We start from the raw sequence: 144,179 nt of genomic DNA, 5'->3' as shown, positions 1-144,179 counted from the left end.
CCGTTCTTCAACACCCTCTTCACCTTCCCACCCTAATTTTTCTCCTTCTAAAGCCACTTCCTCAATTTATTTCAAGTTCTCGTAAATTTCAGGGCAAAAGAAATGAAGATTTTCTGCAAATCAACAGTTTGCTTAAAAATCGCCTTCTGCGGAGAGCAGTCTCAGCTGAAACTGCAGCCTGTTGCATAGTTTGAGGTTCATTTATCCCACGCTGTAACCGATGTTGTTCCATCAAGGGCAATGAAGGCACTTGAGGTTGTGCCTGTCGAGGAGCTGCCCCTTGCTGAGGCTACGTGCAGCACTGCCACAGTCTCGGAGCTCATACCGGTGAGGATGGGTGTGTTATCCCCAATTAATAGGCAGCAATTTGGGCTCAGGGTGAGCAACCCCATGTCTGACACCACACCAGCTTCCACGAGCACAGAGCCCAGATCCCTGGGAGCTGTAGCCATCACACTCTTTAATAGGTGACCAAAACCACAACAGGCTGCTGTGAATGAAAGGGCATTCGCACAAAAGCTGACATTAACAACAGCAGAAGAAAAGGCTTGAATCATTCTCCTGTGAAATGTTAAGCTTAAGTACTGTTCCCCTGTCACTGGCTTCTCATTCTCCCAATTTTTACCGCATCTTTTTTCATTTCCTTCCACTTTATTTTTCCCTGCTCTTCTGGATGGCCTGGTCTGCTTGTTTGCGATAGATTTATGACTGTTTGTATTTTGTGTGATTAATAAATTCTGCTGTGATTTATGTTTCGGGAGGCTTTAGTGATTCTACTTCATTTTCCATTGCATGGTCTCTCTCTGGGATCGGCTTTTTTGCGCTATTGGAAGTGATTAGGTGTCTAACTGTCACTCTATGAGAGTTCATTGGCCTTAATTCTTCACTTAGGCATATTTTGCTTTTGCATGATTTATTACTTAAAAAACCCAAACTGATGTCAGCGATGTATTTTGTGTGTGCATGTGCCTGAAGGCAGCTTTCTGCAGGGTTTCTTGGAGTTTATGGAGAACCAAGAACTGCATTTCTTACCCAGGGCCTGATCCTCAGCCGAGGTATATTTGTTTGATGCTCAGTGAGGGCTCGAGTGCATTGGCAGGCAGCGAGATCCCTCCTGCCTCTGCCTGTTCCATACGTGGGCAGGCATAAGGGCTCTCCAAGGTGACTAACACTGGTGTGCAATCATGCTGCAACCTGGCCTGGATCTGCCAGGGTTTTCAAGAACAACTTGCATCGAAAAGGTCTGATTTTTCTCTTGTCTGACACCTTATGCAGTTATTTATATGCCAGTGTAAAGAGGCAGTGCTGCATCCCAGCAGATCTGACCGGTGACATTTTCTCATCCACTTTGCCTTAATAGAAATGGTGGCACAAAGGTCCAGGCAACAGCAATTCAGGCACAATTGAATTAAATGTGTATTTAATTTTTTTTTTTTTTTTTTTTTTTCTTGGCAAGTCAGACCTGACAGAAGATCTTTGTAGCTTTGCGGCTCTCACTTGCAGCTGTTAATCAACAAGCCACTCGCTTGCCACAGAGAGTCGTGTTTCAAAGTCCTCCAAATTGCTTATGAACATACATTAGAGAAGCATCTACCCTCGCTTCCCCCCTGCCTGCGACAACCCACACAGCTTTGATTAAAAAGCAAACAGAAAGCAGGATGAAAACCCACTTCCCGGGTTGCCTAATTAATGCCAATAGCAGTACCATTACCGTGTCAGCTTTTCTGTCTCAATTGCTGAGACATTGCACTCCCCAAAAGCAGACGGTGCAGCCCAGGTCCCTGGGGTACAGCAGGGAACTCCCCTCTCTGGGAAGAGACCAGCAAGAAAACCAACTTCTTGATTTCTCTCAAACATTTCAGTGGAAGAAGCTATATCATGTTGCTGGATCTCAGTTTTTCCATAGAACAACCTTTAGAAATGTCTGTATTTCTCAGGATACAGAAGTGCACTTTTTCTCAGCCTCAGGTGACAATTACCTCAATTTTAGCTCAACGGCTATTGCTGACAAAAAGAAAACAAACAAACAAAAAACCTCCAAAGCCTCAAAACAGCGGTACAAATCCAGGCTTCCCAGTCTGCTCAAAACACCTACTCTTGGTTTGGCAGGGGGCTGGAAAATTGGATTCTGTTCTTGGATAATAAGCGTTGCCAACATATAATGAAAGAACCAGGAGGCCAGTGACCCGTATGAACATCAGCTCTGACTCCCTGCAAAAAAGTCAAAGCAGCTCAATGAAACCGCATGTTTAAGGCTGGTGATAGGTGCACTATCTCTGCTGTTGCAAGCATTGATCTTACCAAAGGATTTCCTTTCCTCCTGTCAGGGGACCAGATACAGTATTGATCATCCCCGCGCTGCAATTCATGAGACTTTCTGGAGATACTACACCCATGGCGGTGGCTGAAAATGGACAAAAAAGAACCAGCTGGTCCCACGGGTCTGTGATGGTCTCCATCTCAATGGTGCTACCAGCTTCTGTCTGGTTTGCTGTTTTCTTTTTAGTCCCTGTGGAGGGACTGTGTGTCTAATGGGTAGTTGGCAGATGATATTTGAGACATGTCCACCTCCAGTGTAAATTGGCAGTGCCTTGGGGGCTTTAATGAAGTGCTGGAAATTACAGCTTCTGCGAAGGCAGCCTGTATTATACACTTCTGTGGGGAAGGAAAGGGGAAAGGGAAGGGGAGGGAGAAGAGGAAGGGGAAGGGGAGGGGGAAGGGAAGGGGAAGAGGAAAGGGAAGGGAAGGGGAAGAGGAAAGGGAAGGGAAGGGGAAAGAGAAGGGGAAAGGGAAGGGAAGGGAAGGGGAAGGGGAAGGGGAAGGGAAGGGAAGGGAAGGGAAGGGAAGGGTATTCTTAATGGGGCTGACGTAGTTTTGCACCATGTAACAGCTGTTCTCAGGTACTGCTGCCTCAGGAATTTCCCTTAATATGTTAAAGAAAGGTTGAAAGTTAGTAATTTGCCGAACATAAAGTTTCAGACCAAAATACAAATTTTGTCATTTATAAAGTGATTTAAGCCCTGGAAGCAAAGGTACACTATGAGCGGGAATGGAGCCTCTGCATGCCTTTTTTGCAGCCTTCTGCTTACCTCACAATGATTTCCCACCTATGTGAAACAAACCTGCTAAAAACACTCCGTTTTGTTATTTCCTTTATTTCAGTGTAAATTCTATCCCCTTGAGAGCAGCACAGTTATTGTTTTACACAGCTCACCAGCGTTATTCAACCTTGATTTCTTCCCTGAAAACAAAGCTCAATTCAGATGAGCACACAGATCTGGTACGGATATTTGATTTCCCTGAGCTGTAAGGATGCTTTGAGTAGCCTCAGCTGAGATCCAGGAGTAGACTGTACAAGACTTGGCACTAAACCTATAAGAAGAGATTGTTGATCATTATTCCTGCTTCTAGCTTGTTTTTCACTCAAGAACAGAGGCACAGATAGGGTTAGTGGGTGTAAAGCTGTTTAATCATTATAGCCCTCCCTGAAAACACTTGGCATAATTCAGGGGACAGCAAGGGCCAGGGGCTGCTCCGGGTAGGTGGGATGGGTGAGGGCTCTTTGGGGAGCGTGGAAGAGGGGTTTTACCTGCACACTCCAGTTAAAGGGCTTAGCACAAGTGCAGCCAGGCTGTATCCTGGTTAGCAAGTTGTTGTGCTGATATTGCCTGCTCAGACATCTTTTGGAAGAGCTGATTTCTGTCCCATGAATAGGGAAGGGAGCTGAGGGTGAGCAGTTCCAGTATTACCAGAAGGCAGATAACAAAGTTTTTGTTCCCTGATGGATGCAGCTTCTGACATTGAGCCGCTGAAGCCGGTGGGCACCTGGCACCCGGCCGGGGTAGCATAGACATGCCAGGCCACACTTTAACCGCTTCTCTAAAGCTCTGTAAATGCTCTGTTTCAGCTCAAATGGCTGAAGGTTGGTAAAGTTATGAGCAATTGAAACCAACAGGTAGTAATACAGAGAAGAGGTGTGCCACAGCTGAGGTTGTCATCAGCAGTTTTATGACGTTTTTATGTCTTCCAAGTTTCCTCTCAGTAAAGATGTATAAAAATCTTGATACTTACCCTGCCGACAATCTTTTTGCCACTCAGAACTGTGGCCATGGCAGTGAGGAAGGGATGTGATTGAGCTGGGCAGGAGAATTGCAGCTAATCTGAGGGAGTGTTTCCACCACAGCAGGAATTTGTAAGTTCTGTAAATCATGCAAATATCATCTCCCTGCTTAGCAATCATCTCTGTAACGTGGCCAAGCAAGAGAGCGTAGCAGTCTCTATTACCCCGCTCCGAGAGCCTAAAGTTATGTGATATTCATGGGAAAACCTGCTTAAAACACTAACAAGCCAGTTAGTTATCTGCTACAGTATTAGCTACAATGAAAGGGGGGGGGAAGTGTGGAGGGGGCTCAGCAGGGGATGTACAAAGTCTTGATTTTTCATGCCTTTTTTTTTTTTTAAATAAAGCTTTTGCCTTTGGAGCATATATAACACACAGTCCAGATTCCTTGCAGAAATAATTTGGTTTGTGAGGTTGAAGTTTGCCGGAACCAGGGAGGAAAACAATTTGGCTTTCCTGTATGGCAGATGCAGTCCATACTGTGCAGGAGCACCTTTGCAAGAGTTTGGAGAGCTGGTTTGGGACTCAAAAAATCTGGGGTGAAATCCTAGCACTGCCATGGTGGTTTTCTCAACTGTGTGGGGATGGGGATGTGGCTCTGCACAGCACCTGGCTCAGTAGGACCCTGATTTTGGTTATGACCTGCAGACTGTGCTGTGATAGAAATAATAATCACATCATTACAGCCTGAAAATGCAACAGTGCTTGGAAGAGTGAGAGCTTCAGGCACCTCCTGCTGTGTATATTTGCCCTCAAAGGTAGGGCAAAATTAACAAGGGTTAAAAAAGAAAAAGGGCTGTGACTAATCCAGTTATTTGCACACACACAAAATAGCAATTCATTTGGTTCAGGGGTTGATGAGCCCTTGGGGCTTGACCAAGCAAAGGGTAGGCACCTATATCACAGGGGCTTTATGGCTAAGTGAGGGGTGCGGGAAGCCCCTCTCTTGTCAATCAAATCTATTAGTTTATATAATTTCTAGGCATCACCTTGGGGCAGTGTCAAGTACAGTGTAATTACTGCTGTGATTGGTGTTGCTGAGTTTGGTTGTTAAATGTTAATGCAACATATTAAGATATGTTTGCCTACAGGCAAAGTCCTGCCTACCTGATATCTCCTTGACTTTGCTCTCTGGGACCATTTTTAAAACTATTTAGTGACTTGGAGCTCTGGAGGATTTGGAGATGGTATCAGATGTGCTGGGGAACCACAACTTAATGGCTGGAGACAAGAAGCAGGGTGGTAACAGCTCTCACCTCCTCTCAAATCCCAGCCAAAGAAGCGGGGGTGCTATGCAGGAGAGGGGATCCAGGGAAAGGGATAGGCACAAGGACTGGGTACTTTTGCAGGGATCGGGCACTTCTGCAGGGACTGTGCACTTTTCCTCCACCCCTTGTTTCACTGAATTCCTCCTGCAATGCCCAGTGGGATGAAAGCAAATGCTCCTTTTAATTAACTTCCCTGCTCCCTTTCTTTGGAATTCATAGCCCTTTTTGTACAGCAGGTTGAGAACCAGTCAAGAGCCATTTAATTTTTCCAGTTTGTGTTCAAGTGGGTAAAACACCAGCCAGAGAAGCCAAGAGACGGAGAGAGTACTGCATGAGCATGCTGTGTCTCTACCTGCTCATACTGCCAGACTGCAAATCTCCAGGGGATGAGTTTGTGCCTACGCCATAGCACATCCAGAGATGCTCAGATCTCATGGAGGGGCTCTGAGTGCAATTATAGCAGTTCACAAATTCAGGTTTTCCACCTGAAATAAAATGTTTCAGAGCTACTGGAGACCACTGTGTCCTCATAATGACTCCCCAGGGCTGGTTCAATGGGCTCAGCTAGGGTGCCTGGTTCAGCACCCCCATCCCCTCCTGGTTTTCTAGGGCAGCTCAGGTCTCTGCTGTGATCTGTGAGCAAAGCACGGGATGTCCTGGGCAATCCCCAGTGGAAATATGCTCAAAAGCCTGGCTGGGATGATGCTGGCCACGGCAGCATGGCCAAGGGACATGCATAAGCAGGCTGTCATTTCCAGGACATGGAGGGTTCTTGCTGCTTTTCTTGCTTTGCAGTCGAATACATAGGAGTGTGCCCTGCATTTTTCCTGGCACTACATTTGTTTAATTTTTAACCTTTTCTGAATGTGTATTCCATGCTTGGAGCTGAGAAAGCTTTTTTGCTGGAGGAATCCAGTACTTGACTGTGCAACAGCAAACACCACGGGAGCAATTTTCCTTTCTAGTTTCTAAATATATTGAAAGCAGAAAGGCAAAGGGTGTGAATTTAAATGAAGGGAAGGAAAATTAACCCACCAGTCACTACAGAATCTGCCTGGTTCTCAGTTTCTCATCCATCCTGAGCTGTCTGACCAACAGGTGCCCAATTTTAAAAATTGCCCAGTCTTTCTCCAGCAGACACAACACAGCTAAATAAATACAGCAGTGGGATGACGATAGCTCTTCTGCAGCTTAGCAGTGCTCTAATGCAATTTTAGAGGTTGGCATGTACAGCTTGAACATAGTTTTGATGGGAGGAGGAGGAAAAATCCGTTATACAGTGCCTTGTACATATTCCTCAGACTGGAAAGTCCTTGATTGCATAGACAGCAAGGCTCTGCTCCTGCAGAGAATGACATACAGGAAAATTTGTGCCTTCATTGGCAGCTCTGAATGTTATCTGTATGGGTCGGATGATCTATCTAGATAAACTATCAATTTTCTTCTATAGCTTCAGCATTGTAGCATATGAACATCCATTAACAATGACAATAATAATTTAATTTTAAATTCCAACAGTCCTACAGTTGTGTCAGAAATTGGTGTTTCCAGCACTATACAAGGATGGCTAGATAGGCAGATAGGTTGATGGATATTCAATTATGATCAAATAAAGCTGATATGTAATATTTATTTCTCACAGAGCAATTCTATAAAAAGTTGATTGAAAAAGGAGGGAGAGTTTTGCCGCCTAGAAAATCCATCCCCTTTCCTTGAAATGCAGAAATGACTTCTCTTCCTCCCTCCTAAAAAACTCCAGATCTCATGGCTTTTGAAAGTTTAGTGCACCTAGGTTTGAAAATTGCTCTGAATCTTTAGCGAAATAGTGTATTATCTGAAGATAACCCTAACTTTAGCCATGTGAAAATTAAACACCTAATCAAAGCTGAGTGTTGCTACAGAAGGAAAAAACACATCCTCCGGATACATGTGCCCCATACCCCACCTAAGACCCACATCCTTCCCATCCTCAGGATGCACTGAACCTCTTTCTGTAGTTTGGATAGATTTTTTTGAAAACTTCATTAATGTAAAAGCCCATTTAAAAATCTGACCCATAGAAAAGCTCTGAGCTCTGTGTGATGGATCTCAGGCATAAGCTTCTCCCACCTGTGACACCCCCAGGTTTTGCAGAGGGGCTCAGGGTCTGCTGCCTCAGTGGTCCCATGCTGTCCTGCACATGGTTCACAGCCCTGCCACAGCTGCATCCTGCTCACCATCCAGAACACCTCATCCTCTGATCCATCTCCTTTCACTGCCTCCTGGGAACCAGGAAAGCTCTGCTGAAATTGCAGAGAGATGTGTTTGGGGCGAGGTTACCAGGACTTGTCTGCTTTTTTACCATGACATTTAGGATCTCTCCTTTAGGTGACTCCTTCCCTTTTCTCTGCTGCTCCTTCCCCCTCTGCTGGTGACTAGGCTGTGGACAAAACCTTCCCATACAGGCAGGAACATTCTCCCTAAAAGGTGGAAAAGTGCATTTAGCCGAGACCAAACTTTTAGGGGAGGCACCCTGCCCAAATGAAACCTTCTGTGGACATCACAGTCCTCAGGGGAGCAGGTTTTGGTCAAAATCAAAGCAAGCACAGTGAAAAAACTTGGTGCTTGCTGGAGCCAGGCGGGAGATAGATAGAAACTGAAGAAACTATTTTTCTAAGTATGTGGTTGGTAATTTTGTCATTTAATTAACCATTGCTTTTAATAGGCTTGTTGTGTCACTGCTTGACTTACACAAATTGTTTCATTGACATTACTGGGGTTGGCTATACGGCATACTGTTCCTTGCACAGATTTGGCCTTATCAAATGTGGCTCCTAGCTGTAATTCTTCTTCTTCTGTACAAATACAGGTCCCTGCAGTATTGCCAAGGCTCATTAGGGCATGTGGATAATGGGATATTTTTATCCATGCTAATTAAGTAATTATTACATGTAATATAGAGAGGGGTCAGTTGTACCCAGCCTGCTTCCATTTACATTGTAGCAAGGAAAAAGAAATACTTCCGTGTATTTTCCTTTCTTTTCTAGGAGACAGGTCCATTTAAATCTCATTTATTATTTATTGGTCTTTTTGTCGCTTTGGTGCAAAATTAACCTCATTAATATCAAGGTCTCAGCAAAAAAAAAAAAAAAAAAAAAGCATCTTAAGTGTAATTTTATTCCCAGGTTGATGTAAACACTCTCCTGTCATCAGGAGTGGAGAATCCATCCTTAACCTTCTACATCAGAATCTGCGAGTGAGTCCATGTGCACGGATGATGCCCGGAGCTGGGGTGCTGGAGGGTGGCTTCAGCTGGGGGGTCCCCACTCCCATCCAAACCCGAGGAGCCTTCGGGGTGCTTTCGGTAGCTTCGATCTCCCTCTTGTGGCTGAACATCATGGACACGGGGTGCGCAGTCCGGACTTGCACCTCAAAGGCTTCGAGGGGTGTGGGCTGGGAGCTGTATGGACTCTCCCTACATGCAGCCTAAGCCCCTGGAGAAAGGGGCTTTTAAGCTTAATTGTTTAATTTTTTCTAATGAAGTAAGGCTTGTACAACCCTTTCTCTCTCTGTCACCTTCCTGTGGTCAATTCTGAACCCAGCAGGTACTTGCAACTATAGATGACAGATAGCAGCAAAGGTATGATGTTTTCATGTACTTCATGGATTTTGGAAATTCCTGTCTTGTGGCCCGGGTTGGCCCTGGCTGGGCTGACCCAGGGCTGATCTGCCCCCACCGTTTGGTGCTGCACACACTGGGTGCTGCATCCCCTTGTGCCTGTGCTTAAGAGACCCAGAGGGGATGGGGATGCTCAGAGGAGTGAGGGGCGGCTGGCAGGAGCCTGGACATGCTGTGGCTGTGAAGGCGGGAGCTGTGCGAGACAGAAGGGGAAGGAAGGTCTTCTGGCACTGCTTCACAAAAAAATCCCACATTTCTCTAGTTTCACCACTCATGCAGTAAGTGAGTATGTTACTGGTGTGTGTAACCACCGGACTGACCCCAGTTTGGGAGCACGATTAGAGCTGGAGGCTCAGCACTGACAAAGGATGCTGGAGGGGGAGGGAAAGGTGGGTTCATTACTTGATGAAGCAGCATGTGCTTTTCCCCGTTGATGTCTCTGTAGACAGCAGAATAATTGCCTCTCTGGGGTTATTGCTCGGTATTAGTACGAGCCCTGAGATGTAGGGATCGGTGAGCAAGCTTGGGGTTGAAGTCCCCAGAGGGTCACTGTACTTCCTTACATAACCTTGCAGCATGGGTGTACGCACCAGGAGGACACCTGGATGTGTTCAGTAAGTCAGACACATCACTGTACAGCATCTACACACACATTTCTGTCCGTAAATCTCCCGACTCCATGAAAGGACTTCTGGTATGGGGGTTGTGTTGCACAATTGTCAGAAAAAGGGGCTTTCTGTAGGCTCCAACACTTGGAGACATGTCTCAGGTGAGCGTCTCAACAGAGGTCCTTGTTTTGACCCTTCTCCTTGGCAGGTCTTACTGTCTAGTGCCTCTTTGCATTGAACAGGCTGAAATTTAGGGCTGGAGATTTCAGGGATTCCTGAAAGTTCAGTGCTGCAATGCCCAAATGCCTTAGGAAATATTGTCTTTCCCTGCTTGGTCCCCAGGAGCCATCCTCTTGCTGTCTCTTTATGTGGGCTGCTCTCCAGTGGCTCTGGGGAAGGTTTCTGTGCACCTCGCATAAAGTGTCCAGAGTCCCAAATGGGACCTGTTTTGCATCACTGTAATACAAATGGCCATTTAGCACTCAATTTTGAGAGTCATTCTCTGCAGAATAAAGGTCTGTTGGGGATCATCAAACAGCAGAGCTGCGAGGGAACAATTTCACTGAATAGAAATCAAGGATATAGCCAAGAGAAAGGGGAAAAAAAAAAAAAGGCAGCAAACAAACCCAAGAAATGGAAAAGAGCTATTAAGTTTGAAGTATTAAAACATCAATCCATTTCCATGAAGAAGGATTGGATAAATGCCTGAAGACATCTGAAACAGCCCCATTACACACGCCACGTTTGAAATCTTTTTCCAAAGAATATGGTTTTTACGAAGCAGTGGCCTATGTGGATTTTGTTATAGAGTTATTGGAATATAGCTGAAGTTTTCCAGGAAAATCTCTATGTATCTAGGCATGTATATAAGCGTGTGAGCGTCTGTATCTGTACCTCTGTAAGCTTTTGCTTTGCCTAAAGAAAAAACGTGTTGCAACTATAAATTGAATGAAAGATCAGTGAAAAATCTTCCTCCCTTCCTTGAATTCTGTCACCCCTTCCATTATTTATGGTTGTGCCTTGCCTTTTCGGACCACTCGGGCTGACCGGCCCAGCTTGTTTCATAAAGCATATGGTAGTTTGATTAAATGGCATTTCTGGAAAGGGAAAGTATATTTGTTTAGCTGATCTATATGAGCCAGACTAAATCTCTGATAGTCTTCAGTAACAAGGTAAGAATACATAACTTACAAATACCTTCACCCCACTGAGAACTTGTAGAAAAGTATTTCACTGGGATATGTGAATGTAAAGCCCCACTTCATTGCAGGCTGTTTATATTTATGCATGAAAGGTTTCAGACATGCTATAAGAAGTAAATAACTTCCCTGGCATTATGTTCTTTTCCGTAGACACAAAGAGAAAAATATGTGTTTGCAAAACATCTATTTACAGCCTAGATCTTTTATTTCAGTTTCAGGAAACACACACAAATGAAATCTCCGTGGAGGGAGGGAGAGCAAGTCTGTACACCAGTCAGCCTGAGAGAGGACATGCACAGCAGGGAACTTGGAATATAACATTCCCGTGTGAAGGGTAAGATTTTAAATGCCTAACTTAGGAAAGAGAAAATTCAGTATCTAAATCATCTGAGCTAGTCTCCCTCAGCTCCTTGAATAGGGAGCAGAGAGAAACAGGCAGCTCCAGAGAATGATTCATCACATCCCAAGACAGGTGTCAAAAACAGGGTAGATGAATCGCGTTCTTGCAGCACTTTTTTCTTGCTTATTGACAATAAGACAACATGGGGACCCAATAAGATGCCCAGATTAGGGTGGATGAATCCTATGGGTAGAAAAGGCAAAGGCTTTTAGTGCAAATAAAACAGCCACCAGGCACGTTCAGGGATGCAGGATACAGAAATGAGGGTGGCAACCTCAGTTTTCCATTCAGCGCATTCACTGCTCTTATGTTTGCTGAACATTAAACAACTGAGATACTTCTTTCTTTTAGCTTTTTCCAACAGTTGCAGACCCCAGCACTTTGTCCAGCAGAATAGGGGTCTCTCATAAGGAACTTATGCCTTCCGCTAATAGGCTTTTTATCTCCTCGTTGCAGAGCTCTCTCTCATTTGTAATGGTAGAGCTAAGTGCCAAACCCACCACCAAGCACAAGCAGGCTCCCGAGGAATTCTTTCCCCACAAATGAAACAAAGAGGTTGCAAATAAGCGCTAGCCCTAGCAAGTGAGCTATTTCCACAACCCATGTTATCTGGATCCTCATGACTACTGGGAAACCATAGGTTAAAGCACAGAAGGGTTTGCTGCAGGTGTGTGCATGGTCTTGTAAGAGCTGGTTTGTCTTTTAGCTGCAAAAATACATCCTCAGCTCAGCCAGATTGTTCCTGTCTCAAGGGGTCTTCAGAAGCTCTGCTCTGCTAGGTTCTCTGCGAATATTCAAAAAGAGACAGCTCTTGCCCCAAAGAGCTTTCCTTTCACATGGAAACCAGGAGATGAAGCATTTTTCCTGAGCTTGCAGCATGGGCTTATACGAGGATGGGCACCAGGCCCCTGTGAGTGCTGCCTGGAGGGCAGCAGCACGGGATCACCCCACTTTTCTGTCTTTCCATCTGGCATAGGAATCAACTGCGATCAACAATCTGCAGCACATATCCCCACAAAGCCTACTGCACCCTTGAGAATCCTTTTGGCCTCTTCCCTGGCAGGGCTGGGAGTCTCCCGTGATCCCCCCACCCTCATGGCTGCTTTCCATCTCTCTCTGTTGGGGTGCAGAGCCTGGTGCTTGCAGGTCTCCTGTGTGTCGTTACACCACCTGATTTCTTCTTAGTATATTCTGAGAAGCTGGAGCTACCCTGCAATTAATTAATACTCTCTGCCTTACAACAAAGGTTCCCCCTCCCGATAATGCACAGCTGCTTCTCCACTCATCAGTGGTGCTGGCTGCAGAGGCATTCAAGGCATTAGCAGCAAAATAATGCCTCAGTTTAGGCTCTTGAAGTTCTCTCCAAGCACAGAGTAAACTTCACAACGCCCGGGAGAAAGTAAACAAGTGCTAGATTATAAAAGCAAGTGCTAGCTAAGATACAGATAAGCTGAGTCTTGCTGAGATTGAATGTAGCTGGCTTGGAAGCCTATAAGAAGCCCAGAAAGAGCCAAGGATTCTGGCTGTAACCGCTCCTGCCTGGTACAGGCTCCCTGGCTTACCTGCAACAGGCCCATATTCAGTGGTGGTGTAAAGGTCTCGCTGGGGCAACTTGGGGAGCTGTGCCTGCCTCTGCAAGAGCTGAATTTGTCTCATGGGCAGCAATTTCCTGCAATGAGTGAGCCTCAGTGTTTTCATTTCCTCGGTGCCCCTGCTGACCTCTCTCTCTCCAGGATTTCATTGTGCAGAGACACAGGTATAATCATAATTCTGTCATCTCTCTCAGTAATAGCCTTGAACAGCTCTAGCACTGGCTCATCTCTGCCTGGCTGGGGACATTTCGGTGAGTCTTGAGTGTATCTGTCTAAGCTGTAAATACACCCTCCCTCGCACAAGTTCATAAGCTCTTGCTGAGTTTTGCCAGCTAGCTATGCTGCACATACCTGAAATGATCCAATCCATTATAAAACCTTTAAAATGTTACAATGGAGGTACAGCAGTCAGAAGATCTCCTCGTGTTCCTGGAGTGCATGCATAGGTTTATTATGAGTCACTCCTTGCTCTGAGCACTAGGCTGAACAAAGAGGACAGTCATTAGGAGAGTAAACAAAAAAACAGAGGCATGATTTACCTCATGAGGAGAGCACAGTGTGGAACTGGTGTACCCATCACCTAACCCTCCTTTACACAGTCAGCTGAGAGGATTGGAGGCCTCCAGAGGGCAATTCCTCTCATCTAAGAGAGGTCTGAAGTCTGGTCATAGGAATCCTAATGCAGGAGGCATTGGAAGGAGTATAGGAAGAGATCTGTCTTTGCAGAAGAGATTTTGGAGGAAAGGTGGGAGGATGATCCCGCACAGGCAGGTAGGACAAGTATCTTGTGGCTTCTTTCTCAACCGTGTTGAGCTCAGAGTGATCAGAGAGTCCCACACCGTGCTCGAGGGCTGTGCCTTGTTCCCAAGGCCATGCTGCCACACAAGTGGGACCTGTGGTACATGGTAGAATTAAAGAAAGGTATTTCTCTTTCCTCTTTTTCCACAGTTTCTTTGAATCCCTAAGGTGGCGGGGGGGGGGAAGAGAGAGAGACAGGTCAGAAAAAGACAAATTCTTCAAGGTGACCTCTCATGAGTAAACTTCAGCAGATTAAGAGGGATAAAGCTAATTGAGTGACTGTTTAAGAAGCTTCTGTTGCCCCTCATGCTTGTAAAGAAATTGCATTAAATTGTTAAAGAATCTTTGCCACACAAGGTGCTATTAAGATGCATTTTGCTCTGCTACCTAATCTGCTGCAGAGGCACATGAATGACAATGGGCCCTGCAGCTGCAGTCTTGGGGGGATACAAAGGTGCCAGTGTCAAAGTCCTATCAAGGCTTAGTGGAGAGGGCTCTGAAATGAATCCCACGTGGAATTCAAACGCTCTGTGTGCTTTTGATGCTGTCAGGGCTTGCACTTGCTCCCCTGCACAACAGCATGCTTGTGCCAAGCTGACTTTTATTCCTCTGGGTCCTGTGCTGCAGTGAGCCTGGGTTTCTTCTTTTTAAATTATGATTTTAAGCATCATGATCCTATGGGTTCAAAGCTACATATTTCCTTGTAAAGGATGCACAGTTCTTACATGGTATCCAGACAGTCTGGACTCAAATAATTGGTCTCGTTTGATGGGCTCGATTAGAAATGCTGCCTTCTGCTTAATAATGGAAATCTCATCAGCTGGCTCAGGTGAAGATGGTGCTGCTGTGGACAGCCCTGCTTGGCAAGATGATGCCCAGTTTGCCATCGGGCTCTGTACGTACTCTTTGACAGCAGTGGGTCTTTGCTGCATCCCAGCTACAAGGAATAGCTCCAGATTTCTCCCTTTCTGATTTCCAGGCAGAGGCATGGGCTAGTCCATTTTAATTTCTACATTTAATTTGCGCCTCAAGGGTTTCCATCATAGTTGTTTCCAGCTGATGCTTTTATTATTTCAGTCACATGCAAGTTATTAGTTTTGAACAGGTCTGAAATCTGACAGAAATGAAAATGCCTTTATTTGTGAGCATGGTACATTCTATATGACACAAACCCTTCCTTTGATTATTTTTCCATAGCTGTTGTGGGGCTGCTCAGGAGCTCGGAGGATTAGAAGATGGCATCAGAACTCATTCAGATATAAATGACTTTAATATGCTTTGACACGCACCTCAGTAAATAAGCCTGGTGTGTTGCCAAGGTGATGCTCCTTTGTTGCTATGACTATATCAAATAGCCATGGTTACTTCTTACCGGTTCCACTTGGAGAGACCTATTTTTGAAATGTCCTTTTAATATCTTGTGACACTAATAGAGTGATAGGAATTCTGGACATGAATAGGACTTGTGTGATACACACTGTGAGCTGTTGCCATTAACATATGCTGAAGGCTTTTCTGTAGGAGGAACTTCTCCAGACCCATTGCTTTGCTTATTACCTCTGCTGACTGCTCTCAAGTCCCACCAGTGACGGAATTGGCCCTTATCATCTACTGTTTCCTTTCAACCATATCCAGACTAGATATATCTTGGCTATTCTTTTACCTTATTTTAAATCTAGTTGTGCAATGAGAGTGGTGTTGGGTTTTTATTTCCAAGAGTTGTAAGCATTCAGAGAAATAAGTCAGAGCAATTATTTTGCATTTAAAGACACTTCTTTTCTTACATTAGCAGGCAGAGGTAGTAATTGGTGTAATATCCCCAGGAGCTGGAAGTTGATAAAGCCTTGCTGACTTCAAAATGTGGTTTATCTCAGGGTTTTTTGCCTGAACTTTGCAATTCTGGTGAAATGTGTGGTGGGAAAGCAATTGACAAGATTTGTTTCTTTGCAGTTGTTCCAAATACATCATTGCAACTTAATTATCTTGTTCAACTTAGCCCTGACTTTTATATTCTAATACTGATCTAGTATTTATATGGTACACCAAAACGTATAACTTGGCCATCACAATGAGAAGCTGTTCCACCTGACTGCAATAAGCTGACAGTTCTGAGCTGAAATGCTTGGGTATGGTATTTTCCCAGGAAATCCCGATGCTGCAGCTCTGGATTGCCCTCAGAGTGGGAGTTAGTTTAGAAATGTTGGAATTTTCTGGAACAAATCCCACTTTTTTATAACTAGTCTCTAATCAGCAAACAGATCAGAGATCAGGACTTCTGTTCCCAACCTTGCTGTTGATTTGCTGTGTGAAGAGCAGTTTATCATCTGGGTGCATTACTTTCCCATCTGTGAAACAGGTAACAAGTTGATGCCATCGAGTTATGTCCCCAGACATATTTAATTGACAATAATAAAGCTATTTGTGACTGGGGATGCAAAATGGTGAAAAAAAGCCAGTTGTTTTTCCAGGCTGGGTTGGACCGACAAAGAAGTTTCCTCCTCAAGACAAGATCTCGCCAGGCTGTTAGTGGGGTGTTCTTGTCCGACTGTTTTTGGTGGAAAATGCTCCCCTTTTTTCTTAATAATGAAGATTATAAGAGTTCACAGCCAATTTTCTGCAATGAGATGAACGCCTTTCTTCTTTAGAAATTAATAGCTTTATTGCTTGGTGAAATGTTTTCACGGGGGTGCATGAGCATATGGATAACCTGCATATGTGTACAAGCTCCTTAGAGTAAAAGCTCTTCTGGCCAGTCCAGCAGTCCTGCACATCCATTCATCACTCTCAAACCTGGGCAGTCCACCCCAAATGCATTGTTTTCCTGAAGAGGTCTGGCCATGGCCTTGCATCTATACCTTTTTTACTCTCATACAGTCTATTCCCTTATCCATCCTAGGATCACACCAGCATTTCTTGGGGCCATTTCCAAAACAGTATCTCAGAGCCACCTTGTGACTGCTGAGTGCACTCTGGGATTTTCCTTCTTGCTCAGCTCTAGCTTAGGGTAGAAATTCCAGTTCTCAGCCTCCTGAATGCACGGATTTTATACTATTAAACTTCATCCCATTTCTATTACTGCATTTTTCAAAGCCATCCAATGTATGTCTAATTCCAAGAAGTGGCAGTGGGGCTCCTTTCCTTGCTGTCCATGGGTCTGAATTAGACCTATCGAGGGAACAAGTTCTGAAACACAGCTGGATAAGATCAGTTGTATTTGGTACTGGCACCGTGATCTCTTTACAGCATAAATGATGACACACGCATATTGGAATCAGGGCATGTGAATTTGTCTATGCTCCACAAAGTTATGGCATACAGCTATGCTGAAATAAGCCAGTTTACGCCTGTAAAAGATTGATCTTAAATTGATTCACTTCTATCACAATACTTTTTTATTTTTTAAACGTAGAAGAGCCTTTGTATGTCTAACTGTCCCTGAACTCAAATGGCTAGAGGGATTGTGTTCAAATGATCCATTAAAAACAATCTCCTGGCAGAGACCAAGCATGAAAAATTCAGTCCAAAAGATGAAAGGTTCAGAAAATGTTAGGAGTTCATGGAAAGAGAGGATTTATAAGGGTTTGCAACCTATACTAGATTTGCCATAAGCAATATGCACCCTAACACATATAGGGCCAAAGCTCCCATCAACTTTAAAGGAAACTGGATTAAAGCTTTAAGCCTAAAGCCTCATGACTAATCAACCATGCAAGTAACCCAAACTGCCACAGGATCCGTCAAGTGGCTGTTTTACTTCAGAGAGCTGCTGCTGGAAACTCGCTGGGTTAATTCCTTAGCTCAGGTGGCAGAAATGGGAGTCCTGAATGGGAATGATCTGATATTCAATCCCCACTGAAAATCCAGATGGAGGAGTGATGCCTTTCCCCCTTCATGGGATTAAGCAGCACCCTGGAAGATGCTGCACATGATTTTAAGCTGTATCCGTACCAGAGGTCCTTCCGGATGGCGTGAACAGGGGTGTGGAGCTGCTTTCAGAAAGCCCTGCCATGATGAAAGAAAAAGAGGTTACAACAATTAATAAATGTTATTTATAAAGCACTTCCCTCACTAAGAGCCTTTTGGGAGCAGCATGAACTATTAAAATAAAATCCAATTATAAAAACCAATCACAATTAAATTGTCCCTATCCCTCCACAGGAGCCCTGTCTCAATCAGTCACTCTGTCTCTCTCCTATGGCCATGCTGCAGAGGAGGTTCATTTGTTTGTGGCATCAACAAGAGAACTCTCATTATCTACATATTATAAAGCTGTATGGGCTAAAGTATTGAGATTAATATGAAATAATTAGCTCTGATGAAAGTTATACCTCACTCAGAACAGCTGGGACTTGAATAGGATGCAACTGAGACTTGATTACTGTGTCATTACAGTATTAGTGCTGTGTACAGTCATTGTCATACAACTCCAAAATGCCTTTGATATGATTACATTTTAATTGAACACTAGCCATGATAGTGTTTGATGGCACTGCAGCACTGGGGGTGGTAACTTTATTGTGTAATGACTTTTGGTTTGGTTTTATGAGTAGAACATCTCCTTACCATTTAAAAAGCAATCCTCAAAGGGGAATTTTCCTCCTGAGAAAGCTCTAAAGTTTGTATCGGTGTTGCCTCTGCTTGAGTTTACTCCAGAAAATGGCAAAATCAGGATTGCGATAAATTCATACGCCGTGAGGACTTCACACCTGTCACTAGGCTGGATGCTGTAGTCACATGGAAAGTCGTAGTGACAGGTAGGACAGAGAGAAGGTCCTACTGTGGCCGCACCAGAATCTCGAAGGCTTGTCCCAAAGGAGAATGTCCGTCAAACCAAGGCTGTGCAGTAGGTGGTTCCCCCCATCCCACAGACAGCAGAGGTGTATATACCCCAACCCCTTCTGTGCAATGGGGAGGGGATGCTTTGCTGTTCCACCCACATGTCAAAATATCTTCAGAGTTACTAATAGAAAAGGAGACCTTAAAGTCATTAAAATCAGATTTCCATTTTATAACAGTTAATGTCACATGGTTTAAAAAATACCTTAATTAGGAATTACCCTTCTTAACATCTGACTAACCAAGGCCTGAAGGTTTAAGGTTAACTCTGAGTTGCATATATTTCATCCCCTAGTGCTGTTTGGAGGACAATGGTTAAGGTTATGTCCTCAGTGATGTATGCAACTGTGCTGTGATTTGCATACAGAAGTCAAATTTAATTTAACCTTTTTTTTTTGGTAGCATTTTCTAGCAGAATGGAAATATACATGCAACATCTAAGGACTTGGGGAGGGGGAGAAAAAAAATTTAAAACAAAATCAGGAGAGATGGACCTGCTTCAGCATATCCTGGTGTTGCAGAATTAACTCTGCAACACACAGACTCCCAGAGTTGGGGTGTACGTGGATTTGCAAGGGTATGCCAAGAAGTGATAAGCTGCCTTAGGAAATTAAGTACAAATTTGCAGTACCTGCCTTGTTGTTGGACAGAAGCTGGACTGTGCCCACAGCTCTGGAGACACCTCCCTGGAGCTCGGGGGCTCTTGATTCTGGATCTGAATTTGAATTTGAGAGCTGGGCCTGTGTAATAACTCAGTCTGAACTCCTGTTTCAGACCCCCCATAAAAAAGGTGGGGGTGTTCTACACAGTGCTCCAAAGATTTATCCCAGCTTGTTCTCTCAATATGAGTCATCCGAAAGCATGACTGCCATGTAAAATTACATTGTTTTGCTTCTAGTGGAGCCAAGAATAGAGCTGTTCCTATAAGAATGGTTGGTCTTTTCCACAGAGAGAACAAAACATGACATTATCAACCCAATTTTATAGATCAAATAACTTAATTTGAGTTCAAATTAATCTTAAACAGGCATAGCTGCTTCTGCCAATGAGCTGAATAATATAATCCAGCCACAGCGCTGTGCCTCCTGCCTCATGCTTGCCGAGCACATGAGACCATGACCCCATTTTACAAGGTCCATGCCCACTCCCACAAGAAAGGTGCATATGTGCATGTGTGCCCCATAACATACATATGATGGAAAGAATCATGTCATGAGGCTCTGCTATTAAATTATCTCACTCCCTCGGCTGCAGGAAAGCTCCTCTCAAACCTCATTGCTTTGAGGGCTTTTTTGCTTTCCAGTCTGAATTGTTTCATGGCTGCTTCATCCCCACTTCTTCTTGTGCCAGTGCTGTCCTCTCATTTGAGCAGCTCTTCTCCCTCCCCAGTGTGCAGCCTCCATCAGTCTTCATTTGGCCAAGCCAAACAAAGCCCACGCTCCTCCACTGTGAGGAGCTCTCTGTCCCCATTGCCACCTCTCCCTGTCCCATTTTGAGGCCACCCCGGGACGAGCAGGACTGTGTGTTCTGTCCGGAGGTTTAGGGCTTTCTGAATTTCATTCTGCTGCCAGATACTCACACAAGTGGAGTAACAACGCTACAGCCAGGGCATAATGAATTTTAAACAAGGCTTCTTGAATCCATATCACCCATGCAGACAGCTTCCCACCTTCTCTCTTGCAGTTATTGATACACAGGGGCAGGCATTGCTTTTGTCCTTAACATTTGGGTGATGGAGAAATAAATCTTGTAAATCTTACTAAAAACAACAACAAAGAATACCTTCCTCCTTCAAAAATCTAAAGCAATTTGCAGATAGTGCCTTATGCCAGAATTCAGCTGGTTTATAATGTCCCATTACTATTTTTGAAATTTGGTCAAAATAAGTATATAGAGATAACAAATCAGGAATGAACAGTTGGGTCTTCTAGAGGCAAACATGAGTTATGAGCAAAATTTACTGCTTAGCTAGAACACTTCTGAATGCTAACAGTGCTACATAGCCAGAGAATGCAGACCACATGTGCTGGTTTATTAGCTTAAAAATTAATATCTAGGCTTTCTGCACTCATCAAACATAGCCCAGAGAAAGATCAAGCTCTTAAGCTTTCTAAACTCTGTTGATAGCTGGGTGCAAACCCATAGGACCTTTCAGTACAGAAAAACTTGCCCAAAACTTTATTTAGCTCATTCATCCTCAGATATATTGGCTTCAGTGATTTTACTGCAGACTTAGCAAATGATTCTTTATAGTTCCAAAAAAAAAAATATTCTCTGGCGCATCAATAAAGAGTTACTTGATACAGTCAGCAGAGGGAATACTTCACTCAGCAGTAATAAAGCAGAGAGGCCAGTAGGAGAGGGGGATGACGGGCTCTTGGAAAGGGAGGGAGAGCAGTTATCTCAGCTCTCGCAGCTCTGGAGCTTTCCCCTTTCCTCCCCTGCTGCACCATGCACCATGTGGTTGGGTGCGCTGGAGACCACCAGGCCTGGAGGAGGCAGGTTCAAAGGCTGGGAACAATACTGGCATGGCATTGAATAGGTTTCCTGCTCATAAAAGGGTCTAGAAATCATCCACAGAGATTTCGACTCCCTCCTGCACACGCAAAGTGAAGGACGCTCACCCCTGTGGCTAAGCCCATCTGGCGGAGCTGGGTTGTGGTCTTAAGGAAACAGACTCAAAGATCTGGGGGATTTTATTTAATATTTTTCTACTTCTTGGCTTTTCCAAAGCCAGTCCCATTTAACGAATGCAAGTTTTGCAAGATCCTGCTTCAAAGGCAAACCACTGGCAAGGGAAAGGGAAAGGAATTGACTAAAGTAAAAAATTGCAAGCTCTGAGGTTTTTGCGTTGATTGAAAGGTGTTAACCATTGCCTGGCCAGTAGCAGTCTTTGCAGGGGTGCAAAACAGCCTGGAATAATAGGGCAAGGACTGGATGCATCAAACCTGTTTTCCTGCAGAAAACAAGGATTTTGAAACTTTCGTTCCGTGGTCACTTTTTATGGAGTGTTTCCATTTTTGTCAACAAAGGCAAACACACAAGGAGGAAAACATTTTTAACTGTTCAGTTTCACATTGAATGTTTGACAACAAAATTAGAAATCTGAAGCTGTAACCCTAGAACCGTTTTTGACGTAAGACTTTGGATGGTTTTATTTGGAGTCCAAAAGAGATTATGCAACAAAAATCAGCATTTCTCCCACAAGTAGAAAAGGCACTCACTCATTCTCTGCTCAGTTAACACACTTACTCATTAATCATTTTTGCCATAACATTTTAGGGAAACATATGCACTACTTCTCTTAGGATACATGTGCAGCCATGAGCTATTTAGCCTTGATCTAACTCAACAGATTCAGCCCCGTGCTCTTCTCGCTGTGCAAATTACACCTCAAGAAACATTTTCAAGGTTTCTGTATCTTCAGCTCTGAGATTTCAGCATGATGCTCATGGATTGAATTCTCATGAGACCAGATGCTGCAAAATTTATAATTGGAAATGCACAGAGCCATCATGGCCCTCGTATTGCGGGGGGGAGCTAAGCCCACAAAAAACCTGCAACCCTGTAGCAATGACTGCAGAGCAATGCCTGGAGGCACTCCCTTCCCAAAGGTTTTAGGAAGAGGGAGGCTGGAAACCAGCTCCTCAGTTAGAAAGTTGTCACATGGGGTCAAAGATTTGAAGGGGACAAAAAATTTCCATCTACACAGAGAGATGAAGACAGTCAGCTTACCGCATGGGACTCATTTGCTTGGATAAGATTTATCTGCAGATTAAGGTGATTTAATGTACATGGCTCCATATGGGCTGAGTACCTATCCTCCCATCAGAGTCAATAGAGATCTTGGGCGCAATTAAATTACTTAAGCATTTGTTTTATTTGGAACACCCTGAGGGCACCCAAGACATGTACAGTGGCCTGGAAAATGTGACGCAGGATCTGAGAACAGTTCTTTTCTGGAGGGATGTTAGGAGGCCATGCAAGATACTGTAGGGCAAGTAAGTTGCACTAGAAGTCTATACATGAGCAACCACATTGAGCTTCTCACCAGTAGCCAGTGCAGACCTCGAGACCTTTCCGCTCACCCAAGTGGACCCTGAGACTTTGCTTTGCCTGTGACCTGGGCATGTCCTTGTGAGCAGAGCTTGGATGTGGACTTGGAGACAGACCAGATCAACGGTACCTCCATACCGTTGCTGGTACTACAGTGGGCAGCAGTAGAAGGGTTTGTGGACTTGCCACCACCACTGACCAGTCGTAATGACTGAGTGTCACCGGGCAGCTCCTGGTCTTTGCATGGAGATAAACAACCCCCTTGGCTGCATCCCACAGAGCTTGCTTAGTTGGATCAACTGCAGCATGCAGCACTGGTGAATGGGCCAGTGCGATTTCCAGTTTAACTTCTTATGAGTTATGCTTTCTTTCCCCTCTCCGTGTTTTCCACAAAACAAAACAATGATTACGGCACAGCTCCTGAGAGCATAGCACAGAAGGGTATTTAAGACCATCTCTCCCTCTGCCACCAGCCATGTTGCCCCTTAGGGGAATCCCTCCTTTTCCTTGCCTTCCTCATGCTGCTGCCTGCCTTCTGGTTCTCACCATACAGAGCAAAACACTTCTAACTCAGAGCCCCCGGGAATTCACACAGACCATTGACTCGCCAGCCCACCTCTGGAGTTACACCCGCTGGGCTGAGCCAGTTTAATGATGCAAACATCACAAGCAGCAAAATGATTTGCAGCATCCAAGAGCAGCATCACTTGCGGCATGCTGCTCTGCCTGTAGATGTTGCTGTGGGCTGCAGCTTGCTCCAGCCCATGGCTGGTTCCTGGTTAATAAGGTGTACAAAGCTGGAGCTTGAACGCTGTGGAAAACAAACTGCCTGTGTCTTTACAGAGGATGCAGCTGTCTTAAATCAATGCTTGCTTTTTAGGGCTCATTCTGATTTTAATCAGCATAGCAGACATCCTTCTAGCATTTCCGGAAAGTCTTAGGAGCATCTACAGTTCTTGGTTGTGATGGGAAGTTAGTTTTTACAATTTTTTGCTCATCCTTATCTGACAGTCTCTGTGTAGGATCCTAAATATCCTCCATGGGAAAAGTGAATGTATATCAGCCTAGATGTCGGGGCACTGTTTGCATTTTATAATGATTTTGAGCTCTTCTCAGTGCAAAAACATAGCAGGATGAACGCCTTATCCCAAATGGGAAGTTCAACAGACACTTGTGACCAGCTGCGGAGGAGCAAGGAGTCATTTATCCAGTGTCAGATACGGAAACTTTCCCCAGAAAAATGCAGGGATTGAATTCAGATGCAAGTCCCTCTGAAGTGACAAACCCAAATGCCAGCCCTCCTGCATCTTCTCAGACCATTGCCCTGTGACACAGCCACAAACCTGAGAGGAGTTTGGCTCTTCAGAGACAGAATCCAGCTGCAGCTGGAACCAAAACCCCCAGTTTGGGTGCAGTACACACTGAACAAGAGATGCTTTCTTTCAAGCCAAACAGCTGGATGATCTTTGGATTCATTACCTCAGAGGGATGGTTCATTTAGGACTTTTCCCCTGTGATGGAAAGAGAAGACATGTCCCATACCTGTCATACAGCTTCACATTTTCCTCCCATGCCTAATGAAGGGACATTATGAAAACACATGCTTGGGGAAGGAGATGGGTGCCCGCCAGTACTCTTCCTCCTGAAGATTTTGCTTCAGTCATGAAAAAAATCCCAGAGTCAGTTTGTTCTCCTGATCAGAATCCAGGTGCCATATTTACATTTTGTCTGAAATTAATTCAGTCAGATCTTTCAAATGCAAATAGCCGGGAAAGAAATAGCCCTGGATTGTTGAGGAAAGTATATATTTTTTTTTTCTCTTAAAGAAATAATGCAAGCAATTGTTTGTGTTAGAGAGCAGCTGTTTGTAAACAATCAAAGCATTACATTCACAGGTTAGCAAGACATAGAAATGTTCTTTCTTCTCATCTTCAATAAATTTTAGAAATTGACATTGACCAAAGCTACTAATTCTGCTATTAAAAAGCAGGTGCTTACTCTCATTTCTATTTTTCCTGGTTAGCTTCTCATAAAGAAAATATGCTTAAGAGAATTAATCAAGTATCAGCAGTGTGTTTGCAAAACATGCCAAAAATAGGGCAGAATCTGCTTATTAGTGCTTTATGCTAAGCCCTGCAACAGAGAGTCGTAAGTTGTATGCACTTGGCTCTTTCCACTGAAGCTCACCTGGGATACTCAGAGGCACAACAGAGTGCGTGTTTTCTTTTCACTTGGATGTGGTGTTTCATAATATTCACATATGTATTCAGCAGCAGCTCAGAGTGCTTTGGAAAGGAAATCATCAGCCATTTTCCCATTTTGTGGAAAATGAGGCAGAGGAAAGGGAAACGATCTGCTCCCAGCCATCAGGTTAGGAAGCATCACTGTCGGTGGCTCTCTTGCCCTCTGCCTCCTGCTGCGTCTTTAAAGAAGGAGCATTTTTTTACCTTCATTCACCTAAAACATCTAGAAGAACAGCAGGTTGTTTCTGGCTGGATGTGCTTTAAGCAGATGCCTTTTAACCCAATGCACCTGTAAACTTTGGCAACCAAACATGTTCCTCAGTGTAACTGTCTCATTAGTGGGAACAGGTGCCTTGTACCTGGCTGCTTTGGGGACATTTCAGGGCACATAAAGTTCCTTGTACTTGGGAATACCTGGTGCATTTGGCAGAGAAACAAACGTGTCCTACCTTGCAATGGCAGGGAAATGTGGCAGCAAATAACATTCTGCTGACTGGAGATGGTATCAGAGGAAAAGTGGTAAAAATACAGTGGGTTTGGCTCCTGGATTTCCTTAGGCATTCCCAGGGCTGCAAAGCAGGATTCAATGGTCTTGGCATGGTGGCATCGGTGCTTAGCTTTGGTCAACCCAGGTAGAGAGGAGCTCTCTGGAAGTGTGGTCCTGGCCACCCATGCCTCTGGCTGCCCAACAGCCGTGCCGAGCTCAAGCACCTCAGGCTCCTTTGGGTGCCCATAATGGGGGTCTGCTCGGAGTGCGGCCAACTGGCTCGCACGCATGGGTGTCCTCCTTGTGGAAATGCAGGTGCCCGGGCGAGGAAGAGCGGGGGTCCCTGGGCTGTGTCCAAGTTGGGATGTGATGGGAGAAGTGACAATCAGCACAATGCAAGCAGGTGCAACAACACAAAGGCATGTGGGTTTGTGGGCAGCGGTGTCTCACCACAGGTGGTCCAAAAAAGCCACTAAAAGGGTCAAAGAAGATGGACAATGTTTGGTTTGATTCACCTCAGCTATGCAGAATGCCAGAGCCTGGTCAGTGTGAAAATGCCAAGGCGCTTAGGTGGAGAAAGATGCGTGAGGGCTCTGCTTGTCCCTGGCTGTGGCATTTGAGTATGTCAGGGCATAGGTACCTGTGGGAGGTCCGGGATTTTATTTATCCAAGTTTGCAAATGCTAGTCCAAATGTTTTCATGGCAAAAACAGAGTCTTGGGATCCCCAGAGCAAGGCTGTCCAAATTACTGCTCAGAAAATTAAAAACAAGAGTATGTTCTGTTTGCTGAAAATGAAAACATTTCCATTTTCTCACCAAACCTCAACTCACCTAAAGTTCTGTTTTGGCCTGACACAACTTTCTGTTTCTTTGCTTTTCCTTTTGAACAAAACTTTTTGCCATCTTTGGTGTAAGAATTTGAAAATGAAAACCCACTTATTTCACTTCAGTGAGAGCAGGAAAAGATGTTTCGTCACATCTGAATCCTTCTCCCATTTGTTTTTCTGAACTGACCTGTTTGATAAATACAGCTCAAGTTGGCAGATGTTTTCTGTCAGCTACTGGTTATTTTCATCAGCAAATAAATTCATCATGTGAGCTAATTTGCCAAGTCTGTTTGGGAATCCTGACTTGCCTGTTGCTTCTGCCCTGATGGTTAATAGCAGCCATGTGAAAGTGCCCTGACTTTCAGTGAAAAGCTAATAGGTTTTTAATATCACCACAGCTTAAGATGAAACCAAAGCATTTCATTTTTCTTGGAACAGAGCTAGAAAGGAAAAGGAAAATATGAATCCTGCCAGGGACTTCATGATTTCACTCTGTGCCAGCGAGGACCTGAATTCCTCAGAGTGTCACTCACCAGGCAACCTTCATCGTTAATACCCAGTGGCAAATGAGAAGTCCCAGGAGTGCAGGGTTATTCTTATAAATTAAGTTTCTGTGGAAGAGGTTGGCAAACCCAGAGCATTGGCTCACTCAGTCCTGTAGGTTCACCAAGGTGCTGGGGGAATGAGAGAGTGGGGCCAGACAAACAGATGAACCTTTAAACAAGTCGTTAAAAAACAAAAACAAGTTAATTTAGTTGGTAGACAAGAAATAAACATTTTGGTGTGGCCAGAGGCTCAGTGATGTCCCTATCAGATCTGCCCTAGACTGGGAATACGTGATGGTGACATGGTCTTCCTCCTCATTTAAATTAGTAGCAATTTGATGCTTGGCTTTATCTTTAGATAATAAACATGGTCCTGCTTGCACTCCTTCAAGTGAAGGGCTGTCTCCCTTCTCACTCAGGGAATCCTCATGATGTCAGTGAATTTCTCTGGATTAGCAGAGAGAAAAAATTATCCCAAAGCCTATTCCTGCATTTTGGAAGGTGGTGGGAGACACACTACAAATATCAGCCTGGTATAAACCAATGGATTTTGGATAACTTCTAAGGTGGTAAGAAATGCCTTACAGGGCAGATCAATGGCCCATGAGGCCCAGGGCTGTCTCTGATGGTGGCAGCAGGACACCCCATCCAGGCACAGCAGGAGAGCCCAGCTCCTCTCAGAGGACCTTTCCCTTGTACCCTCCCTTCACTTCCACACCTTCAGTCATGGAAGGTGTCCTTCATATCCATCAGCTCTGCTCAGATATCTCAGCTATCCCAGAGCTTCTCCAATGGTACTTCGTGCCTCTCCTGAGGCAATTCATAGAATCGTTTAGGTTGGGAAAAACCTTTAAGATCATCGAGGCCAACTGTCAACCCAACACCACCATGCCCACTAAACCATGTCCTGAAGTGCCACGTCTACGCATTTTTGAACACCCCCAGGGATGGTGACTTCACCGCTTACTTCCCTGGGCAGCCTGTTCCAATGCCTGACAACCCTTTCAGTAAATGAATTTTTTTCTAATATCCAATCTAAACCTCCCCTGCTGCAACTTGAGGCCATTTCCTCTCGTCCTATTACTAGTTACTTGATAGAAGAGACCAGTACCTACCTCATGACAACCTCCTTTCAGGTAGTTGTAGAGAGCCATAAGGTCTCCGCTCAGCCTCCTTTTCTCCAGAAAATTCAGCTGAGCACTTACTGACTTTGATGGGGTCATGGATGCCAGCCCCAGTTCAGTGGCCCACACAGTGTCTACTGTCATCAGAGATAGCTTAGGGCCATCCTGCTCCTATGGCACATAAGTGCTCTGGGTCACATTTGCCATACCCTGAGCATCTGAAATGGCCCCAGACACCTCTGGTTAAGCAGACGTGTTGATCTTTAATGGGAACTCAAACACTGACCTGTGGACACATACATTTATGATCCTTTGGAGACAAATTTCACCCACTTGAAGACATGCAAAAGAATGCTATGAGATTCAGGAAATGCATTTGTATTTTGGGATCTCGCAGTGTTTTCCTGACGTGCCCAACCAAGCTAACCCTGAGACTGGAAGCCACCCTCTGTAATCCCAGCCTGCCTGAGCCATGTTGTCTGCCTCTGACTTTCCATGACTCTGATTTCCATCATCTCCAGTAACTGGGCCTGGGCTTTGTATCTTGCTCTTCTCCTTCATCACCTCCCTTATTTATGCTTAAAGCCACACACGCAGAAAGAAGACATTCAGCTCAACAGTGGGCCTGGATCACAGGCTTTTGCAGTTCAGGTTGCTAAGACACTACCTCAGAAAATTTGGAGGAAGAAGCAAAAGTGAGATCTGTTCTTCTAGCTCTACTAGGACCTTTTCCATAGAGAGATGAACAGGAAACCATACAGTCACAAGACAGTTGCGTGCTTTCTGCAAGCATGAGGCAACTTTCTCTACTGAATACTACCTTGCTTTGCAACTCCTTCAAAATACTTTGTGCTGCAGGAGCAGTTCTTACCCCTCCACTCCAAGGACACAGGTTGCCAAACACTTCAGCTGCTCACAAGGTGAGCTGAGGTGAAGAATGCTTGATCTGAGCTGACCCTGGTGTGAGTGATTTGACTGACCCAAAGAAATATAACGCAACCCAGCAGTGGGAAGAAAAAAGTGCTGGGAGAGGAGCCAGGAGCTTTGCAACAGGCCTATCATACAGGCTTCACTGAAAACTGGTTTTCTTCTTGTACTGTTGTGTGTAATGCCTGCCCTTGGAACCTGAAAACCAGAATTTTTAATAATATTATTTTTTCTGCTGCAAGGAGGACAGGCAGTGCCATTTCTCTTCCAGGTCTTTTTGCTGGACTTAGATACATGCCAAAAAGCTGCTAAGTAGCTTGTAAAGTTCACAGGCTGTGTTCTCCTTTCTGGTGTCAGTGTAGAAGTCTGAAATCAGTGTGTTAACACTGGGCTTATAGTGATATTAATGGGAACAGTAGTATTTAGTGAGTTAGGCCAAAATGTTTTAAAGGAACATTTGTGTTATGCATGTCCAGGATGTGATACCTGCCCTAGAGCAATCATCAAACTTTTAGACAGGTTAAATAAGGTGAGAAGAATCCTATAACTAATATTTCTTAATGGGATCCTTCGGGATCAAGATATGAGTCTTTATGATCTCATTATGACTGTTGCTCCCCTTCCAGTATCATTTCAGTATCTTTGACTTCTGCCAACATTTTGTGCTTATAAAAATCTTTTCATTATTGGATCATTTTACAGATATTAAGAGTGTGTGGCCTCACGCCATGTCTCAACCTTTACATCAGATATACTTCACTGACTTCAAAGCAAAGGCAGGCACCCTGCTAATTTCATAATGACCCTGAGATAGCTGAATGCTGTAGGGCCCTTTCTGCTGTCAGGGCTAATTAGGAAGGGATTGGACTGTGTCAGGTCTGAAACTGCAGTGAAAAGCCTGAGGTTTCCAAACCTGAGCTATGTTGCAATATTCAGTGTAATCATCTAAATTTAACCACTGCTGAGACTGTTGCACAGACAGAAGAGGCAGCCTGAAACCTAAAAATGATAAAATCCAAGAATTTCAAGTGAATCTGATGTGGTGCTGATGCAAGTCTGGTTCTTCGCAAAAAAAAAAAAAAAGAAGAAAAAAAACCTCCGAACCACTCTACTTCAAATACTGCTTGACATCTTCAAAGTGGATCTTCAGCAGCCTTCCCACATTTGGGTGTAGGTATAATCTTCAAAGTTTGCTCTCCCATCAGAGTATCTGTCTGCCCTCTTCAACATGGAGGAAATCTCAGTGTAGATCTGAGCTTTGTGGCTTCACCCTGGTAGTCAGCTGCACATAGGGTGCTTGGTTTTTTTCAGCAGTCATTTCGAAACTGTGTGATGTGAGGAGGAGGGCTAGAGCTGAAGCAGATCAAAACAGGTATCAAAATATTCATGTAAGCTCATGGGAAAAGAAACCATCAAGTTACTCATGCTCTTGATTACTACTTCTTCCAAGGACAGAACTAAAACACAACAGAGTGCTTAAAATATCTCACCTGCTCTATGTCATGTTCCTTCTTTCCAGTTAAGTGCATTAAAGGGAAATGCAGCAAAAAAAGCCTCTATCTGAGGACAGTTCAAGGGAAGGGCTTCACCTGTGGACTGAAATTCTCTCTTCCATGATAATCAAGACAAATTTCATGTAGGTTGAAGGCCTTGTGCATAGTCACAAGTTCATCACAGGAATTTCAAGCCCTTTCTTGAATCCAGTCTTTGCACTACAGGAGTTCATCCTTACAGTTCATTAAGTCTCCAAGGACATTCTAGCTGGGGAAGGACTTCATCTGGCCAAGAAATGGGCATCTCCAGGGGTGCTGAGTAGCTCCACATGAGAAAGAGTGAAGTGTATGACCTCCCTATACCTTGGGATATATTGTCATACAATTAAATTATTGATAATTATGTCATGTTGGCTACCTGCAGGGTTCTTCCATGGTGTTTCCTGCCCCACCACTACTATCTGACCACTTTAGTAGCCATCCAGTGGATGCATGTGGGCCAAAGCAGAGAATCAGCAGTAGGTGAGCAGGTACTGGCTTCCTAGACCTGGAAGGCCAGCAGGTCTTGTGTGGCTGTCCTTTTGCTGCTAAAGAAAAAACTGAAAATCTCTCAATTGGCCCCAAATATAAGACTTTATGTTGTTTGATTCAGTGAGCCACTTTTTTGGTAGTATGACCTTTGCTGTAGGAAAACTGTGTAGGAGGTGTTATGCCATGATCTGCTGGGTGTGAAAGGATCCATCCCCACGTGCATGTCTGTGGATGAGAGTGCACAGTGCCACTGTGTTTGGGCTGATACACAGCTCTGTGCTCATGGACTTAAAAGTAGGTTTGTCTCCCTTGCTGCAGCCACACATCAGTCCACTGGATTGTACAAACAAGTGTGTCTATCCAGCCTTGTCGCTGATGGGGGCCAAAACTAGCTTCCTAGGAAAAAGCACAAGAACAGAACACTTTCCAATATCTAGCCATTTTCAGCTGAGGGACTTTGTTCACCTAATGTGAGTTTTTATGTGTTTAATAACCCTCTATGGATTTCTATTCTCTGAACTTGTCCGTCCTTCCCCTACAAACTCATGGCATCCTGTGGTAGGAGTTTCACAGCTTAATTCTGTGTAAGGGTGTTCATCTCTGTGAAGAAACATCTTTTCTTTGCATTGACTCTGCATTCTGCTACCTTGATTTGATGACCTCGGGCTCTCATTTTGGATTAGGCACTGAATGATCAATTCTTGTATACCTTCTCCATGCATCTCATGAATCGTTCCTGGGCAGCACGACAGCTGTGCTTGAGCTGTCCCTGATGTAAAGGGGGCTCTGACGCATGCTAACAATGTGATCATGTCCTCTCCCTGGGCAATGCTAGACAATTCTGTGAGAGTTTAGGGATCATCATAGATTCAGAGAGAATGAGAGCTGGAAGAGTCCCTAAGACATTATATAATGCATGCAGTTGTGGACAGACCAGCAAGAATGCTTTCCTCTCGCATGCAGGCAGGTGTGAGAAGGTGTTAATTCTTTCTGTAAACAGGTTTATTATGATAACAAGATGTCCAAAAGCCCCTTCCAAGCATACACAGTGACTGATACAAATTCCCCTTTGTGTGACTGTGGGTTGGTTTTCAAAAACATCTTCCTCATGCACGTAAGGAGACCATATCCCCAGGAGATGTGTGTTCTTGGACCAGTGTTTGCATTTCTCGGACGTTTTTCTATTCCCACAAACCCCTCAGGGAGCACAGATGTGATCTGTTGGGATTCTCACAGCCTAGAGTGTTACAGGCACCAGTCCTATGAAGGAAAAAACAAACGGCCCCTCTCTGAGGTTTCATTCATACTGCTCCAAACGCCCGTGAATGTGCAAGCAGATTTGAGGGAAGGGCTGCTGTTTTCCTTTGAGTGAACCCAGAGAGGCTGTTGATAAACACTGGCAGCTAGTCCCCAGGTCTGAGCCAGCAAACAGTTTGTACCTATGTGCATGATGCATCAAACCTTTGGGATTTGAAGGTAAAGGCTTACAGGAAAGCACAGCACCATTTCTCAGGTGCTTGAAAAGCCAGAGTAACTTCCAATCTGTGCTCATTCTGATGAAAAAGGGCAGGAATTCCAGATAAAAGCAACACTTAAATGCCTGGGAGATTTTAGGGTTCAGTTTCTTGTTGCTTTGGGTTTGCATCACATAATGTATTTTAATGCAAGGAGTAGACAGGAACAAACATAATGTCCTTAATGACCTCATAGGAGTACAGAGTTACTTAACCCTGGAAGACTACATGTATGGTCACACAAAATCTACAGAGACACTGGAGCAGTTTAAGATGCTCCTACCCTGATAGGTATTGGTGACACCTCCTCTCCTGCAGGCCACCACTTCCATGGATGAACTGGTGGAATTGGCTGTGTCATTGTTCCTCAACCACTTTGATGCAAAGTCATCTACGCTGGCTTTTGAAGGTGCTTTAAGCCACGTGGGCAGACTTTGCCTTGAGGCAGTTAATGAACACCCACAAGATCCTTCCAGTGAACTCAGTGGGTTTGATTTCTTTTTGATCTCAAAAGGCTTCAGTGCCCAGGACAGCACAGTGTGGGGTTAGGCACACAGAGCCTCTTTGATCTGGCCTGGTCAAATCATCTCAATGTCAGTGGGAAAAAGGTCCTGTAAGACAAGAGGAAGCATGTCCCAGAGCAAAGGAGTAGAAACCTTCTACCCTGGTTTGGATATCCTGGGTAGGAAATTATTGTCCCTAATGTTAGATTTTTTACATTGGGCTTCTAATCTCAGCCAGCCATTTGTTGTCAATGGAGATCTTCAGGAGGCAGATACATCTCAATATTTTTTCAAATCTATGAAACCTGTATTCAGGACACCTAATTTGAGTTACTTTTAGTGCATAACCCAGAAAGTCCCTGAAAAATGAATGATCATGGGAACCTTGTCTCACACTGTTCTCATCTACGACATTTTCTTGACTGTAGGTGATGTGCAACTGCTGTCACTCCCATATATTTTCAGTTTATGCAGACTCTTTCTCCTTAAGGAAAGGAGTCTAGACATAAGACTTAGTGTCACTTCATGTCTACTGTATGTCAAAATACAGATATTTCTAAGCCATAAAGTTAAACACTAATGCAAAAAGACACAGCTGAGAAAAATGTGTTCATTATTACAATGATCTAGGTGTTGCTTTTAGGACAACTATCTCATAATCTTGAGAATAATTTATATAATTTTGGTTGCAATCTTTGATTTCTTACTTTGTCATACCAAATTTCCAGACACTTTAAAAGGAAGAGAAAAATGCAGTTACTAGTGCTCCATAACAAAATCTCTAAATTCACTGTAAAGCAGGAGGACATAATTTATTTGTTCATTGGTGTGTATATAGCCTGGGAGAAACATTCTAAACCTAGAAACCTAGATTCTAAGGCTAGCAAAAATAATTATTCTAAATGTAAAAACCTATTCAGAAAAGTACTAGAGCAAAAATACTTGTTACTGGGGCAAAAATCTTTATTAGCAATATCCAGGATATGTAAAGTAATTGAGACCCATGTCTTACCTTACAGGCACATGACATAGTAAAGGGAGGAAGAAGTCTCTAAGGTGTTTCTGGTTGCAAAGCGGGTTAAACAGCACTTGAAAAACTGTCTATCACTTCTAGTGTCTTCCACAGAGAATGCAGCCATATAATTTTGCCAGGTCAAATGTGTAATCCAGGAAACTTTTCTCTCTGCAAGTCAAGCAGTAGAGCTCAGACTGTTCCACGTAACTTAGCTCTCATGCAGGTATTGAATGATCTTCAGAAATATGCTGTCCATGGACATAGCAGACCAAGCTTTGTGTATTGCCAAAAGCATTTGAGTTCAAGCCTTTAGTCTCTTTGGGAATTCAATGAAATGCATGAACATGCCTCCATCTCTTTGAACTGGCACAAAATAAATAAATAATTAAATAGCTGGCAGTAAAGCACAGCCTGCAGGGAAGCAAAAATGGGCAACGGCACTTCTTAAGAGTCACAGTAGTGGAAAACAAACTCAAGTCCCTTTTGCTTTATAGCAGCTAATCCATGTTAATTTATTTTAAGGAAGCTTAAATCACTGAGCTAACATCTCACCAATAAACACATTTACCGATTAAGGTGTTTGGTGAAATGCCCTGGTGCTGCTCTTGTTGTGCTGTGCAGTGCAATACCAATGGGTATTATACCAAGTAATACCAAGTGGTCAGGTCAGCCTGGCAGAGAGCTGCAATTTGTCAGCCTTTAGGTTGAGACCAGATGCAGTTATTTCACAGAGGAGTATTTGGGGTGACTTAGGAGCATGCCAGCTACAAGGAACCATGGGCTCATAGGTGACATGGGTGCTATCCATTGCATGTGCCCTTAAGCTTTGGAGATGGTACAGATAGAGACCTAAGAACTCTTCCTGTCCTGTTCCTGTGCAATTGAGAGCCAGCTCTAGTCCATGCTCATCTTCCCTTCTGAAAGTGGGGAATAACAGCTTGCAATGTGGGGAGTGGTGGGGTGCTGCAGACCACAGCCAGATACTGGAACACCAGACCTGGACTTCCCATTCAGGCCACACACCACCTTGGAGCCAATAAGGACAATATGATTGCTTTAGCTGTATTATTACAATACCTGATAGTCTCCACTCCAGTAACAGGATGTCATTCTGTCTGCCACCAAAATCAATCAATCTGGCATGCTTAATCAAAAAGCTGAAACTTTAAAGCTATATCTAATTTACAGCTTGACCACATCTTTCACTTGAGCATGGTTCCTGAGTCCTTGCCTAATACTTAAAGTTTTTTCTCTAACAACTCTGTACATTTTTGTCTTTCTCTCTATTCCGTTCTACTTGTTTACCTTACCAGCTAGCTATCCAGTACATCTATATATTACCCTTTTCTATATTTACGCTCAGAAGAGAAAAGAATAAAAGATAATTCAAAATGGACAGATCTTTTTCACACTCTTTCCACCCCTATTACATAGTAAGACTATATCCTGGGAGAGAATACAATTCACAGATTTTTTTTTTAATCCTAGTGGCTTTGAAAACAAAATTATGAGGTGTTACAAGCTAATTCCAGTTTATTCCAAAGGACCAAACAGACTCTAAAGTCTTTCTGAAGTAGAGAGAGATCCCTCTGTGACCATAGTGCTTTGTGGGCTCATGAAAAGCATAGAAGAAACACTGACTCAAAATACATCTAGAATACATAATATTTAAAACATACCCGAGTCCCCTGCGCATGAATTACTGAATCAGAAAATCTCTGCTTTGCATCATAGGCGATGGTAGAGCATGTAATAATAACAGACCACTGCTTGCCAGAAAGTATGGGAACCTCCTATAAGGGCTGTTGTAAAGTTGGCTGTTAAAGTCAGTGGGATAGCTCCAGCGCAAATAAAATCTGGATATTGCTGTGTCAGCCTAACTTTTTGTTTGCACAGAGTCCTGTTTTGATCAGTGGTGTTGATGTCAGTGGAATGAATCATGATATAAGCCAAAGTGTGTGAGATCAGAAGTAAAAAGCAAGGCAAAACCAAACACTTGGGTCTGTTCAGAACTATCTATCATCTGCCTCATTTCTGATCGTGTTTAGCCCACAAACAGACTCTGTAAAATTGTTGTTCAGCCAGTGATATATCTATGCACACAGAGTTAACATGTTTTCATATCTTCGTTGCATTCTGGGAATGCAAGATGAATTTTCAGCTAGAGATGCAGAAGTAATAAAAGCTGTGAGAATTCATAGAAAGTCCAAGAGTTGAATTCAAAACCTCATTACTTCAACTCCTGTCAGTCATTCAGGAGAGTCTGCAGCCAGGGTTCTCACCTCACCTACTTGAAAAACATAATTTAAGCATGAAAATTAGATGGATTTGGTGAAATGTCTAAGTGTGTCTGTAAACCTGCATACTGTACTGTAAATTAAGTGTTTTGCTGCTGTCTCTCTAGTGCATTTATCATATTTTTTTCCCAGCATGGGAGTATTGCATGCCCGTGGGATGCCAAGTCATATGAACATGGGGGTGATAGAGGGAAATGTCAGGGGGAAGACCCACAGCAACGGGGAGGTTTCCTGTGCAGGCTGTGCACTGCTGAACGTGGCCACAGCCTCTCTCCCACCCTGGGACCTCACACATCAAATACAGCTGGTTGGTAACCTGAAAACTTGTGCCTGTCATGTCTAGATGTGGAACTGGAGCTGCATTTGGAAATAGGCCATGGAAAGAGGGGACAAAAAGTTGCCCTTGCTGGAGCACTTCTGTTTTGGGAGCTAGCATCTGAATTGCTGTAACTTAGTTTCAGACTCCAGTGAGACACAGATGAAGCAAACAAGTGCTGGGAAGAACCAGGAGGAGATAAACTTAGAAGCCCTCCAAAAGACAGTATCTAAATTTAAGACTCCTGCCAATGGAAGGACACAACAGCCTGGAAATGGGTGAGGAAGGAGCCCTTGGGAGCAATGTCTATAGATCTTTAACCTCTGTGTGAGTAAATGGGAAAAGCTTTTACCTAGCATCAGAAAATGGAACAAAGGAGAAAAGCTGGCCATAGTTTTTGACAACAGTACCAAAGATGTTGGGGAGAGGAATGGAGATGACACAGATGCTGGGATCATTGATCGATAGCAGGGGTAGGTGACAGGGAAAACTGGAGACCTTACTAAAACTGCTTCCATAACATCTTTGCTTCTGTCTACAGGTGGAACGACCCTGCAAACATACATTTACCTTTCCTGTGTTATTTCCAAGACTGAGAACCTGAGGAAGTCCAGGCAATGCCACCTAGACCAGGGCAAAATGGGTGCAAAGGTCACATTATTCCTATTGCCTCATACGCTGGTATGATTTTATGCCTGTGTTTTACCTTACCTGGCATGTTGCCCAGTTGAAAGAAAGATCCAGCACCCAAATATGGGGTGCCTAAATGTTTTCTTCAGGTTCCCAGCTTCCTCCAAATCATCATACCAGGCAACTGTTCTTCATCTGTCCTGTTTCTCATACCTAACTCCAGTAACATGGTGACCTTGGAAGTTTGCTTTCACTGCATTGCACTCCTAGAATTTCATTAAACTATCTCCATGGCTTCCTCTGCCAAAAATGCTTCACCTGGCTTGCTATACATGATCTCCCATTTGTGAATCCAGGCCTGTTCTCTTTAATTAAATCAAAACTTACCAGGATTTTTTCCTCATCTGTCCCTCATCCTGTTCCCTAGAATCTTCCCCTTTGGCAATGTCAGTCTTTACAGGCCTGTAGTCTTGCTCTGCTGTTCCCTATAGCATCCTTTGACAGGTGGTGTGTACACATCACTAAGGTCCACTGTTAATTTTCCATTTTCTGAGGAAGCTTCTGATGCACCATCTTTCTAGTTCTAGCAGCTCCCTTAGCTCCTTTGACACTTTGCTTGGAGTTTGGAGATTTGACCATCTGGTCTTTTTTAATCCTAAATTTTGAACAGTCACCTCTCTTGACCAGCTGTTTGTCACAATCCCTTTCACAGATTTCTGCCTTTAGAAAATTATCACAGTTTTCCTTTTTTAGGTCTTTTCTCTTATGTTCATGGGAATTAAGACCTACAATACCATGGTGTGGGAGATGGAGCACAGATAGCACTGTGGATCAGACACAGTCCAGGTTTCTCCTGACCCATTAGACCTAACCAGTCCTGAGCTAAGCTACCCCTAAGGATAAAATGATGATAATTATGCTCATGGACTTGAAAATATCTTTAATGTTTTTACTGACCTTGTATTACCCTAATAAAAGTTTTAGATTAAATACAACTATTATCACATGACAAAGAGAAAATTACTAGAGAGATGTGTAGACGCTGCCCTTAGTTCTCAGAGATATTAGTGGGAAAAGGGTAAAAGATCCACCTTCTCTTTTGTGTCTAGAAGTTAGATGTCTAAGTCTGCCCTGGTCATACTTTATATAATTAGTAGTTAGATATCTATACCACTTCAACCTGTTTCTCTTAGCCTGAAACAGGCACTTAAGACATGTCGGATGAACTGGTCCCTGAAGGCTCCTGTTTCTTTCTGTTTCCAGAGGAAGCCTTCAGCAATGAGCTCAGGCTTAAGGCACTAAAGGTTGGGTGTCCAGTCTTGTGAGAGATGACATTCAGCCCACAACTCCTTCCTCTGACACTGCAGATCAGAAGTAACTTTGGTTCCCTGAGTTTACATGGATGTAAGAGGGATCTGAGATCCCATCAGAGATGTCTCAGAAAGAACTGTCAGTGGCTTGTGAGTGAACTTTCAGTCCCTGCCTGTTTTTCACATGACCTTATTTAGGGCATCCCACCAAATTTTGCTGTAAGCATGGATTTCAAAAAGGTCTAGAAAGTAAACTGAACTTCAGCCAAAGCCATGATTTCTGGTCAAAGCCCACCTCTCTCCTGTTCCACATGTAGCTCCATGCTAAGCAAAGGGCTCATGAGGCTAAGAGATGTTTCTAACTGCTCTCATCTCAGGTTTTGTTTTGTAGAGAAACCATTAATTTCTCCAGAAAAGCTTTCATGGATTTGCATGTGAGTAATTTCTTGGCACCTCTGAAGCAATCTCCTTGTCATGCACTGTCTCGACTCTTTACATTCACTTGCTTTTAATATATTAATTTCATCTGGCCCCTTTCCAACAATAGCGCCTTGCAAAATATTTGGTATCCTGTCTTCTGAGAATTAATCTCTACGTCTTCTCATTCCTTCATAATATTCTTTATTCTTCTATTTCTCAAACCTTCTCAAGTGTACTGTCATTGACTGTGCCAGTTTTGTCCAACATCCTCTTACCTTACACAAAGACATGAAAATTCTCAGGTCCAGCCTGGTCAGTGTTACAGATCTAAATGTGTCTCATGTGTGCATGGGTTTGTTCTTGACTCTCAGGATACATTTAATCCTGTGCAATTTGAAATCTCTGTAGAACGTATCTCTGATGAAGTAAAGCAGCAGAACACAACCAAAGTTACAAAAGTAGACAGTCTGCCTTTATAGTTTTTGTTTTTATTTTTCTTCTGTGAAACATTTGCCAAAGTCATCATGGTGGCTTGCTTAGAAGAGGGAGCTGGGCAGTATTAAGCAGCTGGGTTTTGTCCTCATCTCAACTGGTTGAGATTCTGAACACATAAATATGTAAATGAATCCCAAGCCTGTATCATACAGCCGAGAGCTGGCTAGTCCCATGCTAGCTCATACATTATTTGTTGGGCTTGATGCATTTCTTCTCTCTTCCCTCTACCCTCCTCAACCACAGAAAAACATCGCTAAATAAATATTGACACATACAGAAAGATGTTTAGGGAATATAGAACTGGGACACATGATGAGAGGGATGTTTTCTTACTCTGAAACCTTATTCTTACCAGGCCAAAACTTTGCTGACCTTGAGGTATAGATCTGAATCCTACTCCTTCAACACAGCTGCTGACAAAGGAGCTTTGAAGGTACAGCCCAGACACAGAAAGCCTTCACAGGCAGCTGATGGCCATGCTAGCATTATCAGAGCATCCACCTGTTTCATATTTTAATGGTCTTTACTTCATTTAGTAATCTGTACTCCAGAAGGCATGTGCCATTAAAAAGCATTTATCTGGAGAGAAGTCTTGTTTCCACACACTGTGTTCTGCAGTTTGTGATTTGGTATTCAAAGAGAGGACATTTTGCTAGCTGTTCTGCAGATGTAGGATGAGAGATAGCTCTAATCTCCAGGCATGTCTGATTCAGAGGTAATGAGTGATTAGTAGTCACCGAAGGAAATGGGGACAGAATCCATCCTCTCAGTGCTGAGATGCAGACAGACAGCCCTTGAAACTTGACTCATCTCTTCCTAAATCAGACATTGTCATAGGTGGGATTGCCAGGAGGTATCTGTGCCTCTCTATTGGTGATGAAGACAGACAACAGTGATCTGCTCAGACTTTTATATTTAACTCACAGCCATCTCAAGATTCAACTCCGGATTAAGACACCTGAATATAGGTGTCTGCACATAACCTAGGAATCTAAGGTCTTTTTTTATTTGGTGAGGATGCAAACTTCATTCAGTAGCTGACAAATAGTTATTTACTACAAATTCAGATGCCCTAGAGGATCCAAAGCATCTACATGGGGCTGACAGATATGATTCAGCACCTGTGGGAGACATGGCCTTTCTGGAGCAGCAGTTGGAAAATAAATGTGATTTCCTAGGAAATGACATAGCAGCTATGCCACTGGAGAGCTGTATGTGAGCAACTCCATCAACCCCAGCATAGATACAGCCCTTGGAGCCTGGAGGACCAAATGTGGGTGGTTTGATTCATGAACCCAAATGCAGGGACTGTGTGTGTTCACGGCTATATCCAAGGATCTCAAATTGGCACTGTTATTGGGACCATTGGCACTGTCAATGGATGTGTCTATGCTGCTTCTGGAGGGTGGGTTTCCGCATGGCCAGCTGGCCTTCACATCACTGGAGCGTCCTCTCTCATGAATGCAGGATGCTATACTGAAGCGTGCCTGGCACAGCGGGATGTCCGGGGCAGTGCTGCAGAGGGATCTGTGGCTGGCAATGTGAGACATATGGGTAGGATGGAGAGGAGATGGAACACATGCTCTGCTTCCAGCTGCTTTCAGCATGGGATAGCTTGGGCTGCCAGGAATACACTCACTTCAGCTACCTGAAAACCAAGATCTTGGGCTTTCAGCTCTTCAGGATCCATTTCACAGCTTACATGGACATTTAGCCTTGTTTGCCTTCCAGCAACAGGAGGGCAGGATTTGTAGGTGGTGATATTTTTTAATCCAACTCACAAAGCCTTTGTTCAAGAGAAGGTTTTTTTGCACTCTCTAGTCAGCCATCGCAGCAATAAACACAACATGAAGGCCTGGACACAGGCAGCGTTATGGAGTTGCTATTTATGGAGCAGATGCAGTTTGGGTTTCTGAGTAGACGAAAGCCCTTTTGTGCCTGGCACTGCCCCCGTTGATGGTACAGAGTCCCTAATCTGGAGAGTGATAGCTTCCTTGGGTATTTTTAATACTGGTTCATTTAAACAAACACATACCCACATGGAGGGATGTGAAGGTTTAAGTGATTAGAATCTACTGAATAGTCATGAAAGCTATATCCAGACACAGCAGCTCCTCAGAGTGCAAATTGCATGAATATATATGAAGTGACTTATTTAAAAACACTAGCCTTTAATGCTGCTTCTTTCAGTTCATTTCATGCAGAAATAGAAGTGGAGTTTTAAGGTGAAAATCTATTCTCTTTTATGCTGCCATAAATCAAGATAGTTAATTCAAAAAAATGTCAAAGTCAGACCCTAGGGTTGTGACTCACCTGGATTCCACTACAAATCATAAAAGGAAGTGTGAGAGTAAAAGGGGTTTTTTTTTGAAAAAAGAGTCAGGACCCTAGAATTTAAGAACCAGATTGTTAAAAGTGCTCAATGAAAACAATGAAAACAGGGTGCTCTGTTTCTAGGAGGAGTTGGGCAACATTTTAAAATGAAAACCTTTTTGTGTCCTTTAAAAAATTCTGTACCAATCCCCAAGCAAAGGAAAACACAAAATAGCTGGAAACTGATGTAAAATCTTTTGTTTCAAGATGACTAGTATGCTTCTTTCTGATAAAACCTGAGTGAGATGAGTCATTTTGGATGTGATCATAACCTGAAATGCTTGACTTGTTTTCACCTTTCAGTTAACTGATTATTATTTTTTTTAAATCTCCCATCTTCTAACTTGAGGAAAAAATGATGTCTTTGGTTATTTCATAAACAAGAACTCTAGATCCATCTTCCTTTGGGAATTATCTTACTTACTGGCTCTGATGGTGCAAGTGATGATTTCTTGCAGAAGAGACCCATGTTGTTGCAGTCTATGGGTGGAAGTGACACCAAAACCACATTTGCCTGCAAGGGGGTCATTCACAGGCAGGACAGGGTGGGTGTGACACGGACCCGTGTGGCAAATCTCCTTCCTGACCTGCTGTCACCCCATGCGTAGATAACTCTATGTGATAGCATTGTGGGAAGCACAAACGTCTGCCTGGGATCCTGCCAAAACCACCAAACACATTTTCTAGCAGGAACTTCAGCAGGGTATGAAACCTGGTCTCTGAGGGGGGAAATGGGAGCATGGACCCAGCCTCCTTCTTGCCACAGTTATTTGGAAAATGTTTAATGGGTATTAATTTTTCCAATAGAGAAATTGCCATGGTTACTGTGGGCTGTGGTGGGAATATATATACATATATGCACACACAAACATGCATATATATTTATATATTATACATACTGAAGTTAACATCTTTAAAGAACACCTTGAATAGGAGTATAAGCAGGGGCTTGAGAAAGGGGACAGCAAAGGGAAGAAACACACGTAAATTCTCTGGTTTCTGGACATATATGCAAGGATATGTGGGTGTCTGGTGCAAACACGTAGAGGTTACCTGTTCTAGATGGGGAAATCAGGGTGGGAGGAAAGTGGAGCTGGGATTTCCCAGGGAAAGCTTCCTTGGGAAAATGACTGTTAGGTGTGAGTCAAGGTTTTCGATGGCATGGGTCTGTTCTAATCAGTGTTTTCACCTTTATTTCACCTTTATACCTTTATTTCAGGTATAAAGGTAAAAAACCTCCTGAACCAGCTAGCTTGGACATTTTAAAATAATAAAGATGTCCAGCTTCACCCTGTGTTTGGAAGACGTTTCTGAAAATGAAAATCAGTTAATGGAGTATTCTGAATCACAGGTTTGTTTGTATGTATATGTATGTGTATATGTATATGTACATATACAAAGCTTTGCCTGACTTTGCCCACATATTTCTCAAAATTTGGTTTAGACAAGTTTTGTTGTTTCTTCTAAATTCTGTCCTGACCAAGGATTAGAAGTATTCCAGTGCCCTGACATCTAACACAAAGAAAAAGAAAAGAAAAAAGAAAAAAAATCATTCTTGCCTAATTCTAGTGACGGACTTCTCTCTTTTAGTAGAAATAGAGCAGGAGTAATGTCTGAGTGTCCTGGGAGCCCCTTGGTCCAGCAGCATCCCTCTGCACCCTGGCCAGGAACAGGGAGGGGTGCTGGGGTACCAGCACCTCCCAGGCAAAATTTGTCACAGGGGCAGATTTACCGGGATGTTCCCTTTGGCAATTCTTTCTGACCTTGAACTGGTGGGGAGAGCAGATCTGTTTTTTCCAGAGTTTGACCTCTCTAGTCCCACCCGCTCTTCCTCACAGCATCCGCTGCCCACATTAGGCACGGCATGGCTGGCGTTGTCTTCTCAGACAGACACCCCTGTAAAAGGGTTGTTTCCCTGACCATTGGCAAGAGCAGTAATAGAGTCTAGGATGCTCTTGCACAGAAATTTGGAGTGGAATTAAAAAAAAAAAAAAAATCCCTTCAGCACCTGCTGCCCAGATCCCTTCATCACCTTGTGGGAGCTTCATGCCTGGCAAAGACCTCTGCAAAAGAGCCTGAAATTGGGAAACAAAGGTGTAGAGAGAACTAGACACTCCTCACCCATCCAGAGACCTGCAAAATCTATCAGGTTTTGATGTAGACCATCATGGCCTGGCCCAGGGAAAAAGTCCCCACTGTGCTTCTGGCTAAGGGTGATCTCTGCTATAGGGACAGAATCAGAATAAATCATAATCAGTAAGATTTTCTAAATTGCTCCCATCCTCAAAACATTTCTTTCCTTTTCCCCTGCTAGAGAAGAAACATCCAGTCATTGGTCTAGCAGGGAAGGTGGGGGGGGTGGGGGAGGTGGGGAAATGAATGAAAAGCCTTGAAAGCCAGCACACAAACATGCCTTATAAGGGTGTCTTTATTTAAGCGGATGGGGTAAGGGAGTTGGAATCACTTTTTGAGGATGAAGAATTCACCAGGGAGGCTGCCGTGAAGTCTCACAACCGTCCCCAGCACAACGCCGGCATCTATGCTACCCAACCCGCGGGAGCACCTCAAAAAACCCCCGCTGTTTTTAAAAAGGTGTGTGGTGGGATTTATGGCATTCCAGCATTTAGTCTGGTATGAAACAGATCTTGTTTTTTTACAGTTACAGTCAAAGAGGAGGGCTGTAGGCTGAGAGTGACAGATGCACTGCATTCATGAAGATTGTTTCAAGATACATTCATTTCTAGAAAAAAACACGAACCAATCATTGAACTTAACAATTAGTACCAAAAGCTGGTTTGTCATTACAGGGATGCACAAGTGCAGACAGCATTCCCAAGGACCCTGCTTCAATCTATTGGTTGTACATTCGGGTGCTACAATACCATTTAAAATCCAGTCAGTTATGCCACAATAAATGTGCACATTTAATAGGATTAAAAGCAACAGTGGAAATGAGTCTATTGAAGAGTAGGAGGAAGAGAAGGAGGAATATTCTGGGAAAAAAAGGATGTAAAATGCCAAGAAAAATTAAAGAAACATACCCTTTGCATTACCTTGGCTCTTGACTACAGCTTGTTGCAAATGCTCCATCACAACTGTTTTTGAAAGGAAAGTAGGTTTTCAATTAAATATATATTTTTTTTTCCTAGAGATCCTCTGCTTTCCTGGGAAAGGCTTGATTTTTTTTAATCCAAACAAAAAGTACCTGGATTCTGCAGCTGAATTTATATGTTCCTTGAATCACCTACATGCAAATCCCAAGATGTACGGCCTTCTCTCTTTTAGGAAAAAGAATTGTGAGGCATTGCAGGAATTTTACTCCAAGAAAATGCCCAGTAAAGAGAATGAAAGTATGAGGTATGCAGTTGAGTAGTGCTGGCATTTTCAAAGCCCAATATTTAGATCTTGTGCCGCCCCCACCCCTCACCAAAAAAAAAAACCCCAACAAAAAAAATTTAAAAAATTAGGGCTTATTTATTTCTGCAAACAATATGTTTTCATGGATTTTCCCCTATTTTCTTCTAAGTATTCCATTAGGGAGAACATAAATAAATAAATCCTGATCAATTGTCTAGGGACATCCAGGCCAAGCTTCCAACAATTCTTCACCACAGCTGATAAATGTATTTATAATTTTGGCTTAAAGAGAAATGCGTGCACTGCTTCAATCCCCCACTTCATTTACATATAAAACCCCATTATTTAGTTATACCTGAGACACTTAGATGAATTCCTTTTGCTTTCATCTTGGTTTTTAAACCTCAGTGGCAGCCTGTGCTGGGAGCAGACCGACTCTGAGCAGTTCTCTGTTTTCCTCCCCAGTGAATTCTGGAGTGTTACCAGGACAAGCCCTAGTAGGATGGCTGAAAGCTTTACCAAACTGAACTGATTTTTGAGCATGGCTAGAGATAAAAGTAGAGAAAATAAGAAAGCAAGATCTTTGATTTCCTTGATCTTGAAAGAAGAGCATCTCTTCTCACTCACACACTGCAGCTTGTTCACTCACACAGCGTCTGGTCTCCAGGGCCTGACTGAGGTACATGTAACACGGACAGCTTCTTGTCAGTGCCTCCAGGCAGGAGGTGTGTTTAGAGTTAACGGAAATCAGCACCCCAAATACTCTGATTTTCATTTACACTGCAGAGCTTGTTCGCATCACACCACAAACCCCCAGAGTCCCTCCAAGGGAATAAAGGTGCAAAGTCAGAAACAACACGTACTGCTCAGCGCCCTTCCTTCACTGATTGCTGATGTTTCAGATCAAGCGCTGGTACAATAAGCAGTTTGGTGCAGGGAATTTATTTGCAGCAGTTACCATTGCATGCTGCTGGCCCATGACCGGGTGCACCATTCCTGCTGCTGCAGCTCCTAATTCCTAAATCCCGCTGTGGTTTCAGGCTAGTGCAATTAGCTCAGAAATATTTACTGAATGGGACAATGCACATATCGGAGAAGTGTTTGTTTTGGCTCGTGCTGCCAGGTTCACGGTGTCCAGCGCGTTCGTTGTGAGCGGCACCATGGCCACTTGTGCTGCAGATCCAAGTTCTGAGCTGAAAATTGGCACCAGCACACAGGAGCAACACCACTTCTTACTGTTTGCTTGCTGGAGATGTGAAAATGAGTAAAAGAGCAGGAGAGATAAAGACAGATTGAGAGATGACAGAGAACAGAAGGTGATGAAGGAGCCATCATGCCACTGGCTGGCTTGTTACCCTTACAGCTAGAGAAATTTTTGAGTTAAAGCTCTGCACCTCTCCTCCGTGGCCTGGATTTGGGGAGGCAGACTCTGCCTGGAGTCACAGTGGTGCAAATGGGATGTAAGTGCATCAAAACCAGCAGGATGGCTTCATATGCACAGCAATGTAAGGCTGGGCTGAATCTATATGGTTATAATGTAAACATATCCACAGTTTGGTTCCAGACGCTTTCTATCATAGACATACGAACTCTATAATTCAGTCTTTCTAAACTTCCCTGCGCCCTGATGTAACTGGTTATGAAAATGAAGTGTGTCTGGCACAGCTGGAATTGGAGAGCTAAATTATCATCTGGCGCCTTGCAGCAAAAACCTGGTGCCTTGAAAGCAGCCAGGTTTCTGCTATGCTGTAAAACACAGAAAGGAGCCTGTGCTTTGCCTGCCTTAGACTGCCTCCTCCACCTCCCACCTCTCAGCCTCACTATAAAGAAAGTCTCTAAATCCAAGTGTAGATCATGCAGTCAGGGCATTGTCTGTAGAAATGTATTTGTTTAGATTAAGTCTTTTAAAAATAATGGTGACAAAGGAATACGCGTTAAATAAGGAAAATCTTAATTGACCTAACCAAACCATTGGCTAAATTCCTTAGGAGATGTAGCAGTGTATATAGAATAGAAATAAGTATATTATATTTACTGTAACATAAGATAATGAATATAGTGGAGTAATGAAAGCAATTAATCTTGCATTATACTAGCTAGTAAATTTAGAGCGTGCGGAGAGGAGATAATACACTATTTTAGCATCAAGTGTCCTTATGAGACATTAGTGAAGTGAAGCTGTGATGAACTGAGCATTTTGTCACATACTTGTGAATTTTGAAAGTGATGCATTAGGTGGTCTTAATGCTGCTGTCAAGGTCGAAGCGATATGAATGTAATCTTAACCAGTAGAATGAGGTCTCGCTAAGTGTGTCATATGGGATGCAAGACTGCATAGGTAATAAATTAGTATGTAAATTGGGGTAGTTTTAGGAGATAAAAGGGCATATTCGAGGGGTGTACTCCAAGAGCTGTTCTTCCAAGATAAGGTCACCGACAACCGCCATGGTCCTTTTGCTGTCAAATCAGCCTGTAACAGAAGTTCCCAAAGATTTTGTTCTGTTAGAATACTTATGTGCTCCAGAGTATAGCAGGTACTGAACTTATGTCCTGTCTGCCCTTTCTTTATTGCTTTTATTCCAACAGATCTAATAATTTTCATGTGACTATTGAGAAAAAGTGGTATTTAGCTGGCCTGTGTTTTCTACCAGCAGCAATGGAATAGGTTACACTCCAGAACTGAACCATGCACTCGTATTTAGGGATTTTCATGAAGTCCCATTTCTTCAGTCAAAAAAATGCTATAAGAATAACAATAAAAAAACCCACCCTTCTTCCTAAACAAAGAAGGAAGCTTATTGCAGCTCCTTTGTTCGGCTCTTCTGCACAATGTGTTGTCTGCAAATGGAAGTCCAAACCAGCTGCAGTGATGAGATTTCCAGCTTTGTGCAATCAAAAGGCACGAATCTCATTTGCAGGCTGTCAGTTACAAAGCCCAAATCTTTTCAAGGCTACACAACAGTGCTAACAAGTGGAGGTGGGCAAACTAGAAAAGGCAGTATTTTCTTGTGGAAAAGGAATCCCAAATACCTGCCTATATAGAGCAACTTGAGCCAATACTCCCAGGGAAGGGAACCTATTTAGGACCGCTCCCTGAAGCATTTAATCTTGCCTTTGATCATTTCTGTGTCTAGCTGCAGTTAGAACATAGTACTAATAAAAAGGCAAGACAAAGTTGAAAATTAATGACTAAAGAGACTAAGGAAATTTAGGGGTTTTTAACAAGAATTGGACCTTTTTTATCTGATTTAACCTATGACACTTGCCCCATCACTGGTAAAAAATGAGCTCTATACTGCTGGGACAGATCACCTCCTGGAAACATCTTTCCCCAGAGCTTAGGTGACTGCTAGAACTAACTGCATGATCTTTTTAAGAGCTAGTTAGGACAGGTGAATCCCATTCTCTGCAGGTATTTCATCTCTAATGAAGCTGCTTCTGATCTTCTAGAACATCAATATTTCTCTACATGGTAATCATATATGCTTTAATTTTCCATTTTCACCCACCATGTCTGCTAAGTGAGGAATGGGAAACATCAGCAATTCTGCAAAATATCAAGGATTTGGTATGATAAAATTATTCTTTACTGCTTTATTTGGGGATTTCCCTTTTAGAATTCTACCTGCAACCAGGAAGCCTGACTGAAAACAAATCCTGTTTCATTTTTCTTTACATGGGCAAATGAGCTATATTTATTTCCCAACTTTTTAAGAGGCTAATTTAGTTTTGGAGAAAGTTCCAGTTGTTTATGTTATTCTAAAAAAGAGTGCCAGTCTTTAATTTCTTCATTTTAAAATCTAACACTGTGTAGCCAATATCATTGTTACCTTGGAGTAGGTTTCTCTGTTATTCCCCACATTGCAAAAGAACATTATAGATATGAAATTGTTCTGGGCAGGAGCTGGGAAAGAAAAGCTGGCCAGGAATATAAATTACTTTTCCTCTCATTCATATTGAGTTTGCAGTTATTCTGGCATAAAACTAGACTAAAACCACTCTTACTAGAGGATTTACACCATTGGCTTAAGTGAGGTTGCTTTGTGTTCACAATCCTGGATTCAATGGAGATACAGTAACACCAATAAAAGCACCATAAGGACACCAGTAAAAAATAAGCAGAATCTGGCCCCTCAGAAGCATCTTTTAGACAAGTTGGAGGCCTAAGTCATGGCTCTGAGCAGCAAGCAAGGAAAACCTGAGGCCAGCAAGGAGACCAAAGGCAGTAGTGTCTTCCTTGCTAGCAGCTATTGCTCATGGGCCTGTGATGGTGGGAAACCACTGCCCTGGGTGAGGCCAAAGTTTCTCCCTGAATACGTATAATGTGGTTTTCTAATCCTCCCTGTGAGGTGTCAGTGGGGCTTTCCAGGATTGTCCTCTTTTTAGTTTGGGAGAGCAGCTTCTAGATGGGAGGCCCCTTGACTACGAAGAGGTCAAGGATTCCCTGCACTCACACACCGAGTCTTTGACTTGGCAGAGGTGGAGCTCACAGAGCAGATGCTCCTCTGACTCATACAGGTGTAAATAAGGATTTCCTCCAAGGAAAGCTGCATGTTACACCTACCCACCTTGCCAGAGCTTGTGGAGTCACTGCTGATTCACGCTGGGAAAATTTGGCTCCATGACCCTGACCACTGGACCACACAGTCCACTCCCTTCCCCTCTCCATAATTCGTACAGAGTAACACACTTGTAAGGATGATATATGCTTTCAGCAGATGTTCCCCATGCGGGTATGATGAATATGCATCTAGGGTATTGCACTATGTAGCCAGTGCCAGCAGAGAAATGGTCTGGTGGGTCAGATCTCAAAGGGTTGATCCATGCAGACAAGAAAAGCCCTTGCCCAGGCATCCTGAGGCATTATCCCAAAATAGAGGCAGTCAGATTCATAGATGGCAGCAGGAGAATCATTTTAGGGAGTTTTCTCTGATCTGAAGTCTAATAGTCCAAACTACAAAAAAAAAAAAATAAAAAAAAATCCCATTTATACATGACACAGCTGGTTTAGGGTAAAAAAGCTTTTTTCCCACAATAATTTTTATCCAAAATTTTAAGAGAAGTTTGCCAAACTTTTCTTTCCACATCATTCAGTGTATCCAGCACAGAAGGGAACAGACATAACGGCTGGATTGTGATGCCAAGTGTTGGTTAAATCCAGACCTCTCCTCAGATCCAAAGGGGACCTGAAAGAGGACGTATTGCCAGAACTCAATTCTTCTGAGACTCCTGGGCTGAATTTCAAAGACATAAAATAAAACTTGGAAATAAATGTAACATTTTGGACAGCTACCAGGATCAAAAGAAACTCCCAGCTGATAGGGTTCCTCTATAGCTACTAGCAAGCCTACATAGCTCCTACCCACATAGTATTTTTAAAATCTGTGGGAACAGCAAATGAATATGTAAAGAACATATCTTTTTGTGTGTCATAGAAATTTCCCATTGAGACCTATCACTAGGCCATCCAAACTGTACCCATATAAAATAGATGAAGTCATCAGTGAATTTAATGGAATCTCTGCTCTTTTCTCTTACTGGGCTATATAAAACTCTGCTTAGATCATTTTTCTCAGAGTGTAGAAAGGAGAGGAAGTGGTTGCTTTGTATTTTTTTCTGTTCTTAGTCTGTGTTGCTTGAGAAGAATGGTTCAGTAATTGCTAAATGTTTTCAGCTATTTTTCTTCTTTTCCTTCACTGAAATCTTAAAAAATACCCAATCAACCCCATAGTTCAACAACTACATTAAGAAGCTATCACAGGAATTTCTTTTGTACATTTTAAAGAACTTTTTGATCAAAATTTTAAAATTGTTATACTTTCCACTTATGGTGATGAAACTCCCTGTGATAATTATAGTTGGGGGTTTTAACCCAAGCTTTGTCTCAGTGAAGTATTGCTTATATTTCTGTTTCTGCATCTCTTGTCTAGCTGAGATGTATATCTAAGCTGACATGCCCACTTTGCCTCCAGCTGGAGTTTTTCTGAACAGGACCTGTCCTGAGATTCACCACCAAATTATATTTTCTTCCATATTCACATTCCTATTTTAGGTGAACACACAAAAATGTCACGGGTAAAGCTACTGACATGGTGAATGAATGCCCAAGAGCAGTCCCACAGAATTATTGACTCTGCTGAAAAACTTCCTACTGGAGTAAAATTATGCAACTGCTGGGTCAGATAATTTCACACAAATTAATAGTTTTGCAGACAGCAAAGTATCTTGCCTCTTGAAATGAATACCAGGATGGCCTTTATCCTTCTAATTGATGTAGGACCTAGTGAGCAGAGCCAGTGGTCTCCAGCCCAGGGAGGGTGGCACTTACAGCCATTTCACTAAAACTGAGTTTCTTTGCAGGATTTTGTGGTGGAACATTGATGTCAGAGTTACAGGATGACAGATGGGTGCAATTCAAGGTGAGGGTCTTCTGCAGGAAGAACAAAGAAGGGCTCTGTGCAAACCACAGAGCTCCAACCACTCTATTCAAAAGCAATTCAAAATCCCATTCAAAGACCTCTTTAACTCAGTGGGAGCCTGGTCTGACCAAGAATTTTAAGCTTAGACCCTTAATAAGGACAGTCACAAGGGGACAGAGACAGCAGGATATATTCCATTTGTTTCTAACCAGGATGAAATTAATCTCTATGCAGAAAATCAGCTTAAGGACTCTACCCTCCTTAAATTCCTGCAAGGCCTCTGTAGTTCACTTGAGTAATCATTGATTGGATTCTTAAGAGATACAGAGAAGCTCTAGCTAATTACAGTACATCTGTGAATAACTGCATTTTTGGTCCTTAGGCAGTTCTGAAATTTGGAAGGAAAAAAAAAAAATCAACCCAAAAGGAAAGTATTCAAAAATGCGGTGTCTTGAAAAATAAGACTGTCAAAATCTGGTCAAGTGAAACATTTTGATTTGATTGCTACAGGTTTTTTTACCATATATAACACTGAAACATATTTTGAGGTCAAATGTTTTCTCAACCTGAGAAGTTGAAATGTTTCATTTTGAAAATGGCAAAACAAAATGTTCCCATTTTTATATTATAATTTGTGGGTGGAGGATTTTTTAAAAAACTCTGCAAAGTTTTAATATGTTTGTGTAGGGTTCCAGCTGACCCTCATTTGAGTTTTGGGGTTCAAAAGTTTACCTCAGACTTCAACTTTCTGTACCCATCATGACACAGAGCCCTTTTCCTGTGCAAAAGCTACAGATGAAGCACCTGCACAAGAGGGTCTTGTGTCTACAGACAGTTATAGTGGACATATATGGAGAAAATGGATTGTTCTCATTTTGGCAGAAAAGATGAATGTTTGTGTGATCTATGCACACAAACTGCAGCAATATTTTAAGATCAATGGTACTGAGGACAGTCACAAGAAAAGACCATTTGCAACCCTGTAAGATTGATGCTTCCTTTCAGGAATGGGTGAAAAACACTGGCAAGATTTCTTTCTACTGTCTTAAAAATGCTCCCAGCCTGATCCAGAGCCATCTGAGCCAACAAACTGATCAGTTGTATTATGGTGACATCAAGAGGCCACACTGCTGTGCTGGAGACACAACTGCTCTGCAGAGCTCACGGTCTCCTGAGAGCAGAGCAGTAGCTGGCTCAAGGACATCTCTGTGGTCAGAGGTATGACCCAGACATGACAGATCCCAGCCCTCAGCTGCCCCGCACACGCTGCTTTGCCTGCATCTGAGGCAGATTTTTGAGGCTACAGAACCAGCTGCAGAGCTGAGATGGGTTTTTGCTCAAAAAAATCACCCCTGAGGGAGGTTCGTGACCAGCTGTGGGGTATCCATCTGAGAGCAGCCTGCAAGGCTGGGAGTAGTGGGATCTGAAGTCAGGCATGGCCAGACCTGGTGAGGTAGACCAGGGCTGTTTTGGGTTCGTGTGGCGGGGTTTTGGTAGCGGGGGAGGGGCTGCAGGGCCAGCTCCTGTGAGAAGCTGCTGGAAGCTTCCCCGGCTCCAAGTCGGACCCGCCGCTGGCCCAGGCCGAGCCCCTCAGCGACGGCGGTCGCGCCTCTGGGAGAACAGGTTTAAGAAGGGGAACCTGCGGTGAGTAGTGGGAGTGGAATGTGAGAGGAACCCCTCTGCAGATCCCGAGGCCAGTGAGGAAGGAGGGGAGCCCACGCCGGAGCAGGTGGGTGCCCCCCAAGATGGCCGCCACTCCATGGGAAAGCCCGCGCTGGAGCAGGCTGGGACTGAAGATCGGCCCGCGGAAAGGACCCACGCCGGGGAAGTCTGTGAGGAACTGCAGCCCGCGGAAAGGACTCATGTTAGGGACGTTCGTGAAGGACTGTCTCCCGTGGGAGGGACCCCACGGTGGAGCAGGGGAAGAGTGAGGAGTCCTCCCCTGAGGAGGAAGGAGCGGCAGAGACAAGGTGTGAGGAACCGACCCCAACCCCTGTTCGCCATCCCCTTGCGCCGCTGGGGGGAGGAGGGGGAGAATTCGGGAGTAAAGTTAAACCTGGGAAGAAGGGATGGGTGTGGGAAGGGGGTTTAGGAATTGGTTTATTTCTCACTATCCTTGTTTTGATTTGATTGGTAGTAAGTTAAATTGATTTTGTTTCTTCCCCAAGTTGAGCCTGTCTTTTGCCCGTGACCATAACTGGTGAGTGATCTCTCCCTGTCCTTGTCCTGACCCTCAAGCTTTTCTTTGTATTTTCTCCTCCCCATCCCACCGGGGGAGGGACTGAGCGAGTGGCCTCATGGTGCTTTGTTGCCGGCTGGGCTTCAACCACAATAAGGGGTCTCACAACCTTGAAGAAATGCCTTCACACAGAGCTTTCTGAGAAAAACAGGAAGATGTTGCTTCTGCAAACTGCGCAATAGCCACCAAATTGTTCTTCTTTCTATTTCCTGGGAGATGAGGGTGGTGATAGTGCAAGGACCAATTGGCAAGGTCTTCTCCTTGTCTGGCCCGCTTCCTGCATAACAAAATCCCCCCACCCCACTGTCCCTTTCTGCCATCTCTCCATCTCCTGAAGCTATTTGCACAGGGGACGCTAGCTGCACCATGCAAACATACTCTTTAGTTGTAGTATTGCTAAATCTCTCGTGCCAAAGCACGGTGGCCTCTGCCCTCCTGCCTGCCCTGGGATGCAGGAAAGGGTCTGGCTCTGGCTGTCAGTCCTGATGATCCCTGCCTGGCACCAGCCAAGATCCTCTTCTGCTATGGGACATCTGAGCATTTGACAGGACAACTTTCTCCCACTCCCAGGAACGTGCTCCAGGAAGACAAGCTTGGGTTGAGTGTTCAATATGTAGGTCTGAGACATAGCCTGGTGCCTCTCACCTCTGTGTATGCTTGTGGGGAAGGAATGGCTTGCACATCTTTCCTGCCAAGCAAAGGCTTGATCTTAGGGCTAAATAGTAGAAACAATACCAAAGGCCAAGAATGCCACAATTATGTCCTGCTCATTTGAGACGTAATTTAATTTTAACCATAGCATTTATCCAAGAAAGTTATCTGAGGAGTCAAAATTGGGAAATCCCTCGAAGTGGTGACATTCCCAAACAGAGCTGGGATTTGCAGTGCATCAGCAATGGCTGTGTCCACCTCCTCCCCATCCTGCTTTTTGCAAGGTAGTTTTGGGGATAAGCCACCTATCTCGAAGACAGCACTAGTACAGCATCCAAATCCCAGCACACCACTCCTGATTGAGGTTTGTCCCATTTCTCACACTGTCTCAAGAGTTTCCCTTGACAGCCTTTCTGCTGACTTTCAGACGTGCATATTCTGCTATAGGCAACAGTCCCTCAAACTGGGAGTATGAGCAGTTAAATTTTACTAAGATTCTCATGTTTAACGCAGCAAATGTTCCTTTCCAATCAAGACAATGGAAGCCTTATGGTCCACATTTGCTCTTCTTCCCTACAACGCCATCAGTGTGACTGAATCCTAGAAGATCTCTGCTTTCCTGAGCTCAGTTTAGACTTCACTTGACTTTCACGGTGCTGAAGAGGCTTCACTCTGCTGTGCAAATCGTCCATGTTTTCCTGCATTTCTTGTCTATTGTTGTTGGCCATGGCTAGTTTGTTAAAAAAACATATTCAGCATTTCTCTATCTGTTGCAAGTCAGTTTGGGTGGAAAGCTTGAGAGTGGGTGAAAAAGCAAAAGCGGCCTCCATACAGGCTCCTATGTACGTGTAAATATTTGAAAGGTCATTCAGTTATTCATACAGTATGTTCTGCCAAGCTTTGTGCAGAAAATGCTCACCTTTTTTGGTGTCTCCTAATAAATCTTTTGGGGTATGCAAATCTAGCAGCAGGCAGTCTTGTTCCCTTCTGCAGCTAAATAATCCATTGTTTGCTTTTTTGTTTGTTTCCTGAGCAAATCAGGCCTAGGAACAAAAATATCATTAATAGGAGGTAATTGCAGATGCTTACAGTGAGCAACAAGGGCAGGTTATGAACAAACCTGGGGATGGAAAACTCAAAAGGGGGTAAGATTTTTATATGGTGACTAAGTTACAGAAATGTGTTGTTTTCCTGTTGTGGCAAGCAGCAACCCACTAATTGGGCAAATCTCCCGTGGTTTGCAATGGGCAAGGTCCAGGTCTGAACTATGGAACAGGGCTCTCCTTTGCCCTCAAATAAGGTGAATTTGGCTCTGGATGTGAACTGCTCTTGTGGATTGTGCCTCCCTCTCCTGGCCTGACCTGATCCCAGGTTGGCCTCTGTGCTGGAAGAGGACCAGCACTTACCAGCACCCTCAGTCCTTTGGAGTGCAATGGACATTCACAAATATGTGTGCCGATGCTGCAGGAGTCTGGAGATGTGTTGTTCCAGCAGCACATTGCTGGCACTTGTGCCTCCACATAGGTGGATCCCTCATGTTTCAGCCATCTCTCAACAGAGCCTCCCAAAACTGCAGGAGCTCTGAGGCAGAGGCGTTGTAGGACACACCTCAAAGTCCTTAAGTACCCCAATGGTCCTTTCCATTTTGGAGGTGATTTGGGTCATGGATTCCTCAATGGTGTGGAGGCAGCTCCAGCTGCCATTGCAAAAGGGATTCCTCTCTGCTAACGAGCTATTTATGAGTAAGGTACCTAGTCCAAGTTGCTCATCCAGGCTCCTACATTCAGGAGAGGGAATCATCCCATGTATCTCAGATTGGACACCTAGGGTGGGATTTAGCTCCAAGTTAAGGAGCAGCTTTTTGGTGTTAGATGGGGATATCTCTGCATGCTGATGGTGGAAGCTGTTAGGGGAAGCAATGGAGATGTGGCCCTTAGAGCCAAGAGGGGGGTGGGCCTGGTCCCCCAACATGAAATGTGTTGGCAATTTAGATACCTGGCACACAAGTAGACACCTACATTTAAGTGTCCTAATGGGGAGTTGAATCCCATATTTAATTTTATAAGGCTAGGTCAAGGTAGGAAGGATCTCTCCATTAATCACTCATATGAATAACAATTAAAGAGAAGTAGTGTTTTATTAATTTATCCTTGTTGGATGACTGTTTAGATTAAACTGCTGCCTTATTTAAAACCAAAGGACAGTCTTGTTCTTGCATAGCTTTGTGAGTAAAAGCTAACACAGCAGCTTCCTCTATCCAGCTGAATGAAAACAATAGTCTTTTACCTCTGTGAGCACTTAAATATACTCCAGATTATTATTTTTTATGTCTGAGAAAAGCAGAAGGCATGTAAAGTAATGTATAAAATATAGTAAGGTATATCTAGAGGGAGGCTGTATGGACATCAAGCATAGCAAACCTGATATAAAATATAATGAAAGAATAAAGCAGGTAACAGGGCAGATATAAATCCTGGTGCAATGAATAAAGCATGTCACATAATGGTGATAAAAAAAGTAGCAAATGGCAAAACACACATCAGCATAGACATAAAGCATAATGAACTGATGGATGAAAGTCACATTAATGAATAGATTGCTCTTGTCACTCAGAATAAGCAAAATGATCATTTTGTCTTCTGAGCCCTTAGAGAGCTCCTGGCTACACAGGATTATGGGGAGGGTTTTCTAGTTTTCTTACTCAGAAACTAATAATATCTGACACGTGCAAATACCTTTTGCTGAATACTATCATCAGGTCTAAAAAACCTGTCAGGCTGAAAACCTTTGCTGCTGGGCTTAGCAAGGGTTTGCACGAAGCAGGCATGGGCTGGAGACCTAGGAGAAAGATGGGTCAGCACAGCTTAGGGGAGCGAGGCTGGGAGTGTTATAAAATTTGGCTATGTTGCTATTGCAATAACCCCATCCACAGCCATGTCTCCATGGTACTCACTTGCACAAATATGTGTTCCCCAAATATCCCTGATGAAACACAGTCTGCTCAATGAGATGTAGGTAGAAAAACATGGATGAGTAACTTTCTCTGGGGTATTGCTTTTCACCTTTGTTAAAAACATATTTGAAAGTATTTTTTTAAATCATGATAGTGTAATTCTCATGTTATGCTGTAACTGTTTCCAAATGCAAGGTTTCACCTTTTCGCTGCTGGAGACAAGAAGCTTTATAGAGGGAACAGAGGAACCCAGGTATTTGCCCCTAGAGAGCAGGAAACACCCCCCCCGCAAGACCGGAGCTCCAGTGGGATTCACCTGAATGGACTTGGGCACAGATGTTAATAAAGCACTGGCTTGTAAAACTCACTGATCGCAGGGTATTTTTGCCTACGAGCACCCTTCAGTTCAATCCAAGATAGGAGCCCATTACACAGAGCTCTGGTCACAGCTCACAAGCAGGTGCAGATTTTCATAACACGCTGACTTCTGGAGAAAGCCCCATGTGCTCCTCTGCCCCCCCAGTGCTTTCATCTGCAATCTGGCAAAAGGCAGCGACAATCCAGTGACTGCGCCTCTTCTCGCTTCTGTTGCATCCTTTGCTAGCTGCATTTTTACAAACCTCCTTTTGCAAATAGATTTGAAAGGAAAGTGCATTTGGTTTAATTAGGAGACTCCAGAAGCAGAAGCCATTTGTCAGCCACTTAACCAAACTCTCCCCTTTTCCTGGCAGCAGCAGATGCCTAAGCCCAACTGGTTTGCAACAGGAATTTGCGGTAGCAGACCCAATGCCAGCCTCTGCCGGAGATTTATTGGTCTGCTGGCATGCAGCGTTTCTCTCATTAAGGCTCTCACATTGTTGTTTGGCTGCTTCTAAAGTGCAAATACATGAAGCAATGCTTTGGAGGAAGCCAATTAGGAAGGACAGAAGAAACATTTCCCACTGGCTGGGGCCAGACCCAGGACTATGCAGGATCAGGGCTGCATGGAAATTGGGAGCCTGTTACAAGGAGGCTGTTAGAGGTTTGTGTGCAGGAAGCTTAAGTACAAGTCAGCTTCGTTGTAGGCTGGTTGTTTCTCTGGGAAAAGCTTCTTAATTTCCTTGTACTTTGTTTCCTCATCTGTGAAGTCAGCACAGGCTTTTTAGACTAAAAGCTTTGTCTTCCTAACCCGACCTCTTGCTTTCAGAATTCTCACTTCTTCCATAATTGTCCTTATATAGAACAGTGCATGCCTGAAACGATGTCTGAATCAGGCATAAAGATTTAGACAGGGAACATACGGCTGGGTTAATACCCTTCAGAGCAATGCAGGCGAATTGACAGCTCTGATTTATTCGCGGTGGCTGTCCTACACTCTGGTTCAACTCTGCTCTCATCGAGGAGCAGCACACCCAAACCTGGGAAGCTCTTTGCTGCCATGGGTGCAAAGGAGAGTGGCACGTGGCTTGTTTCAGCCTCTCCTCATGCTCTCTTTGAAGGAGATGTCTTGATGGGAGATGCTTTCTGATGGCAGTGGGCTGTGAATCAACCTGAAGGACAGACACCCCTCAAATGAGAGGTCCCACCTGGGATTGCTTCCAGGAAGGAGTCAGGGGCAAGGCTCTGCAAAGCATATAAAATATATATATCCATAACTCCATGAAAAATACATGGCTGTGTTCCTTAGAGCAGACTGACTTCCTACAACACTGATCTTTCAGCAATGGTCTGGGTGTCTGAAGAGGCTGGTATGCAGACCACTGAAAGGGGCCACTCAGGATAATTCTGTGAGCCAAATATGCAGTGGCATTCAGGATTATTTGAAGCCAATGGCCCAGCCTGGGCCACACTTTCTATTTGTTTTTACACATTGAGAGCTAAGTTTGGGTAAGGTATGCTCAAACACACAAGCAAGCCTCTGTCTGCCTCTAAAAGGAGAGGGGGGATTGCAAAGGGAAAGTACACTTTTCAAGCAAAGTCAGGTTCAAATTATGAACCAGCTTTTCATATTAGCAGGAAATACTTGATTCTCCTGCACCTTCATTCGGCTGGGCCCACAAAATGGCTTTGAGGGGAGGCAACCCCCAAAGAAAATATGTTTCATGTGGAGAAGGTAAAGCAAAGCCTGTATTTACAGCTGATTTGTAAATGAAAGATGCTTAAACAGATCAATTTTTAAAACCAAATATTATTTTTAACCCTATTTCCCCAGTGATGTTCCAGACATTATTGTGGTTTGGCATAGCTCTAGCTGCCCCAGGGGAGCTGATAGATGCACAGCTTGATGCTTGTGCTGCCCTCAGTCCTCATCTATGGCTTTGTGCTTTCCCTGCATGTGAAGAGCTTTCAATTTCATGTTGTACTACGGATCCATCAGTGAGTCTTTGCAGCTGGATTATGTTTTTAATAGTAGTTAGAGGCTATGCTGAAAAATGTGCTAAAACAAGCTCATTTCTAGCCTGAAAAGCACATGCCATAATGGTGACAACCAACAGTGATGTCAGAATTTTACCAGTTATTAGTCATGAGTGATTTGGTTCAAAGGTGACCCCAAAGTGGTAGGATTTAGTCTAAACCTAGTCTGAGGTCCATTAAAACTTATAGCAACTGTTCATCATTCATCTCTCATTCCTTTCTCTCTCCACCTGATGGTTTCATGGAGGCTAGGAAGCAGGAGATCTGAAACACTGGAGTGAAGTCTATATTCATAATACTGCTTGGAATAATAAAAAAAAAACCCACTTGCCTGTAAGTGTGTATTCATAACACTGCTCCACTGTGTCTGGAGGAAGAAAAAAAATAAACATTCCTGTCAGAGATAATATTCAAGCAAACCTGCTTCTCCCTGTCTCCAGAGCTGCAGTTTCTGCCCCACAAGAGCTGCTTTGCTCTTCCAGGTCATGTAGATTAGGGAGGCAGAAGTTGTGTTCTCTAAAGAGCTCATTTTCCCAGCATAAACTGCATCTCTAGTAGAGGTGGGCTTTCTTGCTGCATCCTCATGGACCAAACTTAAATGAATGGTGCTGTAGGTGTCTGCTGCCTCAGTGCTGAGCACCTCTGGAGCTCTGGAGGGTCTGTGGCCATCTGGTCCTGTGCTCAGTGCAGGCTGTCGTTGTAGAGACATGCAGGGGACAGAGCTGTCTCTCTTGGGGGAAGACAATTTTTAGGCTTGGGGGCTAATATTAGGCATTTGCACTCATTCAGCTGAAGTTATGACCACAGGAAGGCAAAGTTTTCACAGAGCTATGAATATCACGGAGGCTGTGGTCAGGTTGAGGGCTCCAAGGCAGAGGCAGACAGGAGGGCACCGTCCTGCTCTGCTCATAACCAAGGACAGGTAAGGGGGAAAGTGGCAGAAATGTCTCCAGTTCTAGGTAATGGGGAGGTCAGTGCACAGTTCAGACTTGACAGCAAGGTCCTGACCTCTGGACAAACCCTAATCCCACCTAAAATTGGTGAAATTAAAACAACAGGTAAGACGGACAGTGCACTGAGTTTCTCAATGTTAATAAACACCCACCAACAGTGCTGAGATCACAAAGTGTTTCCAGGAGATGTGGCTATTCCTCTGTTTTGTTTAAAAAAAATGAAAACCCAAATCCACAACCCTACAGGAATGACACTTGAAACAAAGGAAGACAAACCCCCTCAGTGGTTAAAGAGCTTTGAAAATATTTCCCATCATACTTAAAGAAAGATTGATAGAAAGATATAGCTTTAAAATAAATAGGAGATCACATTTTGGGGGCTTCAGCCCAAACCTTTCAGCACTGTGATAATGCATGACAAAATCTTGTAAATAAACAAAAACTAACTAGAAGGAGCATTTCCTACCTGCTGCCATGGATTTGCCTTTGCATGTGAAGGCAGGAAGCTGCAGGAGGTCTCTTGTAATAGGAGACCCATAACTATACTCTGTAGAAGTTACTTTATTTCCCATCCTAAAAAGAGGCAGCATCTGTAAAAACTCATACTGGGGAGGAATGAGACGAAACATACTTCAGATTTACCCTGCATAAAAAATGCATCCTTGAAATCTGGAGCTGTTCAGAAGCCAGGCAGATTTTGAGTGGATTGCAGAAATATAACTTACAGTGATGCCATCTTTTGCCAACACTATAATTTCAGCATCTATAAATTTCATGTTTTCCTTGCAATGAAGTCTCTCCTTGTAAACTGAGCAGCCTGTGAATCCACAGGCACCGCTTCCCTTCCCAGCTCTCTTCTGGCCAGCGGTGTGGCCGTGAACAGGGGCATTTCTGCACACATTTCTCAGTTTCGCACCTGTAGAAAAAGAATAATGATGCTTGCCCACCTCTGCGGAGCCTGCTGAGGCCACTGGGTGGAAAGCTGTGTAGAAGGAAAGCAGATCTCTCTGGTCTTGGTGAGCATGAATTACTATGGGCTCAGCCACGTGGGCTCAGCTGGGTTTGCAAGGAAATGCTCAGCTGGAGTTGAAGCCATGGACTTGGACTGAAATAAAACACACCAAACTGACCATGCAGCCCTGGGCTGAATCACCCAGAGCTGACTTAAAACTGACTCCACTCCCACTCTCTCCCAGGGTGCTTAGCCTTCTACTGTCTTTTTTTGCATTTGAGCATTTCTCTCGAACCGGGGGAATACTTTCTCTTTTCTTCTTCCATTCAGCTGCGCTTCGCTCTTATTTGTAAACAGTTTCCTACAAATGCAAGACTGAAAAACACAGAGGCATTCTTAAACGGGGGGGGGGGCGGGAGAAAGAGAGCCATGTGACTTCAAAACCTGGGACTTAAGTAATAAACTGTCAGATTTGGTGAGATTCCAAAGAAAACCATTGGAATATGCAATGGGACCCAGCTGCACTGACCTTGTCCTGCCCTGAAATGTCTTTCTGCTGCAGAGATCCCTGGCTCTGGAGGGGAACTCTGGGCATAAAGGCATGGCCAGTCTTTTATGGACCATGTGATTTAAGTTATAAGTTGACCCTGTCTCAGATGCAGTGTTTCCAGGGACCTTCAGCTACTTATATTTCATACCATCACTGTCCAAAACACCTGACTTTCTCTAAAAACACATCACTGTGGAACTTCCATGGCATTTGGGAGCATCCACTCAGCCAGACTGAAGCTTTCCAGTACACCTCCCATAGTTGGATGTGTAGTGCTCTGTACGGATTTGGAGGGCTACAGAACAGCTATTTCCTGGCATTGAAGTGGAATTTGTGCATTTAGTTTCATAAGAACAATCAAGAAAACCCTCTGCCTAAGCATTGTAGGTCTCTGATGATATGTTGGCTAGGAACAGTCCTGGAAGCACAAACCAATAAACTCAGTGGGTACATTTGGGATGCTGAAACCAGGCATGCCGGCACGCAAGTTCCTCCAGTGCCTGTTTGAGTGTGCCCAACTCTCTCACTACATTTACCTGCATTTACCTGCTGGAGAACTGTCACCCTGCTGTGGCAGACCAGACCTTTCCCAGGAAGCCAGAAACTCAGGCCAATCTGCTCCACAGAAGCTCTAAGGCATGACTTTTATGTCCCATAGGGTGGGGAAAGAGGGAGAGAAAAGAAAAAATGTTTTTTATGAGAATGGTAATACATATTTAGCAAAGAGCACATTTTAGTAAGTTCAAGCAGGGGTAGACTGTCTGACATCCTGCACAGTGTCTAAGTCACCAGGCTCAGATGTCTCTGTTGCTTTTCTTTTCCAGGAGCTGACTAACATAAATCACATCAGCTGTGCCAGGAACCCGGAGCAAATCTGAAGATCTCTCAGCCAACAACTCTGACCCTTGGAGTCCCATCATCCTTCTGGTCCCAGAGTCCAGAGCTGCTCAAGCATCAGCTCCCAGGAACACTTCCAAGGAATGGTGGATTTGCTGGCAAGGAACAAGCTGCTTCAAACTGAGGAACTTGGATGCTTTACTGCAAAAACAGCGGGTCAAGTTTAAGGTGAAATTCTTGGCCCCCTGCTTTTGTTTGTGATGATTTTTGTAGGACAAAGCTGCACCCTGCTTCGCATCCCTCCTCTCCCTGTATACCTCACTTGCTGGACACCACCTGCCCGAAGCAGCATTTGTGCTTACATTTGCCATCTGGGATGTGCAAGCAGTTAAAGATCTGTTAGAAAAGAAACACAATTTTGCTTTCTTTATTATTGAGAAATAAAAGACCTCATGTGACTTTGTAGATGACTTAACACATTTATAGACCAGGAAGGAAGTTGAGCTGCACTGCTCACTTCGCTTTTCAGTGGGGCGGTTGCTGCAAATTCAACCTCATTAACTCACAGCTCTGCAGAGGGATCAGAAAATGACTGCCCAAACTACCACTGAGCCCCCCAAATGTTGTTTCTTCAACATCAAGACAGCAACAGTTGCTCTAGGGATCTTCCACATGGTAAGTTACAGGACTGAAAGGGGGGACAGGGAGAGTGACACAAGAAAAGAGAGGCAGAAGTGTAATCTTTGCAGAAGGTGTAATTATTGCAGATCACAAGGTTTCCTGACTGTTGACTTTTCTGTGTTCCCAAAAGAGAAAAACCAATTATTTAAGAGGGATGGGCAAAAGAAAAGTTGGCATGGGGAGAGGGGGACAGGAAGAAATTTATTGTACTGGGAGGGTTTTTTAACTACTTTTCCCCTGGCTCTACCAATTGGAGCTCATGGAAACTCACTCTGTCTCCTGTTTTTCCCTTGCAGCTTAATTCAGGAGCTCGTACCCATGCAGGGGTGTGTAAGGTTGGCCAGGGCTCAGTATGGCTACCTGGACCTGTTGGTTAGAAACTGGGCAGCACATTGGCAATGGAAACTATAGGAGTGCTGAAACTATGGGTCACTGGAGGGAGGAGGGATTTGGGCCCCAGGCAAGCAAAGGACGGGTGGGCAAAGCTGCCTCATTTCTCTCTCTACGGGCAGTTGGACGCTATATGCACCGGTTTGGTTTCCGTTTGGATCTGCGGCTGCGTTCAGCGGCCAGGCAGCTGGCGTAACTGCTTGTGGGTGGCTGCAGATGGCAGCAAGCAGAGGCAGCAGAGCCTGGAGGGGCATTTCTTCCCCTCTACCCGGTTGCACAGAGGTGCTTTCAGGTGGCTTTAAGTCATACTGAGGATGTGGTTTCTCGCAAGGCAGAGGCACTTAAAATAATCCCATCTGTTGCGCTCAGTGTGCACAGTCACAGGTTGGGAGCCTGCATGGTGATAACTGTTAACGGGGGCTCTTAACCTGCTCCTTGCACAGGAGAAGTGGAGGGAGGGGAGCTGTAGCCTGCAAATACATGCTGGGCACGGCAGCTGTGGCAGCTATGCCACGCATGGGAAGTTCATGCCATGGTCCCCCTCCAGCACCAGCCTGCTTTCCTGGGGCAGCAGGAGCAATCCAAGCTGCCTGAGCAAATCCTCACTGCACCATAGCCCCTTCCTCACTTACACAAAGCCAAGACAGCAGTCTGACATGCTGGTTTAATGGTTTTGACTTCCACGATGCCATAGATTCGTGGAGGATTCAACTCATGAAATGAAAGGCAAAGAAATCTGGAGATCAGCTTAGTTGCTTTTTTGGATAGTAAGATAAAGGGAAAGCATTCCATGAATGATGGGGTTTTATAAACACACCGGGAGTCAGCAGCACTGTGGGTTGCTGGAGGCAGTGTGCAAGGGGGGTGACTGTGCTTGGGCACAGTGCAGCATCTCTGCACCCCCCTGGCTGGGGGCAAGAGATGGTCCCGTGCCAGCCCAGAGCAGAAGAGCAGAGAAACTTGGGTCTACACTGCATCGTCATGCAGTGTAACTACCAACATCTTTCTCCTGGCATTACTTGAAAGCCAGGAACTGTAGTGGCATTTCCATGACATATTTTAATCATTTGGGGACCTCAAAGACGTTATGAGATCGGTTAAAAGAATCATGCAATTTTATAACCATTTTTGCCTTCTGCTTTTTGAGCATGTTGATTACACCCTGGGCAGGCTACTCCTCTTTTGCCACAAGCTCAAAGCTTATAATCTCAGTGTTCTAAAGAAAAAGAAATTGCTGCATTTCTTGTGCATTCTCATGACCCCAAGACACAAAAATTGAAACGTATCAAAGCTGTGAGTTTGCAGCAAAGCACAAGCAATTTCTGACAACCAATTAAACATATAGCCATCACAGAGGGATGGTCATGAACTGTTTAGAAATGGGACTCTGGTAGGAAGTATAGCCAAGATCTGAAGAGGAGCTGGCAAAATTAAAGGTCTGTGCAAAGGTGGGAAACACAAGACAGGGAACTACAACACATTTTCTCCAGAGAGCTACAAGCACGCCATGTGACATGAGCTATCTGTTATCAGTGGTGAAACAGAGATACAGAAATTTTTTTTCCTAGCTGGGAGGGTGAATTGTAAAAAAGCCTCCTTTGTCTTTCTCAGAAGTCAGCAAATGCTTTGAACTGAGGCACATTTTTTCTCACAAGTGTTTCACTGTGATGCCACTAACAACAATAGAAATTCCTGATTTGCACCAGTGTGTGATGGAGGAGAATGAGACACCACCTTTCGGTGTACCAGCACCAGCTGACAGGGAAAACTTAATTACCAGTGACATCATACGAAAGATGTGTTATTTCAAAAAAGTTTTGTGGGTCTGTTGAAGACATCAGGTGAGTTTTGAACAGCAGAAGGCAGAGAGCCTTGGAGTAAGCCTTCACAGCACTCACAGGAAAGATTTTGCAGAAGACATTCAAAGGTCCACTGAGGGCGGGCAAAAGAAGCTGCTTTTTGCAAAATGGCAAAGGCAGAAGTCATAAGACAGATGTCCTGAGTCTGCCCCGAAGTCCAGCAGCCTCCCAGCCTGTCTCCAACAGCAGCCAGCAGCAGCTGCTTAGAGAAGTTATTGGAAGCAGGACAGGTACCAAGTGATCCCTGCCCTGTGCTTCCTCTGCAGTCAGTAGGTCAGAGACGTCTTCAGCTTGAGGTTACATGAAAACTATCATGTTTACTAGCTGTTGTGTTAATAATCTCCAGCTCTGTTCTGCTCGCATTTTCTTTTCAAACATTTCTTTTCTATGTTTGACAAATTCTAGGGTAGCAGGGCTCTCTGTGAGAAGAGGTTGTTTCATACACAGTCTTTTTTTATCGCTGTAAATGTTATCCCTCTCCTGACTGTTAGTGGAGACATGGTTCAAATCAGAAATTATGTGTGGCATACTTAGTTGTAGTTTATACCTTGTCCTATATAAATAAAAGGATAGGTATCTGCAACAAAACACTTAGATTCTCTGCACTGCTAACTAAAAGAGGATAAAGAACTGATCCTGGGCCCTGAAGCCAAGTGATGCTGCCTGGCTTGGAGTCAGCCCCTTCTGGAGCAGATTGGTCTTGAAGAAAAGTGGTTGGAGTGGTTCAAACCAAAGCCAGGGAGCAAGCTAAGTATGACAGTATAGGCAATCAGGGGTCTGGTGCTGGAGCTACGCATTGACCCTTTTTAATGTGGGACAAGTCTGCACTGAGTGTGAACGTGACTCTGAGATCATTTTTAAAACAGACTTGCACATCACCCACAACATGTCCTAAGCACATTCACAGGAAAGGACTTAGCAGTAATAACTCCACCTGATATTTTAATGAGGACCAAACTCTCACATCGCAGTCAAAGCCACCTGCATGTGTCCTCTTTCTGCTCTTCCAGGGCATAATTTGTCTTCATCCTGCACCTGACAGATCACAAGCAACATGAACTCAGCATGGGATCTCACCATGCTTTTGGAGTGGATGCTGCAGAGCCACTGCTGGGTCCTTGCTCTGCTCTCCCTCTGCCCACACTGGTAGTCCCCAGTGCCAGGGCTGCCTGGGTAGGAAGCAGCCCCGTTTCTCTAAATGGCAGCTCTTGTGCAGTTCAACCACCATCGCAGTGACCAGCTGGATGTGGCTGGTGGTCAGGAGGGTTTGGGGTCACCCTCTGAAACTTTGTGGTGCATCACTGCAAAGCCAGAATAGTGATTACCATAAGATATGCATAAGCATGATGTACAAGATCAATGCAGGCCATATGGTACCAGGGAGCATTAGCAACTAACACGCAACTTGGGTTTAGACTAAAGAGACAGAGATGCTCTTGAAGACCAGGTTTGATCCAGTAAAGGATATGGGGAATGGGCAGGGGCAGCCTGAGGCCTCAGGTCTTCAACCCTGCTGCTGCTGGCCCCTGACAAGGTAACCGTCATTGTGATACCAGAGCCTGCAACTCCCCAAGTCCCTGCGGGTCCCACTGTGTCTGTACCTCCCATATCATCTCAGTGGGTTTCTTTTACATAGAACCCCTTGGAAAACAGTTTAATTTTCAGAGAAGGTTGTTTTCTCTTACTTCTTTAAGAGATAACACAGAATAGCAACCATTTTTTCCCTACCTTTTCTCCACCTTTTTGATCAGGTAGCTACAGCTGGGCAGAGGGAGGGAAAAAGAAAAGGGGATTTATAACTCAGCAGTGACTTGGATGATTTGCTACATCAATACTGTTGGTTTGTATCAGTATAAATTATTGCTGTGGGTCCTAGTGATGAATCATAGTGATGCTGGGTGATAGTAATGCCATCAAACGCAAGCTCTCAGGCTTTGTGGCGATGTCTTGTCCTTCTATAAATTAGATTTGTCTCACTGCTGATCTTTCCATAGACAGTTGAAATAAATCGTGCACATTCTCAAACAATCAGGGAAGGAGAAGGAGGGGAACAAGGAGGGGACAGAGTAGTGTGATTAGCAAAGCTTTGCTGGGTGTTGTGAGGTGACTTGCAGGTGACTTTCAAAGAAAGCATGGAGGAATTTGTCCTTCTGCTCATCGGCTCCTCCTGGGCATGAACAGACCTCAAGTTATTTGACATTAGCTTCAAGAACAAGGCTGGAAAGTTGCGTCTGTGCATACAGCATGGGCAGAAAACCTGCTATTCATTTGCTACTAGTCCTTGATTAGAGCCAAAGGAGGTCTTAGAAAGCAGCATGTCTGTACCTTGGTCTGGCCTCAGTCGCAGATGAGTTCTTCTCTTTGGCAGCTCTTTAACTCAAGGAGCAGAGTCTCATCTCTGGGACCTTCGCCAGGTCCAGTCCTCACTGGCGGACGTGACTTGTGTTGGTACAGAGCTGCGATTCATCATGCTTTCAGCAGGCTGTGGCTGACCCAAGATGTTCAGCAGACCCTGTGCTGCTCCCTTGTCCTCCTGGAGGATCTCTGTTGCACAAACAAGACGGGGAGATGGAGGCAGCAGGAAGGAAAAGATAAAATGTTTTGAAAGGAAACCAGATGGGAGCTAAAAACACTCCTCACTTCATCCTACCCTGCCACAACAACTACTTTTAAATTAAAGTAAGAAAAGGTAAGGCTCTGAAAGTACAGCCTTTGTTTGTGGTGGTATTTGCCTTCAAAGTGAAGGGTGTCACCTGCTTGCGTGCACTGCTATCAGAAACCTTCTCAGCACCCCAATGCGTTGTCAGAGCAGGATGTCACTGTCCCAAATGATGCCGGTTCATTGTGGCTTCAAGCTCTTCTTGCAGAAACACTCTGTGAAAAAAAACAAAGGAGCAGCCGTCACACCAAGGCTGTGTGCATAAAGATAAATTATTTGGAAATTAGTCAAGCTGCACATATTTCAGAAAAAAAAGGCACATGACACAATCTCTAACAGCAGTTTAACCCTACTGCAGCTGCAGCAAAATTATTCACCAGGGAATGGGGGGTGCATGTGTCATGCTGTTAATATTCTGCCTTGCAAGACACCCCCAATTTAGCTGCCTTGATTTAAAAACTGGCTCTACCTCAGGCCTACACTGTTTGGCTAAGTCACTTAATTTCCTGGTGTTACAGATCTTTTTCCAAGAAATTTGAAGGATTCCTTTTAAATGGAGGCAGCAAGAAGATGAGAGGTGTTGTCCTGGTTTTGGCTGGAATAAAGTTAATTTTCTTCCTAGTAGCTGGTATAGTGCTGTGTTTGGGATTTAGGATGAGAATAATGTTGGTAACACACCGATGTTTTAGTTGTTGCTAAGCAGTGTTTTTACTAAGTAAAGGACTTTTCAGCTTCTATTACTGTCCTACCAGCAGAGGCTGGGGGTGCACAAGAAGGTGGGAGGGGACACAGCCAGGGCAGCTGACCCAAACAAGCCAAAGGGGTATTCCATACCATGTGATGTCATGCCCAGTATATAAATTGGGGGCAGTTGGCTGGGGGACACTGGAGCTTGGGGTCAGCAGGTGGTGAGCAACTGTATTGTGCATCACTTGTTTTGTATATTCTATTATTATTGTTATTACTTTCCCTTCCTTTTCTGTCCTATTAAACTGTCTTTATCTCAACCTGTGAGTTTTACTTTTTTTTTTTTTCCCCTGATTCTCTCCCCCATCCCACTGGGTTGGGGGGTAGTGAGCAAGCAGCTGTGTGGTGCTTAATTGCCAGCTGGGGTTAAACCATGATAGGTGCCCTCCAAAAGTTGCAGCTGTAGGAGATAAAATAAGAAGGACTGGCTGGTGGAGGGTTTGGGAGACTGTAGTACACTATGAGCTGTGAATTGAGTGCTGGGAGGTGAAATTTCCTATTTTAAGCCCACCTCTCTCCTGTTGTGACATAGCAATAAGAAAAGGAACTGGATGTCTGTCTGAGCAGTCCTGTCTGTCTGAAATGGGAACCTTTTGGTTTCTTCTGGAGCTGAAAGGTGAATCATGAGTGAGAATATGTACAGGCCTGCTGAGCAAGGGGTGCTGGGCAGACACTACATCAATCTTCCTCTACCTTTTTCTCAAATTGTGGCAAGCAGCCCATTGTAGAGGTTTCATCACCTTGTATGTATATTCTTTACAGGAATAAATGAGATTGTCACGTGCCAGGCAGCAGCATGTCAAAGCCAAAGTCAGGTGATAGAGAGGTTTTCTGGTCCTCACATGGCACTTGTGATGGAGAGCCAAGGGAAAGTCCCAGAGGTCTTTGTCTGTTTTATCTCATTGCAGTGCAGTGGCTCATTCTTTCTATGCCAAAGTCCTTTTAAATGGAAAGTTTAAACCAACTTTCACTTTAAAAGTCTCTCCTTAATATTTCAGGTTGGGCTTGGGTTTTCTATCTGATGTGTACTTATTCTATGTGGCTGTGGTTGGTCTGGTTGTGTGGCTCATTTCAACACCTGCAAGGAAACCAGGGCCTCTTTTGCTCTACTGTTCCCCTCTTTGATAGATATTAGAGATTGTTCTTCATACTGAAGTTTAGCCTCTGGCTCTACTCTGGTTGTAAATCCATCTGGGATGGGAGCATTTGGGATTTTATGTCCTGCTTTCACTCACTGGTCTTTCAAGAATGAAACAGATATTTAGGGCTCAGGTCATCCATTTTGCTCAGGACTCCTTTTAACAGCAACCTGAAAAAAACCAATTTCTTCCTATATTTCCCATGTTGACATTTGAGGGGTGTGATCAACAGTAGCAATAAGGGAAATGAAATCTCTTCAGGAGCATGTACATGGAACCTCTCAGCCAAATTAGGGCACTTGAAGTCAGCATGTGATTAGTGTGTTAAGTTAGTTAGTAGTGTAGTTAGTTAAAGAGATGCTTTACATCCCAGGGGAGACTGTGAGGTGTAAAGAAACTTCAGATTAATGCAATTTCATCCTTGACAAGGTTCAGTGCTTCCATGGGACTTCAAATGCTGTTACATTAAACTGAATTCATGTTAACTTTCTTGTGTCCCCATGTAATGAGATCTAGATATTTCTCCTTTTCCTACCGGGCTCATGAACAAATTGCAAAGTTCATTTTCTGCATGACAAAAACTGAAAAAAAGCAGTGTGACTTATGTAGCTGTTGAACAACCTGATATCAGACAGGCCAGGAAAAAATATGACACACCCTTTCTTCCAACTCAGACTCTGGACAGTATTTTAAATTCTGAGGGAAGACTCATGGTAGGACACAGGGTCCCAGTCCCCACTGCAGCAAGAGTGTGGCTTGATGGATGCTCGCTCTAGAAGCAAAGGGCTCTGGGGGATGGGCTACAGCTCTTCTGGAAACTGCGCTTGCAGCTTGTGGCAGAGAAAGTTGATGAATTTGGGTTTGAAATAGTTTCCAGGTCTGCTGCAGCTAACCCAGAGACAGTGGGAGAGTCTGCATTCAGCTCCTGTCTCTGCTGCAGGGCATCCCTCCCAGCCACACTTCCCCATTTCTGGGGCAATGCAAAGTCTTTCTTTCCATGCCTCTTTGTTTTGTTTGCTTGCAATGACAGCCCTAGCACATCTGTTACTCCTGCCTGAACTCTGTCTGGATCTCGTACGGCACCTCCAGCCATTGCTCTGCAAAAGACAAAAAATATTATCTCTTCTGCTCACTGAACAGTTAGGTTTGCCTCATCTCCCTGCAGTTGCTGGTTTTGTGCTGTTTCCCATACATAAAGTTTGCAAACACAAGTGCAGACCACAACAGTTCCGGTTCCTCCTTGCCCGCATCACTTCTTTAAGCTGTTGTTGAAATTAAAGGCTGCTATAGCTATTGTGGAAAAGTTGTTTCAGCTCTATGGTACCCAAGCTGTGTTGATCTTGGTGGCAGATACAAACTTGCTTCTTGCATCAGTGTGTGGTTCAGATGCACAGACAGAAGTTGTGCAGTCCAGATAAAATGGCTTCTCTCATTCACCTCTTCATGACAACCTCTTTTTTTGTTGATAGTGCTTTTGCTGATGGCTCCTGTCCCTGGTATTCTGCAGAATGGGTGCTCCCAATGCTGGACCTGGTGTTGGTGGGGTAAAGATGGAGAGTCATGTTGGACAAGCTTCTCCATTTTTTGCACACCTCAGGATTTTCTCTCCTGCAGACTCTGTTCCCACGTCTCTGAGGAAAAAATGCCCAGGGAATAATGGTCCATCCATTTCTCCTGGTCTGACACCTGCTCTCTACTCTCAGGTTGTGCCCTGTTGTTGTGGCAGGAGGTCCTCCTGGACAGGGGTAAAGCTCAAGCAGAGAAGAAGTAGCAGCTTTTTGCACAGTAGCAGAGAGATCAGAGAGCTTGTCCAGATCACTGATCAGAAAGTGAGACACAGCTGCAGGGTGACAAACCCGTGTTTCCTGCATCTTCGGGGAATGTAACAGCAGGCTTCCTCCCCAGCCACCCACACTCTTAAGCCAATTTTAAAATAATACAGTACACACTATGCTGCTTTTGGAAAGTGCAGCTGTAGGTATAGGACTGGCAGACCATGCTGTGCTCCAGCTTGCTACACCCTCAAAATGCAGAAGAAATGAAAAGACATACCAAGCATGAGGGAGGACAGCAGAGATCGGAGAATGAGGAAGAAAGTGATGAACAAGATGAGATGCATGGTGCAGTCAGAAATGTGCCATCTCACTATACAGTGCTGAAACTGTCAGTAAGGTGATGAAGGAGCAATAAATGTCATCATAGTAGTCCTTTACCCCAAGAAGTGTTATTTGCTCTGACAACAGTGTGGGCTGTGACTGATGCTCTGTAGTGGCCTTGGACTTCTTGTTCTCGGATCTGCAACAAGTTTGGTCCCCTTGGCATGCACCGTCTGTAGCATACACATTGGCGGGGTGGGATTGTCCCCAGGAGGGATGTGGTGGGGTGTCTGGTCTTGTGGCTACTCATTTCCTGGTTTTACTTGCACAGAAATACCCTGGACTTGCTGTCTGAGGTGCTCCAAGGCAAGGTCTCCAGCCTTATGGAGGTCTTCTGCAGCCCTTGACTGCCCAGTGCCCCACATGCAACAGGAGTTCCCCCTAACCTGGGGGTTAGAAATTGATTTTTCGCTGCAGATCATAACTGGTTGGATATAGAAGTTCAGTGCTAGGACTGAGACCACAGCTCTAGACCTCACTCCGTCTCACAGCTTGCTAAACTCAGAATGGAATGAACCCTGGAGTCTGGGGTTTGATAGTCCAATCTGGAAACTTGGAGAAAATAATTTTGGTTCAATGTGAAAAAAAGCACATTTGGAGATTTTTCGCAAGTAAATAAAAGGACAATGATGGTTTTGTCAATGAAGTAGTATAGCTAGACTTACAGAGAGATCTTTATCCTTTTTGTGTTTCTTTTATACTTTAAAATGCTATTGTTACATTGCAATTTCAAAATGTAAAGCCAGGACTTTCTGGATAAAAAATGTTGAAACAAAACTCATTAACTTTCTAATTTCTTCATCCTCTTTCAGAAGCTGGCAGAAAAAGACAGTAAACTGAAACCATTAATAAACTGATAACTTCTGCTTCAATATTTCCTTGTACAGGACTTTAAACCCTTCATGACTGTCTCACTTGGACACCCATCCTGCATTTAGGACTGTGGACATTGCATGCTCCCTGGAAACAAATTTGTTGACAGGAAGTTGGCCCAAGGCCCACTGAATTGTCTTTTGCTTTTGTTCTCCTAGGTTATGAGTGTTTTGCTGCTGATTGAGTACTCCCTGGAGGTAGCAAGCGGGAAAGGCTTTTGCAAAGACCTGGACAAGGATTACTACAGAATTGGTAGGTCACAGAGATGCTGGAAAGCAGCAATGGTCTGTGGGGTTGAGAAGGAGCCCAAGGTCCTGCATTGGTCCCTCTTTCTTTTTCATGAAAGAAAATTGGAAAGTGGTATTCAGAGCAGATGGGCCAAAAGCTCAGACCCAGAGACAAAATTTAGGCTCTAAAGATTTGGATTTTGGTTTAGGCCATGACTGTGTTGGCTTTTTGGGGACCAGTGTGGAGCCCAGAGAAGTTGTCTTTATTTCAGTGGATCAGGCCCTCAGCCCAAACTCTCCAGTAGCCTCGTACTCCTCCAGCCTTCCCAATCCCTCTGCAATACATTTTGCATTAATCTGACAATCCTGTTTTCCCCTTCTCTTTCTTTTCACCAACTGTAGACCATTTAAGCCTTACACACACTGTTGACTTTCTGCATCTGTTGGGCGTTTTCCAGGAAAATACTGAAGTGTCTGACCAGCCTCTCAATGGACCTAGTCTGGCCCGTGACCTCAGGGTCCCAGAGTGGGGAGAAACTGCAGCCCCACACTACATCCCATGGGTGTGTGGGCTACCTGACATTGCCACCAACACCCTGCCCTCTATGCCATGGAGCCATCCTCTTCTCATCATCCATCATGCTGTGCAGGGAGTCTCCTACCACACAGCTGAAGGCACTTCAGAGGGCCACACCAGCCCACCTCCCTTTCCCCCCTGTCCCAGATTTTCCCAATCCCTGGTGTTTTTTGCAGAACATTGGTTGTCTGGAAGAGCAGCCAGGCTGCTTCATATACCACAAATAGTCACAAGCATCATATTCATCATGGATGATTGACTTCCTGATGCTTGATCTTGGAAGGATCTAGCTTAGCTTTCAGAGACTTGGCAGCTATCTCACGTGGGGTGCCATTTAAAAGAAAGTAACTCCCCTAACTTCAAATATTACTTAACCAGGCTAATTACGCATGAAGCTGCTTGCAAGCAACAAACAGAGGGTGCTTTTTCCTTTTCTTAGTCACTTTTCGATGTAAAACCACAAGTTGAGATAACCCTTCTCTGCTGTGTGCAGAAAGATGGAAACCAGGCTTCCACACCGTGCATTGTCTCTCTCTGCAAAGAAGGCTCATAGTCAGAGAAAAATGCTACTCACAGCAGCAAGGACTTGCCTGTTCCCTGCTTTTCCAGTGTGTCCTTCCCCAGGCTCCAAGCACGCACAGGGAGGCCCCTTGTAAGTGGAGGAAAAGGAAACAAAGTACAGCAGATTCCTGCACATCCCAAACTCACTTGTCCCTGGGGTAGGAGTCATAGTGGAAAGCATCAAAACAGACATAGTCACCGTCTGGGTGAAGTTACTGCTAACAGATGGGTTCACATCTTTCAAAAGAGCCCAGCTGGGTTTTAGGAGGCACACTGTGATCCACCAAGGCTGTTTTAAAAGGCATCAATAGTGAACGGAAAATGGAAATTTGAGTAAGTCCTGCTGATAGGAGACCGAGCAAGGGTCTGCTGTCATGGTTCACATCTTTCACACGGGGCATTATTTCCAAAGTAGTCCAGTCTGCGTGGGTTGGAGGCTACTTTGCTTAGCTGTGGTCCACAGTGGTCCCTCTGCAGCTGTGACTCAACTCAACACCCGATGTAGACTTGCCTGATGACTGCTTTGGAAAATGCTATCTGCAGAGATTTCCCACTAGAGCAACACACAGTACATGGAACAGGCTCTAAAACCCGACTGTTTTCTGGGTGGCTGGGATCAGCAAAACATAGGTAGGAGAATCCACTTTTCCATTTCTGTGATACATGTTTCTAGTTTTAATTTTACAGATGAAAAGTGAAGAAAATGATGCAAGTGTGACCTTAAGGTCTTCCTCCCTTTTTTGGGCTTGGATTTTTTTTTTTATTTTTTGTTTTGTTTTGATGTACCTGGCTTGGACATGGGCATAGTTGGAAATAATTTTTCCTGATGGCGGAGTATGCACATGCATTTTGACTAATACAGTGATCTGAACTGCTGAAAACTGAACATGGTATTTGCAGATCAGATCACTTTCCCACAGACACAGTTATGTAAAAATGACAATTGTTTTTCATTATTTTTTTCAGAAAGATCATCCAAGGCCAATAATTTTTACTTTTCCTCAAGTATCCAAGTAAAATATTCTTTAAAGAAAAATAAACAAATCGTTGAGAGAGATTTTTCAGATAATTTCCATACGAAACCATTATATGCTTCCTAAGCAAGACATACATTTCTGCAAATCTGGAGGGTTTTCTTTAAGAATAGAACCGTTCTGAGTGAAATTGGCCCCATTTTTAACAACCTCCCCTCTTCCCACACAATCAAAATGACAGGTCTTACCCCTCCCCCCCCTCTTCCACTGCCTCCTACACAAAAAGGAACATTTTATAATGAAATCCCCAGCACTTCCACTTGGCTTCTCTTCCCAAGCATTTCAAAGGACTGTGCTTGGGAGACTGTGTTTTCTGATTATAGTTGGAATAAACACAGTGCAACCCTTCTATTTCCAGAAACTAGCAGGGAAGCAATACAGCAAAGCAGTACAAAAAGTTCAATTTTACTTCAAAACCCAGATGGAAGAGTTGGAGAACAATTTGGGGAGAGGTTCTGTCGATGCCCTCAGCATCTGCTGCTCTATTTGTAGATCCTGCCAGATTAAAGCACGTCTCAGAATATATAATGCTAACGCTGTAGTCATGGATCAAGAATATAAATAAGGCAAGGTTTATGGAAAAATGCTTTTCACATGATACAGTAGGAAAAAATACATATAGGAGTTTTTATAAGAAATCAGAGCTCCGCCAAGATTTCTCAGCAGTATGTTTTGCTGCCTTAAAAAGAGGGTATGGGATGGGCCTCAACTTCCACAGGTATGGTCAGGGAGGGGAAGGAAAATTGGAATTGTTGTAGGTTTTTGTGATTGACAGGGTAATGAGAAGGGTGACTGGGTCAGCTGCCCTTAGAAGAGGGATGCTCTGTCCCTTGCAGCCTGCTACCCCTTGCTCTCTTGGTTTACAAGATGCCATAGGCAGCACAGGACTGAAAGAACTCCTCTGAAATTTGCTTTTTGATGAAAGTTGACCAAGAAATTAATATAAGACCTACTGAAAATGTTGGATTAAAAAGGGAAGAAGACTCAGGTTCTTCTTTGTCTTTGAGAGCCTTGAAGATGATTTTCCCACCCCTAGTCAACGGGTTAATGCCAGGATGTTGGCTAAAGTAGATCCAAATTTACTACTGAGCTAACATTTAAGAAATAACACAAGATTAATTTGGCCAGGCAGAAGGAACAGGAGACACACTTTGTTGCACGGTGATTTGGGGCATTCAGTTGCAATTTGGAAGAATTAGGTTCTCATGTCTGTGGTCTATCTCACGTACAGCAGAAATTTGGATGAGCATTTCCCATGCAGCCTCCCCCATTTCCAGTCTAATAGAAATCTCATCCTGGAGCTGAGAAGCCTTCCTAGCAAAAGACATCTTGGTAGTGCTTCAATCCCGAAAGCATATGAGCTTTGGCAGACTAGCTTTTCCTGCTGGAAAAATAAAACCAAAAAGCAATCCCCCCAAAACATTTCAGTTAAAACCTCCTTGCCAGTTCTAAGCTGCTAACATGAATAGTTTTCTGCCTTGAAAAGATTATACTCCACTGCTTGCCATAGGTCAGATCTTTAGGATGTCTTCAGTTGATGCCTGTGTACAGTCTGATTCTTAATCAATTTTATTTTTCATTAATGACTATGAAAATTGAGGCTGTGGACAAACTACAACTGGAAAAGTTGTTTCAATTTCTGTGCAGTTAGCCAAGAAAAATACCTCAGTTATGCCTGAAGACCTGTGTGCACAGTGTATACCATATCCTATGCATACCATTTCCTATGTAAAAAATATTCCCTCCTTCTCCGATGAAAAGTGAATCCAGCTAAAGGGACTGGGAGGCTTCTTCCCCCTGCTGGTCCTGCCCATCGTTTGAATGTGGCTGTCCAGAAACAGCTCCCTGCAGCTTATCAGCAACACCAAATCAGACACTGCCGTCCTTGACAATCTGTGAATGCAACTGTTAAACCACAGATTTATAAGCCCTATTTGTATTTTCCATGCCAGTTTATTGGGCCATAAAATAAAAAGGGGTTTCTCTGCATTCATGAGAAATATTAGGACTCATTCAATGTCCCTCCTGGCTACATTCAGGGCAAAAACCCTGATGTGAAGTTAATAAAAAATAGACATTTGGCAAATAAATGCTCTCTCTTCGTGTTGGATGGGTGGGGGTTTTTGGTACTACTTACTAGCATTGCAAACATCTAGTGCAGCTCTGCAGAGGCCCCCCAGTCTGGTTATAACACCTCCACAAGGAAAAATCACATTTACTTCACAGCACATATATATCACTTCTCATTAAATTCCCTGGGATCTCTGGGACACCCAGGTAGTCTCTGAGAATTTGAGTAAGAAAAAGCATAAGAAAGAGCATGTTTATTTATTTGCTGCTGCTGTTTATTCCTGTATGCTTTTGGAAAAATGTGCACCTCAAAGGAGGCAAGCTCTCACCACACTCTCTGCTAGCAATAAAGTACCACTGCCAGCATGGAGGTGGTTGTGGAACTGAAATATTCTTGTAGGTAGGATATTCTAGGGCTATAGGAGTGAAGCAGACTTTGTGAGGAACAACATTTCTTCCCTGAGTGATCTTATAATCATCAGATCAGAGCAAAAGTAAGGTGGATCTCTGGAGGTCTCCAGTCAAACCTCCTGCTTGAAACAGTGCTGACTCCAAAGATGGGGCAGCTTGCCCAGGCCTTTGTCCAGTTGAGGTTTTCAGACTCCCCAAAATTAAATTCCACAACCTCTCTGCACCCCTGTTCAAGACTGCATCACTTATTGTAAGATTTTTCTTCCTTTTAACTGGCATTTCCTATACTGTCACAGTTGCCTCTTATCTTGCAGCAACAGCCCTCAAAGAGCCAATGCACCTTCTACAGGGACAAACCCTGTTATTCACTGAATACTACGGTACTTTTTAAGGTGCTGTAGGGAAAACAGGTTATTCCTCAGATAGGCACCCGGATGAACATGCAGGAGGAACAGAGGGGAAAACCATGGAATGATGCCCCTGTGTTTGAGATTATACAGGTGCTCAAGCTTGGTTCAAGATTCCTAAATTTTGTCATTTTCTGAGGGGTTTTAAGTACAAAAGAGACAAACATTCATCCTACAAAGGCCAACTAAGCATGAAAGCAAATACTGAAGAAACTTAAAAATTAACATCTTATATTTTTGGACAACAGATGCTGGGCATGGAAAGAGCCTGTTAGTCACAGTAATCCGGTCTCTAGGGTCTGCCATGGCTGCAAGCGCCTCAAACCCTGGGGATCCCCAGGGATCTACTGCTGGTTCTGGAAGGTAACTTGTCAGCCTGCCAGCCCTTACAAAGTATTCCAGGTGGCATTTGGCCTCTCTATAATGTGTACCACATTCCCATCTCACGGAGGGTTTGCACAGACAGGGCTAAGAGCCAGCAGCTACCACTATCTAAGGGGGTCACTCCTTTAGCCCATCTGCTAAATGTGCTCCCACAAAGGAAGAAGTCATTTTGTTTAAGTAAAATTTTTGATTACTGAGATCAAATCCATTGGTACTAAAATGTCCCTGGACCGGAGAGATCTGCTGGCAGCAGAAAGGATGACTATATTTGCTGTGAACAAATAAGAGGCAGACAGTGAGTGGAAAGTTGTTTTGGTTTTCCTTTTCTTTCCATCCCTTTGTGTCTGTAGAGTTGTGGGCTTTTTGTTTCTTTGTTATTTTGTTTAGGGGGTTTTTGATCTAGGTTCCGCTTGGAAAATTCAGCTGGGTTCTGCCGGCAATTAGCCTGCAGAAGCAACGGCCAGTTGCCCAATTAATTAGTGAGCCTGCCGAGAGAGCTGGAGCATGAGACCATGTAGAAAGACGCAGAAAAACACAGCTGTCTTGAATCCGAGGAAACACCGTGCTAAAGAGATAAATCCTCTCTGGGGCAAACTTCTGATGGTTGGTTCTGGGAGGAAAATCAGGGAAAATGGCTTCAGGCAGTTTGGAGTTTAATGGGACTGGGACTGCCTCATTTTATGGCTGTTCTTACAAAGGCTGAGTCTGTCATCTTTGTTAAGCTCTTTTCTGTTTTAAGTTTATGCTGTCCTTGTGTTAATCTTTGGTTCTTTGTGCACCAGATCACAGTCTTGTCTCTACTCCCCTGCTTCAGCAAGGTGGGTTTGGTTGTTTGATTTGGAGCTTAGGCTCCTCCCATGACCCTTGTGAGCTGCAAAGCTGTGAGCAGCCTTTTCTGCAGTAAAGCCCTTTCTCCACTGCCCTCTCTCTTCTTCAGGCTTTACTGGATTTGGGTTTTCTTTCTTTGCTGTTTCCTAAGACTTCTTCCTCTTCTGCATTTCAATTCTCATTAGTTTGTGGTAAACAGATCCTGCATTTGTTTTTTTTCAACAGGTTATAAGTAAAAGCTATTTTCTTGGTTTGTACTATCAAAACTTTTTTCCTGATGTAAGTTAAGTGTTTGTTGGATACTTTCAATCACTCCCTTAGATCTTGGATGTCTGACACCTCCATGTGCAGCAGCTCATGTAGTGCTGCTCCCTCTCTTGAGATAAGCTATTCTTGCTTCTTTGAGGGATGCAGCCTCCCTAAAGGGCTTTTCTCTTTGAGCCCCAGAAAGGAAGAGGCTTATCCTCAGGGAAATGAAGTACTGGTCAGAGCTTCTTTTCAGACTAAAGGTTCCTCATCAGCAGATCTCATTTCTAGAGGAGACTCAAGCGTGTTGCTAATTCTTGAGAAGACAGTAAGGGAAGTTAAAATATCTTTTAGGTTGCACAGAGAAGTTGTGACTGCCCCATCCCTGGAAGTGTTCTAAGCCACATGGGGTTTTGAGCAACCTGGTCTAGTGGAATGTGTCCCTGCCCATGGCAGGGGGGTTGGAACTAGATGATCTTTCAGGTCCCTTCCAACCCAAACCATTCTATGATTTTGTATCAATGCATTTAAATTAAATAAAGTGTATTCTCTGCTAGCAGAGTACAGATGTAAGGAACGTGGCTGTTGGTGCCACCTGCCCTTGCTGCTAGATGTGGTTCAGCCCAGCTGTCAGGCAGGTCCTCTAAAACGCTGGAAAGGCTCCAGAGCTTCTCATTATCATCTTTGGTCCTTTCTTCAAGTGGCATTCGTCCATACTCACATCGCTTAGCAGAGCCTGGAGGCAGTACTTGACAGTTTGCATATGCTGTAGCTGCTGCATCTAACGGGTGCCCATCTCCTGCCAGCTGTCGTGGGCAGCACTGGGTGGTAGGTCTGCCCTTGTCCAGCATGGCTCTCCCTTTGACTTGGGCTGACTGTTTATATTTGCTCCCTCCAAGAGAGGAATTAACTGGCCAAATTATGATATAGCTGTGGCTGCTCTGCTGCAAATGTTTTGTTGCTGTAAACAACAGTGTTGGTGGTGTCTACCTGAAGAAGAGGGATGGGTTTCTCTGCCTCAATAGCTTTGTAAATTATTTTATTATAGTTATTATTTTATTATAAAATATTATTTTATTGTCAGCAAAGCTAGGAAGTGAGTAAAGGACAATTTGGTATATGCCCAAGCACTGAAACACTCCCCCACCCGCTAAAAAAGTAATGTGGTACCAAAGCTATAGGCAAACACTCAAGCTAGGGGAGATAGAGGGGTGTTTTCATGGTGAAAAAATGGGTAATATAGAGCAGTGAAGGATTTCAGAACAGCTGGAACATATCAGGGATGCAACAGGCTAAAGCACAATTTCTAGGTTTCTTTATGAAAGCAAGTGAAGGGGGTAATGGAAAAAATAGACTTAGGCACTAGATTTATTTAATAGCCGTGGAATAAACTGGGCAGTTGGCAGGGGGGAAATTGAACCAGTAATCAAACATTTCTGATGTTTGAGAAACATACCTATGGAAAGCATCAGTTTCTTTTAAAAAGTCAGAAAAGTTAAAAGTTTGGCTCTTTCCTAATAAAATTAAGTCCTTTATTCAAGCACTTGGGAGTTGGAGACCCCAAACAGACTGTTGCTATTTTAAACTCAGGTAAAACAATAAGAAAGAAATCAGAGGAGGCACTGTAAAAGACTGTACAGTATGCAGAGGCAGATAAAGAAATTAGCAGTGTTTTGTCTTTGGAGTGAGCTGCCTTTCTTTTTTTTAGAAGCAAACCAACATTTCAAAAAACCTCACACTGTCTATACTGCTATAAAGACCAAATGTCCATACTGTACAGTGCAAGCAAGGCTTTGGTAGTCATCATCAGGGCAGCCTGCAATACCAGGAGGGAAAATTGTTTCCTGGGAACTGTTCAGTAGGAAGCTACACGTTTGTAAGAGATCACCTTTCTGCACCCAAAACAGCTGACATTACTTTCAGCCCTGTAGGTAGAATTGTCTCATGTTGTTCTCCTCACATATTTATTTTTAATGTGTATGTTGCATCCTACAGCTACAGAGAGTGGAGGTGAGATATTTCACTGTGAAACTGTAGTCCATACCGGTGGCATGTGGTTAATACTCATGCTTCTTGTCTGCTTGCGAATCTTGCAGACCTTTCACCAGATTTCACTGCTGGTTGCTTTACCAATTTTTTACTTTTGAATCTCAAAATAATTTCCAACTCAGACTTAATAATCATTAGCTAAAAGCACTCTGCCTTTTTTTCTACTTCATTTTACCTTAATATTGTAGCCTAGGATATTTAAAACTGCAGCCTGGGCAATAAAGTTTTTTGGCTCCCACGTGCCTGAGCTGACAGTCTGCTCAACCTGGTGGCTAAAGAAACAGAAGCTTCAAAGACAGATGAAAAAATGGGTGTAGAAAGGTGTCCTGGTTTCAGCTGGGATAGAGTTAACTGTCTTCCTAGCAGCTGGTATGGTGCTATGTTTTGATTTCAGTATGTGAAGAATGTTGATAACACTGATGTTTTCAGTTGTTGCTCAGTAGCGTTTAGACTATAGTCAAGGATTTTTCAGCTTCTCATGCCCAGCCAGAGCACAAGAAGTTGGCACAGGACACAACCAGGGCACCTGACCCAAACTGGCCAACGGTGTATTCCATACCATGGGACGTCCCATCTACTATAGGAACTGGGAAGTGGGGGTGGGGAATCGCCACTCGGGGACTGGCTGGGTGTCGGTCGGCGGGTGCTGAGCAATTGCCCTGCGCATCATTTGTACATTTCAATCCTTTTATTACTACTGTTGTCATTTTATTAGTGTTATCATTATCATTATTAGTTTCTTCTTTTCTGTTCTATTAAACCGTTCTTATCTCAACCCACGAGTTTTACTTCTTTTTCCCGATTTTCTCCCCCACCCCACTGGATGGGGGGGAGTGAGTGAGCGGCTGCGTGGTGCTTAGTTGCTGGCTGGGGTTAAACCACAACAAAAGGGAAAAGAGGGTTACCTTCCAGCTGCGTGGCATTCATTCCCCCACATACACAACTCTTTCTGCCAGGTTATTACACTTTAACTCTTCCTTAGAGGTATGATTGATTTGGGACATTAGGCTCCAGCTTTTAGTAATGTGGTAATTACTTTTATTACTTTTAGCTGATGTCATCACCAGTTTCCTGTTGATCATCATGCTGTTCATCATCAGCTTCAACCTCCTTCTTGGTGTGGTGAAGGTATGTTCTCCACAAATGACATTTAGCTTCTGGCTGAGGCGTCTCTGAGTTGGGAGGTACTAGAGGAGGGGACTAGAGGATGCTCAGTGAAAATGCTGAAGTGTGATCAAAAAAGCAGATAAATGTCACCACTCTCTTACAGAGGGGGAAGGCAGCTAGTTTGCAGTCACAGGCTCATCTGCAAGGCTGCTAACTGTCAGATTTACCAAATCTGGGTGACATTTCCATTAAGACTATTTTTCATGTTAAGGAATGGAAATGTTACGATTCGGAAATGTTGTTTTATTGCCTCCTTTCTTTGCTCTTTTGCAAGTCAGATCCTGCAGGGGAACTGTAACTCCTCTATTACACTGGCGATTCATTTCCCATTTTAGGGGAAGAAATGACCACGCGTTGGTGTCGTTACCCAGCTTTCTCTGTAATGGTAAACTTTGGGGACAGCTGAATGATGGGATCGAGTGCCAACGTGACATAGTGAAAATTCACAGAAACTTTCCAAGGGAGTGAAAAAAATCAACGTTGATGCCCTTCATTTTTTCTGAATCAATTGTCACCACAGTATGTGGAGTTAGATGCAGAAATTCCAGGAAAGTATTTATGCTTGGAATACCTTAATATATGTCCTTTCAGGTATTGATAGCTGGTCTCATTGTCCCATTCAGAATAGAAATAACTGGCATCGCTTTTCTTTCTCAGAAGAGGGAACGTCTCCTGATACCCTTCCTTGCTCTACAAGTCATGGACTTTCTCCTTAGCCTCCTAACAATGTTCAGTTCCTACATACAAGTCCCAGCAATCATTTCTGTGTCCTCCGTTAGCCACACGGTAGGTAACGGCTCACTTCTGGGGTGGTCTTCTCTGTTCTCTATGAGATGGAGACGGATGCATAATGTGGGAATAAAGGATCATTATCTTGGGCCACAGTTCTTCATGGCAAGGTAGTCTCTATACTGGCTGGAGACAAGATGCAATCCTTCAGGGCTAGAGGGTGCATAAGGAAAACTAGTGACAGCTGGGACAATGTTTAGTTTCCCATGTCTGGGAATCTTTCTGTTGCTTTTATTTTCTGTCTCATGGCTTTGGGGAGGTTGTTCTGGGTATGGCCGTGCTAGGAGGGGTTTGCTGGAGATAAGCTAGAAATATCACTGCTCCAGCTAGACGCCTTTTCTGTGGAGCTTGTATAAATGAGCCCAACAAGAAGGTTTGCTCATCATTTTGGCTAGTATAAGTAAATTAAATAGCTTAGGCTGTCAGTGTGAACAAAGCACAGGCTTTGTGTAAAAAATGGAAAATCTATAGAAGTGATGCAGTCTTGTAATCATAACCAAATTCCTATTCCCTGCCCTTCTTGCAGCAGGGATACTCCAAGATCCCTTTCCTGGCTCTGCAGCTGCTGGACTTCTGCCTGAGTATTCTCACTCTCTGCAGCTCTTACATGGAGGTTCCCGCCTATCTCAGCCTCAAGTCTTCAGACAATGGGGTAGGTTATGAACAAGCTCAACTGACTTTTCATACTGTGAATTCCTATGAATTTTCTTTCAGTGGCTCTTAAGACAGAGTAAACTTTCTCTAATCTCTACAGTATACCCAGAACTGCTCTGTTTGATGACAAAAGAGGATTTTCCCTATGTTCTTACCAACACAATGTTCTTGATCGGCAGCTTGCTTATGCATGTGTTTCTTAAAAGTACACCTTGTTTTTCTTGTAAGAATCTTATAGATGCAAATTGCAGAGCAAAATGATTTGGATAAAGCCTGCCTGCATGCGTTGAAAATGCATCAACTTTTCATCTTTATTAAACAGTCATACTTTTAGCTCTCATTTAAATAGTCTTCTGAAAATCTTTGCCAAAGGGGTGTAAACAGTAGGAGATAAAAAATATCCCATACTCTTTCTGATGAGGAGAGGAAGGTGGCCTGTCCCACCTTTCTGAGAGGCAGGCTGAGAAACTTGCTGAGATCTCCACCACTTTGTGTGACCCTGGTAGAGGAAACAAGCATTTATGACTGAGACCCTCTTTCTCTTCACAGGGCTTTTTGCCAACCCTGGAGAAGTTACCAACAGAGGAATATGCCAAGGTGATGGTCACCTTCACCATTGCATTCATTGCTGTCCTCTTCTTGAAGGTAAATGGCTGCAGGGTCTGGTGAGGCTGAAATGAAGTCCTCTTGCCTGGAGGATAGGAGGAATTGGGTTTACTTCTCTCTCAAATCTACCAGGGCATTGGAAAGCCTTGTTGGTCTCTCCTTGGGCATAATAGGAGTTATGCCTCTGCATAGTGTCTGAGACAGGTTTAATATTCAAATCACTGGTTTTATGCTTCTGCAGATGTGAGTTATAAAGCAAAATCTCTCTTATATCCAGAAACTACTACTGCCCATTCATCTTTAGAAGGATAAGATGTTTGAAAACAAATACAGGAAACTCTTCTGCTATTGTGTGCCAAAATAAATTAGATCATTAAGCAGCAGGTTAGATCTTCCACTTGGGTAAGTCGCTGTATCCACACTGATGTAAGCAGAGTTATGCACACTGATACCCTGAAATTTAATTAAAACCCGTGAGCTGCTAAATCCTGCTTACATCTCAGAAAACTCCACTGTGAGATGGGTTTTATTCTTCTTGCTTCAATGGATCAGAGAACAGGTTTTTCACTGAGAGGTTTCAGACCAGCTAAGAAAACCAGATCTTTCCAGGTACTTGGGCAGATTCTGCCACAGTGAAAAATGCTACTTGTTAGTTGGAAAGCATTTTTTATTCAGACTCTTCCCAGGTGGCCAGACAAGCCAGTGTGGAGTAGAGTGTCTTGTATGATTGCACTGCAGACATGACTTTAGCATATCTTTTAATATTTGCATAAACTGCGCAATAGGAGTGGAGATAACCCTGAAACCCAGCTGGCAGTGTGGGTCTTCAGCAGAAATCTCACTGACCTGGCAAATGGGTTGATTTGAATTTTCCACAGGGTTAGCTACAAGACTGCTTAACTTGCAATGACTTCTTGTGCTGGAGTTTGTAGGAGGAGGGATGGGGGGAGGATAATTAAAAAAACAACGGACAGGCACAAGTACTCCTTGGTCTACTAAACTCCCCCAAAAAAGTTATTAGGATCCCATCCTTTAAACTCAGTGACAACCCCTCCCCTCCTCCATGTGTAGCAAAACCATTTTCATGAGAGAGTTCCTTCCAAGTGACAAAGATCTGATGAGGGACGTGGCAAAAACATGAAATATTTTAGACCTAAAAAGGCCATTTGGCCAATCTCGGTTTCAATTCACTGAATGCCCACACCAAGGTAGTATCTAAGTATGTTGGACTAGCCCAGGACCTTTTAGCATAAATTGACTTGCTTAATGACCCATCACAAGCATTTACTGCTTTTACACTAAAATGTTGTTTCCGTGCATCCGGTGCTGTTTGCCTGCCAACTTGCAATTACTGTCTCCAAATAGTTATCTGCATCCCACACCATAGCATAATTCAGCTAAAAGGTGGTCTGTCAGATGGAGAAGAGATGGGGCACCTGACTCACTGAACACCTCTGCCAGTGACCTCATATGAGACCTGCAAGACTTTGCTCACTCTTTTAGCAGGAAAGATTTCTCTGACAATGCTCAGGGGATGGTAACGCTCCTCTCCCTCCTTTCTCTCATATAACACCACCCTTTGCAGGGAGCATGTCCTGTTGCGACGTGGAAGTCTCTCCATGCAATTTCATAGCTTCTTACGAGTGCGGTGGCTGGTTGTATGTTTACTTGTAGAGCCCCAATGGTGATATCAGTTCTTCAAGTCTAAGTTCCTTGGAGATGCAAAGTATTCAAACGGCAGAGTGAGTGAAGGGGTGATGCTCACATAGCACCATTAGAGCAGTCTCCGTTGCTGATCTGTGTATCCATGAGTAATCTTTCTCTCACCTCAGTATCATAAAGTCATCCCCCTCCACCACCACAGTGACAAGAATGCAGAAACCAAGGGGAATAAAACATTTCTGATGGGACATGAAAGAAAGGGTTTAACATAATTACTTCCGAAGTAACTCACTTCCTGACCTCTAGGACAAGCTTCCCATCCACTTATTATGTCAACAGCTGCCAGAGAAGTTTTCTCTCTTCAATTCAGTGTGGAGAAGGGTATCCTACAGTGACTCTTGAGTGTTTTGAGTTAGCCAGTAATGGGATGATCCCAAGGTCACTGGCTGCCTTTACATAAGCTGTGTCTACTAATGTATTCTGCTCAAACCTGCTTTTGCTTGCAGCAGTCTTAACTGAAGTCAACTTCATTGAATTCGGTGCAGATATTGGGTTGGCACTGCAGCAAACTCTTACAGAATCAAAATCAAAGAAAGGATTTTTTTGTTGTATGATTTTTTGGGTGGGGGTGGTTCTTTCACGGATGGGGGGGTTGTACAGTTTATATGATGGCTTCAGTGTCTTGCATGTTTGCTCTCTGTATGAAGAGGCTTTTGGAAGGGGGAAGATTTTTGCAGTATTCACTAAAGGTGGTCAAAGTTTGGATTTACCTCCTCATCTCTGGAAGTTTGTCTGAGAGACGGATTCCTTCAACGGAGATACTTCATTCCTTGTTTTCGTTCTTTGTCTTGGCTTTGTGTCAAGAAAAACAGTCCTCATTGTTCTAGGAAATCCTAAGCTCATGGCTTGTTCTCAGGGCATATAACTCCCTATGTTTCTTTGAAAATGCCAACTGTTTTTAAAGTAGACTCTTAAGCCAATAAAAATAAGAGGCACACGACTTTGCCTTGCTGCACAGAGTAGGGAAAATATTTATTTAATATGGTATGTTTTACAGGCCTTGCTTATTTTCTTGTGCCACAATCCGTCAATCGATCCATTTTTCTCAGAAAAGCTCTATTTATTACATCTTGTAACTCTGTGAGGTGCAAAGCAGCCTTGTCAGAAAAGTGTAACTATTGCAAGTATAGGATGTGTTGAATGAACTGACCTTTCAGGTCAGTCCTACTTGACCAAGAAGCCTTGGATCTCTGAGTGGTGAATGTTGTGCCCACGGTGCTTTTCTGAGACAGCCAAACTTTGTAGCCTGCTCAGAAAAATAACATGAAAGACATGCTTTCCTTTCCTACCTGATGACATTGCACTCTCAGTGGTCTGAAGCATGTGCCTTTATATTCAATGGTATTACTAGTCCTATTGACTTCCCACACGAGTGTCCTGTTCCAAATAGATGGAGTTGTCACCTTTCTAGTGAAGGACCAAGAGAGACTGATTTAAGGCCCTGGGACATATGGTCCCAGACTTCTACTTCCAAAGAAGAGAGTAGAACTATAGCAGGCTGGTGGCACAAATGGAAATGGTCTTGTTGATTTGCAGTGCAATGGCAGACTTCCCTTTCCCTTTCCTTTTCAGGCCTATATGTTCAAATGTGTCCTGAGCTGCTTTAAGTATATTAAAGCCAGCAAGAGAGAGGAGGTGAAAGTCGACCCACAAGCAGTTGAAAAGGTGAGTAAAGACTGCTTCAGATTTACACCGTGAAAAGGCATGGTTTAGACTGATGAGATGCATAATGATCCCTACTTTTGATTCTCTGGTGGTCTGAGAGATAGTTTGACCCTTCAAATGTGCATTAACAAGTACTAATAATCAGTTTCCAATTATATTATATTCCTTTAACTTTACTTTTGTATAAAAACTTTGAAGTCAATGGTACCTGCAAGGAACCTGAAACTCAAGCTTCAGGCAAAGCAGAAAATGGGAATATATCACTTGTATTCTCCATTCCAGATATTTTTTTAATTTCAGTTGAACTCTGATTTCTGTGCCTAATAATGCTACCCTTGTTTAAAATTAAGTTTGTCTTCACCCTTCACTGGTTCAATGTCTGAGAGATTTGGTGCACTGCACTTCACCTTAACAGTTTGCTAAATAATGAATATCAATGTCCTCCCTTAGATTACTGATGATCTCTTTAATAGTAGCATCCAGCTGCTCTGACACAATGGAAAGATATTGAAGACCTTCCAAAAATAAGAGATACCGTAAAGACGGATGAGAAGTAAAGAGGAAGAATATGGAATGCTAAGTGTTGGCTTTTGTCTTGTTGAAACTTGGCAAATATGATGAGCCTTGTCTTACCAGTAGTGTGTGCCCCTGCTGTGCATGCATCATGGCCCTCTGCAATGATCTGAGCTTAGCTTCTTTGCTTAGGCAATGAGGCTTATATTCTGGATGTTAAAGAGCCTTTTATTGCAACCATGCTTTGGGAGACGTAGGTAGGACTGGCAGCAAAGTGGTTCATAAAGTGCTGCTGACCTCTAACTCTTCTGGATTTCTGCCCTTTATGTCTTACAGCCCATGTGGTTCTTTCACCCTGCTTTGAACTAGGTAGAGAAACACATCCAAGATCAAATCCAGTTGAAATCCTTCATGTGATCCCCAAAGCATAACTAATGGTCTTCTCTTTCAGGCTGTGCTGCCATCGTATGAGGAAGCCTTAGAGTTGCCTTCCAAGGAATCCCCACCACCCTATGTAGCAATCTAAGCTGCACTCATGGAGAGAAGATGACATCTGTATTGCTGTTGGTGCCTCTTACCCCTTCTCTGATAGTCAGCCTCATTGAGAAGTCTTTACTTTATAGCAGTATCGTGCTTTTTACAATCCACCTTGCTTTATGAGCCTACAAAGAGTAATGGTGAACCACTGGAGCTGGCGCCTTGTTCTACACTGGCAGTTTTGACTTGGTACTACCAAGCTGCAGGGCTAATTTTAATAAACTTGGCATCAGGCATCACAGAGGTTCCCATCACTGGCCTCTGACATCTGGCTAATGTGAAGTGTAGGCACTGGCCTGAATCCCTTGTCAGGCTTGCTTTATGCCAGCAAGATGCTGTTTCTCATCTGTCTCACATCTAACTCAGCAGCTGAGACATTTAGGAAGTGGAATGGGAGGAAAATGGGCAAGAACCTTTTCACTGAGATAGTCCCACCCTGAAGCTATGCTAACTAGCACCTTTTAATGAGAACTGTACAGGAAAGGGATCAGCAAAATAATGAAGATTTCAAATGAACTATGATGCAGCTCTCATCCTGTCACTTTATGGTGATGATTAATAGTGTGTACTCCAGAATATACAACATGCTGGAATTGTCACAGCTCTGCCATTTTATACCTGAGTGTTTGCATTTTTTTGCTTTTAGTGTGACTTGAAAGATGAGTTTCAATTAAAAAAAATGTTAATGGCTTGAATACTTTGCTGTCTGATTTCTGACCAACGCTGTCCTTGCTGCCTGAAGTATGTCGCAAAGAAGCAATAGTTTTGCTTTCTGAAAAAAATTAGCAAAAATGGTACTTTGGCCTTAGGCCAATGTTATCTCATGTATGTGCTGCTCACAAAGAAAAAGATGGTACTTCTAACAGCCAGCCTGGCAATTTCATCTAAAAGTCTGGCTTGTTCCTTCCTCTTGTACATTATCACCAGTGATAAAGATCCTGCTTTCTGTGGCACATTCACAACTGACTCTGATTGTACAGGTCAGTCTCTGTAGATGTTAGTGAATAGTGTTGCTGATGACAGATGAGAGGTATCTGGAATTTAGCATCTGCTCACCTTTTTGGATTGTTGCCTGCTTTTTAAAACAACTCAGTATGAAAGTGTAATTTGCTCAGTAGTAACTATTCCAGCATCACCCACAGTGTGGACCACAGCCTGGGGTCTTTGTTCTGCTCTGAAACAAAACAAAACAACTAGCTTCAATGAAAGATTTGCCAACATATAAATAAGAAATGTCAGTGCTGCCCCATGCTCTTTTCACTGGATATGTATTTATGTATACAGGGATGAACATAATGATGTTGGTCATATATTTTTGAGCTGGTTTTCTCACCACTGGAGAGGGGAAGTAATTCCCGTTCTCTGCACTTCATCTCCCTTGTTCTGGGGACCAGGATACTCAACAACAGACATGAAGTCCAGAAGACTGTACCACAATGACATCTTCATGTCTCCAGTGCTTTTAAACATGCTTTAAATCACTCACAAAAGTACACACCCCTCAAATTCTTCAAGCAGAAAAGAAATTTTCTGGCCCTAAATCTGGCAATTGTTTAGCTGTGAACAAAGAGCAAGATACCAACCCAAAATTCAACCAGAAAACCTTATGGAAGCATGTGAAGAGCCCACCTTCTTGTATCAAGGTCCAGCCCAGTATCTTGCTTAATTAAGTGGAGACATAAAACATGCTTTGAAATATGAATAAACAATAGGCTTCAGTACCTTCCAGACATCACCTGTCAGCTCTCTTGGTCAGTCTTGAAGACCAGGCTGGATGCTGAAACTGGTTACTGCTTATTTCTCACCAGCTGCCTGCCCACCCACCTTGGTTGCAGTGCTCAAAGCCAGGTCTAGAGGAGGCCGTGGGGTGGGTTACCTGGGTGGAGCTTCTCTCCTTGTTAGTTTAGGGAGCTGTTTCAGAGCACAGTCCTTCCCTTAAGAGTCCTTGTCAGAGTCTGTAGGTGCTGAGATGGTGTGTGACAACCATCACAGCACTGGGACGTCTTCACCAGACTGCCTTCCACTGGCCAGGGTTAACCAAAAGCCCATTAACTGGGTCTGCCCAAAATATCATTAGGAGAAATGCTGGCAATTCACTTGGCCAGAAAAGGGTTCCTCAATGTGATCCAACTAAATTGTGTTAAAAATCCTTTTCTATCTCTTTAAATAGTTCAAATTCTACCTCTAATTAAATTCCCATTAATAATGCTCTTGCCTATTTAGTTACTGCAGCAGGGTCAAACATTCCCTAAGCCTCTTGGTTTAATTGACTTTGATAATGCAGCTAAAGCATGTTCAACACATCTCTTGCAGAGATGGTATTTGTTTCAATGTGTATGAGGAGTTGAGCTTTTGGGTACACACCTGATCTTCTAAAAGAACCTGATGTTTCGTGGCTCAGCAAGCCAGACGATCCTTCTGCTTCATGCAGTATTTTCTCTCCAGGGCTCAGAATAGTTCCCCATGAAAGCCTGGCTCAAAACCCCCTGAAATCTGATAAAATGTATAGATTTATTGTGAGTTTCCAGCCAGGTCAGGGGCTGAGTTCTAGACGGGAAGTGGTTTTGGTTTTCTGAAATGTTAGATGATTTGGCCAACACAAACTGAACACAAGCTGTCCCAAGCCTGTTAAGAAGTCAGACGATGGCACTATCAATGCTGGTTTTGAGACTGATAAAAGACTCTTTTTAATATGCTACTGTTATACTGTTTTTTCTTCTGTAAACTTCTCTCCAATACAGGCTGAGAACCAATTCACACAAATATGCTTAATGCTGCTCCACACATTGCTTTTTTTTTACCAATGCAGAGGAGAAATGAGCAGCAATTCTTTGATGTAGAGAGTAGATTGAGCTGATGATCTCAGCACTGACAGAACACATAGGTAAGAGGGACTTGACCACCTTTAGAAGGAGCAGCATCTCATGGAAGTGGAGGTGCTCCAGGACTCCAGAGATGTCCGTTAGATTACCTGACTGATTGTGGCTTTTCCCCCACATCTGACCTGAAGCAAAAGCTCCAGTGGAAAAAGGGCTTTTTGCTTTGAGTGTCTGTGTGTTGCTTTGAGCACTTCTGCTTTGTTTAATTTCTTGTTCTTCTCTAGGCATTCTTCAGTTGGAGGAGACATGCCTCTCCCTCTGCTCTGAAAAAAGAAAAAAACAAACATACTTCACTGATTTCCCTATTCCACAGAAAGGGAAACTGAGGTATGAAGGAAAAGGAAATAACTCATGGAGTATCATGGACCCAGTCAGAGGACGGAGGGAAATTGCAGAATGGGTGAGAGTGATCCTGGTCTGCTCTCAAAGCCAGGCTCAGTACCTAAGACTGCAAAAAAAAAGCCTCTAAAGGTCTAAGTAAATCCCTAGAGACTGCCTGCAGGTAGTCCTCATGGCTGGGTGAGATAGAGTTGTGCTCTGTGCAGCTGCAGAAGTGTTTTGTTTTATTGACACAGGATAGTCCTGCTTGAGGCTCCTTCCCTCAGCCTTGGCCTGGTCCCCATTAGACAATGCTGCAAACCCCAGTTACGTGCTGGAAGTGCTCCCATGCACCATTCACAGCCTTTTAGTCAAACGTTTGATAAACCTTTCCACTGATGGGAAATGTTTTTTGGTGAAGGTAACCAGCACAGGTTGCTCCAGCAATCCAGGCCACACCTTTTTGTAAGACACTCTTTGACACGGAAGCTCCATAAAACTTCTGTTTTCTACAAATCCTCCTGGATGTTAAACAGCGCCAAAGCTGGAAGAAAACACAGTGTCAGTAAAGCCTGGGGAGGATCGGAAGCATTTGTCTGGTGCCGGCTTGTATCAGACTTTGAAATGCCATCCGGAAACATGATGGAGCTGCTAGCAACTTGGCAAAAATAATGCATAATGCAATAGGAACAACAGTACTTAAAACCAGGCAGATAGAGTCATAGCGTCCACTATGATGGAAAGGTCTCTCCTATCCCAAGGGTATTCTGATGTCCATGAGTGGGTATAAATAGACCTTGAAGAGGGCAAAGACAGCAACTTGGCAGCATTCCCTGGCATCTCCTTGAGCTGACGTAAGCCAATGTGCTGACTGGCCCTGGAGCGGCAGAGGGAATCCCAGGTGATGGATGCGTGGCATTTCTCCAGGAGCCTGTCACTGCAGACTGTCCTGCACCACAGGGACTGTGCTGCCCTTCTTGGTTTTCTTGCTGTCTCGGTTCCTGCTGATTTGAATGACACCAGTAAACCTTCCAGGATTCAGACGTTAGAGCCTGGAACAGGCACCATTATAATTGCATAATTCAAACATCATAAAAAAGACAGGCTTTACTTTAGCTTTCCTGCAGACAGTTCATTAAGATAATTACTCACTTGTATCAGTTGAATGAAGTCGCTGCAACTGCTGTCCCTGGTGGTGGGCCCAAAATGACAGAAGTTGGCCGTGTGGTCATGCATCAGCCCAAATCCTTTTGCTGCCATTTGCTTTCTGTCTGTGTGCTCATCCATCAGGCCAGACATCCCCACGGACTCCAGCTGAGGATCTCTCTCATCCATGTGTCTGCCCACAGGATTTGTGTAACATTTCTGCTAGTGAAAGTTATTTTACAAAGATGTTCCTCTTCTCAGATGATCCCAGAGTCTTTATTACTACATTTTCCTACCCTGGTCCTTTTGTATGGTTTGCCTTGATCCAGCCCGAATGTTGGCTCATTCACCTTAAAGAAGAAGAGCTGCCCACACAGTGACCTTCATCTTTACAGATGATAAGTCTCATACTGCTGTTTAATTCGAGTGATTTAATAGGACAGATATAACCTTAGGGAATTCTCCTGGGCCAGGCCAGCATTGTTGGTGGCACTGTACAGGTGGAGAAGTCAGGGCACGGAGAGAGGACACGAGCTGCCCAAAGTTTTACACGTGGTCAGCAGGAGAGCCAGGAATAGCGCCCAGGAGGCAACTCAGTCCCAGGGGGAAGATGTGGGCAAGGTTAACATGGCAAATAAAATATGATCCCTCTGAAATAAATGTGACCCATAAAATACATAAACATTGACTAGCCATAAACAGCATTTACTATTTACAGCATCAGAGCACAAGGATATTTGCAAGCCATTTGCAGCTTAAAGGATAAACAACCGTTCTTTTGATCCCAAGTTGTCGAAAGGGTTATATTTAAAGCCATTCATTTCTCCCCAGTCTTTCACCCTTTACATCATTTCTTTTAATGCTTTGCACTGATTCCACTGCTGTAAATACCACTTTCGCAATACAGTGGCAAAGCAGTAAATATCCTTTCTGGTAATGAAGTAGGCTGTGAGGGACTCCTCCACTCCCTGTAACAAACTGAAATAGAAATACCGTGGGGATAAAATACAGGAATTGGAGCTTTGACTAAATGGCGGCTTTTGTCACCATTTCTCTGAGTATTTGAAAAATGGAGGCTGTGAATCCAGCTCAGAAGCACTCACCTGGGAACATCAAAGGAAGCCTGAAAAAGACAAAAAAATTACAGAGCATTTTGCTAAACCCTGGAGTTTTCTGGTGGCTGGAGGGCAAGAAATCTGTGTTTACTACAACTAACAAGTTTGTTTAAAATGAAATAAAAATCAACAGTAAACTACTCAGGATTTGGCTGCTTGTCCCTTACCAACCCTCTTCTTGCCCTGCTGCCTCAACTAGCATAACTTAGCCACATCTCCAGCTCCCTTCTAAGAAGTATTTACAGTCCAGGGCTACAAACACTGTTCTTTTCTTTTTTTGAAGAAAAATTCAATATGTTAAATGCCTTCTGCTTGAACTCTCTTGGAAGTTTGGAAATGTCTTGAGATCCCTGAAGTCTGATTTCCTTTTTTCCCACAGAAAACCTTCACATTCTTCTGGGTCATTTACATGGAAGCGCCTTAGGAACTGATTCATTTTGATTTTATCATTTTGGTTTGTTGCAGTGTGAAATTTATACTAAGATATTAAATGTAATAATGGTATGTTTATTGGAAATATGTAAATATAAAACTAAAATACTGTTTTAAAACAAAACTTGAGCAAAGCAAATTGGAAAAGTAAAATGCCAAATCAAAACAAAGCATGTCTGCACTATTGAAACTTAAATGTCATTTTTCTTGTCTTTTCCTGTCTGATCTACATTTCTGTGAAATGTTATGCATACAGTGATAGAGAAAGAATCTGCATTTATATAGTTTATGCCATCAGACTTGCTTGTCTTATGATAAATGAGAAGTTACCACTTCTCCCAGCTATAATACTACCTGTATGAGTATGTGCTTACTTTTAGTACTTCCTCTTAAATTGAGCTTTGCTCTTTCCTGCCCTATCCCAAGGCTGGCAGATCTGGCAATCCAAAGAAAGAAGGCATCCAGCAGAGAGCTATGTTAGCATTGGAATTTTACAAACCAGAAAAGGTGGTTAGAAAAACAGGGAGGATCGGAAAGAGAGTGCAGCACAGTGAGCAAACCATGAATAAGTTTGGGGCATCACACAGAGCTTCAAGGCACCAGCCACCGAAGGAAAACCTCTCTCTTGCCTGGGTGCAAAGGATGACGCTGCCTTCCCTGATCAGTCATGCTGGAGAGAACAAGCTGCATGTCCTGGCTTCACCCTGTAGTCTTCTGCTGAACGTGACTGCCTCTAGAAAGGCATTTATTTTAATTCACTCATTCACCTGCAGGCAGAAACCTTGGCTGTAGTTAGGCTATGTCAGTTGTTAGGGCAGTGCAAAGGCTCTCCAGCCCTCCTAAGCACTTCCAATATCATTATTTTCCAGCTGAAGTCTAGCAGCAGTTTAAGCATTCTGATGGTGAGCTTCATGCTGACATGTCATTAAACAGGTCTCATCCATGCTGTGACATCCAGACGCTGCAGACAAGCTTAGTGCAGCCAAGCTCATCCCATCCGAGCCAGCCAACAACAGGCATCAGCAACCACAGCCTCCCATCAGCAATGGCAAGCTGATCCCAGCAGCTCCAGCCCCTCTGCCCACCCGCTGCTGGGAGCAGGGAGGCTGCAACTGTTGGCAAAGTGCTTTTACCCATAGTGCTGGTGGAGCAGAGCAGATGATCCCATTATGTATTGGAGATTTCTCAAAAAAATTATGTTTATCACCTCCACCCTGAGAACAGGTCAGAATCTGAACAGAGATGTGGAGAGTGAGGGACCGGGGTGCAAACCCAGATCAGTAAAACCTATATGGGTGCAGGCACTGTCTTTCACTATCACTTTCTTTGCCTTGATACAAAGCATCTACATGCCTTTTCTCCTCCGTCTGCACTCAGATTATAATACAATGGGACCATTGTTTGGGGGAAAACTTCCCTGGCTATACACAACATTTTCCCATCAGTCTGAAGCATTTGATTTCAGCAGGAGCAAGGTGGGACCACGATCTTCTGCTGACCATCCCAGCAGTGAAAGGAAAGAGGGGATCTGGTATTTAAAACAAGAACTTTTTTAGTAAGGAGACATGGACGTGAATGTGTTGGAGGGAGAGGCAGACCTTCCTTGTGCCAGGACACGTGAAGCCTACAATAGCAGCTCTGCAGAATGGCAGGGCTTCTCCGGGGCCAGCATGAGCCGTTAATGGTTTGTCTGTTTACGTTGCACACAGGCTCGGGAAGAGCTTTAAATGCATATTTTCCTCTTGAAATATTGAATCCAGTGTTTTCATTTTCAGAGGCCTGGGGAAAAATTATGTTTCATATTTTAAAAATAAACACTGCTTTTACAGAGGTATAAATGCAGACCTATAGTATCCAGCACACCTTTGCCTCTCGCCTTATTTTCAAAGCTTTAATGTTGCTTGTGTGCCACAACCTCTGCTAGTGAAAATATTCACCTGAAATGTATTTATCTTTCTTTGCTAATTAACAGCAAAATGACACAGAGAAACTTTATATTTTCCTCAGCAAGAACAGCCATAGAGACTTCATTTATGGAGGGCTCTGAATGATCCCCATTCATGGCAAGCAAGTACTGTCTGCACCAATAGATCCTTGTACACATGGCAGAGCAACAGGAGAAACCCCATCGTAGACAGGGCTGGAGGTAAAATCTCCCGGATTTTATGCTTTTATTCCACTTTGTTCCCTAATAGTCATAAATGTATGGGTGTAGCTGTTCTATATATTTGGCGAGTAAACTTACATATGTGCATATAAGCACACAAGGGTATCAGTGAAGAGTATTTATATGTATTAGCACTCATCTAAATCCATGCATATATAAGCACATCCATGAAAAGCATGCATGGAGGAGAGTTAGGTATCTGCAAGTCTGTGCACACATACACATTTATCTACATAAACACATATATGCAATCATGTTTATATTCCTGTATGGTCACATGTGTATATATTTATGCATACATTCACAGGCATTTATACATTAAGTTTTTATACCGCGCTCTTTGTGCATGCACATGTATATGTCAAGGTCTGCCTGTGTTTTCTATACTACTCCATGATCATAATCTGCAATTTTCACATCCTGCGTGGTAACCCTTTTAATCCCATGGGCTCTGAAATAACAAGCAAATAAAATAAGATGCCACCAAACTTGGAAAAGGGCCCCAATGACAGAAAAAGGTGAAATGGGAGCAAAAAAAAAAAAGCTCATCTGGAGCATTTGCACCTTCTGACTAAAAATTTCCAGCTAGCTCCAAAGACGGTGGAAAGCCTGTGATGGATGGTGTGTACCTGGAAAGACAGCAGTGGGACAAATCCATGCTGATTTTGCATGAGAACATAGCCATCTTTTAATATTTTGATTAACACTTTTAATGTTGAAAGAGTTAAGAATAGCCTGGCAACTTCACTAAGGACAGGTCCTTTTTTTCCTAATCAAAGAGCCTTTCTCTGCAGGAGATACTGCTCTCTGTTGAAGCACTTTTGGAGTAAAGAGTGACTCATGATAAGGGAAGAGAGTTAACTCAAACGGCTTTGAGTTAAAGGTAGTTTGTGATGGCATTGCATTAACACAATGCAGATTAAATGGATGAGTGTTCCAAGGGTATGCAGCTGGAAAGGTGAGCAAAGACTAATCCATCACATGAGAAGGGCTTTAATCAACTGACAATAGTGTAATACAGTCATTAAAAAAAAGAAAATAGATGCACTGCTTTGTGATGAACCCATCATAAAATTCATCTTACTCTGGTACCAAATCTCCCAGCTGCTCTTCCATAAGGAAAACACTGGATTTCTGCTCGCTTGCAGCACCATCAGTCTTATTTGTTTATTTAGATTATTGACTTTTTGTGGCAGGAGCTGTATTTCCCTCCTGTGTACAGATCTGAACGTTGTGCTGTAAAAAATAAATCAAACTTCTAATCTGTCTGTCTATCCTGAGTTTCTTGTCTATTTATCTAGTTTAAGCTACTGAGTTCTTTCTTTCCCTCCCTGCTCTCCTGCACGGGGGGCACAGCCTCATAGAGAAGTAACAGTTTCCCGCAGGAAGAAATTTGTTCTGCATCCTACGCTTTCGCCCATGCCTCCCCAAGCCTTGCTCTCCTCTTCCTCTCCCCTCCTCCTGCAACTGAGCATTCGCCCGCAAATTAAGCCAAGGAAGAGAAGCCCCCTGATCCCACAGGCTGTTTCCAGCCCTGCACTTGGCAAATGCGGGGACTGAGAGATGATTTGTGTGACGCTATTCCCGTCCCCCCCTCCCACCACTGCCCCCTCCCCAGGCTTTGCCAGAGGAAGGACACAAGCCTGACACACTGCAGACCGTTTGCTTACAGTGGCAAAGCCCAGGATTTGCTGACGGGAGCTGATGATTGACAGGTTAACCCCAGTTCCCCAGGGCTGGTTTCACTGGTCCCACTGTTACGGTCCCAGATTCCCCACATACCATGCCGTTGCAGGTCTCTTTATAGCTTCCCATCCCCTTCGACGAGCAATGAAGCCATTGTGGACGGGATGGGGGCCGGCAGGGCTGGACATCCTCCCCCTCCCCACCTTCGAGCAATATTTTGTCCTAGTCCTTCTTGCTTGTCCCTCTCCCCTCAGTGCCCCCCCCCCCCCCCGACACTTCACACGTGTCAGGGGCTGGCCCCGTGCCTCCCCGAGGAAGGGCAGGTTAATACCTCTGGGCCAAGGCTCTTGCTTGCCACTCTGCATCCAGCCTCCGGCTCCTCCGCAGCCATGGACAGGATTTTCTCTGCCTTGCTGCTCTCTTTGCTGCTTCTCCTCCAGAGCTGTGGAGTTTGCGGGGCACCTCCGCAGCCGAGAGGTAAGTGGGGAGCTCAGCGGTGGAATGCATGGTGTCGGTCCTCTACCTCCTTGCCACCAGCCTGCTTTGGGACAGGGAAGGAGATGAAGGAAGACGAAATACCCAACATCAGTCAGGGAAGCAAAGGAGCGTTCTCAAATATTTTCCCAAGGCAGCAAAACCTGGCGATGTGTTTGCTTCTGTCTGTTACATTGCTTTAGAGAAATAGTGGGAGGTCTGTGCAGAGGCACAGAAAAGGTGGCATCAGCTCAGCCCTAGTCCCCCGTGTAGCAGCAGCCTCGGGGCTTGCTGCTTTTGGCTGGAGGAGGCCCAGGCAGGAGAAGGACTCTGCCTTCCAAAACTGCTTCTCCTCTCCACAGCTCTGCAGAAGACTGGTTTTGCTGGGAGCTTGAGGAGGACTTGGCTAAACACCCCGATCTCTGGTTAACCTCACCGAGCAGGAAGGTCTGGGTCAGGTTGCTGACGATGGGCCTTTCCTGGGTTTTACTTCATCTGGTCTGGAGCAAAATCCCACTCTGTTTGTCTTTCCAAGCAGGGTGTAGAGCAGCCAGATGGGATATGAGCTGCCTGCTCTTTAGGTTGCACAGTCTCTAACTCCTAATCTGCAATTAGTGTCAGTAAGTACCAAACACAAAGGGAAGGGCTGGAGGGTCTGGTAGGGAGGAAGCATGTCTCCTCTGCCAGGGGTTCCAGCCAACCTGGGGAACTCACCGCAGGACAGGTGGGCAAGGCAAAAATTACTGCTGGGTTTTAAAAATGTTTGAATGATCTTATGATGATCCATAATGCATATACCTGGGCAGATTGACAATTGTAAAATAGGCGTGACAGTGACTGCAGTGTTAGCTGTTGCTTACGAAGGGGAGTTTTCTGGTACGCTGACCAGTTTCTCCCTAGTAATTTGGAAAGGGAGAGTTATCTTTTCTGCAGAACTGCTAAGCGCTACCAAAGTCAGGAAGCTAAACAGACCAGTCATTCAACTCAGCCCTACTGTGAGCAATCGCTATTTCTAAAATAAACACCTTTTAATTCAGAGTTAATAGGCAGGTTTCCTGTTCTTTTAATGAATATGGCAAAGATGCCTTAAGAGATATTTTCTGCTAAATCAGTGCATGAAGTTCAGCTATTGCTGAATAACTTCAAGTGTGGACATTTTGAAAAACAGAGGAGGATTTTGTTTCTGGTTTAATTCAACTTTAAAATAAACTATGCTGAGTCAAGATGTCAGTCAGAGCAAGGGTGCCTGACTGTCACCTCCTGGAGATAACTGAGGCCTGTCCTGCAGACCCTGATGAGTGCACAGTGGCTGTGACCAGACAGGCTGAAATCCCAAAGTTCCCATTTGATATCCCTTCTTTTCTCTTCATTTCCCTGAAATATACTTCACTCTCACAGAAGGAGGTTGAAAATGTTATTTAGGGCAAAATCACAGAGCTTCCATGCAAAAATAAAAATACAGTCTTTGAAACTTCTATTGGATCCAACTGTTCCTAGGGGAAAAAAATAACTTTTCTTCCTTGGTTTGTCACTAAAACCAGAGGTGATTCATTAGCTACAGTGGCAAAGGGGAATCTGTGCTTTATTTCTGGAGGAACTGATTGCAAGTCTTTGAGCCTTTCTCTGTACCTTCATTTCTCACCTGTAAAATGGGCATAACCAACCCCTGGTAAAGGGATTTGCAGAACTATAGATGGACAGCCAACTGAGTTTTTCCTTCCACTGCAATAAATTATGGTGGCAAAGTGAAAGTAGCCCATATGGGAAAAGGTTATATTGCATTTTAGTGGAAGCTAGAACATCTGACAAAGCAACCACTGCCTGCTTCCCTTCTACACACAGCATCTTTTAGAGAGAGAGACCTTTCTGGGAGCCAGAAGCAGATTCAGCGTAGTGTCTCTCAGGAAACTAACCTGATTATATTCTTTACAGATATATCACAGGGTATTTATTTTCATCTGTCTGAAAGACTGAAAGCTCCATTAAATTTCACACTGAGGACTAGCTATAATATTTATGTCATAATTTGGAACAGATTTGTTGGCCCAAAAGCTCACATTTAAAAATCTGTCCACAGAAATCTCCTTTATGATATAACCTATATCGTCCCTCTCTGTGGAAATCAAATATTAACAGAGCACTTGATACCCCTACAGAGACAGGCTAAATGATAGAAAAAAAAATTAAAGAACAGAATGCTATAGATCTGGTGGGGAAAATGGGACGATTCATTTGGAAAATCATAAAAAATATCAGTCCTTTTTATGTTTTGCCACAGTTGAAAATTAGGATGGAAAACAGCATGCAAATGAGAAATTTGAAAAAAAAAAATCACTCAGCTTTTTGCATTGCTAATGCTTCCTGTTTATATCATTTATATTTTACAGTGGATATTCATGTCTTACTATGGGGTTGTAGAGATTAACTATCAATTACATGGTTCTATACCTCTCTATTGTATTCTCTCTTACCAGCTTGCAGAAATAAAACAGCGCTGGTCTTTGCTGTGTTACCGTATTTCATTATTAGTGCCACTAGCTGAAAAACATGACACTGGTTCATGTTATGCTGGTTAGTTAATCTGGGTATCTTGATTCACAACTGAATCTGAACTGCTGAGTTTCATGCCCGCTTCTGGTCATGCATGACAAAGATATTATTTCATTAATTAATATACATGTGGACTGCTTATCTATGTCCAAAATGTGGTAACTCCTTTTGAGACTTTGTTGGATGCACAAGCGGATGCACAGGCTCCACTTCATAGCTTTATTCCTCCCTCCATGCTGCCGTAAGTGAATTAAGTTTCATGTAGACATTAGCAATAGCCTGGGGTGACAAGTGGGTAACCTGCTCCCACAAGTGCAGCCCTGGTATCTGCAGAAGTACATCTTGTCAACCGGTAACTGTGCTTTTCTTACAGACGTTTTCCTATGAAAGGAAAAAGAACATTTATAAATATTAGGTTAAAGTGATCTCACTGGGCCTCTGTGAGACAGGCAGAGAAAGAACTGAAGCTTGCAGGTCCTCTACTCTCAGCTGCTGCCCTAAGAAGACCATCCTCTCCCTCCTAGTATACTTTTCTCTTCTTTTTCTTTTATTTTTCTCCTCCCTCCTTATCCTTTCCAGGCACTCTGTGTAGAACCAAACCCACCGACTTGGTGTTCGTCATCGACAGCTCTCGAAGCGTGCGCCCACACGAATTTGAGAAAGTCAAAGTCTTCATGTCCCGGGTGATCGAGGGGCTGGATGTGGGCCCCAACTCCACCCGGGTGGGTGTGATCAATTATGCCAGTGCCGTCAAGAACGAGTTCTCCCTCAAGACCTACCAAACCAAAGCTGGGCTCCTGCAAGCAGTCCGAAGGATAGAGCCACTCTCCACTGGGACTATGACTGGTCTGGCTATCCAGTTTGCCATTAGCCGGGCTTTTAGTGACTCAGAAGGGGCTAGAGTGAGGTCTCCCAATTTTAATAAGGTAAGCAAATTATCTGCTTCTTCGATGCTCCTTCTTTCTTGTGACTCGTCACGGAGTGGTTGGAAAAATCAGAAAAGAAGAAAAGGTGATTTTCTCTGTGCTTTGAGTGTGTGGGGACAAGTGGGAGTTAATTGTCAAAGGTGGCAAATCTTTGAGAGGTGGAAACCTCCCAACTCTTCTTGAAAACAAAGCTTAACTTTCATTTGGGCAGAGCTGGCCAGAAGTTGTCGGGGTAAATTTAATCCAGCTTCACCAGTTCTCCTCTCTGTGTGTCTCTGGAGGGTCTGTCCTTTGGGACACAGCTCCCCGCTTCCAATGTGCCTAAGACAACATACCACCATGAGATGATGATTTCAGCCAAGTTTGCTGAGCATGAACAATTCTCATCTTCCCAAAATACTGTAATAAAAATGGTTCAGAATCCACTATAGTAAAAAGCGAGGCAACCTTCTGAAAATTTCCTTTGAAATGTCCCCTTTCAGTTGCAGATATAATGCAAAGTGCTGTTTCAGTGTCCTCCACTGCTCTTCCAGTTTTTCAGTGGCTGGCGAATGGCTATGTTCTTCATTCTGGGTATGCTCTTCAGGTACACAGACTTTATTGACCATTTAACATTTAAGGCTATGGTATAAGATCAGCTTAATTCTACATGTGGTTGCAATGGGGATTGCTGCTCCTGATCCATGTTCCCTGTCCAGGAAGCTCAGTCTTTAAAAAATTATTCCCCAGATACCTTGTTCATCCCGTTGGATTTGACCATGAGTGCAACCAAACCTCAGCCCAGTGACCGTCATCAGGAAAACTCTCCTCAGAGCACACGGAGAATGTATATTCTTGACAATATGTGTTTTGGCTAAACACCGTGAATGTACTTCCTAGGCCCTTGTGTTCCGTGCCAGCTCCGCTGGCTCTCTGCTATGACAGCAGGCCAGAAAAATAAGCAAAGGCCTTAGCAAGCAGCTAGAGCTTTCCACCAGCTGGAGAAAAGCTCAGCTGTTGGAGCAAGGAAGCCTGGGATATTTCTCCTGATTACAAATTTTTTGGAACATCAGTCACTTTCCATTTCTCTCACTGCTAGTAATGCTCTAGGGAAGGCAGAGCAGAACATGGAAAAGATGCCCAGAGATGGCAAGTCAAAAATAATACTTAAAGGTGAAAAACAGGCACTGGTAAAGATCTGCTAACTCCAAAAATCAGCAACCTGAAGGCTCTGCTGCTCTGGACTTAAAAGATATCCCTAAAAATGAGGCTGTCACGTACAAGGATGATCTAATTAAATGCCTTGTGTGTCCCCTCACCATGTTGAACTATAAGCAACTTGCAAATATGAATGAATTCATCCTCATATGGTCTTTTATTCTGGGATTCACAGCAGGGAAAATTCTATGTATCCTTAGCCTAAATCTAGTTTGACACAATAGGAAGAAAACCAGGAGTGAAAACAAGAGAAAAATTACACTCCAGGAAACTTTCACTAAGTTTCATTCGCAGTCAGCTCCAGAGAGAGAAGCTTATCTGATGAGCCATCATGATCATATCATTACTCAAGCTTAGGAGTCACCTGCTGCAAAATTCAATAGCCCAGCTCTCACAGGGGAACTCCAAGACCTAATTGCAGTGGTTTTTATTTAAAAGGAGTAACGTTGGTTTGTTTGTCAAATTCTTTGAGGTTCACTGAAAGAAATCTGTGCAAAATTGCAAGGCATTATTAATAGTATCTTGTTATTATTTTTTAGTAAAGAGCTTTCAAATCCTTTAGGTGCAAGACTAATTGTTCTTATTCATTTGACTGAACTACTTCAAAAAGATTAAGTGTGGATTCAGCCTTTAGCTCAAATCTGCTATTTTCTAGAGGTTCAAGCAACTGCCTGTTGCTGCTAAGGTGTGTTTTGCTTTTCCTCGCTTTCCCAGCAGCAGTAAGTCTGCTGCAGGGTTGCAGGAGAGGCAGCAGCGATCCATGCTACCCACTCCCACCCCTCTCAAAAGGCTTTGGAAAAGATTAATTTCTCAGAGAGCTCAGGGCAGCCCTGTTTCTCCACGGATGAATTCACTGAAGAGCTGTTTCAGCTATTGCATGGAAAAGAGATGTTTCCTCCAGTGAAACTGCCCCAGGGGAGCTGGTGTGAAGGTGACAGGTCTCCAGCAGAGTCCTCCTGCCATCTCAGCCTGGCCAGAGCACCCTATGGTGGAAAAACATGAGCAGAGTGGGAGCTGCAGGTCTCCTCTAAGCAGGATCATCCATAACCACATATAAAATAGTGCATTTCTGTCCAGAAGAAACAAAGTAACGGGAAATGTTTGTTTTTGTTGGGTATTGTTCAGCACAAAACCAGACAGCAGAACTGAAACAAAGAAACAAAAAATTATCTAGATGACAATATCTATTTCTGCTTTTCAGACATTTTTACTCTGATTGAAGAGCAAAAATTGTTTAACAACAAAGAAAACACAAAAAAAATCCCAAGTTTGAATGCCAGACCACAGAAACATTTCAGTTCTTGAGTACTGATAGGCAAAAAAGACATTTGCTTCTCACTACTTCCAATATGCCCTTGCAAAAAACCCCCTTATTTCTCATCTCACTCAATTAATTGTCATTGCAATGTCCAGAAGTGCCAGAAGGTCCAAGCAGGAGAGAAGCTCAGATGTGCTTGTCCTGCCTCCTACAGTGTCAGCAGTAGCTGCCCTCTACATAACAGTAAATGTAATAGCAATCAAGGAGGGGGTAGATGCTGCTCCTTTCCTTGGAGATGGTCATCTCTCACTAGGGGAATGATTATAGCATTCATTTTCATGTCTCATGTCATCAGACCTTCATTCAAAGCTGTTGAACACCTTTATAGATGGATAAGGGTGCTTGAAGCGTGCCAGTCAGTGCACAAAGGTTTCTTTCTAAAAACTGGGAGTTGTTGGACTGCACAGCAGCAGAAATTGCAGGCAGTTGCTAACTTGCCATTAAGTGGCCTTTGGGACCTGACAACTAAAGGTTGTCACTGGAGTGGAGCTCTTCTCCAGGCTCCATCTCTTCTACCCTCATCAGTCCAGAAGATCTACTTGTAGGGAAAAACAGCCAGGGGCACTGAGGTAGCTGAAACCGTTCTCCTCTCTTCAACACTTTGTCCTGTGAGCAAAGGAGGGGGGCAGAGGAACAGCTAAGGGAGTTAAGACTGTTCCATGTATCTTCCATCTTCCACATGAGGAGCTCATTGCTGGAAGAGTAATTCCAGTGCCCTCTATGATCCCACACTGCGTATGACCCTGACACAGCTCCAGCAACACCCACAGAGTCCTCTGATCTCTGAGCTGGGCAGACTTCTTCACCCAGTCGATGGGGGAAATCAGGAAACAGGAAACCTATGGCCAGTCATTGCACCTAGAATGGTACCTGGGTTATGAATGAAGGATCCTAAAGTCAGGGTCTGATTTCCAGTCTTGTTGCGTGAAGGCAGGTCCCATTGATTTCACTGGTTTTCTTGTTGTTTACCTTTCAAATGGAACAAATAGTGGGATCTTTTTAGATCCACTTTCCTCTAGGACCACTACCCAGTCCATTCAGGACCCTCAGACATCTCACCATATTTCTTTATTTTCTCCTGTCTTTATCTAATTCCTAAATGTCTATTTTAAGACAAGATGACCATGTTTAGGTCAGGACTGGGACGCAGTCCTGTTTTATACAATACTATTATAATACTTTCAGTATTAGTCTCTCTTTTTTTCCTTAATACAGCCTGACACCTTACATGCAGCATTAGGCATTACTATAGATGGAAGAGACATTTTCACTGAGCTGTCTATGAAAATGCCTGGATCTTTATCTAATTGATCTCTTCCACACCATTTAAGTAAGGCCTTTCCTCGTGCACTGTTTTCCTGCTCTTGTCTACTCTGCAGCTGGGCCGCCAGACAATGCACTCAATATGCTCATGTAATCCTTGTGGTTTCCTATCATCTCAATACACAAGAACTGCTATGTCCTGCTAATACACCAAACAAGCCTTTAGTTTAAATATCTGAACACTTGAAAAAAAATATCAAATTTTTTTAGTGGCTTACTGCAGTAGCATGGCTAAAGCATCAATGTTTCTGTGGACAGTGGTACAAAGAACTCTAAAGCTGCTTTGTTTCCCTGAAACCTTATTTCCTGAACATCTAAAAAAGCAGTAGAATAGTAATGGTCTTTTTCATGATTTACCTTAGGCATTAAAAAAGAAGGAAAAAAAAAATAATCACTAGAGGCTTTCCCCTCTTTCCTTCCACTTTGGATCTGGTCGAAGAGACAGAATCACAGAAAGGTTGAGGTTGGAAGGCACCTCTGGAAGTCATATTGACCAACACCCCCTGCTCAAGCAGGGCCACCTAAAGCTGATTGCCCAGGACCATGTCCAGATGGTTTTTGAATACCTCTAAGGTGGGACACTCTAAAACCATTTGCATTCCTTGGTTCCCTGGTGATTTTTTGCTTTTTTCCACAGTGTCTTGAAGTCCAGCAAACTTTTCCCTTCTGTGACCCTCATGCTGCTCAGTGTGGCCCCATCATCTGCCTGGGAGAATGAATAGGTCAAGCAGTAATTTAGGGAGCTGAAGCTTCCAGAAACATTGGACACGGTCCTTGCTTCTTCACACAACAGAAGTCCAGCAAGACACTGTGAAAATCCGTGCTATGATTGTCAACTATGCGGGACACTGGTCAAAGCATCACAAGATCATTTGATCTTGCTGTGCTCTGTGCAGCAAATGTCACCCCAGGACAGGGAAAAGCACTATTTGTTGCTGTAGGAGCTCAGAGTAAAGTCTGTTTATACCTTTATCAAAAACTCCAGGGGTGCCCAATTACTTTTATCTTTCTTTAGGAGGAACAACAAATAGATTGTCAAATTGCTGAGAAAATCAAGAGCTTATTCAACTTTCTGCCCAATTCCCCTTTCAGTGCTGTTACAACATTCATGTTATACACCGCATAATGAGACATAGCTACCTCATTAGCTGCTGGATTGCCTACACATGGCAACTCTGAAATATGAATACCTAGGGATGCCTGTGAATACTCTGGTGTCTTAGTTAACCAAGAATAAATTGTGCCATGAGAACATGGGGGATTTCTACATGACAGAAGTAGCACAAGAAGGATCCAGAAAGTTAGTAATTCACATGAAAATCAAAGGTGGTAGTTAAAACGAGTACAAGTTTTGACCTTGAAAAGCAAAAGTTTCTGAGTTTCCTTAGGGTAAAACTGGAGATCCTGTTCAGCTCTTTGAGACAGCAAAAGCATTCACCCCTTCTTAATTCTTCTCACATGGCTACCTGCTGGGTCCAGCACAAGTCCTCCACCGCAGAGCAGTGTCAGCCTCTCCAGGCTGTAGCAGTTGCTCCTTTCTTCCAACCTGTCTCTTGCTCTTTACCAAACAAGGCACATACCAGGACTCTCAGCTTTTTAAATGAGACAAGGTCATAACACAGAGAATTACAGAGATCCTGTGACTGCAAATAATTTGAAGGTAGGTTTAAAAACAGAAAGTATGCTGGTTTTTTTTTCACGCTGGAACTCACTGCCTCAGGCTGGCAGGGAGAGCAAATGTGTGGAGGGGGAATCCTAGGAAAAAAAATCAGGCTTTCCTGATTATCAAGACAACTACATATGATAACAAGATCACTTTATACTTGCTCTATTTCTTACAGTCTTTCTGTAAGCATCTGGTCCTGGTCACGGTCACAGACAGGCTCCCTGGCTGGTTGGTGCTTGGTCTGTCTCACTGTTGGATTCATTTTAGCCAGGGATTCACTGATTAATTCCGGATGCCTGATCCGGAAGTACCTCCAGCACCTCTTTGTACCTCCAGGTTTTGTTGTCTCCAACAGCAGGTCAGAAGCAACATGAATTTTGAGGGGTCTATAGTAGATTTTCACACAGATCTATTATGAAGATCTTTCCCATCAGATCCAGCTGTGGATGCTGCAGCCAGACACCTCCCGGGTCTTATCTGGGGCTCAGGCCTATGTGAAGATGCCACCCTGACGTGAAGAACAAAATGAACTGATTAAACTTGGAGAAACCCTTTATTTAGACAGAGAAATGCCAGGAGGACGTGCAACACCTCCATCCTGTGACAAACACCGCAAGAAAGATACTCAGCTACTGGCAGAAACCTGTTCATAGGGTGGTGTTGCTCGCAGAAGCTACTTGATAATACATCTTGTTTCCTGACAGGTTGGCTTTTGATAAGCTCTAATTGGCAGCCCCCACCTCAGAGCTGCTGGGTGTACAGAAAGCAGAGCCGGCTGCGGAGCGGCTGAGCCGAGGGCTCTCTCTCCTGGCAGAAAGCACGATTGCACGGCTGGCTCTGCTCCTGGCCTTGGCTGCTGGTCCAGAAACCACCCGAGTGCTCCTTTTGGGTGAGCTTTGGTTGTCATCTGCATCCTCCTTTACAACACACACTGACATCTGGCACAGGTGACACTTTTCCTTAATTTGGGCACAAGCAGAAGAGAAATACTTGAATATATATAATTTTTTTTCCCCCTTGGAAGCAGCCAGATACAGAATTGTGATGCTACTAGGAACTTTTAATTTTGTAGCCCTTCAGAAGTACAGATAAACACTTGAACTTACAGACCTGCACCAGATTGAAAAGCTCTACATTTTTCCTGGTTCTCCCATATTTTGCATAGAAGGAAAGCTCTGAACAGGGCAGCAGATTACTTTAGTATTGCGGTATTACTCTGGGGCAGATGACTGCAGCATTCAGCCATCCCTCAGCTGAAGGGTGGGCAGAGAGGGAAGGAGCCACTTCAGCCACATGGCCAGCACCCCTTAGATGCGTGGGGCAGGTAACCCCACTCCTGACCTTACCCCAGATAACTTTTTTCCACCCGAGGATGTAAAACAGCCATCACACTGTCCTAACTGAGCAGCTGGTGGGTCTGATTTTATCTTCAGAAAGATGGAGAGCATATATGGCACAGAGAAGAATAGCAAATACTGCCTTAATGACCAGATGACAGCTCATTCAAACTCACTGTTGCTGCCAGACAGACTTTTTTTCTGCCTTTTTCGTTTGATGTTTCTTTACTTTCTATATTTCTGAGGGTATTTGCCTGCGATGTTGAGGTTTTTTCTGCTTAGCAGCTCACCTGCTCCGGCTCATTATATTTCTCCATACTGCATTACATCCCAATCAGTTGCTTTGGAGTTGACAGTGGTGTCACAATAAAACAGTTGTAAGGAAAAGTGGCAGGAGCAGATGAATTGGCAAAGAACAAAAATAAAGGTTTTGTGACAATGTCACTTATCAGAAGGAAAACGAAGAGGAAAATGGACAAACTAGCAACAGGAGCAGCACCCTTGAAGGCTTTCCACTGGTTCGGGGCTCCATCTAATCCAAGGTGAAATCCAGTTCCCACTTAAACCTGCTGTCATTTTAATACTGATGTTAGTAGAAGTAGGATTTCATCTCTGCTATTTATTGTGGAACAGGGAATCAGAAATCATGGCAGGCACTGACACAGCATGAGCTTAGGCAGATCTCTTCCCCTCTATTTGCTTCAGCTTCTCCATCTATAAAATGGGGAAAAGTCTTCATCTCATGATGTTTCCATGACATTTCCTGAGATTCTTTAAAGTCCCATACTGAGTTAGAGTTGTCCTTAGTGTCAGCTGGGGGTTCAAGAAGATAGTTTGGCTTGAGCATTGAAGAACGTAACCTTTACTTTGGTTTCCTTAGGGGTGAGATGCACCAGTTGTCCCTTAATTAAATCAGTCAGGTCCCTGGCAGTTTAACCTTTCCAGCTCAGAAAGAAACAAACCCCATATAAAAGAATGGCGTGTGTGATCTCAGGAAGAACGGGAGGAGGGGGAGGAGGGGGTGGCATTTCCCTTTTCTTTAATTTTAGAAATGTGAAACCTTCTTTACTAATGCAGCCTGTTCCACAAGCAATAGTGATAGTAATGCCCATTCAAGCATACACCTTGCCTCCGCCCTCCTCTGCATAGGTGGCAATCGTTGTGACCGATGGACGTCCCCAGGATGGAGTTCAGGATGTGTCAGCCAGGGCCAGAGCAGCTGGCATCGAGATCTTTGCCATCGGAGTTGGCCGGGTGGACATGCACACGCTGCGGCAAATTGCTAGTGAGCCCTCGGATGATCATGTGGACTATGTGGAGAGCTACAGTGTTATAGAGAAGCTGACCCACAAGTTTCAAGAAGCTTTCTGTGGTAAGTCCTTGCCGCAACCCCTGGATTCCTAGCCAAGAGCTGCAAGTGGCTGCCAGCAAGCTTTTCACATGGAAGTTGTATCACCCTTCATCCATCTGCTTCCTTGTTCCAAGGACCTGGGTCTGCAGGAGCATGAAGCAGTATGGAAGACAGATGCTCTTTGAAGTTGCCTTTCAAGAATTTCAGGTTTTAGTTAAAGAAGTCTCCAGACTTCATTGGCACAGAAGAGTTTATAAACATGACCCACGTACTCCTTGAGGCATTGAAAAAGAACCTGGAAAACATGATCTTTATATAGCTAAGATCATTGCCCTTACGTTTAAGCCTATTTGGGCAGTTCTAAGAATCTGGCTTGTAATTTCCCCCATCAGTATTGTCTTCTGAATTTCCAGTTAAGCAAGGGATGGTTTCACTTCCCTGCTAGAGGCTGAACTGCCTTTGCCTGACTATGCTATTGTTTTTGCAAGCCTTGTGAGGCAAGAAACTCTCCTGGCTGGTGCAGTACCTAATGCCTTTCTGCACAGCGTATAAAAAGAGCCTGACTATCCTACAAAGACATATTCACTCCTACATAAACTGGTGAATGGAGTGAGAAAGCTTTATTACTTTCAAATGTACCCACAAGACTGTAGGAGGTGGTCTATAAATATCCATTTTATGTGTCAGCAAGAGAGGCCTGGGGGTTTCGCGTGCCCATCCCGTTGAAGCACAGACGTGTGGCAACACTTTTTAAAAGGTGTGATACACCATGGTGCCTATGGCGAGGCATTGCAAACACATACACACAGATGGACCTGTAAAACTCTCTGAGACCAATTTCTTCAAGAGGTATAAAATTTCATGATTCAACTTTCAGGCTGAAAATGATGGAGGTGAGCAGCTTTTTGTCAAGGAAAATTTCCTCCTCTGTAGGAAGGAGGAAAATTTTGAATATAAAGTGAGTCTTGTATTATAATCAGGTTTCATTGCACCAGAAGCTCATGGAAGAGGGGAACAAATACTTTATACTAAAGGGAGAATGGAGACAAAATTTGAGAAGGTGGAATCCAGGCCATGAATATTTGTAGGAGTTTGTGTTGGCTGCCCTGGAGTCAGGAGTCAGCCAGAGATGGAGAGGCCTGACAATGTATTTTGAAGTTCTGACACTGGTGTCACTCAAAAAGGTAAAGAGAAAAAAATCCTTTCTGTGCCTTGCTTTTCAAATCCGTAACATGCAGATGACAAAGTTCTCCCCATGGTAAAAACCCTCAGAGATGCATCCAAGGGAAGCGCTGTGCTAAGGATTATTATAGCTAACAGAGAAGAGCACCATATTAACTGCCAAGTGGGCTGTTATCATGCTATGCAAGCAGCTGCACAAAACCGTCCTTGGAGATGTACCCAAACACCACCTGCTATTGCGAAGCACGGTTTGTGGGTACTGACAGCAGGAAGAACTGTGCAGCACTGTCCAAGCTGTTTCCCATAATGCTCAGCAAACACATGGGAAAAAGGGAGACCTTTGGCAATCCAGCCACCAGTTAGACTAATAAGATCTCCGTAGGCTTCAGAGAACCCAACATGAGAGCCCAATGTTACAGCCATCTGCATGGTTAGTTATATTCCTAATGATATGAGCTACATATACGCTGGAAAGATCTACCGGTGCTGGCACAATATGCAAACGCATGAATTGGGAAGGCCACAAGGGCAAAATACATGCAGAGCGGAACACAAACAACTTGAAATAATGAATAGAAGCCCCTTAACGTTGAAAGACCTCCCATCGTTTTGGTAGAACCCAATGCTCAGTTTTCTGCACAGATTTCCCTGGTATTTGTAAATGAATTTGCTTCAACCACATCTGTTTACTTTCCAGTTTGTTTTCCATCATCATTGCTGTAGCTGTGACAGTGTTGTCAGTCACTGAAAGCTGTGGGCTCAGACTGCTGCAATTCAGCTTCTGTTTGCTCAGCATCTCAGGAGCAGATCCAGGTTAAGATCAGCAGGCAGAAATGTTTGTAGAGAGCAAATCTGAAAGCTGTACGTGTGAGGTTAGCTCTGAAGTGAATTCCAAGTATGTTTGCACATGAATCCCGTCCAGAAAAGACAACTGTACATGGGGCTGAACTCACTAATCATAATTGTACTACATAGCTGTAAAAAATGGGTATTGGCCAGCCCAGATGGTAGGTTGGAAACTAAATCTCATCCAGTAGCTTTGGACAGTGAAGTATATTGTGATATGCTTAACAGACAGATGGGTTTTGCCCTCAGTATGCAGACTATTTCTAGTCCTGGCTGTGCCTTGGAGTCAGCAGACTTGTGAAAAATTTCTCCTTGCCTCTTGTATCTCAGTCACTACCCAGGAGTAATGACTTCTGCTGCTTTGTCTTGCTGCAGAGTGGATTTAGTTATCACTGAGCGTATGGGAAAAATAGCATGCTTTGTGCATGGGCTGAGTAAGGTCTGGGTTGAAAAGCCTTGGTGCAGTCTTTGATTTTAATCTGCACCTTTGCTTACAGTGGTGTCAGACCTGTGTGCCACTGGAGACCATGACTGTGAGCAGATCTGTATCAGCACCCCAGGAGCATACAAGTGTGCTTGTAAAGAGGGTTTCACGCTGAACAGCGATGGGAAGACCTGCAGTGGTATGTAATGATTTTCATTTGCACTGAGACGAGCTGTGATCTGCAGTGGTATGTTGGGGACAGGACTGAGACAGAGTAGACGTGTTCTGTTCAGAAAAGGCAGAAAAGGAAACCATGCGCTTATAACCAAGAATTATTTTGAAAACATTAATGTGAACTATTGTTGAGTTTTGATTGATTAAACCTATTTCATTAGCCACAAAATGACACTAGCATTATATTTTCCTACATAATTAATTGGGGTCTTACTTGCTGTCTTTTTTTGCCCTCTTCTCACATTTTGTTTCAGCTTGCAGTGGTGGGTCAGGATCTGCTCTGGATCTTGTTTTCCTGATCGATGGCTCCAAGAGTGTGCGGCCTGAGAACTTTGAGCTGGTGAAGAAATTCATCAACCAAATTGTGGACTCTCTGGAGGTGTCAGACAAGCAGGCCCAGGTTGGTCTGGTTCAGTACTCCAGTTCTGTCAGACAGGAGTTTCCACTGGGACAGTTCAAGAACAAGAAGGACATCAAAGCAGCAGTCAAGAAAATGGCCTACATGGAGAAGGGAACGATGACGGGCCAGGCTCTGAAGTACCTCATTGACAGTTCCTTTTCCATCATCAATGGAGCTAGGCCTGGTGTCCCCAAGGTGGGCATAGTCTTCACTGATGGACGGTCGCAAGATTACATCACTGATGCTGCTAAGAAAGCCAAAGACTTAGGTAGGTCTCCTAAATTCTCAGTGACTTGTTTCTCCTTTGGACCAGGTACTGCATCGAGTATCAACTTAGGTATGGCTCTTTCCCTGGAGATGTCTCTTACTTAGGATAGAAACAGGTTACTATAGAGTGACTATGTCGAGATGTTGCCTAACTGTCCTTGCACGCTCATAAAGAACTTGGAGCAGCTCTGGCTGGGGTTCAGACAAATCTTGGTTTGCCAGCAGCTGGTTTTTGTTCCCACAGCCCCTCTGTGTCTTTGATCTACGTCTGCTGGCGATCTCTCTGCTGGGCAGGCTGGAGTTTAACACATTTGGTATGGGATGCACACTGGTTTAGCATGTTTCACACAAATGTGAAGGAAACCACAGGAAAAGGCTGAGGATTTGTCTGATGTTGGTAATTAAAGTCAGGTCAGCATCAGTGGCACTCATGGTGAGGCAAAGACAACCATCAGAGCGCCCCTTGGAGAATAACGGGAGTTGTAGAGCCAAGTGTGACTTGGCTGTATCAGCCTTAAGGCTTGGAGAAGAAAAAGAAGAAATAAAACAGAAACACAGATTAAGGGAGTAACTGTGGACTCCTTGTGCAAATCCCAGACACGCTAATAAGAAACTTTCTTCAGCTTCTGCTGGAATATTAAAAGTGCACAGTGGCTACAAATTGATGCATTTATATGTCTAAACTCCATGAAGTATAAATATCTAGAGCTCTGCCCCTTTGCTGACCTGCTGAACAAGTTCCCAGCCTCCTGCCATCTCTGTGTTAAATGGATGCAGCCCAAGTGAATACACTCATGAATTGCTAAATCCTTTACTTCCTTTTAACTTCTCTCTCGACCACTAGATGGGACTAAGGGGTAGCACATAATAATAAAGGTCAGGTACGAGCTCATGAAAAGCTGATGTTTACAAAGCAAGTTGATATGTTATGTGGATGTTCAGCTCTTATAAAACAAAAGGTCCTTATAAACTGTATCTATAGAATTTATTCCTCTGTGACGGTAAAACTTCATGCCTTGTTACTTCATCCTCTCTTGTTTCCTACACAGAAATCTCCAGCATCTGTTCATAAGTTATTTCAGTGGGATAAGTAACAAGATGCTTATAACTAGACTCCAAGCAAGTTCCTTGAGTTGAACTTCGAAAAAAACAAACATTGGATACATCCAGAGGTAGAAAGACAAAGCAAAAAGGGGAGGAGGGCAAAGAATTACCAGTGTCTAGACATGGACAAGTAGAGACAAATATTTCGAAACAGGGGTTAATTAGTATCACCATTCAACTCAATGGGAAAACTGTGGTTCAGTTCAATAGAAACAGGTTTAAGCCAGAGGTGGCCAATCAATCTCTTGGCAGTGAAGCATAGTACCTGGACATGTTCTTAACTCACAGTATGGGTTGCTCTTGACAGACTATATGAGTTGCAATTTTAGGAAGAGCTACAATTTTGCTGAACCACAGGTCTCCATTGCACAGGGGACTTTGCCACTACATAGGCTGATTAATGGTGGCTGCAGGCTATTTTGAAAACTTCCACTGTTTCCTTTTATTGTATTATTGCTTCCAAATTAGTTGGATTCATGATCCTGTCAGGGTGTTACAATCATCTGTCCTTTCCTATATCTCCAGAACATTGTTCTTGTGGTGTTAGTGGTCATTGTCTGAATAACTCTAGTAAGACTTTGCCTGCAAAAATATTTTGGAACCTTGGTTGACCTGGCTGAAAGAAGTCTGTAACAGTAGAGGGTAAGGGGGTTAATTTCCCAGTGAACATCTGGAAAGCTGTGTGGAGACTAGGGGTCCAGAAGGTGAGCAAGGATGTACAAACTGACAGGGGTTGGTACCATAGCAACAAGATGCTCCGTGTCTGTCTGACTGACAGGCTCCCATTGCTCACAGGCTTTAGGATGTTTGCTGTGGGAGTTGGCAACGCAGTTGAGGATGAGCTGAGGGAAATTGCGTCAGAACCAGTAGCTGAGCACTACTTCTACACAGCTGACTTCAGGACCATCAGCAAGATTGGGAAGAAGCTACAAATGAAAATCTGCATTGGTGAGAGCGGGGGATTGGGGAGAGGGGGGATTTAGTCACAGCATTTGAAGGCTGGAAGCAGGACAAAAATGCCCCTTCAGCTGGATGTTACAAAAAGCTCTCTGTTCTCAATGTATTGAGTTGGCAGAGTACGTGGAAGGATCATAAGACATCAACATTTTGGGTGGTTACCTGAACCACAGCCATGCCTACACCTCAGCCATCTCCCCTTCTCACAAACTGCTTTCTCCTTCCCTTTTTCTCCACCTTTCTCCCCTTCTCCACCTTCCTTTTCAGAAATTATGAGTTCAGGCTGTACCAGGTCTTGAGAATAGCCAAAAGTGACATAAGGAAAGAACAGATGCTCTTAAAAGAGAAGATAAGTGTTGGTTTATTTGGCTTAATTTGAAGATCATCACAAAATTGGGTATCTGAGTTGAAGCTCACTAACCACTGGCTGCTTCTACTGTCAAACAGGCATCACAGGGGTGACACATTTCAAGCTGAAATAAGCATCTAGTATCTTCTACATGACTAGTAGGTGTCTAAATTGGGGCAACATGAATGCTAAACTCACGTTTGGATAGCCTAGTGAAGCAAAGGCTGAGAGAGGACTGAGTGGGAGACAGGCGTGACAGGAGGAGGTAAAGAATAACACAAAATTTAAAGGATGTTGACTTGTAAATAACTCGAGTCTAAAAATGGTTAAAAAAAGGACTACCAGTTATTTTAGATTTTTGTTTTGAAGGAATCATATGCCTCCTATGAAATATTGGCCCTTTGCAATGCATCTGCTTGATCAGGCAGATCATCGTGAATCCCAGATGCTCGGGCTTCATTTAAGACATTGAATACCTTGCAGCACTTCTGAGAGCTACGCTGCCAGGTTCATCAGGAACCTGGCACTCTCCTGTCGAGTCCAGGTGCTCCGGCTCCTTTTTTCTGCTAGGCAAATGTTTCCTTCCAGTTCCCAGCAAGATACATTGCACACAGCTTTGATGGGGCTCATTTAGTTCCTAAGAGAGCTCTGCCAAGCTCAGTTCTACTTCCCATGAGTGTGTAGACCTGCTCTTGAGGTACCCATGGCCCCACACGATGGAGAGACCTCCACTGTTCTCATGGCATGCAGAGATGCTCTACAGCATCAACTGGATGAAATAATACACATTGTCAAATGTTAATCTCCTTTTTCCCTTTCTTTGCAATTTCTAACATTGTTATTTGTGCCAAACCCAAGAGATATCCATGTAAATATTAGCAGGTTAGCAGTAGGTGACTCATCTATCTTTCCCCCTGAGTGTATATCAGAGTGAAAAAGTACTCAGGAAGTTAGGGGCCTTGCCTCACGAAAATCAGATTCAGTTCCTTGCATCCTTACAGACATCCTGGGTCATGCTGGGCAAGTGGCCTGTTCTCCAGTTTCCTAAAGATGGGACCTTCCTTTCCTCCTGGGGAAGTCTGAGAGGGACAACACCCTCCAGGGTCCTGTGTCTGCAGAGCCTGGTAGCCAGGCTTGCAAGATAGAGACTCTTTGCCATGGCTACTTTAAAATGTAGGAGTCGATCCAAGAACAAGATGATGGGAGCTATATGAAAACCCCCAACATATTGTATTTAAACATCTTTTGAGAACACAAATACATTCAGGATTCATTACTCAAAAAAAAGTAAAAATAAATTTCAGAAAAAGTATTCGTTTGCAAAAGAATCAATTTTGGTAAATATCTTAACATTTGAGTTAAAAAAAAAAAAAAAGAAAGGAAATATTTGTATTTGATTTCCAGTACCAGCTTGTATTTATCAACAGATGGCTACAAATCATCTCTTAATATCCAGTTTTAGTTTACTCATGACTGGTTTAATCCTGTAGTGGTTTTGTGCAAGTGATGTCCTTTCCCTTATAAAATCCTTATTTACTGCTTCCTTTTCCTAGGCAGTTGAGCTGACTCAGTGTGGTCTTGTAAACATCTCCTTTCTTTTCCCAGTCATCTCAGTACCCTTTTTTGCTCCTACTCCAGTTTAAGTCATTTTTTTCTTAAAGAACATATGTAAATTATTGACATAGATTAGCAAACTGATTAATGCACATTGCACTGCCTGCTCTAGAAATGGAGTACTGAAGCAAAGCTGAAAGAAGTCTTGACTCTCAGATGGTAAACAGTGCCTCCAATTTTTATTTCACAAAATAAGAGTATGGCCCACTATGGTGATGTTATTGGGAAGACAGAGGTTGTTTTGAGCACTGTATTTGGTCAGATTCAAATTTTGGGGGCAAACTTTAAGCATCAGTAGTAGAGCTCAGTGGGTTTTCAGGAAACTGGAAATCCAGGAAAGAGTTTTTGTGCGCAGAGCCTGGCCTGTATAACAAGAAAATGTGAGATTCTCTTTAAAGCCAGAAGTGATCAGTCAGATAATTAGAAGGAATGATATTTTGATTTCCTTCCTGTTCCTGCTAAAGAAAATGAGCATTGCTTTATTTCACTTGTCTCAGTGATTTTGTTTTAATCCTTTTTTTTGTGCCACTTACCTTCTTGATATTCTGATCCACAGAGGAAGATCCATGTGAATGTAAATCTATTGTGAAGTTCCAGACAAAAGTAGAAGACCTCATAAATTCATTGCAGCAGAAATATATCCTTCGGAAGCTGTCTTTGTTCAGAACTCAGTGGGTTGGGTTGTGCTTTCTGGAGGGACCAGTGGGGAAAGTGTACTCATGGGGGAAGGAGGTTGAGTAGGTGTTCAGGAAGCTGGGAAACAAGACACTTGGATTATGAATGTGTATAACAAGAAGAGTCCCTGCACCAGAGTGAATAGCTACTGGTCTGACACAGAATAAGTAGACCAAAACCAATAGAGCCAAAGTAGACTATGACAAACCATTGCAAGACAGCAATGAGCTGTAGGCACCAAGACCTAGGTCAGTTTTTAGAAAGATGCTTAAATGATGCCCATGTGACCTGTGGAAGCATGGGTCATGCATGGGGTCATGCTGCTACCTCTGCAAGCTGCAGGTCCTGTAAAGCAGGCAAGAACATGAGGGCTGAGGGCAGCAGTGGCTAACCTGGACTGTGAGCAGACAAAACCATGGGTGCACACATGCAGCTGATTCACTCAGTCGTTAAAGCTCCATGGATGGGATTCTTTTTATGATGGTAAATGCCTACTATGCAAGCATCCGAGTTGGCTGCCTAAATTCCTCCACAGCACTGGAGGAAAAGAGGGTCTTCTATAGCAAACCACCTCTGACTGTATAGTTGGTGGCCTGGGTAAATTCAGATGGATAAGTCCAATAGTCAGATGGGTAGGTCCAAATTTTCCCAGTTTGTAACTGCTCACTGCAAACATCTCCAGTGAGGTGAGTTGGATCCCATCTGAACTGAGTTTGTGGGAATGCATTCTGCCATGCTGGGTCCTGTCATATTGCACAAAGACCATGAATTCATGGTTGAAAGAGAAACAAGAAGAAGAAAAATGTTGTGAATAAGATTCAAACCTCATGGGGAGAGGAATTAGTGAAACCCTGGGGTGGCTCACACAGGACTAGGGAGATTTTTCGTTACTGAGAATAAGAAGAGAATATAATTTTAAAAGCAATACTTTAATTTATTCACACATTTCTGTGCTTTGCTATGTCAGTTGTGCAGTATATTTTCTACTCTTTAACTCAAATTGAGTGAAATCCACCACTTACGTTATGCAAAAGGTCAGTGTAAATCAGTAGTTCTCACCCAGTGGGTTGCCGCTCCCAGGCACATCATGAAAAGCAATTAGTGAAAAGAGCAGAAAATTGCAACACACAACTCTAAGAAAAGCACTCTGCTCCCCTCTTCACGCAACCCATACTGCTCAAGGTCAGGAATTCTGTCAACCACTCAAAACACACTCCAATCATTCTCACATTTTTTACCCTTCCTTTCATGGTAAATGTATAGGTGCATGTGAGTATGTGTGTATGCATGAATATTTTCTACCTTCAATAAAAGTTCATCAACCTGAACAGTTCTGGAAATGCCAGAGTAGATGGTGAGAGCATTCCTCTGCTACCTGCTCCCAGCAAGGGAGCTCCATTTGTTATCTGTTCTGCAAGCCAGGGGAGGACTTCAGCAATAAATCACTAATGTGCACTGCCATTTTTTCCCCTTAACTCTTGCTCACTGGAAGCTGTGGCAAAAAGGATTGAAGCCCTGGAGAACAAGATCATCTAAGATCCCCAAACAATATTATTTCCCTCCTTCGTAATGTAACAAAACTAGAACTCCTTTACTTGTAACAGAGGGCAGCTCAGCCACAGTGCTATGTCCAGCTTGTATTTTTTTAAAGAGTCTAGTCTACCTGCATTTGTTTAAAAGGGAAGAAGTATAACAGTAGAGCAGACATTGTATAACAGGCAGAGCACTGTGTGTGACTGAGAGCTAGACCATGCTAATGTTTGTTGCATCGTATAGAGTGCATATATTAAAAAAATTGGAAAGATCTGTTTTTGATTTAAAGCTTAATATATATATGTGTGTTAATAAGTACTTGATTACGAGTTCTGTGAATCCTTGCTGTGTTCTTCTGCATCTTTTGTTTCTATGCATGAGATAATTTAATTTAAAAGTCAAAGTGACTTAAAACCAACTCAGATGCTGAGTGTAAAATGTCAAAGCCGCTGATCAGCTTATTACTGACACATGACGCATTTGTCAGTAAGTAGGTGAAATATAGTAATGATCTCTGAGTGTGCGTTGCAGACGAGATAGGATAGGATGCTGCTGCTAGTTGGGTTTATCCATAGCTGCTGTACAATAGAGAAAGAAAAAAAGCTCAGCTTTCCTAGCCAGCAAATGGCCTCACAATGTCTCAGTGAACTAGCACCTGAGCTAGACCTGTTCTGGGTAAGTCCTGATAATGTGCAATGAGCCAGCGGCCGCGGCTCTGTATAACACACAGCAGTACTGTTAACACCAACCCCAGGAGATGTGCCCCTGCTCCTCAGCTCTCTGGTCTCCACGTCTTCAACTGAAGCTCCAAAACATCATTAGCACCTAAAACACAGGGAACCGCTGCTGGAGCTGCTGCCGATGGAAGCGGTGCCTTCATTACTGTGTCGACCAGAGGCTCACTAGCTCCTTCCATATCCCACACCTCTAAGCACCTTCAAAGCCAGTAAGTTCATCTCAACACCTTTCAGACTCTTCTGCTCCTGGATCCCCAGCACTGGCAAGACAAAAAAGCAATGTGGACTGGAAGCACCTAACGCTGCCTGTCTCCTACAGCTGTAGTCTGGCTGGGCATGGAGGGAAGAGGCCATGTTTATTCATGGCATGATGGCACACCATTGGATGTGAGCACAAGGGGTTGGGTTTGGAGGGGTTTTTTATTTTTATTTTTTGTATCAAAATATTTATACTTGAGGCTATGTGAAAAGCTTTTCAGAATAACTTGGCCTGTTCAGAAATGTCACCATAGCAGATGTGTTTTGGGTGAATATTAAAAGTTTGCTGAAAATTTTAAAAGTTAATTTAACATTTCTTTGTGTAAGCTTTGAGGTAGTTGCCTGACAACAATACCTCTCTATAGTCTTGTTAGTGGGTGGGAAAGCCTCCATCTCATGTCACAACCTTTTATTTCAATGCAAGAGAAGAAACAGGTCCGTAGAGAAACTGAGACCCTTCTCTCAAAACAAAAAGCTTCTTTTACAACAAAAGTCATTTATTATACTCTTGGACTTGCAGGAATGAGTCAACATGTTTCCAAGCACGAGCTCAAGGACTACAGTCAGTTCTTGATAGCAAAACCTTGGCTTCTCAGTCAAATCTTGTGGACTCCAGACTCCAGAGTAATCCCTACCAACTCCTGAACTTCTAGGGATAAGATTTCTGTCATCTAATTTTACACATATGAAATCTAGACCTCTAAGATTGAGCTTCTCATGTGACATTTGTTTCTCAATAGAAACAGATGCCACAGGGCATGCTTGTCAGGATTATCTAATGTGCCCATTTTAGCACAACAAAGCAGCACCTGAGCCTATTTCTCTTCATAGATTACGACAACTCCTTCAGACTTAGGTAACTAAGTTTTAAACACCTCACCCAGGGCACCAAGTCACCTCTACAGCCATCCAAGGGATCTTTTTCCTGGTTATGTGGAATCACTTTCCATCTTAAAGATAATTTATTTATAATGGGGGAACAAAAACCTCTGCAGTAAGCAGAAGAAAAGAAGCTTCTGCATGCTCTGGTTCACAGCTTCTCTTTTTATCAAGGACTATCAGCAGCTGAGCTCCTGACACAGTGCAGAATTTCACCTTGCTGTTGAATAACATTGCGTATCAGCACAGTGTTACAGCCAACCAATACTTAAAGGGGGCTTATAAGAAAGATGGGGACAGACTTTAGTAGGGTCCATAGCAATAGGAAAAAGGGTAATGGTTTTAAACTAGAAGAGGGTAGATTCAGCCTAGATATAAGGAAGAAATTTTTTACTATGAGAGTGGTGAAACACTGAAGCAGGTTGCCCAGAGAGGTGGTGAATTCCCCATCCCTGGAAACATTCAAGGTCAGGTTGGACGAGGCTCTGAGCAACCCAATCTAGTTGAAGATGTCCCTGCTTATGGCAGGGGAGTTGGACTAGATGACCTTTAAAGGATTCCTGCCAACCCAAACCATTCTGTGATTCTATGATCCTGCATTCATGCAGCCAGAAAGTGTTATACAAACGAGCTGTGGAAAGGACTGGTGAGGACACAAGTGAGTAGCAATCCAGGAGGTGGGTGTGAAAATAAGGAGGAACATATAGTGCTGTAATGGTTCATCTCCTTGAGTCAGGAATAATGGATCCATAATGGTTGTGGATGAGAAGACCTGGAGGTCCAGCAGTTGATCAAACAAGCCTATGTATCATCTTTTCACTGTTGCTTAATGAGTTGTTGACTCTATTGTCTCTCCCTGTTTGAAACCAGGGTTCAAGTATAGCCCAGAAAACGTCAAAGATGATGGAAATATTTAACAATTCTCACCATGGCCCCTACTGGCTTCACTGGGTAATGGACTGCGCTCAAAAATCCTTCCAGCACCATATGCCCAAGGACGAGTCAGAGGGTTTTTTCTACCATGGTAAAGCCAGGAAAAGAGATAACAGCAATTCCTGGCCAGAGGAAAATCTGGGAAGCAACTGGGCTTTGAGAAATGCAGAGGGATCTGTGCAAACCACAGCTCAGGGGCTGGAAACCTCACTACTTGTCAGGCTGATCTCAACGGGTGAGGTAAGGATGAAGCCATGGGTGTAGCTGGGACCCTCATTTATTACTCTCAGAAATGAGATGAGTAGTTATGCTGAAATTGTTGTCTTGTGCCACAAGGTTTCAAAGAAAACAGAACTTTTGGGCCACTAAAGCTGCTGTTTCTGTCATGGTCATACAGTCTAGTACTCATCTGGTCCTCATGGAATACATGGTTTTACGTAATGTCCAGGTTCCCTGACATATTTCTGGACTTATTCTTTACTCTGTTTTTCTCCTTTTCCATTTTTTTCCTATGTCTTTTCAATCTAACAGCTGATTAGAGGCAATTAACTTCTATTTGATAAGATGATGACAGCATTATTTTTCTTTTTTTTTTTTTTTCAGCTATAATCAGTTTGCTAATCATGGAAATGAGCTCCTGTAGTTAATTTTCTTATATGCCTATTTATTCTTTAAATGCCTTGAAAGTAAAATTTAATAGTTTCAGGAACTAAAAGATGGATTTGATGTTAATTCCTGTCATGGCATGCATGGAAATGTCTACATGATAAAATAGTACTATTGTCATTCTGCAGTTTAAGCCATTTGCCTCACTTTTTCTGGTAATGGGATAAATTCATGTTAAAGTGAGGGCTGGATATTCACCTCCACAGAAAACTTCATCCAGTCAGCCTACCTTGCCTGTTGCCAGTTTAATCCAACAACTTCCATAAAACTCAATGCTGTTCCTGTCTTTGGGGAGCAAAACAATTCCTAGCCCTTTCTAGGGAGACTGATCCAGGTAGGACCATGCCTAGGGGCTAGTGACTCAAACTGGGATGTGAAGGGCTGATATACCAAGCATTTCCCCTTCAAAGCTCTGCAAGCTACCTTGAGAAAGGACCTAGGAGACATGGTGTCTTCCTAAATCACCAAGTTCCTTGTTTAAGAGCAATACTCCTGGATGCTGCAAAGGAATGCCCCTACATGCAGCTCTTGTTTTCAGTTTTTATGGAGAGCATACCATTATACCTGTCTTTTCCTAGCTATTCTTCCTAGAGTTTATCTGTCTGTCCATCCATCCATCCATCCATCCCATCTGATCAGTTAAGTAACAGTCTTCATATTTCTCTCTATAATGGTCCTTACTCACTGAAAACCTCAATCCAAGCTAACCTTTTGGCATCATCAGGCCTACTTCACACAGTAAAATCCTCCACAAGGAACACAGCGTAGGAGTGGGCCATAAATAGTTTGCAGGTGTGAACAGAAAAGAATGCTTTTCCAGTGCTCTGCAATGGCAGGAGGGCCAAGATATATTATCAGGCATAGAATTGCTTCTGTAACTAATATTTTGTTTTGTGTTACAGATAAAGCAGAACTAAACTAATTAACAATTATTTTTCCTCCCTTCTCACTTCTCCTGGCTTAAAACAACAAAAGAGCTCTTGCATCTCCAAAGTCAATTAGTCACTGGGCTAGAACATAGGCTTTTGACATTGTAATTAGACTTCATTAATGGATCGCCAACGGCAGCAAGATGGAAACCTACTAGATGAGCCTCTCTTTGCATTTTCTTTCAGCTAATTACATGCTTATCTTGGAAATAAAAGATGCTGCACACAATGAAAAAAACCACTTATATGTCCCAAATTGTGGAGTGATGGGCTTATAGTGAAAGCCTCTTTGCTGGAGGTTGTAAAATGATCCTTCTGCAGACATGGAACTTCTTTTCCCTCTCTTTGCTGCTGCATCCTACATACGACCAGTCCTTCCCTCCACATTGCCACCAAGTCCCAAGTTCCCTTAGATCTTCTGGCAAAATAATTTATAAAATGCTGTCCTTTAGGTATGGAAAAAATCCTTGACCACTTTCTCCTTACCTCCCCTTGGGTGCTGAGCATGCCACTGAAAGACTGAAGACTCCACTGCTCCCCAAGGCAGGAGGAAAGCTCTGTCTTCCAGCAGAGCTCTTTTGCCAACAAGATCCCTCTGGGGAAGCAATTTTCTCATGCAGGTCATTGATACTATAACACAGGGCCATTAGTAATCAAATAAAAAAGTGCTTTCAATTAAACTGAGGGCTTCTAGCTTGGTAACATCTTTCAATAGCAATTTGTAACACTAATACAGTGTAATTGCTGCTAATGAATGGGTAGGTAGCAGACCAGTTATTATTATGATTTTTCTCCAAGCAACATCAGGCAGTGAAACCTGTCTCAGGCTGTATGAATTTACTGTTTCTTGTGAAAAGCAGTGAGCTTCCTCTCTCTTAGTCCTCTGAGGTAATTCAGTGAACAGACAGTTTAAGGTGCTAGTAAATTTATGTTGTGCAAATTATTACTTGTCATTTTATGTTCAACTTGGGAAGAGGCTTCAACAAGCCAGAGTACACTACCCTGTATAATTCCTTTAGTGATGAACTTGCTAAGGATCAGAGCTCTGGCAATAAATTGTAAGTGGCTTTATACTTCAGATAGTCATTTGGATTTATTTATTTTTTAATCACCAATCACGGCAGGAACAGCTTTGTGAGTTTTACAATTGTTGTGGTATTTTACTGTCCTGTGGCCTATTCATTCCCACTATTATATACTGTGTAGATTAGACTAGAGATAACAATAAATGCTGAACAGTTATCTGTCCTCAGGTAGTGCTATGTTCTTTGGCAGAGATCAGATTGCTATCCCTCTCCTCCGGATGGAGAAAGTCAACCCTAACAACGCAGAGCAGGCGGCATGGTAAAGTGCTTGAGGCGCCGTAGGGATGGGCAGGAAGGGAGAACCCTTGTCCTCCAGGGCTATCCTAAGGCAGACGAAGGACGAGGCACACAGGTAATTTTACTGCTGAGCCACGAGAGGTGCATTACTTCCTATAGCTCTGCGCACACTCACCCCTCTGGTTTTCCATCCTGGATGACGGAGACCTGTCCACAATCAACAGACGGCAGCTTTTGGCACAGCCTGCGGTGGAAGGGATGTCTCTGGGGTCACGACAGGCTTCCCCCCTGCCCCCAGCTCTCACACTGCACAGCTTTCTGTCCCGAACTGGTGTGACCTTCTCCTGATGAAAATGTCCACATTTTGGAGAGAGAGAGAGAGAGAGAGAGAAGGGTAAAAAGCCTCTGTTCCTCTGCTTGGAGCTGAACTTTGCAGCACAGAAGCTGCAGGTTCGTACCACAGCCAGCTCCTACAAGGCGGCACAGCAAGGGAAGAAGCCCCAGGTACAGTGGGTGTAGGAGTTAGAAAGGGGCAACTTCTCCACCTCCAGCAATCAGCTGGAAACAGGGACTTTGGTTACCACAGCACAACCTTACACAGGTCGGATTGCCAACAGGTAGCAGGGAGCTGGTGTGGGCATGTCCTGTCCCAGAGCTCCTGGTGAATTAATGTGCATGGGCATCTCCGCAGACAGCAAGGAACACGAGTGAGTATTGCAGCAGTTGCAGTTGGGTCGTGTGCCAGGGCTCCCCGGAGTCTCAGGGACTCTGTTGCTAGAGCTTTCAGTAAGGCATAAAATTAATAAACTACCTACATGGGGGAAATCACTTCCTGACCTTTCATGCAGTCAGACTTCAGTTTGTCAGACCTGACACTTCTGGGTTTTATCAGTGTACCCACAAATTAGCCACGGTGTCTCACTAACTACTAGGAAGAAAGTAATTACTAGAGCTACCGCTAGAGCTGATAGCAAGGGCTACTTTGGGAAATAAAGGCTTAATTTCAAATATATATGTAGGAGATCTTGATAGCAGCAGGTGTAAGGGGAAAAGAAAATTTAAGGTAGACATAGATGTGGGAAGAGAGATACAATAGTAGAAGTGGAAGAATATTTGGAACTGAAGTGCAATCTTTTTAGCATGTAGAACAGCAACGGAAATTCTCAAACCCACAGACCGTTGCCTTCTAGTAATAAGTGAACAAAGTGAGAAAACTCACAGAGAGAAGGTAGTGACGGAAAGATGGTTTTTTTCATGTCTCAGGGGCCTGTCCCCAAAATCATAATTGGGGGGGGGGGGGGGTGAGGCGAGACTGGCATTAAGCCAGCAAAACTCCATCTGCTTAAAAGGGACCACCTGCGACAGCACGTTGAAGACCCCGACATGGTGTGCTGGGGTGCAAGGGCTGGTGGCAATTTGGCTGAAACAGGATCAAGCCTGTGTCTTCCTGGTTGCCAGGATGTACCAAGGGGACCGGGATGCTTCTCCTCTCACCACGCTGGCAGCGGTAAGGCTCAGAGAGCCAAGTACTATTCCAGATGGGCGGGGGGGGCTTTTCAGGTAGGGCTGGGTAACACCCTCACACTCTATAGGATCATACTGGGCCACATTTCTTACCAAAACCTCCAGTTTCTCCATATCCCCAGCCTATTCTGGAAAGCCTCAGAACACCAGATGCTCAAAAGATGGGGAGATAGCTGGCTGGGTGTGCAAAAGGGAGTGTGATAAATGTGAGAGGGAAAGGTTCCTCGCTTTAAAATGCGTATGGCTTCCTGGCTTGGATAAGGCTGTCTGCTTTAGAGCATGAATAAAAGAAAAAAAGAAGTGCTTGTTCTTTTCAGGTACGTTTTCCTTAGCAGAGGACATTTGGGACAGTGGTTAGAGCAGAGAGGGGCTAGAGACACCCCCTCAGCAGAGCAGCTGGTGGGCTCCAAGGCCCCCACGCCGCACGCATGCGGCCAGGCAGCTGGATGCAGAGCTGCCCTGCAGGAAACCTGCCTCCGGGTGCCCACCCACAGCCTTGGCCATGCCCTGAATGAAGAAACAGCTCTGGATGACAGAGACGCAGAGCAGGAGTCAGGCTGGTTTTTCTGACGGTGTGTTGGACCGCAGGATGTCTCCAGAGGTGGAGAGGGACTGGGAGCAGCGCCACATGAATTGAACTGGGAGCACTGGGACCCCGTCCCTTCTGTTTCCCCATGCTACACCCTGATGTGTTCAGTGTAGGCTCACACAACACAGACCCCCTGGCACGCGGGGGCAGCCCTTGTCACCATGTACATCCCTGGGCACCCAGAGGAGCCCAGCGCTTGTGCCAGGCTCTGCTCATGCCCTGTCCTGCTCGGTGCTGGATGCAGCTGGGTAGGGAACCCGTGGCGGTGACTTGGCTTTGGGGAAGACCTGCACCATGGCAAGACCCACAAAACCCCACAGGCAGTCCTTTTGGAAGCAGCAGGATTAGGCCAACAGGGTGTCCCTGGGCACATCCTCTGAAGGATGCGCCTTTGCAGCAGCAGGTGAAAGCGGGGGGGAGCAGTATCAGCAATGCAAAAACTGCTTTCCAAGAGGGGCAGGGGGCTGCAAGCCAGGCTTTCCATCTCCATTACACAGTGCCGGGATGCTCAATCTTGCAATATGTCACCGTGGGCACTAGATGTCCCCATCTGAATGCAAATGACAACCTGCCACCCCCCTCCCCCTCCCCAAACGAGACCTACACCCCCACACCACTACCCTGTTGTTCTCCTTGACACTGACAGTAATTAAAGATAACACCACTTAGCCTTCTGTCATTTGCACTGAATCAGTAATGTTTGATTTGTTTAACCTTTGCATCAAAAAAAGTTAAATAAATAAATAAGCACCTCTGCAGGGTGTGCAGTGCCAAACAAGGAATCAACAGCAGCTGTGGCTGATGTGGTGCTACACGAAGGTTGCACTGAGGCCATGCTTACGCCTTGGCCCCGGTTTGATGCACCCCGTTTGCCTCCCGCATCCTCTGTACACCACTGGGCCAGTGGGACTCTTCCCCTGTGCTGCCTTCTCATCCCTGTTATGGGAGGGAGCAGGAAGGAAAAGATGTTGAGTCCTTCCTGAAACAGTGCTGCTCTGAGCCAGAACTGCCAATAACGACTGCTCCCATCTCACTTTTCATGCTGAGAGCATTAATTAACCCTGAGGTTGATCAGGGTTGTCTGATCACCTGCCAGGTAGCTCCAGGTGAGGGAAAGGAAGGCACAAAGGTGATGTGAATTCCCCAAGTCCAGGGAGTCATGTTGGAGGTAGGAGACAAGGATGGCCAAACCAACCAGCATGAGATGGCCACGAGTAAAGGATGGATGTGAGATTTTCAGTTATTAGAGGTTCAGAAGGGGGGTCAGGGTAGAGACCCTTGAAGTGTTCAGACATCAACTGGACACAGCCTTGAGCAACCTGCTCTGCGTTCGCCCTGCTCTGAGCAAAGTGCAGAACCAGACAACTCCAGATGTTCTCCCACCCATACAACTCTGTCCCAACACCTCTCCTCCAGACCCTTTCCTGGCCCCTGTTCCTATGAGCCTGGAGTTTGGCTGCCACTCTCTGGATCCTGATGTTACCCAGCTGGCTGTCATCACCCTGCAATGCTGCACAGAAGTCCTTGCAAGACGCATTACAGCATCCTCTGCAGCTACTGTGTCCTGACCTAAAGCCTGGGCCAGCAGGATTTTGGTCCTAAACCAGATTCTCTCCACTCAGACTTCAGGAGGGCTCAGAAAGCTGTGATCTCCCCTCGCCTCCCTGGCTGCATCCCTTAATGCAGTGCACGAGAAAGACCTCATGGGAAGGGGTTGGATGCCTTGCTGGACAGACTCTTTTCTCCATAGGGGTAACCTCCATCCCTGATCTCATACTCCGGGCACAGTCAGAACATTTTTCTCGTGGCAGGCTGGTTCCCAGACAAGGATTTACCATCCCCGTAGGCTTCCTTGCAGGAAGCCGGGCTGTTCCTCTGGCAGAAGCTGGCTGTGGACAGCCCTTGTGGCAGCTGTAAGCTATCCCCTGCTGCCCATGCTTCTCTTTCCAGCTCCTCTGTCTTGTTTTACCTGGCTGCTTATCTCAGACTTAATATTTCCAGGTCATTTAAGCTGCTTTATTTCTTAAGGAGAGGCAAGTGGAGACTGTAACCAGAGTTGATAAATTCTTAGACTTTGACCTCAAAATTTATCTGCTCAGGCTGATACTCTCCGTTTCTCCAGGCTGTGCAGAGGAGGACACGTAGCTCTATTTCCCTTGGAGAGAGGCTTTTGTTTAGAGGCAGAGGGTGACTCCATGGCAGACCTCTTGCAGAGTGCCCTACTTGGGGGTGCTGATCTTTAGGCTCAGGGTTTATTCAACCTGGGATCAGCTATTCCCTCTTCAGTGGCCTGATTTTGTCATCCTAGCACACAATGTCCCAGGGGGACGTTTTTCTTCTTTCTCTCTCAAAAGAGAGATCACAGAACTGATTGGGCTGTGTGACAAGGCTGATCCCATAATATGTCCAGGAACTGCAAGACATCATTTCTCACATCACAGGAAAATGGCCCACAGCCATCAGAAGGAAAAAAAAAAAAAAAAGAAGAAGAAAAAAAAAGATGCTCTAATAGCAGGCCATTATCTCATGACAATGGCTCTGTTAACACATGCTAACCCTTCCGATGTGCTTAGAAATCTGAGAAATGAAATGAAAGGTGCTGTCGCTAAGGAGAGCTTGTATTTAGTGTTTCTGTCCAAGTGGAGAAATGGGAAGTGGAATTTGAGACAGCGGTCCTACAGGCTTAAGGAAATAGATTGAAAAATGCATTTGGAGTGCGGAAACAGCATAAAACATGTTGCAGTTTGGTTCATTTGGGATTCCAGTCATATGGGCAGCGACACTGTGGAGGATTTAGCTTGCCAATCAACATCTTATTTATTTCCTCTGAACAGGATATCTTTATTCTGTGGCCGTCTCTGCCTCTGAAATCTATGGAGGCTGCAGAATCAAGCAGCTTGGCTCACTTTTTGTTGGTGGTTTGTTTTGTCCAGAGCAGCACAAGAAGTAGGAAAATATCGATACTAAGGAGAGAGGTCCTTGGCACCGTGGGATGGGTGCAGACTCATTCACCTCCAGGTCACCCAGCTGTGCCTGGCTCAGGGATTACATGGTGGTGAGGCTGGAGTTCAGCTTGCCAGGGATCATCTGCTTGGTCTTGGGTAGAAATATCTGCTTAAGTGCCTTAGGCTGGGGTGGATGAGGAGAGGAGTGAAGCGATTTAGAAGAGGACAAGGAGACACTGGAAAAGAAAAATCTACCTTTCTTGTCTTGCATATTCTCGCCACTTGAGGCGGGGTCCCAGATGCACGGTTCATGTCTGGTGGCCTGTGTGAAATGAGTAACGGCCCAGAGCTCAAACCAAGAGCTGCTCTTGGCTGACTGCACCAGAGGCAAAAACCCTGGTGAAAGGCTCGGGCCATGGACCCAAGCCTGGGGGGGGTCCTGTTCAAAGCCCAACCTCCCCCCAGCAAGGAGCTCAGTACCCAAGAGAACGTGGTACCCAAAGGAATGCCATGGGGCCAGCACCCCAGGGTTTCCAACCTGTCAGAGCTGGAGCAAGAGCATCCCTTCACTCCCCTCCAGAACCTCTTGGATGGCTCCAGCTTCATGGGGCATCCCCATGGTCTTCCCAGATTCCTGGAGCTCCCAAAAGTCAGAGAGAGTCCTGGTATTTTGTAAACTCGAGGACTGCCCCAAGAGTCTGGGCAACCAGAGGGTTGGTATTGTTTCAGGGGGGAAACAAAGCAAACCAAAGCATTTCAAACAGAAACAACTGTTTGAGGTTAGCTCTTTTTTGTTTTGGTTTGGTTTTTTTTAAAGCTTTTCCAGAACTCCCAGGGTGAGAGAGAGCATTCAAATTCTCATTTTCATTCTGCTCAAGAAAGAAACCTTTTCCTGCAGTTGTTCCCTCAAAAATTAATCTGATTTTTTCCACTAACCCTCCCTGAATCAAATAAAGAAAAAGGGTCATTTAAATGAAAGCCAGTGCTCAGAAGGTCTAATACATTAAATTAGATGCAGTGAAATAAAAACACACTGGACCTGTTTCTTCAATGAAGTATTTATATAAAAGATCTCCCTATTAAAAATGAATTTTTGCCTTTGTTTTTCCCCCAAAATATTTGAACTCTACTACAAGAGAAAAAAAACATTCCAAAAAGAACCATGAGAAAATAAGTCTGGATTCAAATTAATGTAACATTATGTTTTGTTTGGGGTCTTGGAACTGGAAAAATAGACTTTTTTGTAGACAAAAATACAGTAAACTCAAGACAGTGGGGAGGAAGGCCACACACTGAAACATTAGCACAAAAAAATGTTTTTTGCTTCAAAAAAAACCCAACAAAAAACCCCCAAGATTCACAGATTAGGCTGAAAAGAGACAAACAGTACCATTTCAATGTGTTGAATCACAGCCAACCTTCTTCATTTGGGTTTTTTTGGTTTGGTTTGTTTTTTTCCAAAGTTTCATGTTCCTCCCACTTAAAAAAAAGAAATGTAGTATAACAAAATAATCCTGCTCACTTGAAACACTTCTAACTAAACGTTTTCCTACCTCATTTTCTGTGGGAAAGGTGTTGATTTCCTGAGGAGCTCTGTGATGACCCAAACTTCTCCACAGTCAGCCAGCTTCTGCCTTTTACACCTCCTGGCAATCAGCCTGCTCACAACTCGGTGTAAAGGTTTCTTACAGACTCTAAAGAACAGTTGTTTACAAAGATTAGCACCATGAATTTCTACTAAATTAAGGTCTTGTGCTGCAGGACCTCTGAGACGTTGATTATCTTCAATTCTGCACATTCCTTCACAGTTTCAGTCCATCACATTGCAGCTTCAGACAGCACCATCTCCACTTGCACCAGCTCTCCTTTCACACTCATCTGCAGCGGGTCCCAAAATATTTTACATGCCACACCATTGCAGCATCCCTTTCTCACATCTGGAAGACAGAGAGGCATAAGCAGTCACAAGGCTCAACATCAGACCTCACTGATGGGTAGAGGTCACAATAAAACCCCAGGTCCCAACTATGAGTACAAGGCCATCTCTGACAGGCTGAGCACCTATATTGGTGGGTCAACTGCTCAGGACCCAACTGAGCCTGGGTGCTGATGAACTGGGTGCTGCCCTCAGGACAGGGAAAGACGCCGTGTCCAAAGAACTCACAGCCTACTGATAAAACATGACCGAGTGGTAAAAGAGCAACACAGCAGAAAGATGACAGACCTGCCACAGTCTTGCCTTGCTAAAAAGCAGCGGTCCACAAGGCTACTGAAACCCACCCAGGAGACATTTCTGAAGGAAAAAAATGCTCTATGCTTTTGTTATGCTGGTGAAAGCCAGCACAGGGCATGTCGCAGTTAAAACCCAAGAACCACATTGATCTACAGATGTTGCCTAGCAAAGCTAGTGTCTAGGCTTCAGTAGAACTAGTGTCACCCAGAAGCCTCATTCGCCCTCTCTGCATGGGAGTCAGTCCCACCCAGAACAGATACTTTTTCTTGCTTTTCTTTCACTCATTTGTTTCAGCTTTCTGGAAGAAAACAAGATAAAATATCAGTCCCTTTTTAGCGTGGGGCAGAAGGGAAGGAGTCTTATTGATAATAATAAGTGCTGATGAAGAGAAAGCACATCTGCAGAGGATACTTTCCAATAGATTATTGTCTGCTGGGTGTCGCCAGCCCGTTTCCTCCCATCTGAATTCTGCTGGTGGAAGCACTCCCGAGACACAGCTTCACATCTGTACACAACACCAGAGCTCAGAAGAAATGTGAATCCTGGCTTTCAAATGCCAGTAATGAGAGGAGAGCGGGGGAGTAAGAATTGCTTCTTTTATTAATCAAATTCCCCCCTCCCATCTGCACCGCTTGCCATCATCCATTCTGTAGAGCATCGTCAAAGCATCAGGGCATGCCTGCCTAGCTGCTTGTGAAGTCTATTGGTAGAGTAGCCTCAGGTACCACATACTCAATTTGACAGTGGTACCACTGCCAAGGCTCTGGCAGCTAATGGAGGACTTTGTTTAGCTGCCTGGAGGGGTGATCCATCACACAGAGCTCAGGCCTGACTACGAATGGAGGATGCCTGGCTCATGAGAGTGATAGCTATCAGGGTATCTACGGTAAGGACAAGGAAAGAGAAGCGTTCATACTCATCTGTTTAATCATCTGCGATTCCTAACCCATCACCTCTCAGCACCAAAGTGCTGAGGTGCCTGAGGGGAGAATGCAGCCTAGGGCAGAAGTGGACTCACAAAGAAGCAGCTGTCAGGAAATACAAGGGAAGAGCAAATCATCTAGGCATGGGCAAGGTCAGAAATCAAAGATCTCCTAATGTTCCCTGGCAGAGGAAAACCAGCTTCAGTTTATTGCAAGCAAAATGGATAAAATGAGGTTCATTGCAGGGGAAAATTATAGGAGCTGGGTCTCAGCTGGGTTTCCAGTGATGCTCCTTGGTGACTGGTGGCTGACATCAGGTATCAGTCATTCCCGGGAACTCAGACAACCAATACAGCCATTAATTCCTCATGGGGTACAGTTGCCTATGCTGGGACCAGTAAGAACCAGTTTCAAATTTTCAAATTCTTGTCATAGCCATTGTAAGTGCAAGGGTATTGAGCTGGAAGTCCAGCATCAGCAACTCTGGCCCAGGCTTTTGCGCACTGCTGGCCCACTGAGCCCTGAGCACAAGCTAAGGGCAGGAGAGGGTGTCCAGGCTCCTGGGCTGTGTTAGCACGATACCTCTGCTGACAAGCACAAGACAAAATCACGTCAGCACCAAGGTGGAGGAGAGTTTCCACCGGATTGCAGCTCAGGCTCTCAGCGCAGCCATTTTGCTGCCATGGGCCACTCTCACAGTAATCACATGAGTCTGCAGACGGTGCTGGCTCCCAGCTGAGTGGGATAAGTGACGTCTGGGACATGGGGCAGTGTCCACCTGCAACACCCCTGGTGACCTCAGGCTGTCAGCTCTTTCCACTGGTGTCAGTGCTGGCCAGCACCAGCTGCTGCTTGCTCCCAGGCTGGCATGCCTCATGATTCCCACCCTTTTTTTTTTTTTCTCCTTCTTTTTTATTTTTTTGAGATTTCTTTGACAAGCCAGTGGGCTCAGCTGCAAAGCATCAGCTTCTCCCTGCCCTACCAGGGATATAATTTACACCCTCAGAAATGAAGCAGCTGTGAGATGATCCAAGTATCAGAATGGGAATACCTCCACTACAGAGTGGCAGCAGGAGCTGAATAGCCACGGCTGAGACCAGGAGCATCCATGGTCCAAGGTTGGGAGAAACAGCAAGAGTGCACTGCCCTGCTGCTGCAACTTTTTGCTCTCTCTCCAATTGTCGTGATTTAACCCCAGCCAGCAACTAAGCACCGCGCAGCTGCTCATTCAATTTCCCCCCCACTCCCCACAGTGGGATGGGGGAGAAAATCGGGAAAAGAAGTAAAACTCATGAGTTGAGATAAGAACAGTTTAATAGAACAGAAAAGAAGAAACTAATAATGATAACACTAATAAAATGACAACAACAATAATAAAAGGAATGGAATACAAAAATGATGTGCAGTGCAATTGCTCACCACCCGCCAATCGACATCCAGTTAGTTCCTGAGCAGCAATCCCCCCACCCCCACTCCACCCAGTTTATATACTGGGCATGATGTCACATGGTATGGAATACCCCATTGGCCAGTTTGGGTCAGCTGCCCTGGCTGTGTCCCCTCCCAGCTGTGCCCCTCCAGCCTTCTTGTTGGCTGGGCATCGGAAGCTGAAAAATCCTTGACTTTAGACTAAGCACTACTTAGCAACAACTGAAAACATCAGTGTGTTATCAGCATTCTTCTCATACCTAACTCAAAAACATAGCACTATACCAGCTGCTAGGAAGACAATTAACTCTGTCCCAGCTGAAACCAGGACACCAGTGTTCCTCCCTGGGGGCTCACCAACTCCTGGGAAGTGAGTTTAAGGTTCATGTACCTCATGGCATTTTGCAGCGACTTGGTACACGCCTATGGAAACCCCTGTTGCTGGCTACATATGCTGGAAATTTAATCTGGGCATCAGCATGACCGACAAAGCTTCCATTCAGGGCACTGTGCAATAGTGGTGCCAGGCCTGAGAAACTGTACCTGAGCACTAGTCCGTGCTGTAAAACTCCAAAGAGTGCAGGTCTGGCTTCCTCTTGGAGGGTGGAGATGCTGGGAAGATGCAGATCTGCATTAGGTATGATTCAAATCGCCTGCAAGAGCTGACTCCTGTTGTGAAGAATACAAATGGCTAAGAGGAAAACAGGGACAGGAAAAAGGGGTTTTGTCCTGCTTTTACAGGTAAAAACTCCACAATGCAAAGGGTCAATGACTCACCCTAAATCACCACAGGCCTCTTCAGCACAGCATTCTCTCCAACATACTGCAAGACCCTCTTTAGACTGAGGCACTTTCCGATACATGCACTCTATCATTCTCAATGAAGCCATTTCCAATTTGACTTGAGGGTAAAAGGATTTGTGTAACTTTCCGTGGCCCAGTTGCAGCAAGAACATGTGATTTCCATTAGCATCAGCAGAAGTGATGAACCTGCACCTGTGAGAAAAAAAATGCATACCCCAAGATAAAAGTGACCCCATGTAAAGGATAACACATTTGAAGCTTTTAATCAATCCCATTAAGGAGAAGTGGTATCTACACTCCTGTAATCAAGATCCTACCTGCAACACTGCCAGTCTGGCTTAGACAAGCTTGTTCCTCTTTGCAGCCTTTTTCAGATATAGAGATTGCCTCGTGCTGAGGTGATATTGAATTGATTCAAAACAAGTTTTAGGATGTTTCAGGCATTAAAGTTCTTCGGGAAGGTCACTGGTTATACGGTACAAGTGGCTCCTTTTCAATCTACCCTTTAGTTTCAATTTACAGTTCTGCAGAGAAACATAGAGTGCTCTGATTCCTGGGTTTAGAAAGAAATAAAACAAACTCATGTAGTGAGCATGGGCAGAAGTCTTTGAATTTGATTGTAGCAGATCCTCGGTTTGTGTCAGTAGTCGGACTTTGGATCTCATGTCTAAAAGCACATTCTTTGCTGTTATGAGATTAAAGAAAAGTGCAAAACCAAGAAATGTTGCTGCACCTGGGTCTCCTTGGTGTAGAGACTGCAGCCTGCTCACTTACCTCTGGGCACGTGACTGGCCACCAAGGGACCTTGTGAAATCCAGGGGGCAAGTATAGAGGGTATAGAGACAAAGTTAGAGACTGCAGGTATGGGAGTGGACTCTCGCATGCAGTATTGTAAAAAATGTCATACATCTGACTCTTTTCACGGGCTATTGAGGAGAGAAATGTGACAGGGAATGATACATGGTATGAGCCCACAGAAAGTGGGGGCAGAAAGGTCTGCAGATAAGGGCTGTTGGAAGTCTCCTGGAGGACAATGTGGTGAGGTACCTGAATGATGGAAGAGTGCTAATGAGACGGATGTGCAAGACGGGAAAATGGTAGTGGTGCTTTGGCCATGATGGTCTAAGGATTCCATGGAGACAAGGTTTGCAGGGAGAGGTAACAGGTTCTATTAGAACAATTGGTATCATTGAGGGGAAAAAATTACTAGCTTTTGACCACCTAGTCATTGCAGGTTTATGAAAAGGAAATTGGGGTGAAGTATTACAAAAAGTACATGGAGAGAGAACCTGACACATGCATTCGTATAGCTGGTGGGCTGTTGGTAGACCTTCTGTTGTCCGGTGCTCTTTCGGGGCATTTCCGTTCATGGAGGCAGGGTGTAAAATGCTTCTGAATCAGAGTGGAATGACTCACATTTCCCTTGTTCTCATGTTTACTTATGTAAATGATAACAGTATGCTCAGGACAGATGGACCTGGATCCTTGTTGCTCTCAGACAATGTACATTTTTCCTTCAGTGGCCAGGACTACTGTTATGCATTATTATGCACTGCAGTCAGAGATATGTTGGTGCAGTGAGCCATACAGGAGTTGTATAGGAAGTATGAATCAACCCAAATATCCCCAGGATGAAAGCCAGTGTTCTCTGTTCATGGGGAAATGGAAAATTCACTTTAATAAAACCAGAAAGTTGGGGACAATTTTCATTGCCAGGGCCAGCTACTAGAGAGAGACACTGCCACACTCTCTAAGCCAGGGCCACCTAATTCGTGGCAGTATGTCCATAATAGCTCTCAAATAATGAACAAAATGAATGCATTAGTATCAAACCCAGGTGAAAAGGGCCACTGACCTAGCTGAATCACCAGCAGTCCCTGATATCCTCACATCTGCTTCCATCTGCAGGTGGTGCCCCACTACCTCCACTGCTCTAGAAGCCATGGATTATTCTGGGAAGCCTGAATAGCCTGTCATTTTTCCAATGTTGAAAACCCAACGTTTATCTTCTGCTATTATCTTTGCCCCATTTTAAAGAAGGTCCCTCCCCATATGATGCATTCCTTTCAGCAGAGGGACTCTGCGGATGTTTGTTGGCTTCCCCTGTGATCTCCTTGGTCTTCTGCTTTCCAAGTTTTCTTGGAATTCAGCAAACTGAATTGCTCCTTTTATTTCTGAAAAGGGCCAATGACCTCCCTTAGTAGGGCATCTTGGAAGTGTCACTTTTCTGCAGGTTATTTAGCATTTCAATGCCAGCATACAGGGTAAAACAGTACCAGTACTCTTTTATTCCCTAACAGTCATTAAGTCAGCTTGATTTCTTTCAAAGGCTTTTTTAAATTTTTTCTTCTTTTTAAATTTAGATTATATAAAAACCTAACATGAGAAATTTTAACTTATTATTTATCCCTTGATGAAAACGGGATCAAGTAAGATAAAATGCTATAGCAAGTTTTCACAAAACAATGCCACAATTGCTGAGTGGATTTCCTTCTTTTCTGACCTGGCTGGGTTTGGGTGATAGTAGAAACTGTCGTCTTCATTAGGACAGAAAGCAGCTCCAAATTTGATGGAGATTCTTAAGACTTGAAAGCAGAAACAGACAATTCTGTCCACCTCACCTGTCTTTAGAGAAAGCAGGAGCCATGAATCAGATGGAAATTGCTTTAATCTTGCTATGTATTAATAATACTCAATTTCATTTATTGTGAGCAAGAGGAATACAGACCTCCCCTGCCTCCTGCTATGTTCATAATTTATCCCCAGCCAATTAACTTCTTCTGCCGCAGAATTAATAAACTATTATATTATTGATGCCAAAAAGTGGGTATGGCATTCTCTGTCTTTCTGACAGTGTTGTGAATAGTTATGTATATCATTGCAACAGCAAGGAGAGGTTTTCTGAATTTCCTTTTGTACCAAGCTGTGGGAGGTGATACTCTGTGGGAATTAGTTCTTAATTCTTAGCCCATTACTAACTCTGTGGCCACCCTCATCCGGCTTTTCTCAAAATGCTGAAACCTATCTACGTCCCTCAAAGTTTCCAGAGTCAGTGGTATTGCTGAGGTCAGTTAATGAGGTCAAGCAGTGGATTTTCTATGTTTGCCTCATCACTAAGATGCACAGTCACTTTAAATATTAAAAAAACTAAAGGTAGAATTTCAGTTCAGGATAGGATTCATCTCACTTAAACAGAAGTCAGTGAAGTGTGCTGCTACAGCTGAAATAGACCCTGTAGACTCCTTTCAAATTCAGTGAAGAGAGACAGGCACTGTGAGGAGCAATTCTCCTAACCACTGCAGACATCTATTTCAAGATGAGCTAAAACACACCCCAGGCAGCACTGACTACCAACCAGGTCGGCATCAGAGAGGCCTGCACTGCTAATACCTACATGCAACTGGAGAAAGACCCTTGCTGTGCAGTCTCAGTACTTTCAGAAGGTCACCCATGCCACCTTCTCTTGAGGTGGGTGAGGTGTAAAAATGAAGGGAGACTGCATGACTAGCTTATCCTGGTGGCAACCTTTTAGACAGCCAAGTTTTGGAAAGGTGAGTCTCAGGACCTAAGTCTGTCAACCCATGGAAGGGTACAGTGATGTGGGGAGGCAGCCTCTGACTACGGCGATGAGGTGCTTACTGATCCCAAGATGCTTTTTGTAAAATACCACAGCCATCTGCTCCCAAGTGGCATCTTCAGTTCCCTTCCTACCTAACGACCTGCACAATGAACCCAGCCATTATCAAGAGACTGCTGATGGGAAGTGGCTCTCTCTACTAAGTGCTTCAACTCTTTATGCCCCTTGTGCAATACAAAAGGATTTTTAGTGCAGTAAATGTAAGTAATTTCCACAAAAAAGCCACTCTGCCATGTCATGACTATAAGCAGTTTTTATATTGCCTCAGATCCGTACGTCCCTTGCCCTCATAGGAAGCTCTAAGGCAGTGGATAGTGTTGGACAAAACCATGGTTTTGCCAAACAGGTTCTTGTTTGGAAATGCAGGTTTGTTCAAACCTGATTTCTTTGAGGGAATGCGTCTCTTCTGTAAGCAAAAATTTCTTATAACTACTACACCTCTTTAGTTTTGGCCAGAAATAGCAAACAGGACCTGACTGCCCCATAATCAAAGACCAGGCTCTTTTCTTTTTGGCTAACTCTGACTGAGTTCAAATGACTAAGGGCTCCTTAGGACCTCTTCAATGTCTGCACTGGAACCTCTATCTTCTGTAGTCCAGGAAAATGCACTTGCTGCCAGCCTGTCACCTACTCTGGATGTGTGACGTTGCTGATGCAGTTCTGTTGGAGCTTTTCCATTTCTACAACTGAGCCTTGCAGCAGAGACTCTCTCTGCCAAACACCCAAAACTGTTACTGTCTCTTCCCAGACACAACTCAACTTTCCTGGTCTTTCCATGTGAAAAAAATAAAAACCATAAAACAAATAACTCTCTAGCTAGCCAACCAAGCAACCCACCCCACCTCCCAAAATACTGTTGTTTCAGTGCAATACGAAATGAGAAACAAATGTTGAAATATTTGTTCAGTTTCTTCCATGATAAAATCCTCCCGGCTGTACAGTGGGCTGAAGGCTCAATTTCTGGCTTATGTAAAGTTTTATTTAAAAACTGAAAAGTCCATGTAAACAAAGTTGAAGTGCTATTGTTTCTAAAGACAGCTCTGGGCTTTTCTCTATGGTAACCTTGCAGAAGGTAATTAGGAGCCATAGCAACAACTACACCTCCTAGCATACTGTCCGCTTGCTCTCAAATATTGTGCAAGCTCCAAAACATACAGGCAAGCATCCTAGGGATGCCAGGCTGGTTTACATTATGTGAGAGACAATTTATGTTTCCCAACATCACTTGGGCCTTTAGTTTTGACAATGTTCTGTTTATTTCTGCTCCAGTGTATGAACAGAAGACACTGGCCAAAAGCTGTGATCATGTGTCCTTGTCTTATGTGGAAGCCAGGCATGCCATGCATCTGTCCAGACCGGGAAGCCTTGCTAGTTGTGAATTATCACATGCCATGCCTGGACCCATGTCCTGCAGCCGCCTCCACAGTAGGGGTGATGTTCTATAGCTGGGGAGAAATCATGGCCTCAGTGTTCAGCCTTCCCTGGATTTGAGCTGTGTGCTTTGGAGCTCTTGGGATTTTGCTTTGTTGCTGATCTAGGTTATATGAATTTTGGAGTTACCTAATTTGTACTCTATGTCCTGTTGTTCCCTGGTGAGTATCTACAGCACTGGTACCCACCCCTCCCCTGTGGGTCCCCTCACATATCTTCTATAAAACAGGCACTCTGAGAAGCCCTAAAATGCAGTTTGGCAAAAATCCCTGAGTGGAGGTGGAAAAGCAGGGAGGCTTTGTGCTAGATGTGACATCCAAGCAACCAAAACAGTAATTTTCCCCAGCTCTCCTCAGGTGTCTTCCTCTTTGTAAAATGGGCCAACAGCATCACTCTGCTTATGAAATTCTTACAAGAGACGTTCAAAAGCTCTGACATTCAAAAGTTCTTTTGTTACAAGAGGGCAGAAAAAATGCCCTGACAAGGTGGTAGTTTCCATCCCTCTCTTAGAGAGCAGCTCAGTGTAAACTGTGACAGAGGGTGGAATATTGCAAGTAAGGCAAGTTTGACTATGTAAGTTGGACATTGCCCTCCACTCAGATGCAATGGCACAGAACACAAGGCACAGGTGTCCTAAATAAACCTTAGACCTCAAGTACTCATGGGGTACCCACCCGTGCCAGCACTGCTCTCTTCTTTGCTTTGAATAGGTCCGTAGAAAGCACCGTCCTGGCCTGCCAGAGTCTAACTGCTGAATTAGGATGGACAGTGGGCCTGGGAGGCCCCAGAAGAGAAGATGGTCTTTGGATGGATGATTCTTCTGAAATAGGACTCTCTTGCAGGAACACAATATGCTGGTAATAAATGAAGGAAGCAGAGATGGCAAAGCCCTTTTAATACCTGGACATATAGTGGGACTCTGGGGCCTGGGTTTCATCACTCATTTTTCCCTAATCTACTGTTCTCAGGTTGCTTCATGTGCCTCTTGCCTCCATCTCCCATGCCTGTAAAAAGGGACATCCTTTGTAACACAAACCAAGGCCTGGTGACAGGAATGACTCTGCCAGAGCTGTTACTAGCAGGATGCACATTTAGCCTTAGAAAGGCAGTGCATCGTCCAGCACTTGCCCACTGTCTTTAATTCAGTGGCTATCTTCCATCTCCGCAATGAAAATTTTGCTCACCTGGATGAGGACGGACCTCAAGGTGTTTGCTGTTCAGTGGTGAATAGGTGGTTTAAAGAAAGCCACTTCTTGGTGGTGCCACACGAGGTCCAATGCGTGGGCACTGCGGGTCACGGGGGAAGCAAACAAAGCAGAGGAGAGCATGTCCTGTCCACCTCCCCCAAACCACTTGTGTCTGTCCCCAGACACCAAGAGCAGCAGCAGTTTCTGCTAAAAAGAGGAATGATTTGAAGTGCGTTTAAGCCTATCCACTCATTTAAGCAAGGTATTTAGATGCAACAGGTCTCTGGTTCGGAGCTGACAGACGTTTACTCTATGAAGACACGAACGCTGTAATTTCCCATAATGAATAGCAACTGCTATTTAGCTGATCTCTCCTCTCCTAATTTTGTTTTATGTGAGATCTTGGCAGAAGTGCAGCCGCTCAGCTGCAGGTGGGAGGT

General features: G+C 44.0%; 2 protein-coding genes across 3 annotated transcripts; both read left to right on the top strand.

Moving 5' to 3' along the window:
* Nucleotides 1-63,439: 63,439 nt before the first annotated feature.
* On the top strand, nt 63,440-90,500 carry LAPTM5 (lysosomal protein transmembrane 5). 2 transcript variants are annotated; one of them, XM_010576238.1, is made up of 8 exons: nt 63,440-63,568; nt 73,556-73,649; nt 83,243-83,319; nt 84,016-84,144; nt 84,677-84,799; nt 85,351-85,446; nt 88,702-88,794; nt 89,759-90,500. In XM_010576238.1, exons 1-8 carry the CDS (start codon nt 63,482-63,484, stop codon nt 89,831-89,833), a joined length of 774 nt encoding a protein of 257 aa, XP_010574540.1. In that variant the 5' UTR covers nt 63,440-63,481; the 3' UTR covers nt 89,834-90,500. The 2 variants fall into 2 exon arrangements, with proteins under 2 accessions (XP_010574540.1, XP_010574539.1); XM_010576237.1 differs by having other exon boundaries at nt 84,674-84,799.
* A 9,476-nt stretch (nt 90,501-99,976) lies between these two features.
* MATN1 (matrilin 1, cartilage matrix protein) lies at nt 99,977-121,568 on the top strand. Its single transcript, XM_010576236.1, has 8 exons — nt 99,977-100,064; nt 103,191-103,537; nt 111,528-111,750; nt 114,255-114,380; nt 114,670-115,083; nt 116,982-117,134; nt 119,663-119,743; nt 121,268-121,568. The coding sequence occupies exons 1-8, from the start codon at nt 99,977-99,979 to the stop codon at nt 121,315-121,317; spliced, it is 1,482 nt and encodes a 493-aa protein (XP_010574538.1). The 3' UTR covers nt 121,318-121,568.
* Nucleotides 121,569-144,179: the final 22,611 nt, after the last annotated feature.

Source organism: Haliaeetus leucocephalus, unplaced genomic scaffold (genome assembly GCF_000737465.1).
Source record: "Haliaeetus leucocephalus isolate CR32 unplaced genomic scaffold, Haliaeetus_leucocephalus-4.0 Scaffold517, whole genome shotgun sequence".
NCBI classification, from domain to species: Eukaryota; Metazoa; Chordata; class Aves; order Accipitriformes; family Accipitridae; genus Haliaeetus; species Haliaeetus leucocephalus.
This window is presented reverse-complemented; position numbering and strand designations above follow the sequence as displayed.

Excerpts from the sequence above, each read along its gene's own strand:
- LAPTM5 (XM_010576237.1), top strand. The coding sequence starts at position 63,482 with ATGACTGCCCAAACTACCACTGAGCCCCCCAAATGTTGTTTCTTCAAC. Across the intron at positions 83,320-84,015 it reads TCCTTCTTGGTGTGGTGAAG|AAGAGGGAACGTCTCCTGAT; the intron begins GTATGTTCTCCA and ends TTTCTTTCTCAG. Across the intron at positions 84,800-85,350 it reads TCAAGTCTTCAGACAATGGG|GGCTTTTTGCCAACCCTGGA; the intron begins GTAGGTTATGAA and ends TTCTCTTCACAG.
- MATN1 (XM_010576236.1), top strand. The coding sequence starts at position 99,977 with ATGGACAGGATTTTCTCTGCCTTGCTGCTCTCTTTGCTGCTTCTCCTC. Across the intron at positions 100,065-103,190 it reads GGCACCTCCGCAGCCGAGAG|GCACTCTGTGTAGAACCAAA; the intron begins GTAAGTGGGGAG and ends TATCCTTTCCAG. Across the intron at positions 114,381-114,669 it reads CGATGGGAAGACCTGCAGTG|CTTGCAGTGGTGGGTCAGGA; the intron begins GTATGTAATGAT and ends ATTTTGTTTCAG.